We start from the raw sequence: 142,244 nt of genomic DNA on the forward strand, positions 1-142,244 counted from the left end.
GGATTTCCAAAACTCTGGGCAACTCTCATGAGCCTTGACTGAAGGGTGGTATTTATGAGGAAAATGTCCTGTAGGCAGTTGGAACTTCAGAAGCCATGAACTTATTAAAGGCACCTAAACTAGGCTACATGGGAACCAAGCCACAAGGGCCAAATCATGGGAGAAGAGATGCTGCCTAATTCTGTCAATAACCTTGGATGCCCATAAAGCACCTGAACATCAAGTGAACTGGTTAAGGATTGTGGCTGTTGTTCCTGAGGAACCCCTTGCTAATGTGAGGATGACATCTAGTCATTAGTGATGACCAGTAGATGTCATTCTCTCAGTAGTGATGAGAGGGCCTCTCTTGACAAAGAGAAGCCAAGGGGGCCCTGAGGTAAGAACTCAGGTTTGGCCAGTCTCTGAAGGGATCTTGTTTCTGGCCAAAGCCACTTTAAGACAGTCTATACCCCTCCTAGAGTTCAAGATGAGTGGGCCATACATGCACTTGACCGGCTATCCTCCCAATCTAGCAACAGAGCCCCAAAATAGCCTCACATCCCTCTTCCCACCAGCATGTGGGTTAGAGTTGCCAATAAAAGGCATATGCAGCAGGTTCTGTGCCTGCAGTATAGCCACAAACTGGTGGCAGTGCTTGGATTTGTTGAGTTTGGATGAAACAGACCCTCCCAACCCCATATTCTGCAAGGAGGGTACTTGGAAAGGGAGAAGGGATAAATGACAACAAGGAACTGTAGTTGGGCTCATGGCTTCTCTTGAAAATGCTCAGATGTGGAGCTCTGAGTGGGTTAGGAGACATTTTGGGAGAATAGACAGAATAACGCAAGTCTTCACTCCCTTGAAAATGCCATCAATGGAATCGCTTCTGGCCTCTTCTTGGAGCCAGTCATTGGCTTCCCATCCCCAAGCCTGGTTCATTCTCCAGGTCAGCACTGGAAGAGGAGGCAGTGGAGATGGAGCTACAGGTTAGCTACGAGGGGGAAGGAGAAGAGATGACAATGAAGGCCTGGGAAAATTGTTCAGATGGCCACATCAGGGTTCAAAAATGGTGCTCAAGCATCCATCATCACTTTCTAGCACATCACATTCCAGCAACGGCTTTGGTTTTTTGAAGAGCGATGGAAGATTCTTAATGTGAACTTCCTTACGGAACTGTTCTCCCAGAGGTTTCTGTAAGAAACAAGCAAGGCTATTATGAAAACCTGAGCAGTGGGACCTCCCTTCTCTGCAAATAGAAAGCTCCATTATTTTATTTTTAGTGACAATTCCTCCATATCTTGGTAAGACTAGTTGGAGGCTGCCCTTTGATGTCTGTATCTTAATACCTAATGGTTTCAAGAACCACCTAGAGTGAAAGAAAAAGCAATAGCTTCTGTGTCATTCACAGGTAGGGCAATAATAAATAAGATGGTTCCAAGTTGAGGCCTACCCCAATACAGCCAGCAATGAGGCGTTTGAAGTGATCCTTTCTGCGCTTGTCAGTAATTTTCTGCAGTGTAGGATTCAGTAGCTTGCAGTCAAACTGGTCCAGAGACTCCTTCTGTATTTCTGGGATCTGTTCCATCACAGCTCTCACCTCCTGGTATCTGGGGCGCTGAAAGGGGGGCAGAGCTACTGAGAAGATAGCTTTGGGCATCCTTGGGCTTCTAAGTATTGACAACATGCCAGGAGCCTCAAGAATGACAACTAGAAAGGCACCAGGAAGGAACAGGCAGATTATAGTGTACCTACCAATGCCTCGTATATCTGGAAAGCCAAGTGAACAAGTGCAGCCATACATCCATCATGCTGCCCATGCATCTGCAAACCCTTCAGCACGCTGGTGAAAAACCATGTTACTGCATCAGAGAGGAGTGTTCCCGACAGTACCTGAGAAAACAAACTATCAGTACCAAATTTTGCCCCTCAAACTTACTACCTATGCTAAGAAAATTGCTTAGAAGGGACCATCTTGTAAAATGTCCTCATTCGACAAAGGAAACAGGCCCAGAAAGGCTGACTTCTTCAAAGTCAAACAGGTAATAAATGGCTGTCAAATGACCTTGAACACAGGACCTCTAACTCTAAACTCAGTCCTCTTTCCACTAAACTTTGCTAAGGTCTCCACCCTCCTTTTGACCAAGAATCCTTCGGTGATTCTGTTCTAAATCTTCCTCTCTTTAGAAAAACTGGGTGAACAGACAGGGACTCTACTTGTTTAAGCAGAGGCCAGCAGAGCTGGGTGGTGGTCCTCTGGCAAGACAAGGTGTCCTTCCAGGCTAGGGAAGTGAAGGCTGTGATAAGAAGTGCTGTGCACACGTCCTAGAGAAGGAAGGAAGAGAAAATTAGCTTTAGTGAGGGTTCTGTTTTGTTTCCCATTCTATTAGGATTTGGAAGCTTTGACAGAAGGGAGTGAATCTGTGAGGCAATCTCATGAATAATTTCATTTTGTAAAGAGAACTAGGAATGATGATGATGAGAGAGAGAACGTACTACCACCACTTCTGCTACTTACTCACCTCATGCTTCATCAGACATTTGCCTAGATCTGTGAGCTCGGCCATGGCTGAGGGGGCTACGTCTGAGCAAACCATCTCTTCATCTAGGAGCAAAAGGCAAACCAGTTCTTAGTTCTACCTTTCAGAGAAGCGCCTTCACATCTTGCTCCAGGGTAAACCAGTTAGGTGAAAGCATATGCAGTCAACTAGAGAAACCAGTCTAAAGTGTTCCACCACTGATCTGATGTGGGCACAGCACCCACTCGTCCTAAGAGACAAGGGATGTCCTAGAGACACACTCTATTTAGAGTCAGAAGAAAGAGCTTGATGGAGGTTCCCTGGATACATGTCACTTTGTTCCCTAGTGAAAGAGAACTGTATTGAGTAATAAGCTTCAAATGTTGGGAAAGCTTTATGTATGGCCAGATCTATAACATAAAAGCCTACCACCAAAGCTCCTAGAAAGACATTACAAACCTTATAGGCATAAGGGCAAAGAAAAAGAAAGCTAAGAAACCAGGAAATGAAGTGCTTACTCACCCTCTCCATCAGCGGGGGTGTTGGTGTTGGCATTGGTGGTGTGTTCAGCACCTTTCTTTGAAACACAGCAAACAGCTGTAGAGAAAATCTGGGTTACTACAGGAAAAAGGGGCTGTACCATGAAAGCACAGCCTGTGTGGGGATAAAAACCCCTGTTCTAATGCTGCTCTGGGCCTATGGGATAGGGCCAGAAGATGGCATGTTGTATACTGCCTAAGTATAAAATCAATTTTGGTGGGTCTGACTGGTGAATAATTTTCTGGTCTGATAAATTTAAGGCTTTGGAGGAAAACTCAATCTTCTGAAAACAAACCACCTAGAGAGATCATTATTTTCCTTGCCCTTTAAATAAGATTTCACTCAAAAATTTTCGAGATTAAAGTTTCCCTTGCTCATGTCCTTGAGGTTTTCCTAACCCTGAGAAATCCCTTTCTATTGTCTAACACAAACTCTTCCAGTTCTAATTTTTTCTTTTATGCTGTGTTTACCACATTATTGATCCATTGATCATTAACTCCCCTCTTTAATCTTTTAATTTCAAATCAACAAACATTTCCTGAGTATGGGCTCAGGACTGACCTTATCTAGTAGGAAAGGCTGGGTCAAGAGGTCCTGAGATAAAGGGTGAAATAATTTACATCTGAAATAATGGAAAAGTACTTTGAAATGCCAACACAACCATAAGAATTAGATTTTCCCTAAAATTTTCTTGTTGCTTTGTTCTTTCACATATTATTTACTTTTAAAAATGTATTTTACTTTTTAATTAATTAATTAATTAATTAATTAATTAATTAATTTTTGGGGGCAATGAGGGTTAAGTGATTTGCCCAGGGTCACACAGCTACTAAGTGTCAAGTGAGGCCGCACTTGAACCTAGGTCCTCCTGAATCCAGGGCCAGTGCTTTATCCACTGTGCCACCTAGCTACCCCCTCACATGTTACTTACTGATCAGGTCCATGACTTCACGAGTAAGCAGCCTCACTAGTTGCTCTTCCAACATCTCTTGAGATTCTGGATTTTCATCAGCAGTCTCTTCTTCACCACTGGAGAAAGCCAAACGGTTAGATAACACTGGAGGAGTTAGAGTAAAGGGGGAAAGGTTTGGCAATCAGGTGGAAAGTGGATCCTCCCACTGCAGACTGCTTGCTCCTTATTATTTTATTCTGTTATGGTTATTATAGCAAAGCTGGATATGGCTCTAAATGACCCAGTTACTAGACATGCGACCCTGCAAGTCCAACTGGAAGGATTCACCTGAAAAGTGAGATTATATAAGAATAATAGATAATAGAGGCTATTTTTAAGGCATAAGAATCTCATCCACTTAGGAGAGATAAACTCAAACATCAGTCTACTGATCTTTCCCTTCCCACCTGGGATATCTGAGCAAACACTATTATTCCCCAGGAATGTTTCCAGTTCCAATGTTAGCTGATGTACTGGCTATCCCAGCTGGGGCAGCAGAGCTTCCTGCCCACTAACGTTGGGCAGAAAGGTTTCTTACCATAGTAAACTCCTCTGGTTGATGACTTGCCATTTCTGGGAAAGCCTCTGGAAAACAGTGAGGGGATAGAAAGAGTTGGAAATAATCTCCCACTTAAATAAAGATTAGGTGAGGTAAACAGACTAAACAGAACTCTACCATTCTATGGTTGGAGATGTTTCAGCAGAAAGTCATTTAAGAAATGTAGTAGTTTGAAATAATAACCCTTCTCTAGCTGCTGACAAGAAAAAAACAAAACAAACTACTTGTAGCAAATGAATGATACGGTTGTGATATCTGAGATATAATACTATATATCTATATATGTATATGTATATATACATATATACCTCTTCCTCCTCCCCCTCTCCCTCTAAATAATTCAAATATGTAAAACCAACAGCCATCCTTCCAAAGATAAATTTGGTCAAATAATATGAACAAACAGTACTCAAAAGAAATGCAAACTACTAATCACCAATGTGAAATTTTGCTCCAAATTACTAATAAGAGAAATGCAAATCACAACCAATTCTAGGGTTGTTTGTCCCAGAAAATTGGCAAAAGTGACAAGATATGGAAATTATCAATTTGGAATTATGTAAGAAAGTGAATAAAATATCCATACTGTATTGATGCCACCTACTGGAGACTTACTGTAAGCTCCACCATGAAGTGAAGGTCTTTGAGGGCAAGACCAGGAGTCTTTTCTTTGGCGTCAGGAAGTGACATTCGCTTGTGGGAGGAAGAAGGGGGGAGCCTGGCACTCTGACTCGAGCTCTTTCCTGAGGACTCTGGTGGAGAGCGGAGCTAGAAATGCGCTCTCCCTTTAATAGATAGATGAATTTAGGCCTTTCTCTCTCTCTCTCTTTATTCTCCTTAATAAATGCTTAAAAGTCTAACTCTTGCTAAAGCTTATAATTTATTGGCAACCACTCATTAGAGATTTTAGACACACTAGCTAGAATTTTAGCCCTTAACAATACCCTTTGGACCTGAGATCCCGTTGCTAAGCGTATAACCCAAGGAGAGGCCAAATGCTTTAAAATATTTATAGTAGCACTTTTGTGGGAGCAAAAAAATACACAACAAAAAACTAGAAAAAAGTAAATGACTATCATTTGGGGAGTGGCTAAACAAATTGTGAAAAATGAATGTAATACTTTTGTATCATAAAAAGCCATAAATATGGAGACTACAGAGAAGTATGGAAAGATGCATATAGCTGATACAAAGTGAAGTGAAGCAGAACTACAAAAATAACATATGATTACAAATGGAAAGAAAAGTGAAATAAAATAAATGGAAATAAAGTGAATTGTTTCCCCCTTTTAAAGACCAGCATAGCACAGCCTTTTAGGGTTCTTGGACTCTCTCTGTAGTAATGTTTATTGTCCTATTCCACAGCATCTTTTCTCAATTATAATCAACCCAATTATTAGAAGAAACGTAGGGCACAGGAAAAGGCTGCTAGCTACACAGGGATCACACAGTCAACAGCAAGATTAAACTTGTATTCTAGGCTTCTTCTATGAAGAATTCCTTCTATGAAGTATCCTGAATTAGACTTTATTACAGGGGCTACTGTTTAATTTAGTGAAAAGACAGTATGGGAAACTTTTGGCATAAATCCAAGGTCTAGAAGAACTTGAGGCTTTAAGGAATTCTTAACCTGAACTCCTTAGCTGGATGGTTTAGAGCAGGGATTTTCAATATCCTTTTTTTTTCAGGGCAATGAGGGTTAAGTGATTTGCCCAGGGTCACAGTTAGTAAGTGTCGGATTTGAACTCAGGTCCTCCTGAATCCAGGGCCAGTGCTTATCCATTGCGCCACCTAGCTGCCCCTTCAATATCCTTTTGATAATGCCCTCTTACCATATGCAGATAGGTGAAAAGCGGTCCAAGGATGGGAGATACAAGGGCTTCATAATGCTCTGGAGGGCAGAATAGCACCAGAGGTTTCACAAAAACCCGTTAAGAAGATAGGTTAAGGAGACTATAATAGTCAAGGCACAGGTCTACCCCTCATTCTAAATTCATACCTTTCCTAAATGATCTGAGGTAGCTAAACAGATAATAAAGATGTTCAGAAAGTTTGCCAATGGCTTTAAAGATGCCAAGGCCACTGTCTGGTGTTAGGTAAAACCTATGGACTTGTCTCCTTCCTTAGCATGCTAAGTTCATTACATTTCCAGATTGTATTATCTGTCAGAATGTTCGCTCAAGAGCTAAAAAATTGCATAAACTGTGAGAAAAAGGGGAAAGCATTTTTCCAATCAAGTTTTGCTTCTGGGGGCAGCTAGGTGAAGCAGTGGATAGAGCACAGGCCCTGAAGTCAGGAGGACCCAAGTTCAAATCTGGCCTCAGAAATTTGACACCTACTAGCTGTATGACCCTGGGCAAGTCACTTAACCCCAATTGCCTCACCAAAAATAAATAAATACACTTTGCTTCCTATCTCTATTGGTTTACAGTTTGGGGGGAAAGTATTTAAGTTGATTTGGTGGGGGGGGGGGGGGCAGGCAATGAGGGTTAAGTGACTTGCCCAGGATCACACAGATAGTGTCAAGTGTCTGAGGCCAGATTTGAACTCAGGTCCTCCTGAATCCAGGGCTAGTGCTTTATCCACTGCACCACCTGCCACCTAGCTGCCTGCCCCCCCACCCCTGGCCCCAGGACAATTTCTAGATGGAAAGGATCCTGGAGACCCAACCTCTCCTTTTATAGATGAGGAAACAGGCCCAGGCAGGTCAACTCAAGGAGAGCTATTAACAGAGGGGACTTGTTCTCAGGTCTTAATTCCCAAATCCAGGGTTCTTCCCACTATTTCATTCTGCCCCTCAATGAAGGGTAATTATGCCAATATGAAATTACCTTTCCACAGAAGCAGCACATGGGCAACTATAGAACAATTAACCAATCTAAGTCTGAGTCAAACCAGTACATTTTAGGGAAAAAGCCTAATCCTAAGAGACTGAGAAAGATCTTTCAAGTCGTGCTCGTCAGGTCCCAATTATACAAGAAAGAGCTTTCAAGAATTCCTGAGTCTCTTTTGCAATTTTCTTCTCTTGCTTTTAGATTTCAATTCATTTTTCTCTAAGTGAAATTTCATGAACCCAGATAATCACATCCCCCAATCTATGTGGATTATTTCTTATTTTCCAACTCTTTTGGCAAATTCCAAAAGGATATGAAGCATGGGTCGGAGTCGGTAGTCAGGAATGCTGTTCAAGTTGACAAAGGCAGAGTTGAGAAGCTGGGTGGCAAGGTCTTCAACAGTGTAGAAGTCTTGCTGCATAGAAGAGCCTGCTTTTCCTAGGATATGGAAACTACAAAGGAAACACACAAGCAAATTCAGTATCCACCAACAGTTCTTTTTTTTTTTTTTTGGTGTGAGGCAATTGGGGTTAAGTGACTTGCCCAGGGTCACACAGTAAATGTTAAGTGTCTGAGGCCGGATTTGAACTCAGGTCCTCCTGAATCCAGGGTCAGTGCTCTATCCACCGCGCCATCTAGCTGCCCGTCACCAACAGTTCTTTTTTTTTTTTTTTAGTGAGGCAATTGGGGTTAAGTGACTTGCCCAGGGTCACACAGTTAGTAAGTGTTAAGTGTCAGAGGCCAGATTTGAATTCAGGTACTCCTAACTCCAGGGCCAGTGCTTTATCAACTGCACCACCTAGCCGCCCCCAACAGTTCTTAACAGACAAGAAACTTTAAAAAAATGTTATTTGTTCCTGCTCACTGGATCAATAACTATTTCAATCAATTTATGAGTCAAGGGCTGCCTTCCAATCCCCCATTAATGAAAATGCAATGACTTTATAATGAAAATTGCTTCTGGAGATCTGTCAGTTGGTTATAGCATGGTGCTAATTCAGGCTAAGGTTGTAGGTTAAATTTGACACCTGGGCCAGTTAGCTGTTTGCTCCTTAGAGAGAAAACCCTTCAACACTAGCTAGCTTATATCCAGGTATGTCACTTGTCCTAAAAGGAAATACAGAAGCATGTGGATGATTCAGAGCAAATATGCCTCCAATACTGGAAAAGGAATAAGCATGAGATTCATAAGGGAATCACAAAACCAGAACCAGAAGCTCAACCTGTTGATGATGCCTTTGGTTCTTAGTAAGAGTTTATTCTGCTTCATACGACTGGTACACAAAGGAACATGGATTAAATACTAACCACCAGGCATTCTAACATGAATGTCCCCATGAAAGGGAACATCATAAAAAAGCATATAGAGGTAATATCAATGTCTTACCAGTTCTCATAAAGAGTACAGAAGAAACCCTGCATTCGTTCCAAGACTGTTTTGTAGACAGGAGAGTCATAGAGTTCCAGGAGAGGCTGGGGAAGTCCTGGAGAGGGAAGAAGATTTTGTTTTTGTTAAAATCAGACAAAATGTACCTTCTCTCACCTTTCTCTCCCCAAACCAAGAACATGGAAAACAAAACAACACAAAAATGACCATCACGCAGCCAACCAAAACAAAATTCCAAGTTGGTCCTGTCCTAAAAAAGACTTGTGTCTCATTCTGCATTAGGAATCCTTCAGCCTCTTATTAGAAGGGGTTTGGTGGGGTGGACGCATTTCCTCATCAGTTCTCCGGAATAGTGTTTAGTCTGATTACATTATTAAGAGTTCAGAGCAACAGCACAACATTACATTTCTGCACCATAACTCATTCCTCCATTCCACAATTGATAGTTACTTCCTTGGAATCTCATCCTTTGCAACCTCAAAAAGCTGTATTTTTGTATATACTTAAGAGTTTGTCTTTCCTAGACTAATCTGCCTTCTCCCTAAATCCCTCCCCTTTTTTTTGTTTTCTTTTTGGTGGGGCAATTGGGGTTAAGTGACTTGCCCAGAGTCACACAGCCATTAAGTGTTAAGTGTCTGAGGCTGTATTTGAACTCAGGTCCTCCTGACTCCAGGGCTGGTGCTCTATCCACTGTGCCACCCAGCTGCCCCTTAATCCCCTTCTCACATCTCCCCTTTCCCTCTGACTAGTGCAGATGAGGGTGAGGTTCCCTCTCACCCACCCTCCTTCCTTCTTATTTTATACACATCTACACTAACATCTTGATTACATGAGATAATTTCCCTAACTTTCCTTTTCTTTCCCTCTACCCCAATATATTCCACTATCCCCCCTTTTCCTGGTCTTAAGATCTTAAGACATAACAGAACCATTTCTGGGCCTTGCCTAATTGGACTCCCTCTATGAACCTTGATGATGACAGGGTTCAGACACATGCATCATCTCCCCATATTTGAATGTAAGCAGTTTATTCTTGTTTAATCTTTTAACACTGATCATTCATGTTTACTTTTTAAGGTTTTTTCTGAACTCCAATGTTTGAACTTCAAAGGTTCTATGCAGCATCATTCTTTTCATGAGAAAAGTTTCGACATCCTCTATTTCATTAAAGTCCATTCCCCCCTTGAATCATTACATTTGGTTTTGCTGGGTAAATTATTCTTTGCTGTAAACCCAAGTGTCCACTTTCTCGAACATTATATTCCAAGTTCTGCGCTGCTTTATAGTAGTGGTTGTTGAAGTGTGCGTGATCCTAAACATGGCTCCTCCTACTTGAATTCTATCTTTCTGGCTGCTTATGATTTTTTCCCCCTTTGTCCTGGAAACTGGATTTTGGCTAAAATGTTCCTGGGAGTCTTTATTTTGGATTCTCTTTTAGGAGGTGACTGTAGATTAATTGTATTTCCACTTTGCCCTCTGATTAAAAAGATCTGGGCAGTTTTTTTCTTAATAATGTTTATTGAAACAGGATATGTAGGTTCTTTCTTGGTCATGGTATTCAGCTACTCCAATGATATACATTTTTTTTCTCTTTGATCTGTCTTCCAAGTCAGTTCTTTTTCCTAAGAGATACTTATATGTTTTTATTTTTTTCTACCTTTTGACTTCTTTTTTTACTTTGTTTTAATATTTCTCCTTGCTTCATGACACCACTGGCTTCTATTTGGTCTGTTCAGATTTTCAAGGGGTGTGCGGCTTGGGGAGTTTTGTACCTTTTGTGTCAAGCTGTTCACGCCTTTTCCAACTGTTTCTTCCACAGCTCTCATTTCTTTTCCAGTATTTTCCTCAAACACTCACTGCTTTTATAAAAAACATTTTAACTCCTTTTTTAAAATTCCTGCTTCATCTCTTCCAGAAATTAGTTTATGCTTCAACTGTGTTTTTTTCAGAGGCATTGCTTGTTTTGGAGTCATTGTCGTCTTCTGTGTTTTTGTCTTCAGTGAACCTGCCACCGTAATAATGATAGCTCCTTATGGTGGGGTTCCTTGTGTGTATGTGCCTATTCTTCTAACCGACTTCCTGACTCCATTGGACTTGATATTAGAGTTGGGTTTTGCAGATCTTCTGGAGAGAAAGCTTGGGCTGGCCCTGTTACTACTTCTTAGGGATACTGAGTGTTGTATTCTTCCAGGATTTCAGGGCCAGGTTGGGGATCTTGAAGTTTTTAGTGATCTGATGCAGGGCAAAGTCTGATTTACTGCTTCTCTGATTTGAACTCTACAAGATCTTGACCTGGGTGTAGGTCTGAACAAGAGCAGATGCTGCTGGGCTCAGTCCATCAGCTGGTTGAAAAGCTTTGCTGCCCCAGTAAAAGAATCATAGCTTGCCTTTTGGTTTAGAATTCCTGCCCTGGTTATTCCTCTGCAGGCTGAGCCAGATGCTAGAAACAAGACCCTGCTCTGCCCCTGGGGTCTAAGCCACACTGCTGCTGCTGGCTTCTGAAGTTTCTCCTTTCTTTGTATAACAACCAGAGCCTGCTCTGTGCTCTCTGTAGGTCCCCTTCTCACTCCACCCTGAATCTGTGACCCAGAAGTGTTTACTGAGTGAAAAAAAGCTTCCAGTTAGCACATATCCCTGTTGTGATGCCCTGGTGTGGGCCTGGGGGTGCCCAAGAATGGGTCTGGGAACCTCTTTTTGTGCTGGTATGCAGTCTTCCCTGGATACTGGAGTACTCTGCTGTTGGGGCTCCTGCCCCAGCCTTGTTCCCAGTGTCTTAAGACCTCTGTCTTCCTATGTTGACTTGGGTCAGAAAAAGATTCACTGTGACTTTTTCAGGATTTCTCCATCAGGATTAGGTCTTGTACATTTTATGGATCTGTTTGGAGTTGTTGACGGGAACTTAGCTACACTGCTTCCTTCCACTCTGCCATCTTGGCTTGCCACAGGAAGATTGTCAAGGTACTATTTTACCACTGAAATTAACAGTTTAGATTCTCATGTGGCTGGCCAAGGCTACAAACTGCTTTGAAACTTACTTTCTTTGAAGATTTGAGAGAGAAGTAAAGAAATGTACCAGACACTTACACTGGTTAGTAATATACCTCTTCTATAGCATTCAGGACCACTAAAACCATAGTTGTTTGGTGCTCTATTTTACTTGGAATAAAATGTCCCCAAGTTCACATTTTATAACTGCCCTAATGAAGCTCTTACTGAAATGGACAATAGCTAATTTCTCGCCATGGTGGGTTATTTAAACTTATTAAAACTTTTTCTCTTTTTGTGGTGGCTAAGAATTGGAAATCAAAGGAATGCCCAATAATTGGGGAATGTCTAAACAAACTGGTATATGATGGTGATGAAATATTATTGTGCTATAAGAAATGACAAGCAGGATGACTTCAGAAAGGCCTGGAAAGACATGTATGAAAAGATGAATTGTGAAGTGAGCAGAACCAAGAGAACACTGTACACAGAGACAGAAATATTGTTTGATGAAGGAATGTGAATGACTTGATTATTCTCAACAATACAATAACCCCAGACAAACCCTAAGGATTATTGATGAAACATACTATCCACCTCCAAAGAAAAGAAGTGATATTGATGGAACACAGACTGAAGCATGCTATTTTTCGCTTTCTTTCATTTCCCCCCCCCCCTTTAATCAAGTTTTCTTGTACAAAATGACAAATTTGGTAATGTTTTACATAATCATGCATGTATAATCCATATCTGAATGTTTGCCGCCTCAGGGAGGGGGAGAGAGGGATAAAAATTGGAACCCAAAACTATAAATAAAAATGTTTATTATTAAAAATAAATTTTAAAAATGTTTGGATTATAAGGACAAAATAAGGGGAAATTGGGGTTAAGTGACTTGCCCAGGGTCACAGCTAGTAAGTATCAAGTGTTTGAGGCCGGATTTGAACTCAGGTCCTCCTGAATCCAGGGCTGGTCCTCTATCCATTGTGCCACCTAGCTGCCCCAAAACCACCTTTTAAAAAGCACATTTGTGTTTAGCCATAAAGGGTGTGGTTCCTTTAATAGTGTCAATTTGTACTGGAAGAGTTGCTAGTAGAAAGAAGGGACATTAACTCTTGGGGAAAACTAAAAAGACCAAGCAAAATGGAAACATTTTTCCATTTCAATGGATAAAGAAAGGGTTTTTACTGATATATCCTGATATCCAACACTTTCTTCCGTGTTCTGCATAATGGGGAAGATTCTAGGATAGGGAATTGAAAAGACAATTCTGGCTAATGGATAACATTGGACAAGAAAAGACTAATACTTTTCTCCTTGAATTGCTTGAACAGTTTAGCCTTACACACTGAGTTTTTTCCAATGTATCTTACGTTGCCTGGTAGGGCTGAGCTTGCCTTCTAATCAAGCCTAGGAAAGGTTTTGGGTATACTAAGATTCTGTATTATATATAAAATTCAATCAAGCCCAGGATTAGTGAGAAAGGTACATTTGAATTTCTTTGAATTAAAAAAAAAAGTTATTCTAAATGCCTGTATTTCAATCCACTTGAGGATCAAACTATAAAGACTAATTAATTTCTGTCACAAAGAATATTTAGCAGTTACCAAAAAGGCATTGATACTTAGCACCTCAAGGCTGAGGAGACTGACACACTACTTTTGGTCATCTCTGAGTAATTCTTTTTTTTTTTTTTTAAAGAAAGTTAGTCCAATTTCATTATCAGCAATGTCCTTCAAGAGAGTGAACAGTTTTTTTCTTTTTTTGCAGGGCAATGAGGGTTAAGTGACTTTCCCAGGGTCACACAGCTAGTAAGCGTCAAGTGTGGAGCCTGGATTTGAATTCAGGTCCTCCTGAATCCAGGGCCAGTGCTTTATCCACTGTGCCACCTAGCTGCGCCCCCACCCCCACCCCGAGTAATTAATTTTTAACTAGATTAAAGTCATAAACTGAGAAGCAATACTGTCTGAGTAACTGCTTAGACTTCATATCTATCCCTCCCTGTCTTGCAATGTTCCTTGAACCTCCAGGTTTCTAGTGAAAGTTATCTGTAGCCAGACACCAAGGTAAGGGCCTATGGATATCTTTTTTTTTTGGTGAGGCAATTGGGGTTAAGTGACTTGCCCAGGGTCACACAGCTAGTAACTGTTAAGTGTCTGAGGCCGGATTTGAACTCAGGTTCTCCTGAATCCAGGGCCAGTGCTCTATCTACTGTGCCACCTAGCTGCCCCTGGACCTGTAGGTATCAAAGAAAAAGTTGCTATGAAAGTATTAGGGGCAACACTGGTCAAGTAATTTCAAATACTGAAGAGATGGAGCTTCTTGTTTTACATTAATATTTTATGTTTATAATTCTTATTAATAGATTATGCCCCTTAATATTTTATATACTAATGTATTTTTAAAACATTTCCTATTTATACAAAAGCAAGCTAATCTTTTAGTCTAAACAGTATAGAGATTAAGTATCCTTACTTATGTATGGTATACTCTTGTTATCCGGGGGTAGTATACCAAAATCACAGGAGTAGCAAGAGGAAAAATGATCTTAAGGTTGAATTTGTAACACATAAGTGATGAAGTGATAGTATGTGTCTTTTGTTCAATCCACTACTCAGACAGCCTGTGCTAAATGTAGGATGACAGCTACTACAGCGATAACAATTCTTATACTCATGATGCACAATCTTCATGTTAAAGATGGGAAAATTGACTCTCAAAAAGGTTAAATAGTAACACCATCAAGAAAAGATAATTACATAGAACTTCTGAGTTTGCAATGCAAATGTTATTTTATTTTACCCTCACAATAACCTTGCAAGCCAGGCACTACAGGTTTTATTATCTCCTTTTAAAAAAATTAATAATAAAGTATTTTTTTTCCCCTGTTACATATAAAAATAGTTCTCAACTTCTGTTTATACAAGCCTTCCAATTTCAGATTTTTCTCTCTCCCTCCCTCCCCTCTCTCCTAGACAGCAGGTAATCTGTATTATCTCCTTTTTAAATGTAAGAAAACTGAAGAACATTTTCTACCAGCTTCAGTGCTTTTAGACTTTTCTGCCGGCACCTCTTCATTCTGCCTTCTTTCCCCAGGAAACCTCATCACTAAGAAATCTCATGTTGCCAGATTGAATCTGCCTGGTACTTCTCATCTCACTAGTAAGAGCCCTCTGCTTCTCTGACCCTATGACTGGAGGGTAGGGCCAAGGCTCCAGAGCCTCTATTTAAGGAGGGGGCTCAGAACAGTCTTCCCATTTCCCACCAGTTCTTCTGCTTCTGGACTTTGCCAGAACTCTCCATCATCTTCCCATGGCAGGTAACTTAACTTTCCCCTTACTCCCACTCCTTTGTTGGTTTGTTTTTGCAGGGCAATGAGGGTTAAGTGACTTGCTCAGAGTCACACAGTTGGTATCAAGTGTCTGGGCCCGGATTTGAACTCAGGTCTTCCTGAATCCAGGGCCAGTGCTTTATCCACTGCGCCACCTAGCTGTCCCCCCCACCCCCTTTGACAGCAAGTGACTGAGTTACAAGTTGCACTGGTTTTCCAGGCCACGGTCCCACAGCATTGCTTTAGTTTATGAGTTAATCTAGTTGAGAATTACTCATATATGGACCCCCCCAAAACTCCAAACACAGCCAGAAAACAACTTCTGGAGCAGCAGAACCCACAAAAACACAGTTGAGATTATTTTCCAGCTAAAGACACCTTGGAAGTTTGGCAGAAGGGGGAGTCAGACTGAGAGTGGAATCCAGCCTCCCAATCACACCAACACAGCAGGCTACACTGGAGAAACTTATCCCAAGCCTCCGAATGAGCTGGAGTGCTGGCATCATCTGGTACTAAGCTCACGGTCTGAATGGCTGGCTTGGGGGTAGTCTATGGGGGTGTATGCAGGAGCTAAGGGGGGATTTGGATGTCCTACCCCAGTAGGGAACCAGGAAGAAACCTTGACTGGTGGTGGCTCGTGTGGGGGAGGGGTGCAGGCTCGTCAGAGCTAGCAACCACAGCACATAAAGTTTTGCTGCCTGGTTGATTGGCAAGTTGGCCTGGGGTTATCTATGGACCAGAGAAAGGGCCAGGAGAGTGAAACAACTGCCCCTCATTAAATCACCTGGGACCCCCTAAAGCTTGGGAGGGTATATCCTGGAAGCAAGACCCCACACTAAGGAGTTAAAAGTCAAGTGAAAGACAGGCAGGATGAGCAATGAGAGAAAACTGCGAACCATAGAAAGCTTCTTTAGTGACAAGGAAGATTGAGGTGCACCCTCAGAAGAGGATAGCAACATCAGGGCCCCTACATCTAAAGCTTCCAAGAGAATTACTCAGAGTTGACCAAAAGTAGTATGTTGGTCTCCTCAGCCTTGAGGTGCTGAGTAGTGAAATTGAGTATCAATGTCTTTTTGGTAACTGCTAAATACAAAAATGAATCAGTCTTTATTGTTGGGTCTTCAGGTGTATTGAAATACAGGCATTCGGAGCAATTTTTTTTTTAAATTTAAAGAAATTCAAATGGACCTTTCTCACTAATCCTGGGCTTGATTGAATTTTTTTTTAATTTTTAAAAATAATACAGAATCTTGGTATACCCAAAACCTTTTGCATTGTCTTCCTTTATTTGACGCTTAGCTCCTTGAGGGGAGAGATTGTCTTTCTTTTTATTTGTATTTGTAGCTCCAGTGCTTAGCACATGGGTGCTTAATCAATGTTTTTTCACTAGTAACAGAGATATTAAGTAACTTGTCTGGGTCATAGAACTAATAAATATCAGAGGCATAATTTGAACCCAGGTGGTTATATCAAGGGCACAGTAAGATGTTAGTGCTTCAGGAAACCAAGTTATTGAAACTGCTCTATATACACACACACACACCCAGAAATTAGAGTAGGGGAGAAGAGATTGGGAAAGTTGAACTTTTAAGAGGAAATGAAAAGTTTCTTACCCAAGATAGCATTCTTTTCTACTTCGAGCATATCCAAAGCCTTTGAGAAATTATCCCCCAGTTTAGCCAGTACCTCTGGTGTGTACAAAGTATTGTGGGTTCTGAAAGAGAGAAGTAGCTTTATATGCATATGTTTTCCCCAATATGACAGGGATGAAGAAAGATAACAGAGTAGAGAGATTGCCTTGTGCTGGCCATCAGCCTCCTTTTCCCCACTGGCATGCAGATGGAGATGTTCTTAAGACTTCTTTTAACAAGGGAAAGGAAAGAGGACACAAAGTAACCGAAGTGCTCTTCAGGAAAAGGGTCCAAAATGGAAGACTAGAACTCTGCCACGGAGTATAAGCATATGAAATGTGGAACCAAGAAAAAGGAAGATAGCTGTTAACAAAACAAATATTCCAGCAGGATAACCTCAGCACCAGAGCTGGGGAGGTGACGTTTTCTTGAACCTAAAGTAGACTTGTTTGGGCTGCACCCAGAGATCTAGTTAGGCTAGCAGACAGCCCAGAATGAGGAGGAAAAGAAAAGAGATGAATTGTACAACTTTTTTACATCTCATACTTTTGCTCCAACAAGTGAAGGTTGCAAGTAAGCAGTCAGGATCTCTTGTTGCAATAACTACAAACAAGTCTGCTTTGTCACTAGGAACCTAAAGCTATGGTTTAGGTACAGTCAGTTTTTCCCTAGTCTGATGAAAGATACATTTTTTTTCCATACTCCAAAACAAATTTCATTATATCACGTTTTGTTCAGCACCTGACATTATAGCTATACAATACTTTGCAAAACCTTAACATCAAGCCAAATCAGAACTGAACACCGATGGGGAGCACTACAAAGCCACATTCTCATATTGGCCCAAGAAGGCCACAAAGTCTCAACCGAATTTTTTTAGTGATGCGAATTCTTACTTATACAGAGTTTGATCCTGGACAAATGGCACCTTGGGACTGAGGAGAATCCACCTGTTTCAGCAAGGGAATTTCTGTTGCTAATGCCTACAATTAGGAGACTAGATATAAATACAGACATGCCACCATTCTCATCTGAAACTTTCTGGGTAGAAAGAATCTGGGACTAAAATTATCAATGTCAAAAACCAGCTGCCCAAGTCCTAAATAAATAAGGAAAGAAGCAAGTTGCTGCCAATTTCTATCAAGACAAAGTAGTCAGTAAACAATGAAAAAAGACCCCACATTATTGTTTCCAGTTCCAGTCTTCTTTACCAAAAATATCATAGCCATTCTTTCCTCATTTATACTTTGTCTTTCCTGAAACCCTGTTGTGGAGTACAAAGAGGGTAGATGTAAAAAATAGATATGAAAAACTGTAGTTCTTGTTAAATCTATCAATTCCCCTCACTCACTAAACAATTTCCCATTGTATCACATTGTCAGACTCAAAGGGTTGAGGCAGAGATGGATAGTCAAGACAATCTTATAGAGTTTCTTTTTGGGGGGGAGGTGTGAGGCAATTGGGGTTAAGTGACTTGCCCAGGGTCACACAGCCAGTAAGTGTTAAGTGCCTGAGGCTGCATTTGAACTCAGGTCTTCCTGACTCCAGGGCCGGTGCTCTATCCACTGCACCACCTATCTTATAGTTTCATCAGGCACTACACATAGCTTTAGGTTGGTCTGGCAGGGTAACGGGTTATAGAAATGCAATTTTTGCTCATAATCTAAGCAATGCCAGACAGAGGTATTTACCTAATAGAACCCCAGTGGTGGGTTAGAAACCAAACACCAAGACAACTCCACTGACAATAAGAGGAAGTCCTATTTTAAAATGGTTTAGTGGCTCTTCTCAGGGATAGTCTTAGTTTTAGCTAAATTCTGGCTTAATGGACTATGACAGGTGTACAGAGTAGAGTACCGATTCCAAGCAGATTCTCTGTGGGGAACAAAGGATATTCAGTCATGTTCCTGAAAGTGAACTTGGTCCCTACAGTCTAAACAAAGTAAGGCTGGTAGTTTTAGTGACACCATTCTGCTATGTTCACTTAGGAGTAAATGGCTTGGGGGCAGCTAGGTGGCACAGTGAATAAAGCACTGGCCCTGGATTCAGGAGGACCTGAGTTCAAATCTGACCTCAGACACTTGACACCTACTAGCTGTGTGACCCTGCGCAAGTCACTTAACCCTCACTGCCCCACAAAAACCAAAAACAAACCAAGAGTAAATGGCTTTTTCAATAGAGAACCAAATTCTTGATGGTTGCCAGTAGACCCAGGTTATCAGGAGCCAAACCCAACAGTCTAGGATAGTGAGCTAAACACTGAGAGCAGTGGAGTAGAGGAGTGGGAGAGGAAGATACAATGTTTCCCCTGGGACTGGGCCTGCAATAAGGTCTTCCAAAGGCCTTGTCCCCACACAAAAACGACTTACCTGAGGAGATACTGACTTTTTATGACCAAGGAACAGTGACTAGAAAGCTGTTCTGACCTGCCCTCCCTCCAAAGCCTCCCTTCCTGCCCATGGCATATCAAAAGCATAACACAGTTGGAGATGAGGGAGCATAGCTATTTACTCTTGAAAAGTTGCTGCAATTTGCCATCTTTTTTCTTCTTTTCCTAAATTTCTTACAGTTTCTCATAGCTATTTCCACCTACAAGTGGCTACTTTAGGAAAGTGTACCTGCTGCATGTTTTCTGCCAATATCAGTTCTTGAGGCAAGACCCCAAGATGCTAGGGATAGAGCTCTTTGGTTTTTATCCTCAAATCACATGTGATTACTATCTCCAGATGGACCTCACAAGTATAAAGACTACTGCATGAAGTAGCAAATGTTATTGAAGTGACAAGGATCCTAGAGTTCTTCTATCTCACTCTCTTTCCCCTGCCCATCCAGTAATCTTCATGTTAATGATGACGGTAATATTATTTCTACTTTTTTCACCCAAGTGTAATTTATCAACACAATGCTCAAGGTCTCATAAATGGCCTTCTAGGTTAGGGCAATAAGCTCACTATTCACATATATGAATTCTGACCCCACTGAGTGCCTGGCACAGTGTTCCCAAACAAGGAGGCACACTAAAGGATAGTTCTATAAGGAAGTTTCTGGGTCATCAAAACAATTTAATCACCACAGTGCCAACACTATTTGTTATCAAATTCTCTTCCCATCAGCAGCTATCTATAAAAAAGCACCTGCAAGCAGAAATGTAAACTGAGTACAAAAGGGTGTATTATGATAAAAGATAAAAGTATGATTGATGAAATGAGCCACTGGAGGACAAGAGAGTTCTATGTGAAAAGGCAAGTGTCTCCCCCCAATTTTACTATCCCAATGAACTCACAAACCAGCCAACAATCTTGTTTCATCCTACATTCCAAATAACCAATAAAATACATCTTATTCTATAGAATCTAATGTCAACTTTCACCGTCTTCCTTGAACAAACTTAGAGGCAGGAGATATTGTCAATCTTGACAATTTACCTTCATCCAAACCCAAACCTGGTCTGTTTTTTAAAAAAATTGTCATTCTTGGTCCCATAGCACCACCTGGACCCTACTGAGGAAGAGAAAATTGCTGAATCAACGTTTAATAAAGCACCTGTTCATGTTAGAACTTTGGAGTTTCTAATAACACAGGAATCTGAGAACATCAAGGTGACATTCTGCAGCAACTTTGTATGTTTCCTTATTGATCTTATTTCAACTCACTGTTTGGGTTCTACCAACTGAACATTACTGCTTTTCCTGCCTACTTGTTTACTCTTACCCAAATACTTAGGTTCCCTAGAAGTCTAGTAAGAGGAAGGCTGAAGAAGGGAATGACAGCCTGCTCAGTGTCCTTGTTGCTCTGTGAATTTATTACTATATCGTCACCATGACAAATGAAAGATGGTAATAATTTTACCTCTGCCTAAATTTGTAATACACCCCTCCCACCCCAGTCCTGTGGTCCAATTCACAACCAACATTTCTTGTAGAATAGTTTCTCTGTAAATCAAGACAGCATGTCAACACACATGAAGACAACAACCCCCTACCTCTACCAGGTACCCAGAGAGCTGACAATCTTTAACGTTGTTCTTCTACTCCAGATGAATGAGAGACACAAAGCACACTACATGAGACACAAGCATTTTGGATTGCCTCACTATGCTCTGATGCTTTGGTCAGCAAAGTAACAAATGGGGTTGGTACCTAGCACCAAGTTTCAACATGGACAATACTGAAAGAGATAAGTAAATGCTCAAATTCATCTTTGGACAGGCAAGAACTGGATTTCATTTCTCCCTTTGAGAAATTTCATTGTGACAGCTACCCCAAACCTAGGAATTACATGATCATCTGCAGTTTCCAAGCATACGTATTTATGACATCTCTTTCTACTTGTTTCATAGATTAAATCATGGAGAATGGTGTAGGGTGTATAACATCACAAAGACCTTTGAAGCTTGATGCTTACTGGATGTGTGACATGTCATTTAATCTCTTAGTGCCCCAGACAACTTTCTAATATTTGGAGTTTCAAGGCAAGTGCTGAATTGCATTCGTAAAAGGAGTTTTCACACTGGGAGCACCCTAAACAGATGACATCACAGGCCCAACTCAGCCTCCTCTTCCCTACCCCCAGGTCTCAGTAAATGAGGTGGAAGATATAAACAATTTTCATCGAGTATCAACTTTCTTCTCCTTTTCAGCTCACAGCCAGCATATAGATTCGTTACACTTGCAGTCAGAGTAATTGTTATGCTTGTTCATATGAATTTCATCTAGAGAACCATAATGGCAAAGCACAGATGCCCAGGTGAGCAGTTATTTGAAAGTGCATGGTTTATGTCAAAATGCAACTCAAGGGGAAGGGGGAATGAGGGCTGGGGAGGAGTGAAGAGAATAGACATTTTGGAAAAAGCAGTTATGGGTTTATACTCAAAATCAAAACCAGGACAAGTAAGAAATGAGGTGTTTCTTTTCGCCAGGGTTTCACAACTTCTGGGGTTACTTTAGGAAAAGGAAGAGTTCGACAAATGACAACATCGTCAACAATGGAACAAAATGCCATTGATTCCAATGGGAAAACATATTAAAGTCATGCAAACAAATAAATTTTAAGTCAGAAAATGACCCAACACCTTGACTCACCTTATAAGAGCGAGCAAATTGTCGAGAAGTTTCAGGACCTGCTCTGTGCAAGGGTTACGAAAGATTGGATTGCCACTTGGTGTATAGCCAACCACAAATCCTCCAGCCTTAGCCTCTTCCAGGTCTGTGGGCCAACGAGCCCGTTTCACAACTCCCAGAATGGTGTACACACAAAAACTTATCTATAGCAAAAAGAAAACAAGAGATAAATAGAAGGCGAAATATGAACAAAAATAACTCTTCTTAGCAAAGGCTTATTTAGTGCTTTGGCAAAAGCAGTATGAGGCCAGCGAGAAGGTGAAGATGTCCCCTCCACTTGCTCACTGGACCTTGTTCTCTTTAAGCCAGCAAAGCCCAAGGGGAGTCCTCCAGCCGCCCCTCTCCGGGCCGGTGGTAGCCTCTGGAAACCTGTTTACAAGCTTCCCCACCATGAGGATACCTTCCAGGGTATGCAACGACCCTTCCACAGGAGCTTATGACTGGAAGATGTCTTGGTGCTAGTCGTGCTGAGTCGAGTGTCTGCAGGATATGCTCTAAAAGGAAGTGTTTGGGTCACCACTATCTTGTCTCCCTGCAGCACAATGCTCCGAGGACTGACCGCAAACCTTGCTCCTGTAACAGGTCTGAAAGTGGATTAACATCTCCAGGGCGACCATCGTCTTACAATGGTGCTCAGTGGTTTAGAGTTTGTTTGGCTGTCATAAGGCCAAATTATCAATCTTTTAAATGTTGACTCCTTCAATTCTACTCCAAGAACAAGAGTCAGTAGCTCATGCAACATCAGGGGAGGGAAGAAAATTCCCATCATGGTACATTCCACGTCTCCAACCCACATAGACTCACTCTAAGTTCTTCTAAGTCTTTGACTCAGGTTTTCTAATTCCTTTCCTTGTATTCTCCTAGACTACAAATTCACCTTTCCCAGGAAACTGTTAAGAAGGACCTTTATATTATACTTTATATGGGGCTGAAATAATGCTGGCTGGGAGACCATCAATTTTCCATGCTCATTGCTGATTTATTTTCATGAAACTTTATATTTCAAGTGTTGTTTAGAACTTTTTGAAGTTAAGTAATAATTGGCTATTCTACTGTGTGAACACAGCTTAAAAAAATCTCATTTAAAAAGAAAGAAGCAGCTTAGAGCAGCAGCAGCAACATTGCTAGGTCACTTCCCAAAATGTCAATGGGAAGAAGCCCAGGACTAGCAGGACTGAGAGAATGGAAAACACATCACACAGCCATACACAATAATCAGGACAGAAGTTGCTTTCCCAGAAAAGGCTTTTTACTTACTCTTGAACGATTTAGACCATTGGAATCTTCCAATCCTGGCTCACAGATTTTGTTATCAGCACCCACATAGGCAATAAAAGCATCAGCATCTGAAAGCACTCTGAGGTTTGGACACAGAGGAGAGAGAATTAGTCAGTATTTTCATAGTTTCAACCAAAGTGGATGCAAAAGAATCTGGTTGCCAGTTTATATTCCACACAATGTTGGGGTTATACAAATGTCAGAGGTTGTGGTTATTTTGCACTCAAGACTTTGTTTCAACAGAAAGGAGTACATATAGCTTAAACCATTTTATTCTTATTTAAATATGTACTCACTCAGAAGGATCAAAAAAGAGGAACCTTCCTTTTTTTTTGTTTTGTTTGTGGGGCAATGAGGGTTAAGTGACTTGCCCAGGGTCACACAGCTAGTAATTGTCAAGTGCCTGAGGCCAGATTTGAACTCAGGTCCTCCTGAATCCAAGCCTGGTGCTTTATCCACTGTTCCACCTAGCTGCCCCCAGAACCTTCCTTTTAAATGGGCATTTGTGCCTATCTGTGTGGCTTCTACTTGTGCTGACTTTCTTAGCTATTCCTCCCCTCAGCTAAAGTGGAAAATAAAAGCCCAAGAGAAACATCACAAGCCTTAGCCTACAGTCAGTCCAGAGTAGACATGTACCACCATGGCACTGGCCATTACACCCATGTGTATGTATTGTGCTGCCTGGAGAATGAACTCTCCCAACTACCAGTTATTTTATAATTACTTAGAGTTCAGAAACTCCTGAATGCTACTACCCCAACCTTATATTCTTATAGGCTCCAAAATATAGGATTCCAAAGACAGTTGTTACATACAGAAGCCAAAAAAGTTGCCTTCCTTCTCTTCTGGCCTTTCCCCTACTATCCTTATAAGCTTCGAGGAGAATGCAAGATAGGATCCACTATACCTTTGCATCTCTTCAGAAAGCCAGAGGTTGGCAACTGGTGACATCAGCTCCTCCAGGAAAACTTTCTGCCGCTTGTAGTCCTTGAATTGATTGCTGATCAGGACTAGGGCTTCCATAAGGGCACACTTTTCCATCTGTGTCAGGAGCAGCTCATTGGAGAGCAGTTGCTTTACATGGTTATAAAGCATGTCAAAATTGGGCTGTAGATTACAAAAGAAAGAAGAATGAAGGGCAGCAGGTCTGTTTTTCTTTTTAATGGATTTTAAATTCATGTATATCTCTCCACGGTTTCCCCTTGTATTCTGCATACACAAATACCCCCTGCCCTGTCATCTGTTAGAAGGGGAAAAAACCCAGCAATGCTGATTAATACAATATAAAAATGTGACATGTACAATGTTCCATGGCCATGGTACCACTTCCTTCTGACAAATGAAAAACAAAGATATCTATTCTAGAGACTGTCTGAGAACTTATACAATATTCTCTCCTAGTGTCAGCCCCTTCCCTTAATAGTGAGGAGGCATGTTTCATTCATTCTCTGATGCAGGATATTAGCTAATTTTTTCCTTGCCTGGCTGAGATTGGCTTTTTATGGAGAAAGCTTCAGATATCCAAAGACGGCTACAAAAAGGGATCTTAACTAGGCTCAGACCACACTTTGAGAACTATTTATTTATCCTATCAGATTGTGTTCTTGCTTTGTTGCTCTCAAGGTGAGACCATTTCATGTTTGGACACTTGATAGCAATACCTAAAACAGCCTTACATAGAAATGCAAAGAATATGCAAATTTACACAGAATTAAAGGTAAGGAGAGAAATTTTTCTATAGGAAGGAAAATATATTTATATTTTTAACTACAATAAGACAAATCTTAGAGTTTTTCTTTAAAGTTAGATTTACTTAAGACCATAGTTAAACAATAATGAAATTAAGCTGAAAGCAGATTAGAACAACTTCTTGGCCTTGCTCTAAGTCTTACCAGCACAAGTTGAGGATAGTCACGACACATTTTGATGATAGAAGAACATGCATGTCTTCTCACGTTCCTCACAGCACGAGTCCTGGGAGCCTGAAAAGAAAAATTCAATGAATTAAGGGCCAAGTTTAACTGGTTAATCCCTACAGCTACCTAATGTAATTATTTTAGGGTAAAAACTCACAAGTATTTTACTTAAGCCAATAGTTTACCAGGATGAGGAGCAGATAAGGTGCTGAATATCGAATTACAAGACCTGGGTTTAAATCCAAGTTCTTCTAGTTTCTACCCTGTTTAACTCTAAGCAAATTACTTAACCATTCTAAGCCTCAGTTGTCTAATTTATAAAACAAGGGGGCTGAACTATATAACTCCTAAGGCCCCTCTTCCTTCTAAAGCTAGAGTTCTACTCGTATTTTGTGACTTAAGTTACGTTTGCAGTCAACATTAACCAAGAGAGACCCAAGACTACTGTGTATGATGAAATATTATAACAGAGAAACCTGGTCTTAAAAGATTCTAGATTCCTTGTGAAAATGTTTCAAAAATGGAAGGAAATAACTATCACTTGTACAGGCCTCCTGTGTTGACTTGGAGATGAAAAAGATGGCATGTGCAGCCTGAGTCCTGAGAAAGATTCTATTATTCTTATTTATCTATTAGCTCTAAAAAAGACCTCCGTAATAAGAGAGAAGGAAATTGCAGATGTCGATATGAGATGGGCTAAATTAAAGGCAAAGCATCAATATTACTTCTTAGGATTTGGAAAATGAATAAAATTTATGCTCTCTTACCTTACTCTCCTCGATAATTTCAAAAGTGACAGAGGAAAACAGCTAAAGGGATGAAAGAAAATGATCATTTCTCAGTATCAGTTATATATCTCTGAAATAGAAGAGTCAATAGATTCCTATACCGAATTCAGTATTTTCCTTCTGAAACTTGCTACCCCTTTAAATGGCACCCTTATCTTTCTGGTCAGCCATTCTCACTGTCTCTTCTTTTTTTCTCTCCTTCTTAACAATGCCACCAAAGTCCTGTCAATTCTATCTCTTTGATATCTTTTATATCCAAACTTTCCTTATCATTCCATGGTCATGATTTCATTTATGACCGCCTTAGAGTGCATACCAACTATTAGATCATTTCCCCACTTCACCCTCTAAATGAGAGGTGTCAAATTCAGGGCCAGCAAAACTCCAGGCCTCAATCAAATTAAAATGTTACTGAGAAGTGTTCAACAAAATAAATAAAAAATACAGTACAACAGAGAATATTAATTTGTGGTTTTTCTAAGGCAATACGCAAAGATCCCTTTCTATTAATTTTTTTTGGAGGGGTAAGGTAATTGGGGTTAAGTGACTTGCCCAGGGTCACACAGCTAGTAAGTATTAAGTGTCTGAGGCCGGATCTGAACTCAGGTCCTACTGACTCCAGGACCAGTGCTCTATCCACTACACCACCTAGCTGCCCCCCTATTTAAATTTGCTATCACTGCTCTAAACCATTTACCCTAATTTTCCTAAAGCACAACTTTGATCACATCACTATTGCTCAAAAATTCTGCCTACCAAAAAAAGTTCTAATTCTTCAGCCTGGCATCCATTGTCCATAATTTCTACACTAGCCAAAGTGCTGTCTCCAAAACCCATTTGCCTTTATTCATACTTTTCCTAGTGTCTGCAATTATCTCTCCATCTAGCCACCCCACCTCTACTTCGAGGTTCAGTTCAAATTGAAGCTACCTCTTCCAATAAAGTCTTATCTGATCTCCCAAGTCAGAAGTAATCTCTCCCTTCCCACAAACCTCTACTGTATCTTGTTTGTACCTTTTTTAGTGCACTTTTATTTGGTAAGGTTATTGGTGTACATATTTCCTTTCTGTATCTAGATGCTTAAACTCCTTGAAAATGGGAATACTGCCTTGTTCATTGTTGTCTTTTGCTAAGCACTTAAATGTTGCATAAAAATTTCAACCATTTCAAGAGAGGAACAAACTCAACATTATGGTAAGCTTTACGCGTGATGACTAATCATCATATAGTCATCTTGCAAAAAACCCATTTTTTTTTTGCAGAATAGTTTTAGATTCACAAAGTACCATTGAGATGATTTATATGACAGAAAAAAAAGTTTATGAGAGAACTTAAAAACAAAGATCCAACTGATTGTTTATTATATAATAATAGCATTATATGCTTGTTTCCTCCCCCAAAATCATTTTCTTGCAATTTGTAATGCTAGTTACATTTTCTAAATGCTTACTGACCATGCCTCAAAAGCAACAAATAGTGATTTATTTTGCAAGTAAAACACAAAAGGGGATGGAGTTGCTTACCTTAGAAAGGACCTGGGGCAGGTATTCTGGTCTGTAACTGACAAATGGAAAGAGTGCTGAAACATTGGTGAGGACACAGGACAAGATGAGGGGATCCTTGGTATTAAAGTTCAGTACAATCTGCAACAGCTCTATGCCATCATTCACTGGAATTTCCTGCAACATTAAAATGTCTTTGAGCAATGACCATGGTCTTTTTTTTTGCGGGGCAATGGGGGTTAAGTGATTTGCCCAGGGTCACACAGCTAGTAAGTGTCAAGTGTCTGAGGCCAAATTTGAACTCAAGTCCTTCTGAATCCAGAGCCAGTGCTTTATCCACTGCACCACCTAGCTGCCCCCAATGGCTATGGTCTTTTAAAGTAACTGCTGTATGGGGGTAGGACAGAGTGGGAACATGACCTTGAGACTCACAGAGAATGTAAGCAACCTTAAGTAAATGCAAACAGCAAAAGGAATTCCAACTATCCCATGGGAAAACTTGCGTGTAATGCTGGGCCACTGTGGCACTATGCCTTATTTGTTCTGTTTCTATATAATACGTGACATGGCCTGCAGTGATGGGATCCATGTTTTTTTGTCTTGCTACCATCCAGGACAATTAGCCTCTTATGAGTAAACCCTCTGAACCCAATTAATCTTAATAAAACCTATTAGTAACCAAGCTCTGGTTTGGTTACCCTTTCTTGGGTATCTCAGTATTCTCTTGGAGGGTATGCCCCCTTACATTTGGCATATTGGGTGGTTAGTTGGCCCCCTTACAACTGCCTGAGTTCATTCACTTCAGCCATTAAGTTTTATCAAGACTCCTAGGCATAAGTTTCTAGATACACAAGCTCAATAAATCTTTAATAAAACAATAAAATTATACTATAGGTAGTCAAGAATTGACAACACAAACTAGAGATTTCTCAATGGGGAGGGAAAGGAAAGGAGAAAAAACATTTGGTGATAGCTGTAGCCTAGAATGCTATAAGACACCTGGACTTTTAGTTAACTGAGTCTACCAAGTGTTTATTTTTACTTAATATACATTGACACAACTTGACTGAAAGGGTCTTCAGGTTGTTAGTTTTATCTAATACACATTTAATTCTTTGGACTTCTACCTATAAAGCAGGATTCTATAATTCTAAGTATGAAGGTTTCTACTAATAATAATTTATTGTGAGCCACCAAAAATTAATGAAATTATAAAATTCAGGTGTCTTGCTGACATTTCTTTGCTTTCTCTTTGAAATTTCATATGACCTATATAAGAACAGAAGACATTCCCCAATGGTCAAAGGCAGATTTCAGATGAAGAAATTAAAGCTATCTACAGTCATATGAAAAAATGTCTCAATCACTACCAATTAGAGAAATGCAAATTAAAAATACTCTGAGGTACCAACTCACACCTATCCAATTGACTACTATGACAAAAAGGGAAAATTATAAATGCTGGAGAAGATGTGGGAAAATTGGAACACTAATGCATTGTTGGTGGAGCTGTGAACGGATTCAACCATTCTGGAGAGCAATTTGGAACCATGCCCAAAAGGTTATTAAACTATGCATACCCAGCAATACCACTACTAGGTCTATATCCCAAAAAGATCATAAAAAGTGGAGAGGACCCACACAAACAAAAATATTTATACTTGCTCTTTTTGTGGTGGCAAAGAATTGGAAATTGAAGACATGTCCATTAGTTGGGGAATAGCTAAACAAGTTGTGGTATATAATGTAATGGAATACTAATGTGCTGTAAGAAACAACGAGCAGGGGGGCAGCTAGGTGGTGAAGTGGATAAAGCACCGGCTGGATTCAGGAGGACCTAAGTTCAAATCCAACCTCAAACACTTGACACTTACTAGCTGTGTGACCCTGGGCAAGTCACTTAACCCACACTGCCCAGCCAAAAACAACAACAAAAAAAACAATGAGTAGGCAGATTTCAGAAAAAATTTGGAAAGCCTTAAAATGAATTGATGCTGAGTGAAATGAGCAGAACCAGTATCAACAACATTGTGGGATGATCAACTGTGACGGACTTGGCTCTTCTCAGCAATACAATGATCTAAGATAATGCCAAAAGACTCATGATGGAAAATGCTCTCCACACCCAGAAAATGAACTATGGATCTAAATGCAGATTGAAGCAGACTATTTTCATTTTTTTAGTTGCTGTTGTTTCCTCTTTATTGTTTTTTTCCCTTTTGTTCTGATTCTTCTCTCACAACACAACTAATGTGGAAATACGCTTAACGTGAAAAATTTCAACTCAAAATCCTACAAAAGTGAATGCTGAAAACTATCTTTACATGCAATTGGAATAAAATAAAATACTATCAAACAAAAAAATTCAAATGATCATCTTTTCCTTTTCCATCCTTCTTACATGCACTCTAAATTTGTTTATTTTTTTATTAAAGTGATTCCCCAAAGATTAAGTAAACTAATAAAATCAAGTTTCTAAAATAGCAGGTAAGACACTCTGGACCTAGAAGTTGTACAAAGATGCAGACACTTTATAAGACTTGACCTGAGAAGTCAGTCAGGACACTCATTCTCTCATTACCACTTACTAACAACAACAATTAAAACATATGACATACAAGTATAATGTTGTGAATTACTCAGAAGCCAATATAACCACTGCTGTATAATTTCCAGTGTTTGTGGGAAAAAAAATCTGTAATTATGTTATCAATGGGTATTGCTTCCTGTAATGCAGTTTACAGTTCCTCTACAACTGACTTAAGGGTCCTTTAAGAGCTGCAAGGGAACAAATTATCCAGTAAGCAACTGGAAACAAAACCCTCTAGAGTTATATAGACTAGCCCTCAAAAGACAAACAGTTTATCACTGGGCCTGTCCTGGAAGCTTTTCCTATTTGGTAGGACCTGCTAGAGTTTGTGTTCTACTGCAAACATCTTTGAGAGGACTAAGTCACCTCCCCAACATAAAGCGCATTAGAGGTCTTCAGTCTCCAAAGAGTTGGCAAAATGCAGATAAATTATGAGGCACCAGGTAAATATATACTGATGAGGTTTATCTGGAAATGATTAATGTTAGGAAAAAAAGAAAAATTTCAAACAAAATCAATGTAGCCACAATTAGGAGGAAAGCAGAAAACTGGGGGGGAAATTTTAAGGTAAGTTTCTATGATAAAGACCTCATTTTTCAAGTATATAAAGAACTGAGTCAAATTTATAAAAATGAGTCATTCCCCAATAGATAAATGGTTAAAGGATATGAACAGGTAGTATTAAAGTTATTTATAGTCTGACTATCTATAGTCTATTTATATATCTATATGAAAAAAATGCTCTAAATAATTATTGATTAGAGAAATGCAAATGGAAACAACTCTGAGGTACTACCTCACACCTATCAGATTGGCTAATATGAAAGGAAAATGACAAATGTCGAAGAGGATGTGGAAAAATGGGGACGCTGTTGGTAGAGTGGTGAACTGATCTAGTCATTCAGAAGAGTAATTTGAAATTATGCCCAAAGGGCTACAAAACTGTGCATACCCTTTGATCCAGCAATACCAGCAAAGAGATTAAAAAAGAAAAAGAACCTATACTTACAACAAAAATGTTTATAGCAGCTCTTTTTGTGGTGGTAAAGAATTGGAAATTGAGGGGGATTTCCATTAACTGGGGAATGGCTGAACAAGTTGTGGTATATGATTGTGAAGGAATAAGAAATGATGAGAAGGCTGATTTGAGAAAAACCTGGAAAGACAAATGAACTGATGCAAACTGAAGTGAGGAGAACCAGGAGAACACTGCACACAGAAAGAACAATAGCGTATGATGATCAAATGTGAATGACTCGAGGTGGCTAGGTGGTGCAGTGGATGAAGCACTGGCCCTGGATTCAGGAGTACCTGAGTTCAAATCCGGGCCTCAGACACTTGACACTTACTAGCTGTGTGACCTTGGGCAAGTCACTTAACCCCCATTGCCCCACACCAAAAAAAAAAAAAAAGTGAATGACTTAGCTATTCTCAGGAATACAATGATCCGAGATAATTCCAAAGGACTTTAGGATGAAAAATGCCATATGCTTCCACAGAAAGAACTGATGGAATCTGAGTACAAATCAAAGCATGGTATTTTTTACTTTTTAATTTTTCTTCAGTTTTTTTGGTCTGTTTTCTTTTGCAACATGGCTAATATGGAAATGTTTTGCATGACCACACATGTATAATCTGTATAAAACTGTCAGGGGTGGCTAGGTGGCGCAGTGGATAAAGCACCGGCCCTGGATTCAGGAGTACCTGAGTCCAAATCTGGCCTCAGACACTTGACACTTACTAGCTGTGTGACCCTGGGCAAGTCACTTAACCCCCCCATTGCCCTGCAAAAAACCCCCAAAAAACCCAAACAAAACTGTATGTCTTCTCAAGGAGGGTGGAGGGGAGAGAGAGATCTGTAACTCAACACTTTTAAAACAAATGTTAAAAATTGTTTTTCCACATAATTGAAACAAATTAAATATAAAATTCCTTGTGTGTGTGTGTGTCTGTGGAGACAATGAGGGTTAACTGACTTGCCCAGGGTCACACAGCTAGTAAGTGTCAAGTGTCTGAGGCTGGATCTGAACTCAGGTCCCCCTGAATCCAGGGCTGGTGCTTTATCCACTGCCACCTAGATGCCCCTATAATTCTTTAAAAAAATTGAAATCTTCTAGCTCAACCTCCCCATTTTACTGATAACAAAACAAGGAGCAAAGACAAATCACTTGCTCAAGGCTGCAAAGCAAGTAAATGGAAAAGGTCTCAGTAGAACATAGGTCAGTTGCCCCTAATATGATGCTGTTTCTACTATACTGTGTTTGTTGATTTGAAGTAAGACCAGGTGGGTTCTAGGGCCCACCTTAAGGGCATGGAACACCAAGTTACCCAAAACCTACCCAACTTCCAAGTTGAACTTTCCTAAGTCTCAGAGCTTATAGTTATACAAAAATGCCTATCACCCTCCAATGATTTGTACACAATTGCTAGGACCCCTACTTAGGAATTTACAGTGATTTCCCACTGCCTAATATATCACATTTATACTCATCAGACTTAATACGCAAAGATCTCCACATCTGTCCAACTTTGTAACTTGCGACTTGACAAGATGTTCTTTCTGTTCCTAACAGACCAATTTTGTTTTTGCCCTATCTCTTGCTTAATTCTGTTAATGTGCTTTCTTTGCCTGAAATCCCTTCTTGCTTCTCTGAAAATCCATCACCTAAGACTCCTTTTCCTGAACATTTTTCCTTACTCACTCAATGCTTTCCCTAACTTTGTATGTAGTTTGGATTACATGATTATGTTCTTGTTCTCTTGTACCTCCAATTAGATTTTAAGTTTCTCAAAGACAGGGATCAAGTCTCCTTTTGTATCCCTCAAAATGTCCAGTCCAGTTCTCTAAACACAGTATGTGCTACAAATACACACTTGCAGTATAAATTAATACTTGTTACTGAGCATGGTCAGATCTTCAGAGCCTGTTTATCCCACTGTTGGTATATCTGGATATGGCTAAACTTAGAAACAGAGGCTACATTTAATAGATGGACGGATTAAGAAACCAACCCTCTTACCACCTCCTCACGCCTATCCAATTGGCTAATATGACAAAAAAGGAGAATGATAAATGTTGGAGAAGACGTGGGAAAATTGGAACCCTAATGCACTGTTTGTGGAACTGTGAACTGATCCAACCATTCTGGAGAGCAATTTGGAACCATGTCCAAAAAGCTTTAAAACTGTGCATATCCTTTGACCCAGCAGTACCACCTACTAGGTCTGTATCCCAAAGAAATCATGGAAAGGGGAAAAGGATTCACATGTACAAAAATATTTATAGATGCTTTTTGTGGTAGCAAAGAATTGGAAATTGAGGGGATGCCCATCAATTGGGGAATGGCTGAACAAGTTGTGGTATATGAATGTAATGGAACACTATTGTGCTGTAAGAAATGATAAACAGATGGATTTCAGAAAAACCTGGAAAGACTCACATGAATTGATGCTGAGTGAAATGAGCAGAACCAGGAGAACATTGTACACAGTATCAACAACATTTTGTGATGATCAATTGTGATGGACTTGGATCTTCTCAGCAGTGCAATGATCCAAGGCAATGCCAAAAGACTTATGATGGAAAATGCTCTCCCCATTCAGAAAAAGAACTATGGAGTCTGAATGCAGATTGAAGCATACCATTTTCACTTTTGCTGTTGCTTTTTTATTATTGTTCTTGTTTATTTTTTCTTGTGTCCCCCCCCTTTGTTCTGATTGATGTGGAAATATGTTTAACATGATTATAAAAGGCAACATATCAAATTGCTTACTGGCTTCAAGAGGGGGGAGAAAAATTTGGAACTCAAAAAAAATCTTTATATGTAATTGAGAAAAATTAACATTAAAAAAAAAAACCCCAAACCAAAACACAACCCTCTTTTCCCAGAGAGAGCTTATGACAATTCTAAAATTGTGCAACCAATGGGGATAAGCTACTTACTTCTTTATCTAATGTCCGAAACATCTGGTTAATCACACTTTCTGAAAAGAAGGTCATCGCATCCCATTGTACAAAAGAGGGAGAGAAGACCGAACACAGGCCTTCTCCAGTCCTAGCTGTATAAAGAGAATAGGCAATGAAATATATAAGAAATAAAATTAGGGAGCTATGATATCTTCTAATCCAAATCCATTTTACTGATAAAAAACCTCAGTATAACAAATTTCCTTTCTTCCAGCAGTGTCTGCTATATAGTTGACGTTTAATACTTGTTTAGTGAATACTTATTTGTTATACAAACAGCTGATGAATCCAACATTTGGGACTTAATAAATTCCAAGGTTTTTCCAATAGTGATGGATTTTTATGAATTCATCCACATACTTTTGCCCCATTCTCATGTATTTTTTTTTTGGGTGAGGCAATTGGGGTCAAGTGACTTGCCCAGAGTCACATAGCTAGTAAGTAAGTGTCAAGTGTCCAAGGTCACATTTGAACTCAGGTCCTCCTGAATCCAGGGCAGGTGCTCTATCCACTGTACCACCTCACTGCCCCTATTCTCGTGTATTTTTAACCAAAATTTATTAACAGTCTCTGGATTTCACCTCTTTAATATTCAAATGTTATTTTAAGGTTACAAAAGCTAATAAGTCTTAGCAAGAGTTCTGGTTATAACAGTGATCAATCAATGTAAAATAACAAATTACTAGTTGATTCTACAACCAAAGAAAAATTGGGATGAGGATTTTAATCCTAACTTTCCAGTTGAAATATATTTAATATTTTTAGTGGTGATCCATTTGATTTATAAAAGGGAAGGTTTAGGTATACTGGTAGAACTCTTCTTTCAAGTGAGAATATACATAAAGCAATTTGCAACTTTAGTCAACCAACCAAAAAACATATTAAAGCAACATAAAATTGTCAGCTATCATTACTACCTAAATATTTTAGGACATTAAGTTGTGGGTATTAGGATTTTTCTTACTTTCAATCCTATTAATCTTTTTTCTCATTCAACTGGATTCAAATTTCAGTGTAGAAACATCAGCCAACTTTGATGGGCAGATAGAAAGGAATAATCTTCAGAGTGGTACCAAGGTACAAGAAAAACTATTTCTGACATAATATTTAAACATTCCCTAAAAACTGTACTTAAGGTCTTGGTAGGAAACATTAAAGGTAACCTAGAAGAAACAGTTCTAGCTTAACATTTTCCCTGTTACACTCTCACTAATATCTAGCAATTTTGAAAAACCCTTATTAAAATCAAACTTACAGTTCATTGGCCCAGTATCCACAGGTGTTGACAGCTGGTACTTTAGCCACTCCCCAGCCATCTGAAAACCAGTCTTGGGATCCAGCCGACAGGCCATCCTTATCACCTCTCCCTGCTGAGCTCGGAATGCTGCCAATGAATGGGAAAGAAATAAGATCTAGATCCCAGGAAGAGCTAAGCTTTGTGTTCTACACATGTTGTGCTTTGTACATAAGACTGTCTGTTTGCTAAATGGATTAATGAATCCAAAACCACTAGCAATTGGGTTCTCTAAGTGGCAGCCTAATATCATTGTCCTATTTTATTGGTATGAAAAAGGCAGCAGGCTACAGTAGACCTCAGATTGTACTATGGTAAAAATAATGGGCTTTCCTCTGCTTTGGAAGAAGGAACTAGACATTGAAAAGCATCACAAATATCACCTTTAAGCAAAATAGAGTTTAAATACAGGAGAGAAAAGAAAATTAGATAAGATATACTGGAAGAGAGCTCTCTGATCACACTTTAGTAGTGTGAAATCTAGGGCTCCAAAAAGCTGTGTTGAGAATTTAGAGATCTTCCTAATAAAGAGCCCCAAGGTCTTAAAGTGTGACCTAACACGACAATAAATATTATCCCAAGGCTCATAAAAGGAAGATATTCCAAAATCACTTACAGTTGAAGAAGGCATTGAAGTCCTCGTCACTGTCAAAGTCAAATTGAGAATATTCACAGCTAGCGCTATCTGTTTTAGAGGGAAAGCCAATCTGAAAGAGATACCAACCCAGGGATAGGGGATGAAAATAGACATTGTGAATTTTGGTTCAGCCTTCTGGGTCATAGAAAAATGTTAAGGGAGAAGCCTGAAAAATGCTATCTCTTAAATTAGGGAAATGTAATTTAATGTTAAAATCGTGAATGTGGGGAGGCATATTGTCTTCAATGACTACTAACCTTGCTATATCTCAAGTCTATAGTTCTCTTCCAGATCTAAGATCTGAAATATCAACATTCTTTCCCTAGCTCCTTAGGGAGAATCCTAACCAATGATCTGTTTAGTGCCTCTGACTATAATGGTTTCAAATTAAGGGCCAATTTGAATCAAAGAATGATCTAGGAACATATTCCATATCAAGTACAAAACTACTTAAGGAACAGAGGAAATATGTATGTTTCCCTTCAGACTTGTTGAAGGCTCCTAGAGAAACCTTAAATCTAACAAGTACAACTTGATGTACCTGATTAGGAGATTCTGTAAGACAGATTTCTGTGGCTTGGACCTTTGAAAGGAAAAGGACTTTCAATAGTTCTTTACCAGGTCAAGGCCAAGAACAATCAATTAATTTCCAAGTATTCCTGACTGATAATCTCAAGGGGACATGGTGAATACTTGTCCACTGAGACAGAGTAAGCAATATTTGCCAGACAATCTATAGTGACAGTAAACAGACTGGCAGGAGGGACTCTCCACAGGAAGATGTTATTGTCTAGAGAAGTTATTTTGGTTCTCAATCGGTTCCAGGGAAAAATCTTATCTCTTTATAGCTATTCTTCTTCTCCCCCCCCACCTTTTCTTTTGCAGGGCAGTGGGGGGTTAAGTGACTTGCCCAGGGTCACAGAGCTAGTAAGTGTCAAGTGTCTGAGGCTGGATTTGAACTCAGTTGTTCCTGAATCCAGGGCCAATGCTTTATCCACTGCGCCACCTAGCTGCCCCTATAGCTATTCTTCTACAATGAACACATTCAACGACTATTACATACCTTCACCAAGTTAGTCATAGAGGCACGGAGATATTTCGGAATCATTCCTAAAAGCAAAGGGTCCCGGGATAAGATGTCATGCCGGAAAAGGGCTCCCCAAGTGATCTGAGTTGATGACCGCAGAAACTGAAGAAAATAATTAAAAGACCCATATGTTTAAGAGGACCAGGAATCTATACGGAGTTTAAATTTTTAATCCCACACCTATTAAAAAAGGTTATCATTAAAGAGACTCATTTTTTGGCTCCTAACAAAGGTTCTCGACTTCATAACAAGGGCCATTTATATGATCCTTGAGAGCAGAATAATAATTGTGGTGATAATAACTGACATTCACATGGACCATTAAAGTTTGCTCAATGTTTTGTTTTATTTGTGCCTCAAACAACCCTGAAGAATCCTTATAATTATCATTATTGCTGTTCTACAGTTGAGAAAACTAAAGGAGTGATCTGCAGTCTCCCACAAGAAGTGTTTGTTAGTGGAGTTTGAACTGAGGTCTTCTTGACTCTATGTCCAACACACAGCAAGGCCTCACTCATTACAAAATATAGTTTATATTAAGAACGAAAGCTCTGTGTCCTAAAGTATTTTCTGCCTTCGTCATATTACTTACCTGGCTTGGATGGGTTGTAAAAGCCAGAAAAGACTCCAAGTATTTTCCAAGGTTGGCTGGTGTTTCAACATCAAAATCATTGCCCTATTGGGAAAATATTATTTTAAAGGCGTTTGACAGAAGAAAAATCACAACATATGCTGTTTCAAACTCTGAAAAGATAGTTAAAGAGCCAAGGAAAGGCATTATCACCTGGGCAAACTGCTTCATTAAAAAACCAATTCCACAGTAAAATGCTATAACTGAGAACGATCATTTCTAGTATGACATGAATGTTTCATTATAAATTTTTTTTTTAACTCTACTAAAAGCTGGAAGAAAAATGAAAGCTCTTAATACGGATGAAGCCTTTATTTTCTAAGTTTGCTTCATTCTCACCTCTATATCTTAGTGTTTAACTATATTACTCAATGATTCATTCATTACGCTTGGTTCTGACCAAAAGGTAACTCTATTTCAATCTCATTTGGGTCAGAACAAAAATGCATTATTAAGAGCAAATTAATAAAATAATTCCAGAGTCCTGGAATCCAACATGGAAGTCTAAAAATAATCATCAAGTCCTCATTTCTCACAAAATGAGTTTTATCTATTTGCTCAGCCTACAGCTCTCATTTTCAAGTGTTAACAAACAATAATACTTAACCTCAAGAGTATTCTCTTCACATTTTAGGCTTTTGTGTTAAAATGAGGCCACAAAAACAAGGAGTGATATACTATAGTGGCTAATGACTTAGAAAAAACATTTCTTTGTGTTTTACAATCTTGAATAACAGCAACTTAAACTTCATTTAGCAAGGCATAATAATATAATAAAAACATTACTGTGTAATAAAATTAGTATAATCACATAACATTATTATAATTTTATAACACATAATAATGTATTTGTGTACAATATCTGTTCATTTGCAACATACTAGTTAAAAGAAATTCTAAACTCAAATCCTATTCTAGTCAAAAAAATTAATGTGGACAACCTTCCCATATCAAGTACAGATTAATGACTAGTACCACATATAAACCAAGAGAGATCATTTCTAAGTCCCTGATGGCGTTATTGAATGTTCAAAGGCTGGCTTCAATGGTCCTTGCAGAATGCTTACCAGTAAAGCACACAGTTGACTGCCTAAAGCACACAAAACCTGACAAAGTCTCTTCAAGAAAACATAGTGTTTTTCTACCAGGCCTCCACCATCAGCAGTCCTAAGAGAGAACAGATGAAAGAGGGTCTGAGTTTAGAAAACAACTTAAAAAAAAAAAAAAAAGGATTCTTCATTAAACAAATATAAACAGGAGTGACCATTTCTCTTGCCTCCTTATATGAATTATGTTCGAGAAAAAAATATTGAAGGAAAAAGAAGCAATTTTTGCTAAATATAATCACATTTCTCAAAACACAAATCCATCCATTATATATGTTCTCTAGCTTTGACAGTCATAAAATTCTGGTCATTTTTTCATTGAAAACTATTAATTTGGGGGCATGGATTTGTAAAGAATACAGTTACACTAAAAAAATATTGGCTAACAACAAAAGAAGACTCAGGGACATCCCTAGGAGAGAGAAGTGGTGACAACTGAAAATTGCAAAGTGAGTACAAGGGACCGTAGTTGAAATCAGACTTTCTGTTTCTGTACAATATTTTACATTACCAAAGGATGCTAAAAGGATAATAGCAAATTGGAGCTGAAGAACTTAACAGTGGCAACACAAATGATCAATATCCTAGCCCCTACATATATATATATATATTTTTTTTTTTTCTTTTTTGGTGAGGCAATTGGGGTTAAGTGACTTGCCCAGGGTCACGCAGCTAGTAAGTGTTAAGTGTCTGAGGCCGGATTTGAACTCAGGTCCTCCTGAATCCAGGGCCAGTGCTTCACCCACTGTGCCACCTAGCTGCCCTTACCCCTATCTTTTGACAGGGAGGAAACCCAGGCATTCTGACATGTGACCCCAGGTTTCTTTTCTGATTCAAGTTAACAAAGGAGAGTCCAGAACAGGTGAGGTTACATTGCTTCTGCTTTCTGCTCTCAACAGCAGATACCTGGATAATTGTGGTCAGTGTTACATTTTGGAAAGGATATTGGCAAGCCAAAGAAGGTTCGAACAAAGAATAAGATAGGACAGTGAAGACCATGCCATCTGAGGATCAGTGGAAGAAACTAGAGATGTTTCTTCTGGAGAGAAGACCTATAAAAGGGGCATTTATTCTATTTATTTATTCTACTATCAAAAGGCTATCCCATGGAAGAGGAATCAAAATTTGTTCTTCTTGGCCCTAGAGGGTAGAACAAGGAGCAATGGATGGAAAGTGGAAAGAGGCAAATTTCAGACCAATATTCCCTTAGATTCTGAGGCATCAATACTGGTAAACTGTGGAAAAGACAAATTCTTTGTTCTGACCATTTACTTTTTTACTGAGCAGCAAGTACTTAATTTGTTACATAGAGGCCTCTGAGGTCCCTTCTGATTCTTTGATTCTCTGTGTGTCCTTTTCTGAAGCAGTTACGTGGTATAATGGATAGAACAATGGGCCTAGAGTCAGTGAAGAGATCAAATTTGAACTTAGACACTTAACAGCCGGGTGATTTTTGCCATGTCATTTAAGCTTTTTGCCTCAGTTTCCTCAACTGTAATACAGGGACAATAAAAGCATCTACTTCTTCACAAGGTTATTTTAAGAATGAAATAACTTGTTTTTTTTTTAGTGAGGCAATTGGGGTTGAGTGACTTGCCCAGGGTCACACAGCTAGTAAGTGTCATGGGTCTGAGGCCAGATTTGAACTCAGATACTCCTGACTCCAGGGCCAGTGCTCTATCCACTGCACCCCCTAGCTGCCCCATGAAATAATTTTTAAAGGGCTTGGCAGTATCTGGTACATAGTAGGTGCTATATAAATGCTATTATTATTATTATTGTATATAAATAATAATAAGAATAAACATTCTTCAGTTTTAAAAATGTTTTTATTCTTTAATTTTCGCAACAAAATTGAACTTATCAAGGAAAGGATAAGTGTTTTCCATTTCTTTTGTACCCCAAAAAAGATCTAGTATAAGTCTTGAACCTAACAGGCACTTAATGTGCCTGAGAGACTAAAATGAAATCTGTACCGTTACATCACATATGGATTACTGGACAATTGCTGGACACCAATGGCCTAAAACAGATTAGAAGCAACGACATACAAGGGCTTATTAAAGCTGATTTTTATTGTATAAACTACTGACTAGGATGTTCCTGGTCTATCTAGTCTGAAGTTTTTCTACTAAGTAACTTTGAAATATCACTCATGGAAATTATGCTAGCTGAAATCCAGTTAAGTTTTATTCATCATTAAAAAAAAAGTTATCCCACCTCACAGCACTCAGGAATTAAAACTGGAATTCTATATATCATGAAGATCTCAAAGATCTTTTAAATTTTTCCAAGAATTTCATAAAGTTGGAAAAGAAGAGTAGCTGGAAAAATAATTCTGGAGAGCCATAATTTGAGATGAGACAGTGTAAATTCTGTGCAGACCACAGAAGCTTAAAAAAAAAAAAAGCCTAGTTCCACGATCTGTCTCTTCAGTCACTACTATTACACATGAGGAAAAAACTATTAGGAAATATTTTTTTAACCAAAGAGGATCTCTCGTAAGCCCTGCAGGCTTATACATTTTTAAATATACATGTTCTTTTACTTTATGAATATCTATGAAACTGGGCCCTTGAATTCAGGAGAGAACCAGGTTCAAAGAAGGGGGTGCTACAATCAGAGTTTAATCTATTTGTAAGATCCCCTTCAGCTCCAGCTGGTTCTGTCACAAATGTTAACTTAAGAATATACCTTAACATTTACCTATACAAATAGGTGGTAGGGGAAGTTTAAGTCATCATATGAATATTTATATCATTTAAGAGTAACATAATGTAAACATAACATCCACTATTATAAGAGTTAAAAAAAAGTTACTGAAGACAATCTTTTGATTGTTAGAATATGATGGGTCTATAAAACAGAATAATGAACATAAATAGTTCAACTTCTTGGATCAATCACCAAGGTCACCAAGAGGCCAATGGATCATAAGGGAATGGAGGATGCAAAGTACAAGAGTCCTGAAAAGACAGACAGTTTGGGAAGAAATAAAGACACCAAAAGGTACTGTACTACAAAGAAAATTGGAAACCTATTTCTAGCACTGAATTTTGTAAGAATATTGATCACTGTCCTTGAGAATTGCTTACCCAAAATACTGTTCATAGTAAATGAGCTGAAGGCATTTGGGTGGGATGTGGGAAGGATTCAGATACATAGTGTATACATACATACATACATACAAAAAATACATATTATATATATATGTGTGTGTGTATACATATATATATATAGAGAGAGAGAGAGAGAGAGAGAAAGAGAGAGAGAGAGAGAGAGAGAGAGAAAATATAGTATAGGAGAGACCAAAAGCAATGGACTTAGAAAATATTCTGTTCATAAAGAGAAGAAACTTACTGAGCAGCAGAGAGTATATAATGCATGGCAACATCTCCAAACAATACCATTAAGGGCTTCCGGTCTTCCAACCTACCCTAGACAAAATCAAGGAAAACTTAGGTCAAAATATACCATTTATTTCTGTTGTTAAGATCCTCAAAACCTTGTTATCTATTACTTTCAGTGCATATTAACCACATAAAAACATACTGTTACATAGCTTCTCAGATGCAACAAGATTAACTAAGTACTGGGTTGATGGCAAAATTTGGTTTAAAAATTTAAGATCTGAAACTCTAAGTACTACATGTTAAGCAGGAGAGCTAGAGATCATTACAACTAGCATTTAAGATACAGTTAAGGTCCCCATGACAGTATTAACTTCAATATTTAATAAAATTTAGAACTCCTTGACAGTGAAATTTCAAGATTCAAATTATAATAAATGAAAAAATAAGTAGAGTGTGTTCTGGAAAGTTCATTTACATTCTGACAACTGGCCTCCATAAGGACATAGAGATATACAAGAAAGGTAACTGTCATCTAAGGATGCAGGAGACAGGTTTAGTTAGCCTCAAATAGAAAAAAAGTCTAACTCTTACAGCTGTGGTCTCCAGCAGCCTATAAACACCTTCCCTTAGATTTATGTTCCTGAAAGTAGTCTCCCCATATCTGTTACCAAATGTGTAGGGGGAGGAAAAGTCTACATTTAGTGTAGCCATGTCTCCATTTACCCACATTTCATTAACCTCTTTTTCATTACCTCCATTTACCCTCAAAATCTGCCTCCCTCCCAACCTCCCAATTGAGAACACAAGGGAAAAAAAGAAGCGTGACAAACATGTATAATCAATGAAAATTAATTTCCATATTGAAGACAACCAAAAATAATTGTTCATTCTGTATCCTTCATGTTTCATCATCCATTGTGGTTGGTCATTACATTTATGAGTTTAGCTCAATGGTACTCCTTTACATTTATATACCATAATGTGTTTATACATTTCACAACTCATGGGCACCTCCTCGGATTCCCATTCTTTGCCACATCAAAAAGAGCCAGAAATATTTTTTATAATTTTTAGAGTTTGTTTTGCTTAGGACTAATTGCTTCCTTAATCTATTCGCACATCACACCTCACACCTTCTTTTATTTCCCAATTAAATGAAATGTATTTCCATATCCAACTCTGTGTGTATGTGTGCTGTTCCTTCCTTTGACTAGTTCAGAGAGGGAGGTTCAAATGTCAGCTGCTCCCTCCCACCCTCATTCCTTGTTTTATAGATGTCTACATGTATATCTTGATTACATGAGGTAATTTTCCTAACCTTTTTCCTTCCTTTCTATCCTAATGTATTGTTCTTCCTCTATTTTTTTTTTAAATAGACCATCAAGATGTAACAGAACCACTCCTAAGCCTTGTCTACTTGGACACTCTCTATGAAGTCTGTTGACGACAGGGTTCAGTCACAAGCATCATCTCCTCATATTCAAATTAAGCAATTTGTTCTTGTTTAATCCCTTATCACTGATCATTCATATTTACTTTTTTGTTTGTTTGTTTTTTTGCAGGGCAAGGAGGGTTAAGTGACTTGCCCAGGGTCACCCAGCTAGTAAGTGTCAAGTGTCTGAGGCTGGCTTTGAACTCAGGTCCTCCTGAATCCAGGTCTAGTGCTTTATCCACTGCGCCACCTAGCTGCCCCCATATTTACTTTTTAAGAAGTTTTTTCATATTTTTTCATATTTACTTTTTAAAAATAAAAATATTTTATTATTTTCCAGTTACATGTAGAGATAGTTTTCAACATTTGTTTTTATAAGATTTCCAATTTCAAATTTTTATCCATCCCTCTCCCCTCCCTCCCCACTTCCTCAAGACAGCAGGTAATCTGATATAGGTTATATGTGTACAATAACATTAAACATTTCTGCATTAGTCATGTTATTAGAAGAATCAGAGCAAAAAAGGAAAAATCTCAAAAAAGAAAAACAGCACCACCAAAACCAAAAGAAAGTATAGTTCAATCAGCAACCATATTCCACAGTTCTTTTTCCTTTTTTTTTTTTTTCTGGATTTGGAGAGCCTTTTCCATCATGAGTCCTTTGGAACTTTCTTGTTCTGTTGCATTGATGAGAAGAATCTAGTTTATCACAGTTGATCGACACATAATGTTGATGATAATATGTACAATGTTCTTCTGGTTCTGCTCATCTCACTCATCATCAGTTCATGCAAGTCCTTTCAGGTTTCTCTAAACTCCTCCTGCTCATCATTTCTTACAGCACAATAGAATTCCATTACATTCATATACCACAACTTGTTCAGCCATTCCCCAACTGATGGGCAGCCCCTCAATTTCCAATTCCTTGCCATCACAAAAAGAGCAGCTATAAATATTTTTTTACATGTGGGTCCTTTTCCCTTTTTATGATCTCTTTGGGAAAAAGACCCAAAAGTGGTATTGCTGGGTCAAAGGGTATGCACAGCTTTATAGCCCTTTGGGCATAATTCCAAATTACTCTCCAGAATGGTTGGATCAGTTCATAGCTACACCAATAATGCATTAGTGTTCCAATTTTTCCACAGTTTCTCCAACATTTATTATTTTCCTTTTTTGTCACATTAGCCAATCTGATAGGTGTCAGATGGTACCTCAAAGTTGTTTTAATTTGCATTTCCCTAATCAATAGCGATTTAGAGGGGGCAGCTAGGTGGCGAAGTGGATGGAGCACTGGCCCTGGAGTCAGGAGGACCTGGGTTCAAATCCGGCCTCAGACACGTGACACTTACTAGCTGTGTGACCCTGGGCAAATCACTTAACCCCAACTGCCTCACTACCACCCCCCCCCAAAAAGTGATTTAGGGTATTTTTTCATATGGCAATAGATAGCTTTGATTTCTTCATCAGAGAACTGCCTGTTCCTATCCTTTGACCATTTCTCAATTGGGGAATGACTTGGATTCTTATTTGATTTAGTTCTCGACATGTTTTAGAAATGAGGCCTTTATCAGAGGTACTGGCCATAAAAATTGTTTTCCAGCTTTCTGCCTCCCTTCTAATTTTGGATGTATTGATTCTGTTTATACAAAACCTTTTCAATTTAATGTAATCAAAACCACTCATTTTACATTTCATAATATTCTCTATCTCTTGTTTGGTCATAAACTGTTCTCCTTTCCAAAGATCTGAAAGGTAGACTATTCCTTCCTCTCCTAATTTACCTATGGTATCACCTTTTATGTCTAAATCATGTACCCATTTTGACCTTATTTTCATATTTACTTTTTAAGGTTTCTCAACACTCCTGTGTTTAGACTTCAAAGTTTCTATGCAGTGTTGTTTTTTTCATCAGACATGCCTGGAAGTCCTCTATTTCATTTAAGATCCATTTCTCCCCTGAAGCATTATACTCAGTTTTCATGGGTAAGTTATTCTTGGTTGTAAGCCCTTCTATCTTTCATCTTCTATAATACTGTATTCCAAGTTCTCCACTTTATAGTGGTAACTGCTAAATCATATGTGATTCTGAATCTGGATCCTCAGTACTTGAATTCTTTCTTTCTAGCTGTGTGCAGTGTTTTTTTCTGACCTGGAAACTCTGGATTTTGGCTAAGATGTTCATGGGAATTTTCATTTTGAGTTTTCTTTTTAGAAGGTGACTGTTAGATTCATTGTATTTCCACTTTGCCCTGAATCAAGAGATCTGGGCAGTTTTCTTTTAATATTTATTAAAATAGAATGTGTAGGTTCTGTAAAAAAAGTTTGTTTATCTAGTCCAACGATTCTCAATTTTCTTCTGGATGTTTACCAGTTCAGGTGGTTCTGCCATGAGATAGTTCTATTTTCTTTCTTTTCAGCCTTTTAACTTTTGCTTGTAGATGTTTTGGAATTACTCTCTTCTGGGTTTGTATCTTGAACTTCCCTGCCACAATAATAGCTTTTTTTAATCGTGGGATTCTTTTTAAGACTGACCATTTTTTTTCCAGCCTGCTTCCTGATTTTGGACTTGATGTCAGGGCTGGGTTTATCTGGGCTGGTCCTGTTGTTGCTTTCTTGAGAGTACTGAGTGTTGTGTTATTCCCAAGATCTCAGGGCCAGGCTGGGAAGCCTGAAACTTTCATTACTCCCAGAGTGATCTGATGCAGGGCAAAGTCTGATTTGCTGCTTCTCTGGTTTGAACTCCAAGGTCTTGACCTGGGTGTAGGTCTGAAAAAGAGCAGATGCTGCTGGGCTCAGCCCATCAGCTGGTTGGAAAGCTCTGCTTCCTCAGAGTGACAGAATCATAGGTTCCTTTTTGGTTTAGGATTCCTGCCCTGGCTATTCCTCTGCATACTGAGCAAGATGCTGGAAATGAGACTCTACTCTGCCCCTGGAGTCTAAGCCACACTGCTGCTGCTGGATCTGGAACTTTTGCAGTCTCTGTACTTGGTAACACCAACCCCAGGGGCAGGTCTCCTTTAAGGTTGCCCTGGGTTGGGTCTAAGACCCAGAACAGTGTAGTGGATGACAAAGCTGCCAGTTCAAACCAGTCATTTCTTTTTTATTTAACAGATTTATTTTTTTCCCAATTACAATTTTAAACATTCATTGCTTTTTAAAATTTTGAGTTCCAAATTTTCTTCCTCTCTCACCTCCCCCCTCCTTGAAATGGTAAGCCACATATAGATCATATATGTGCAGTCATGCAAAACATATTTCTATATTAGCCATGATGCAAAAGAAAACAGACCAAAAAAAAAAAAAATCCCACCAAACCCCCAAACCTAAAAGCCCCAAAGAAAAATTAAAAAGTAAAAATAGTATGCTTCAATCTGCACTCAAACTCCAGCAGTTTTTTCTCTGGAGGTAGATAGCATTTTTTATTCTAAAGTCTTTTGGATAAAGTTTTAGCTATCCTCTAAGTCGGCTGATCATCACACACTATTGCTATTTTTGTATGCAATGTTCTCCTGGTTCTCTTCACTTAACTTTGCATCGGTTCATTAGGTTTTTCTGAAATCAGCCTGCTCATCATTTGTATTTGCACAGTAGTATTCCATTACAATTATAGGGGGCAGCTAGGTGTTGCAGTAAATAGAGTACCGGCCCTGGATTCAGGAGTACCTGAGTTCAAATCCAGCCTCAGACACTTGACACTTACTAGCTGTGTGACCCTGGGCAAGCCACTTAACCCTCATCGCTCCACCCCCCCTCCCCAAAAACAATTATATACCACAACTTGTTCCCAATTGATGGGAATTCCCTCAATTTCCAATTCTTTATCACCACAAAAAGAGCTGCTATAAATATTCAGGTACAAATAGGTCCTTTCCCCTTTGATCTCTTTGTGATGCAGACCTAGCAGTGGTATTACTGGATCAAAGGGTATATGCAGTTTTATAGCCTTTTGGGCATAGTTCCAAATTGTTTTCCAGAATGGGTCAATCAATTCTCCACTCCACTAACAGTGTATTAGTGTCCTAATTTCTTCACATCTCTTTCAACATTTGTTATTTTCCTATTCTGTCATATTAACCAATCTGATAGGTATGAGGTGATACTTCAGCTGTTTTAACTAATATTTCTCTAACCAATAATTTTCATATGATTTTATTTGTGTAGAAAATGTTTCATAATTATACTCATCTAGTCCCTGGGTTTGTCTTGGTAGGCCAACTCTCAAGTATCTTATACCATCTACAGTCACCTTATTTATTTATTTTTGGTGAGGCAATTGAGGTTAAGTGACCTGCCTAGGGTCACATAGCTAGTAATAGTTAGGTGTCTGAGGCTGGATTTGAACTCAGGTCCTCCTGAACCCAGGGCTAGTGCTCTATCCACTCCACCACCTGGCTGCCCCATATCTAATGTTTTAGTAAAATACTGAATAATAGAGGGGATAATGGGCATCTTTGCGTCACCCGATTTTAGTGGGAAGGCTTCTAGTTTATGCCCATTACAAATAATGCTTGTTTTAGAGAGATGCTACTTAAAATTTTAAGGAAAGCTCCATTTGTTTCTACGCTTTTTAAAAGAAATGGTGGTTGTATTTTAGCAAAAGTCTTTTCTCTGTTGAGATAATTATGATTACCACTGGTTTTATTATTGGTATGGTCAATTGTGTTGACAGTTTTCCTAATTTTGAACCAGCTCTGCATTTCTGGTATAAATTCTACCTAGCCTTAATATATGATCTTTGTGATTGATACGTTGCTGAAATCTCCTTGTTAGTATTTTATATTAAATTTTTGCTTCAGTATTCATTAGGGAAATTGGTCTACAAATTTCTGTTTTCATTCTTCCTGGTTTAGGTTATCAGCACCACATTTGTGTTGGAAGAGGAAATTGGTATGGGGCAGCTAGGTGGAGCAGTGGATAGAGCACTGGCCCTGGGGTCAGGAGGACCTGAGTTCAAACCTGACCTCAGACACTTAACACTTACTAGCTGTGTGACCCTGGGCAAGTCACTTATCCCCAATTGCCTTACCAAGGAAAAAAAAAAAAAAAGAGGAAATCAGTAGGACCCTTATCTATTATTCCAAATAGTTTATATAGTATTAGAATTAATTGTTCTCTAAATGTTTCGTAGAATTCACTTGTGAATCCATCTGGCTCTGGGGATTTTTTATTAGGGAATTTATTGATGGCTTGTTCAATTTCTTTTTCTAAGATGAGGTTAAATATTCTATTTTGGCTTCTGTTAATTCGAGCAACTGCTTTAATTTCATCTTCACTGGTGGTGAATTCACCCTTTTCATTTTTGATACTGGCAACTTGGTTTTCTTCTTTTAAAAAAATCAAATTAACCAATGGTTTATTTTATTGTTTTTTCATAAAACTATCTTCTAGTTTTATCAGTTCAATGGTTTTCTAAATTTCCATTTTATTAATCTCTTCTTTGATTTTCCACACCTGTCATTTCAAAGCATTATAGATCTGGCTGAGCCCTGGGATGACTCTGGGGCTCCCACCTGCCCTGGTGTGCAGCCTGTCCCTGAGTGCTGGGATGCTCTACACATGGGGCAACTCCTTACAAAACCCTGTCCCCAATGTCTGCAGACTTTTCTTTCTCCCTATGTTGAGTTGGGCTGGACAAATGACTTGCAACTTTTTCTGGATGTCCCTATCAGGATTTGGTTTAGTGAATTTTTAAAATGTGTGTGAAGGAGTTTTATGCAGGAGAGGTTGTACTGTTTCCTAACACTTGGCCATCTTGGACCCACTTGTTTTCTTAACATTCAACCTCCTAAAACACCAAACCCCTCCCCTTTGTCTAAATATTCTTCTCCCTTTTTAACCCACACTCTCATCTCTGTTCTTAAATTCATTCCCCATTCATTCTGAACAACAGTAATATCAATAGCAGTGCTACCCTATCATGACATAAATAACCTTTGTATTTTATTCTTTTACTAATATCCCTCCCATCACCTCCCCCTCAAACAATGAGCTAATTCCAAATATGAAAAATAAAGTTCAAAGCCTAGCAGCATTCACATCTATTGGGTAAAGGTCATGCTACAGCTGGGGTATAACAGGATCTCACTTCTAGCATGTAGTACAGCATGCAGAGGAGTAGATGAGGCAAGAATCTCATACCAATAAGGAGCCTATGATTCTGTAGCTCTAAGGTAGTAGAGCTTTTCAGCTGCCTGAGTCCAGAAGCACGTGTTCTTGTTCAGACTCAAACTCAGGTCAGGAACATGCATAATCCAAATTGTTTTCAAGAATGACTGAATGAATTAATTAAAATCAAAGGTCCACCAACAATGAACTAATAGTGTAACATAGCCCTGCCAACATTTGTCATTTTCCTCTTTTTTTCACGTTTGCTACTCTGATGAGTATGAGGTGGATCCTTGAAGTTGCCTTAATGTGTATTCCACAAGAGCAATTTTTCACATGGTTGCTGAACATTTGGTTTCTTCCTTTGAAAATTACCCATTCATATCCTTTGACCATTTATGGATTCAGGAAAGATTCTTAAGTCTTATAAATTTGAATCAGTTTCCAAGATAGCTTAGAGAAATCTAATGCAAAATATTTCCCCCAGTTGTTTCCCTTCTAATTCTTGCCACATTTCAATGCCTTACAAAAACATAAGTTTTATAAGATCAAAATTGTTCATTTTATATTGTTTGATCCTATCACTTGCTGAGTCATGAACTCTCTCCCTTACTGAAAGGTATTTCTTGCTACCACTTATGTTACATGACCTTTTATATCTAGGTCATATATCCATTGAAGCTTTGGTTTACAGTGAGATGCTGCTCTAAACCTCATTTTTGCCATATCGCTAGCCACTTTCCCCAATAGTTTTTGAACATTCAAGTCTTTTCCCCAATAACTGGGGTCTTTGAACTGAACAAACACTAAGTTTCTGTGTTTGTTTCTGTATGATTTGTACCTAATCTGTTCCACTGATCAACCTCTATTTTTTTTAACCAACACCAAATTGTTTTAATGATTACTGCTTTGTAGTAGTTTGGAATCTAGTATCAATAACTCTCCTCCCCTCTTCCTTCTCACCTTTTTTCACCATTATTACCCTTGAGATTCTTAACCTTTTATTCCTTTATACATATTTCACTAAAACCTTTTCTAGGTCTATAAAATATTCCTTTGGTAGTTTATGCACTGAAAGAAAAGTAAATTAATATAGGTGGTAGTGTCATCTTAATTATACAGAGAACCTCATGAGAAATTAATGATGCCTCTCAAATTATTTAGGTCTTTATTTCTGCAAAATGTTTCTGGTTTGACTAATATAATTCCTGGGTACATTTTAGATCAATTTCTAAATATTTTATAGCTCCTGTAGTTATTTTAAGTGGAATTTCACTTTTTAACAGTTCCTGGTGGGGCTTCTTGGTAACACAAAGGAATGCTGATAATTTATATGGATTCCTTGTTTCAATTTCTTGGTTAACAGGAACACACATTCTCCTAAGGGGAGAATGTGGCAGTAAAAGCAACATCATGTGATAAATAATGGGGATAGACTTGGCTCTTCTCAGCAGTGCAATGATCCAAAACAATTTCAAAGAACTCATGATAGAAAATGTTCTCCACATCCGGAAAAAAGAACTGTGAATTATAAATGCAGATTGAACCATATTGTTTCTACTTTTGGATTTTTTTTTCTTCTTGTTTGAGGTTTTTCCTTTGTGCTCTGATTCTTCTTTCACAAGATGACTAAAGCAGAAATATGTTCAATGTGATTGTACATATACGACCTATATCAGACTGCTTTCTGTCTTGGGGAGGAGGGAGAAAAAAAAATTGGAACTAAAAAAAAAAAAATCCAGTGAAAACAAATGTTGAAAACTATCCTTATATGTAATATGTAACTGGAAAAAAAAACATTAAAAAAATTGTTGTGTGGGTTCTATGAGGGGTCTTTGGCATTGAGTACCACTGCTAGCATGGTTAATAAAATAATTAATACCCATGGGAGGGAAAATCAATTTCTTGGTTAATTTTAGGGCTTTCTAAATAAATGATCACATTTGCAAAAAGCAATAGTTTTGTTACCTCTCTGCCTATGTTTATTACCTCAATTTCTTTTTTCCTCTTATTGCTAATAACCATCATTTCTAGCACTATGAAACAGTAGTAGAAATATTTTCCTTGCTTTATCCCAGTCTTACTGGAAAAAAAACCAAACCCTAATATTTCTCCATTACAACATTTGTTCTTTGTACTTCATGTTTTTTTGTAAACACTGTTCCATTCTGCTGTTTAATCCATTTTGCTATCCTCTTAAATTTTATAGGTGAATTCATCCCATTCACAAATGATTGTTGTGCATTTTTCTCACCATCCTGTCCTCTTTGTTCTTTACATAGTGGTAAAAAGTTTTTCTTATACTTGTGATCTTATTTATATGTTAAATAGCTGGTTTTTTCTGTTCCAATTCTTCTTCCCCTTGCCCTCCCTGAAGCCAAAATTTTACCTTTTAATTTATTTTTTTATTTTTGCTGGGCAATGGGGGTTAAGTGACTTGCCCAGGGTCACACAGCTAGTAAGTCAAGTGTCTGAGGCCGGATTTGAACTCAGGTAGTCCTGAATCCAAGGCCGGTTCTTTATCCACTGCACCACCTAGCCGCCCCCTTTTAATTTATTTTTAATCCCCAAGCTTCATGTTTCTCTCTCCAATATTCAAAATTTGTTTTAATTATTCCCTTACCTATTCAACCCTTCCTCTTAGACCCCTTCTCCATCCCATCCTTTTCCTTGTACCCTCTTATTTCCCTTTTGAGTTTAATGCATTTCTATATTGAAATGTGTGTGCATGCAAATGTTTGTAATTGTGTTCTCTCTTTGTTGGGTTCGGATAAAACTAAGATTGATGGGATACCTGTTCCTTTCCACCTCTCTCTCCATAACCACAAACTTTTCTCTGAAAGATATTAGGGTTCTGAGAAGACTTTTGTTTCTTATCCACCTATTAACACCTGAATAATTGATCATAAACATGTATACCTTTTTAGTTTCTCTTGGAGGATGCATTTCCATTTGAAAATGTCAACTCAGTTCAGGGGTTTGTTTGTTTTGTATCATGAATGCTTGGAAGTCTTTTATTCCATTAAAGGCTCATTTCCTGCCCTATAGCATTATACTCAGTTTTGCTGAATAGGCCATTCTTGGTTATAAACCTTTATCACTTTGGCCTTTTGAAATATTGTATTCCAAGTCATTCTGTAATTAATGGTAGCAACCACTAAATCTGATATGATTCTTATTGTGGCTTGTTAATTGGCTGTTTGTATTTTTTTCTTTGCCCAGGAAGCTCTCTATTTTGGCTATGAATTCCTGGGAGTCTTCATCTTACTGGTATATTCTATTTTCACTTTGCTCTGTGTTCTAAGAGTTGTGAGCAATTTTCATTTATGATTTCTTAAAATATGATATGGAATTTTTTGTCCTGATTGTGGTTTTCACATAGTCTGGTAATTTTCTTCTATTTAAAATTTTTGCTTTGGTTATTTCTTGTTGTCTTACTGAGTTTCATTGTCTGTGCCATTGTAAATTTCAGGGTATTCAGTTCTTTGGTGAGATTTTCCACCATTTGTTCTACAGGTATCCTTGCCATCCTTTCCACTCTAGCTCTTCCTTTCTGTGCCTTGTTTCATTATCTTCCAGGTACTCCTGTAATCCCTGTGACCAGGACATTTTTTCCTCAAAAGATTTTGCCTGGACTTTTGAGATAGCTTTATTTTTCAGGGCTTATCCCTGGGCATATTCTCCAGTGCATTTTCTCATTGTATTCAGAGTTTTCCATGGTTTATTCATTTCATCCACCTCACTATCTAGTTTGGGGGTTAGGGGAAGGATGGGGGGAGGGCACAGATGTACTTGGATCAAGCTGTGAAACTGAATAGCATGGCAAGGGCTTCCTTACTCCTGAGTCCCTTCCAGGGACTCTGGGGCTACTCCAGTACTAGGTTCTGCCTGGAGGCATCCCAGCTTTCTCCCAAATCCCCCCCCCCACCGCCCCCCTTGCTGCTGGGCTTCAAACACAGGCTTCAGGGATTCCTTGGGTTGAATTTCTCCTTATCCCCCTATTAACATGTGAACAATTCATCAGAAATGTGTACCCATTTAGTTTCTCTTAGCAGTTGCATTTCCATGTGAAAAATATCAGCTCAGTTCAGATCTTTTTTTTTTTTATCAGAAATGCTTAAAAATCCTCTACTCTATGAAAAGCTGATTTTCTCCCCAGTAGCATTACACTCAGTTTTGCTAATAGGCCATTCTTGGTTTTAAACCTTCATCACTTGCAATACTATATCCCAAGTATTCCACTTTTGCAATAGTGTATTCCAAACCAGTCTTTCATTTATGGTGGCAGCCCACTAGTGTTATGCTGGATCCTCTTGGAATGCTCTGAGGATTCTCTTTCTAGCTGGACTCCTGTAGCCATTAGGACAGCTGAGTGTGGCTAGGCAGTATAGAAGACCCACCTAGGGTCAAGGGCTGCTTGCAGTCCACCTACCCCAGCTTGTACCTGAGTCTCCAAAGAACTTGGGGCTTTGGGAAGGAAATTTCAGTGCATTCCTGGGGGTAGAGAATTACAGAATGAAATTTTTTGCTTCTTTCTAGAACGGTACATTTCTAAGCTTCACTGGAATGTTTTCAGGGGTCGGGTGGGTATCTGAGGGGACTATGATAGAAAGCTCCTCTGCATCCTATCATGCTGCCACTATCTTCCATGTTTTCTTCCTCATCCATTTCCTATTAGACCAATTCTGTATCCTTTGCAGATTCTTTTATCTCTGACTCCTTGAATGTTCATTCTCCCAAGGCTTTCCCCTTGACCATCTTTCTCTTTATATAAACTTTCGCTAGGGCATCACATTGACCCTCATGGTTTCAACTATCACCGATATTCAGACAACTTCTCTATAATTGCCAGAGCTGAGTCTCAGTTCCTCAGTTCTATTTGCTTTTATACCTTGAAAGCCTTTATGGGCTTTTACACCTTGAAGTCCAACACACACATCAAGATTGTATGCCTAAAACTGAACTCACCTTCTTTACAAAGCCTACTTTTTATTCCTTCTGTTGATGAAACCATCATCCTTTTTATTCATTCAACCTCTGGGCAGTCATATTTAACTTCTTTCTCACTCACATCAAACAAACTGCCCAAACCTATCAATTCTATCTCTCAAATCAATCTCTTCCTTTCCATTCCCATTGCCAACATCCTAGTTCGGGTCTCCATCTCTCCTTTTCCTAATCTACCCTTTATGCTGCTGACTCATCACCTTTTTAAGGCATAGCTCATATCTCTTCACTCTCCTGTTGAAGAAGACTTTCTACTGACTAACAGATCAAGTCCAAACCACTTAGCTTGACTATTCATAGCACTGCAAAACATGCTTCTCCAGGCATTCACACTACCCGGTTCTCTTTTCTTTTTCTTTAAAGTAACAAATATTTTTATTTTATTTAATTTTTTTTGGTGAGGCAATTGGGGTTAAGTGACTTGCCCAGGGTCACACAGCTAGTAAATGTCAAGGGTCTGAGGCCAGATTTGAACTTAGGTCCTCCTGAATCCACTGCGCCACCTAGCTGCCCCAACAAACACCTTTATTTATAGTTTGGGGTTCCAATTTTTATCCCTCCTTCCCTCCCTGTTCGCTGAGGTGGTAAGCAAACAGATATAGGTTATACATGTATGATTATGTAAAACGTTACCACATTAATCATTTTGCATGAGAAAACTTAAATAACAATTTTGGGGGGGGGGGTGAAGCAATTGGGGTTAAGTAACTTGCTCAGGGTCACACAGCTACTAAGTGTGAAGTGTCTGAGGCTGGCTTTGAACTCAGGTCCTCTTGAATCTAGGGCCGGTGCTCTATCCACTGCGCCACCTAGCTGCCCCAACATTTTTTAAAAATGAAACAAAGTGAAAAATAGTATTCTTCAGTCTGTGTTCATTTAATATCAGTTCTTTCTTTGGAGGTGGATGGTATGTTTCATCATTAGTCCTTTGGGATTGTCATCATTGTATTGTCGAGAATAGTCAAGTCATTCACAGTTCTTCAGCAAACAATATTGCTGTCTCTGTGCACAATGTTCCCTTGGTTATGCTCACTTCACTATACATCAGTTCATACAAGTCTTTCCAGGCCTTTCTGAAATCATCCTGCTTGTCATTTCTTATAGCACAATAATATTCCATCACCATCATATACCACAGTTTGTTTAGCCATTCCCCAAGTGATGGGCATTCCTTTGATTTCCAATTTTTAGCCACCACAAAAAGAACTACTATAAATATTTTTGTACAAATAGGTATTTTTCTCCTTTTGGGGATGTCTTTGGGATATAAACCTAGCAGTGGTATTTCTGGATCAAAAGGTATGCACAGTTCTATAGCCTTTTGGGCACAGTTCTAAACTGCTCTCCCGAATGGTTGGATCTTTTCACAACTCCACCAACAGTGGATTAGCACCCCAGCTTTCTCCCAGATCCCCTCCAACATCCAATATTTTCCATTTTTTCCAGACATATTTGTTTCAAAAATTCTTTCCCAGTTTTCTGCTTCCCTTCTAATCTTGTTTTGTTTGTGCAAAAATTTATAAATTTTATATAACCAAAATGATCTATTTTATATTTTGCTTTACTCTCTATATCTTCATTGGTGCTAAATTCTTCCCATGTCCATAAATCTGATAAATGATTCCATATTCTCTTAATTTGCTTATGATATCACCCTTTATGTGTAAATCATATACCGATTTTGGCCTTATTTTGTTATACGGTGTGAGATGTTGGTCTACACCCAGTTTCTTCCATATTGTTTTCCAGTTTTTGTCAAATAATGAGTATTTGTTCCAAAAGCTTGGATCTTTGGGTTTATCATATACGAGCTTACTATTGTCATTTACTATAGTGTAAATGTTATTATTATTTTTTTTTTTTGGTGAGGCAATGGGGGTTGAGTGACTTGCCCAGGGTCACACAACTAGTAAGTGTGTAAAGTGTCTGAAGCTATATTTGAACTCGGGTCCTCCTGAATCCAGGGCCGGTGTTTTATCCACTGTACCACCTAGCTGCCCTGTGTAATCTGTACCTATTCTATTCCACTGATCCACCTACCTCTCTATTTCTTAGCCAGTACCAGATTGTTTCAATGATTACTACTTTATAATGCAGTCTGAGACCTGGTACTGCTAGACTACCTTCTTTTTTTCATTTATTCCCGTGATATCCTTGAACTTTTGTTTTCCCAGATAAAATTTGCTATTATTATTTTTTCTAGATCTACAAAATATTTTTTTTGATAAGTCTGACTGGTATAGCAGTAAATAAATAGATTAACTTAGGTAGGACAGTCATTTTTATTGGCTCAGCCAACCCATGAGCAATTAATATTTTTCCAGTTCTTTAGATCTGTCTTTATTTGTGTGAAAAGTGTTTTGTAGTTCTGGTCATATAATTCCTGTTTGTCTTGGCAGGTGGCCAGTTATTTTAAATGGAATTTCTCTTTCTTTCTGTTGTTCCTGGACTTTGTTGGTAATATATAGAAATGTTGATGATTTGTGTGGGTTTATTCCGTATCCTGCAACTTTGCTAAAGTCGTTTCAAGTGGCTTTTTAGCTGATTCTCTAGGATTTTCTAAGTATAACATCATATCATCTGCAAAGAGTGATAGTTTTATTTCTTCATTACCAATTCTAATTCCTTTAATTTCTTTTTCTCTTATTGCTATAGCTAAAATTTCTAGAACAATATTAAATAAAAGAAGTGATAATGGGCATCCTTGCTTCACCCTTGATTGTACTGGGAAGGCTTCTAGCTTAACCCCATTACAGATAATATTGGCTGATGGTTTTAGATATAGTACTTATCATTTTAAGGTAAGCTCCTTTTATTCCTATGCTCTCTAGTGGTTTTTTTTGTTTGTTTGTTTTGTTTTTGCAGGACAATGAGGGTTAAGTGACTTGCCCAGGGTCACACAGCTAGTTAAGTGTCAAGTGTCTGAGGCTGGATTTAAACTCAGGGAGTCCTGAATCCAGGGCCGGTGCTTTATCCACTGTGCCACCTAGCTGCCCCCTCTCTAGTGTTTTTAATAGGAATGGGTGCTGTATTTTGTCAAAGGCCTTTTCTGCATATATTGAGATAATCATATATTTCTGTTGGTTTTGTTATTTACATAGCCAATTATGCTGATAGTTTTCCTAATATTGAACCAGTCCTATATTCCTGGTAAAAATCCTACCTAGTCATAGTGGATGATCCTTGTGATGTATTACTGTAATCTTTTTGATAATATTTTATTTAAAAATTTTGCATCAATATTCATTAGCTAAATTGGTCAATAATTTTCTTTCTTTGTTTTGGCTCTTCCTGGTTTGGGTACCAGCACCATATTTGCCTCATAAAAGGAATTTGGTAGGACTCCACCTATTTTTTCAAATAATTTATGTACTATTGGGATTAATTGTTCTTTAAATGCTTGGTAGAATTCACTTGTGAATCCATCTGGTCCTGGGGATTTTTTCTTAGAAAGTTCATTGAAAACTGGAAGATAGTATGGCAGAAATTAGGCATAGACCAACATCTTACACCTTATACTAAAATAAGGTCAAAATGGATACATGATTTAGACATAAGAGGTGATACCATAGGTAAATTAGGAGAGAAAGGAATAGTGTACCTATCAGATCTTTGGAAAGGAAAACAGTTTTTGACCAAACAAGAGATAGAGTATATTATAAAATGCAAAATGGATGATTTTGATTATATTAAATTAAAAAATTTTTGTACAAACAGAAGCAATGCATCCAAAATTAGAAGGGAGGCAGAAAGCTGGGAAATAATTTTTGAGGCCAGTACTTCTGATAAAGGCCTCATCTCTAAAATATATAGGGAATTAAATCAAATTTATAAGAATCCAAGTCATTCCCCAATTGAGAAATGGTCAAAGGATATGAACAGGCAGTTTTCTGATGAAGAAACCAAAGCTATCTATTCCCATATGAAAAAATGCTCTAAATCTCTAATGATTAGAGAGATGCAAATTAAAACAACTCTGAGGTACCACCTGACACCTATCAGATTGGCTAAAATGACAAAAAAGGAAGATAATAAATGTTGGAGAAGCTGTGGGAAAACTGGAACACTAATGCATTGTTGGTGGAGCTGTGAACTGATCCAAACATTCTGGAGAGCAATTTGGAATTATGCCCAAAGGGCGATAAAGCTGTGCATACCCTTTGACCCAGCAATTCCACTTTTAGGTCTTTTTCCCAAAGAAATCATGGAAGGGGGAAAGGGACCCACATGTACAAAAATATTTATAGCTGCTCTTTACGTGGTAGCAAGGAATTGGAAGTTGAGGGGGTGCCCATCAATTGGGGAATGGCTGGACAAGTTGTGGTATATGAATACAATGGAATACTATTGTGCTGTAAGAAATGATGAGCAGGAGGAGTTCAGAGAAACCTGGAGGGTCTTACATGAGCTGATGATGAGTGAGATGAGCAGAACCAGAAGAACATTGTACACAGTATCATCAACACTGAGTGTTGACCTACTGTGATGGACTATATTCTTCTCACCAATGCAATGGTACAGAAGAGTTCCAGGAACTCATGATAGAAGAGGATCTCCAAATCCAAGAAAAAAAAAAAAAAGAACTGTGTGCTGATTGAACCATACTATTTCTTTTGTTTTGGGGGCTGTTTTTTTTTTTTTTTCTATTTTGAGGTTTTGCATCACTGCTCTGATTTTTTCTCTTGTAACAGGATTAATGTAGAAACAGGATTAATGTTATTATGTGTATATATATCTATATGTATATGTATATAGATACATAGATATAACCTATATCAGATTACCTGCTGTCTAGGGGAGGGGGAGGGAGGGAGAAAAATCTGAAATTGTAAAGCTTGTATAAACAAAAGTTGAGAACTATCTTTACATGTAACGGAAAAAATAAAATATCTTATATTAAAAAAAAAAGAAAATTCATTGATGGCTTGTTCAACTTCTTTTTCTAAAATTGGGCTATTTAAATATTTTATTTCTTCTTCTGTTAATTTGGGTAATTTATATTTTTGCAGATATTAATTTCATTTAGATTGTCAAATTCATTGGCATATAATTGGGCAAAATAGTTCTTAATACTTGTCTTAATTTCCTCATCACTGATGCCGAGTTTTTCATTGGGATGACCCTTTCATTTTTGATACTAGTAATTTGGTTTTCTTCTTTCTTTTTTTTTTGATCAAATTAACCAATGGTTTATTTTTTTTTTCATAAAACCAGCTTCTAATTTTATTTATTAATTCAATGGTTTTCTTACTTTCAATTTTTTTAATCTCTCCTTTGATTTTCAGGATTTCCAATTTGGTGTTTAGTTGGGAATTTTTAATTTGTTCACTTTCTAGATTTTTTTAGTTGCATGCCCAGTTCATTGATCTATTTTTCTCTATTTTATTGATGTAAGCAATTAGGAACATAAATTTCCCCCTAAGTACCACTCTGGCTGTGTCCCATAAATTTTGATATGTTGTCCCATCATTGTCATTTTCTTTAATAAAAGATTGTTTCTATGATTTGTTCTTTGGCCCACTTGTTTTTTAGGATAAGATTATTTAATTTCTAAGTCATTTTTAATCTCTTTAATTGTCCATTACTGAATATAATTTTTATTGAATTATGATCTGAAAAGGATGTTTTTTACTATTTCTGATTTTCTGCATCTGGTTGTAAGATTTTTTGTGTGTGTGTGTGTGAGGTAATTGGGGTTAAGTGACTCGCTCTGGGTCACATAGCTAATAAGTGTTAAGTGTCTGAGGCCAGATTTGAACTCAGGTCCTTCTGAATCCAGGGCCAGTGCTCTATCCACTGTGCCACCTAGCTGCCCCTGGTTGTAAGATTTTTATGCCCTAATACATGGTCAATTTTTAGTGTAGATCCCATGTACTGCTGAGAAGATATATTCCTTTCTATTCTCATTCAATTTTCTTCAGAGGGCTATCATATCTAACTTTTGAGGCTGGATTAGAACTCAGGTACTCCTGACTCCAGGGCGTGCCCTATCCACTGCGCCACCTAGCTGTCCCTTTATCTAACTTTTCAAGAATTTGATTCATTTCCTTAACTTCTTCCTTATTTATGTATTTATTCATTCATTTATTTATTTTGTGAGGCAATTGGGATTAAGTGACTTGCCCAGGGTCACACAGCTAGTAAGTGTCAAATGTCTGAGGCCAGATTTGGACTCAGGTACTCCTGACTCCAGGGCCGGTGCTCTATCCACTGTGCCATCTAGCTGCCCCACCTTATTTATTTTTTTGGTTAGATTTATCCAATTCTGAGAGAGAAGGTTAAGGTCCCCCACTAGGATAGTTTTATTACCTATTTCCTCCAATAACTCATTCAACTTCTTCAAAAATTTAGATGCTATACCATTTGGTGCATATATGTTAAGTATAATTCATTGTCTATGGTACCTTTCAGCAAGATATAGTTTCCTTCTTTATCTTTTTTAACTAGATCTAGTTTTGTTTTTGCTTTGTCTGAAACCATGATTGCTACCTCTGCTTTCTTTCCTTCTGCTGAAGCATAATAGATTCTGTTCTAGCCCCTTACATGTACCCTGTGTTTATCTCTGCAAACAACATATTTTGGTTTTTGATCCATTCTGCTATCTGCTTCCATTTAATGGGTGAGTTCATCTCATTCACATTTATAGTTATGATGATTGTTTATTTCTCTCCACGCTATTTTTCACCTGTTTATCCCCCCCCCCCACCTTACCTCCTACCCTTTCCTTCCTCATAAGTGTCTTACTTATGATAGCTATGCCTTTAAAATGGCAGGAGCACATGGGACATGGATGAAAAGGAAGGGCTGCTGCTGGGCAGGGGTGGTGGTGCCCCCCAGCCATCAACACCACCACCGACAACTCTCACTACCCTCTCTTTTCCAGCACTCAGCATTCTGATCAAATGGAATTATTTACTGTTTTAAAATTTCCTTTTGTTTTAACCTTTGCATGACCAAAACAAACAGCGTTTTGTTTTCATTTTCCTTTTCTCCTCATCTCCTTCTGCTAAAACCTCTCCCTTATTTTAAGGCTGAGCTTAGTTGACATTTCTTTCCTAAGTCTCTCTTATATCTTCACTCCCTAGCTGAAAAAAATAACTCATCCTACTTGAGTCTCCCACAGCACTTGGTTGTAACCTCATTTGAAATTATATTACAAGTATTTTTCTTTATATTTTTATACACATACCTTATATGACTTATTAGGTTGCTTTATCCTCCTTAAGGGCAAAACCTATTTTTATTTCATCACTGTAGTCCCAGTAACCAGTATAGCGTCATCCTAGACCTAGTACATGCCTAAAAGTATTTGTTATGTAGGAAACAACATACCTTCCTGCTGACTGCAATTAGGAGACATTCAGCTGCTCCTACTTGAAGCTCAGGTTCATTCAGAAGCAAGCACAGCATCTCCAGGAGTTTGCAGTTTTCAGCTGTAATGTGGTTCATGGCGACCCAGTCAATGTAGCCTGCCAGGGTGTTGAGTGCTGCTATCCCAACCCTGCAGTTAGCCTGGGCCTAAATGGGCAGATAAATAGGTTATTATAATGGTTTTCCTCAGCTAAAAGGGTTCTTCCTCCCCTCCTTATATTCCAAAGCACTTTTTCTCAAGTTCTCCTTTGTTGGTTTTTTTTTTTTACATTATACCTTATTGAGAATACATTATGTACTTAAATACATGCATATAATTCTGCCTGTAAGCTCTCCGGAGCTGTTTTTTTCATCTTTGTAGTACACACTAACTTCCTTGCACAGAGTAGATGTTTAATTAATGTTGGCTACACTGAAGGATTAGAAGTGAAAGATGGATAATCCTTAGTTACAGCTGACCCTTTATTTCTAATTTTACTTGAAAAAGCGGATTCTTTTCATTTCTAGTTGTAGCAGCCACATGGCAGGGAATTTAGAGATTTATTCCTCAAATATAAACACTTCTCAAATAGTGGCAGTTCTAAGACTTCACTCTATAAATTCCTATTGACAGTTTTGGTCAAGAAATTTGTTTTCTCAACAAATCCAATAACAGACTACAGAAGCAGCGACCTGTATGATTTACTTCTTATACACACATTCAAATGACTAGCCAAAGACACTGTAGAAACCATGGCATCCATTACCTAAAACCACTTTTAAGTATTACCTATGAATGTAAATATTAAAGAGTTTTGCTATGATGACTCTAAGCTGTTCCCTTATACTCTACACTGCTTACCTTTGGCTCCTGGGTAGTATCTATTTTCTGGGGAAGAGGAAAAAGAAAAGAATAAGGCTCCAGTTAATCAGAGTAAATGATTGTGTAATAGCCTTTCCCATTTCCCCAATCCAAAAGGTAAAGACACACCTTTGAGAAATCTTGGAAAAAGGGGTTTAAAATCTATTTAATACATTTTATTCTTCATCCCTCAGGATAACACCCCTCCAAGAAGTTATGTATCTCTTGGAGAAAATTGGAAGCAAAAACAAGCTAGATTATAGTAATTTCTAAAATATGTTAAATTAATAAGTCTATAAAAATCTATATTGTCAGCAAAACCTCAAATTTTAAATTTTTTGTTATAGAAGGATAAATTTCACTTCATTATGAATTTTTCCTCAATTAAATGTTCTATAATTTAAAAAAAGATACACTGTGACCAAATACAATCATGTAAGCATTTATTAAATACATATGAAAAGCACTCTGTTTGTCCATGGGGATAAAAAGATAGAAATGAAAAATAGTCCCTGATCTCAAGAATCTTACTGGGCAATATAAAGAAAACAGGTAAACAAATTCAAGATGATTTGATGAGAGCAAACACCAAGAACAAGGGATTTAGAAAAGGCAGTAACAGGAAAAGTAGACAAACAGAAATGCAATCTACTCGGGATGCTGAATAAGACATACATTTTGACATGGCCAAAGAGGGAATTTGTTTTGCTTGACTATGTTAATTTTGTTTCAAAGTTTTTGGTGTTTTTTTTTTCCCCCAATGGGCATAAAAGGAGTGGGAGGCTAAGAATTTTAAGGGTCCTCCCCTGCCTTAGAAAAAGAGAATGATAAGAAGGCCAGAAGGAATTATAAGCAACCAGGACAGCTTTGAAAACTTACATGATAGTTTTTATTATATTCTTAAAAAGAAAGAAAGAAAAAGGGGGTAGCTAGGTGGTGCAGTGGACAAAGCACTGACCCTGTTACCAGGAGGACCTGAGTTCAAATCCAGCCTCAGACACTTGACACTTACCAGCTGTGTGAGCCTGGGCAATCTACTTAACTCTCATCCCCCCCTCCCCCCAAAGCAAGCTCAACATGAGACTCAAAATTTCATGTACAGCTCTTTTGTTTTACAACATAAATGGAGATGGCTCATTTTATATGTTTGTTCAAGTTCAGGATAAAAAATTAAAAATATAAAAAAGGTAGCTTAACAAATGAACTTAAGCGATTTTTTTTTTTTGCAGGGGAATGAGAGTTAAATGACTTGCCCAGGGTCCCCCAGCTAGTAAGAGTCAAGTGTCCAAGACCGGATTTGAACTCAGGTCCTCCTGAATCCAGGGCTGGTGCTTTATCCACTGTGCCACCTAGCTGCTCCCAATTAAGGGATTTTAAAGAGATAAGAAAGGAATGCATTCCATAAATTTGGGGGGTTGGGTGGGGAGGGGAAAGGCACTCTCTAAAAGCATGGAGGTGAAAGGTGGATTCCCAAGTTAGGGGACTGGCAAGTAGGACAGTTTGGCTGATACATAGAGTGCATGAAAGTGCATGATAAAAGTATGGGAAAAGGCAGTCTGGAATGTGAAACTATGCCCACAATGCTATAAAATTGTGCATATCCTTTGGCCCAACAATTAAAATACTAGGTCTATACCCCCAAAGAAATCAAAGAAAGATATAAAGGACCCATACGTACATAAATGTTTATAGCAGCTCTTTTTTTTTTTGTGGTGGCAAAGAATTGGAATAATGGGATGACAATCAATTGAGAAATGGCTGAACAAGTTATGGTATATGAATGTGCTGGAATACTATTGTGCTATAAGAAACAATGAAGGAGATGGCTTCAGAAAAACCTGGGAAGCTTTGTATAAACTGATGCAAAGTGAAGTGAGAACAGGAGAAAAATTTGTACAATAACAGCAAAATTGAGAAGATAATCAATTCTGAAAGACTGAGGAACTCTGATTAACACAAGGACCAACCATAATTTCAAAGGCCTTATGAAACATGACATCTACCTCCTGATAGCTGGTGGACTCAAGGGTACAGATTGAAACTTATTTTCTTCTTTTTTCTGTTCATGGATAAGGTGGGAATTTATTTTTTGTGACCATATGTATATTTTTAATGGGTTTTGGTTTTCTTACCTTCTCAATGGATAGATAAGGGAGAAGGGAGGGGGCAAGATGGATTGGGAAGAAAGACTAGAGACTAAAAGCCCAATTAAGAGGCAATTATCTTTCAGGTTCAGGAACAGTGATTGGTTGAAGTCCTGAGTTAGCTAGGAGTCATTTAAGTGGAGAAAGGGAAGGATGTGGAGATGTTGTGCCAAGAGAATTGATGTGACTTGACAAAAGATTGGATATAGGAGGTGACTTGATGGTGACTAAATGGATCACAGTGCTCTCAGCAGAAACAAGGAAGTTTAAAGGAGGTGCAAGCTGAGTTGGGGAAAGGAAGAGAATGATTCTATTTTAGACATGTTAAATGTGAGTTGGGCACACAGCTATCCCTAACAGAGATGCACAGCATAAAGCTGGTAATAAAGGACTAGAGATCAGAAAAGATTAGACTTAGCTATATAGAGATTTGGGATTTGTCCCCATGAGAGAGAAATGTAATCACTAAAAGTAGGTGGACCCAGGACTGAGTCTTAGAGAATACCTATAATAAGGGAACAGGAAATAAGTGAGGATCCAGCAAAGGAGAATAAAAAGAGATCAGAGAGGGAGAAGAATTAGGAAATAATGTTTAAAAAAAAAACACAAGTAGAGATTAAGATTAGCAAGAGAGGATAGGATGACTTAAGTGGCAAGCAGAATTAGGATCAAAGGCTTGGTTTTGGCAAAGGGTCACTTCAGTGAAAAACTAGAACGATGCAAGAGAGAATGGGAGGTTGAGGAGATCACAGTTATAGAATAGGGGAAAAGAAGCAGCTCATGTCAGATGGCTCCCATCATCTCGGTAAAGAACCCTTTCAAAACCTTTCAGGAACAATTATTTTGTTGTTGTTTGGTCATTTCAGTTGTGTTCCACTCTTAGTGATCCCATCTGGGATTTTCTTGGCAAAGATACTGGAGAGGTTTGCCCTTTTCTTTTCCAACTCATTTTATGGATGAGGAAACTGAGGCAAACATGGTTAAGTGTCTTGCCCAAGGTCTTACAGCTACTAAGTGTCCGAAACCAGATTTGAATTCAAAGAAGAGTCTTCCTGACCCTAGGCCCAACACTCTATCCACTTTACCATATAGTTGCCCCATACAATTATTTTAGTAAAGCAGAAATATAATGAGAATGAGAAGCATGTCCCTTTCAGTATGGGAATAGTGATACTAAGTGAAAACCAGAAGGGTGATAATATGTTGGGTCAGGTCAAAGTACTGCCCCTACCTTCACCCTTGCTGCATTTCTGGGTTTTTTTGGTTTTTTGGTTTTTTTGCAGGGCAATGAGGGTTAAGTGACTTGCCCAGGGTCACACAGCTAGTAAGTGTCAAGTGTCTGAGGTCAAGATTTGAATTTGGGTCTTCCTGAATCCAGGGCCGGTGCTTTATCCACTGTGCCACCTAGCTGCCCCCAACCTCCTCATTTTCAAATGAAGAAAATGAGGCCCAGAGACTTCTTGAGGGTCACATAGCTACTAAGTGTTGGAGACAGAATTCAAACCCAGGTCCTCTCTTTGTCTCAGATACATCTACCAGCCAGTTTATTCTGCCTTAATGCAAAAGTTTTTGCTTTTCTTATCCATCCTTAGGGACTATATCCATGAATGTTTTCCTACCTCCTGAGCAACAAGACTTTTTTATTTGCTGCATCTCTGGAAAAAGGGGATTCCTCTTACCATTCGACGATATTTGTTCACATTCTGTTGAAGGGTATTAAGCAGAAAGCTGAAGATCTTTTCCATGTTCTGGGTTAGTGTTTGCTGGATGTCCCTTCTTCTTTGAGGGGGTAGTGTTTGAAAAGTCACCACATCTTCTGCCAGTCGCAGAAGGATGAACATTACTAGTTCTGTTTGTGTTTCCTATATCAATGAAAATAAACCAGTTAAGTGTGACTGAAATGGGATTTCTTTTAGCTATCTATATCTACTACTACTAGTCTAAAGTTTTGCAAAAAATATAATAGACTAATTTAATAAATTAACCACATATAGCTTCATTGCACAAATTCAAATAAGTTATAGCTGCTTTCAAAGAAGACCTTTCGGGTTCAAAGTTCAAACCCCAAAGAATGACACTATGGAATAAATGTATGTTGTGCTTCCTACCCCTTGTTTGGAGAGGGTGTCCAATTCTTTCAACATGTCGGGCCAATGCTGTGGCCATTCCCGCTTGATCATTTCCACCACAATTCTAGATAAAACATCTTTAATGTGGCTTTCTTCTTCCAAAATATTCTGAGTCCCCTGAAAGAGAACCGATATGTAGTCTGTTTTAGGAACATCGCTAGACAATAAGAATATAGAAAACACAGAAGCATGGCTACTTTTAACTACATAAAAGAACACATCTGTCCCAAGAGTTTGAAGAAGTAATTCTATAGTTTCGCTATTACCTCTTCTAATAAATTCACATGATAGTTCATCAAATAACAGCTGGTGTTCAGAGCCAGGATGATTTGATACTTCTCATGATATAAACATAATAGAATTTATCCTTATACTTCTTCCCTTCTATTTTAGGGAGGCAGCAGAGGAACTGAAAGTATGTAGATGGAAGACGAGGACAGCATAAAAAAAAGCCAGGAAACAAGATATAAGATTCAGGCTTGAAATACAGCACTTCATCAATAGTGCTATTATAGTTATTTCCCCCCTGAAGTTTAATGACCTAAAGCTACTGAACTAAGACTTAGGTTGTTTATATCTTAAACCAGAGAAACTGCAACCCAAGTTAGAATGTTCACTAACAAGGATGGAAATAATTTGAGGACAACAGCAGCCAGCAACCATTTTTTTCCAAGGATTTGGTCAAAATTGTGCACTTTTGGTTCTGCCTACCAACACAAAAACCTTGCAAAATGTAAACTATTAATATAACGTGAAAGAAAGAAGAAAAATTGGCACATTGGATTCTAAGTCAGATCTAAAATGCTTAGACCTTTCAATACAAGACATGACCACTTAAAATAGTCAATATTATATGAGGTAATGATAAAATCCTTAAATCAAGCTTGAAACATTTATGCAGGTAGCCCTTTTAAATTTATGAAGCACTTTTTGAATTCGGCTTAAGCAGAATGTTTCACACATTTATAATAACTAGGAAAAAACAGTTTTTTATAGGGCCCCTCTACCTAAAATCATTATTTCACCACCATAAAAATCATACATAGGACCTTGTTCCTTTTTGGAATAAACACATTGTTTCCCCGGCCCCAAATGGCACTGTAAAATCCCCATAACATTAACAGATTTCTGTGGAACTGATTAAGTTATTACAGAGGGGCAGCTAGGTGGCGCAGTGGCTAGAGCACCAGCCCTGGAGTCAGGAGAACCTGAGTTCAAATCCACCCTCAGACACTTAACATTTACTAGCTGTGTGACCCTGGGCAAGTCACTTAATCCCAATTGCCTCACCAAAAAAACACCACAAAAAAAAAAGTTATTACAGAAAAAGTTCACATCGTACTCAGAAAATCATTTTTAAAAAAGCAGCACCTCAGTCTAATCTACCCTTAGCAGAAGTTCTCTAACTACTCATTACTTACACTTGATATCAGCCCCATGACATTGTTCTTTAGAAAGACCTTCTCCAGGCGAGACATGTTGTTCCACCGAAACCTGGCCAGCAAAAAGGAGAAATGCAAGAGATGTACACTAACAAGGCACTGAGCATTTTTTTTTTAGCAAGAAATAGCACTGTTCCCCAACCTCCATTATGCTGTCACATCCATTATAGAATCTACTGATAAGTATACTTTGGATTTCTATGTGTATACAGATATTCTTACTCTAAAGATTAGACTTGAGAGCCTCCAGATTAGGTGTACCAACTCTAATACCAGCATGACTCTGAGAACAGATTTTAATGTGCAAAATAACTAAGAGTGGGAATCCATATACACAAAAATATCTATTTATTGTCATTGCTTCATTTTGATGGAGCTAAAGTAAATATATACACCTGATAATTGCTCCAACATGTAAGAGGATTTTGATGCTACCTGACTAGGTAGCATCACTTTGTTGGTTATTAAGGTGATATTTACATTTCCAGTATAAATTTAGTTTAGTGTATAAACACCAACTGTTGCAATGGGAGTTAGCCTAGAGAGTGTGGAAGACCAAAAAAGGAAGCTGGCAGGTGGGGGGGGGGGGGGGGTTCATGTAATCAGAACTGAGCAGGTTCTCAGAAGGGTCATAGGTTACAGAAAAGTAGAATCAGAGTGACATTAGATTTTGAACATTTATATAGCCCTTCAAAGTTTGCAAAATGCTTATCTCACATCATGCCCCCAGACCCTCCCAATAACTCAGTGAGGTAGATTTATACTATAGGTCTTAGCTTCATTTTACAGAGGAGGAAATTGAGGCCAAGAGAGACTGAGTAAAATGCCCATGCTCACTCAGCTAGCAAACACCTGGGGCAGGATTCTAACCCAATTCTGCAGACTTCAAGTCCAATATTCTTTCCACCTATACTAGGGAACCTCCTTGGATAGTATTCTCTCCTATCCTTGGATGGGAAGACCATCCAGATAGCAGAAGTCACAAGAAAAAACAATCCTTATATTCAGAAGGTTCAGAATGATCTCAGTAGGTAAGTGTCTTACTTGACAACATGTTCTAGGATCTGAAGGCCGAAGTGTCTAACTATAGGAGTTTGTGTTTTCTCAGCCAACTTCAGGCCACAGGGGACACAGATGGGACACTTTTCTTTAAACTCTTCACAAAACTGGGGAAACAAAATGGTTAAAGCTTTTACTAGCAGCTGAGAAACAAACAAAAAAAATGAAGAGGATTATTTGATATTGTCAACAAGCAAACACATGTCAACATATAAATAAGGAAACAAAAACATCCTTCATTAATGTTACCCCAGCCAAATAGATCAAAAGGAAAAAAAAATACTTAGGCTAGCCCAATTAAGAGATCCAGTTATTTCTGATTTCACTCCTTGTGCAGGATCTACTTATCTTCCTCAGAGTGAAGATTAACATTTATGAAGTTATAAAGGGTTTTTTTTTCTTTTTGGGAAGGGTGGAGTGAGGGGAGCAAATCATTCATTACCTGTACATTTGTTTGGTGGGGAGTAAGAAGTGTTATTCTTACCCACCCCCAACTTTAATACATGTTCATGGCCATGACCGACTTTCTCCCATAAACCCCCAGAAGACCACCTCCACTAAAAGATATTGCCAATGTTTCAAAAAAAATGCAAAACAAGAGGTTAAACTCTATGCAAAAGGGCAAAAATACCACAAGCTAAAATCCTAGAGTTCTAGGTGTCTTTGGGTGGGTGGGCTCTTTTACGGGTGATAGAAGAATGGGCAGGTAAGACGAACTAATGGAGATGCTTATAACATGAAAGGAGTTCCTACAAGGAAAAAGTCCTGGCAGGGGAAGAGACTGGGGCCGCATGTTTACAGGTAGTTGAAGAAGGTGAGAAGAGATCACCCAGAGTAAGGCGTAGTGTTGGGGGGGGGAGGCGAAGATGGGGGCGGGGAGGTTTTTGGATTGGGTTGGGGGGGGCGGGAGAAAGGAAAATGGGCACGCAGACTATCAGGGGAGGGCAAGGAGGGGGTAGAGTCACTATTGTGCCCGATTTCTTGGAGAGAAGGGGGGATGGGCCGGAGGGGAAGACAAGCAAGGATGGGGCGTGGGGGGAGTAGCAGACAGCAGGGCCAGGGGGAAGGCATCACGAAGGGGAAAGGGGCCTGGGCGCAGCTGGACTAGCAGGGTGAGGGGGATATTGAGGAGGAGCTGCAGAAGAGGGGCAGCATGGAGATCGGGGGAGGGGTTCGTAGGCCGCGTGGGCCCCAGGCCGGGGCAGAGCCACGGGCTCGGCCGTCCGCCGCGCGTGGGCAGCGGGGGCCGGGGTTCTTCCTCCGCTGCGCCAGACGCACCCCCCCTCCCCACTCCCCAGGCTACCTTGAGGGCCTCGAGGCGGTAACGCTGGGTGGAGCTCGGGTCCATCATGACCGTCACCGCCCTCACCAGCTGCTCGCACAGGCCGTTCACTTCATCCGTCGACATGGCGAGAATCCCCCTGGCGCAGCGCGCGCCGACCCCCGAAGCACGAGGCAACCACAGCAATACCCGCAACCCGGGCCGCAAGCGCTCACACACGGGGCCGCACCGCGCAACAGCGGCCGGGGGAGACTGGGAGCAGAGCAGAGCAGCAGCGATAGGGGGGAGCGAGGACCAACCGCTCCGAGTGGGGAGGGGGGGAAAAAGGAGGAGGAAGAAGAGGAGGAGGAGGAAGAGGAGGAAGAGGAGGAGAAGGAGGAGGAGCGAAGGAGAAGGGGAGGAGGGAGGGAGTTCTCGCTGCGCACGCGCCGCTGCCCCGCCACGGCGCACGCACCCGGACCACGCCACTGCGCAATCTCCCTCTCTAGGCGAGGGTAGAGGGGCGGGCCTTTGACCACTAAGGGGCGGGGGTGATTGGGTGGAGTTTATCGTGCACGGAGCGCGAAACCTGAAGGCCGAAGTGCGCAGGCGTATCAACGGTTTACCGGGACCAAAGGGCGAGGGCTAGTCGGATTTGGGTTTGAGGTGCGGTGCGGTTCGGTGCTTTGGTCGCGTCCAAAAAAGATCGAGAGCTCGTAGATGAGTGTCTGACTGCAGGCACCGAGAAGGAGCGATCATCATCTTCGCGAACCCTGGCCCGTCTCCGCCCGTTCGGGAAGCGGCGCGTCTCCCGTAAGACCGGCAGGCGAGTCTCCGGAGCTGGAGGTAGACGCTGAGGACGGTCCCTATCCTGGTCCCAGCTCCATCTCACTTCCTGTGGCGGACCCTAGCTGGCGGCGTTGTCCGGCGTGGCCTTCACGTTGGTAGGAGAATTTGTAAGCCCCGTGCTGAGTATCCCATCCTAAGACAGCTCCTGCGGAAGCTGAAGTTGCCTTGATTCTCGGGGTTACGGGACACTTCTTTCTGGTGACACCTGTCGGTCCCGGGCCGGAGACCCGGCTTCCTCCTGACGCGGGAGACTTGTCCATCTCTACCAAAGGTTGGAGAATTTAAGATTGAAAGTCTGGTAGAGCAGAAGGTTAACGATCAATCACTGTTGGATCTGATATGAATGCCTTGGGGGAAAAAAAGAAGGGGGGGGGGGGCAGTTTCTTAGCTGTCCAAGTAGTGGTCATACACTAGGACTCCGAAAACTGCCCATGGTACTTACTTGGATGTCATATCACCTGAAAGGAGCCCAGCTTATTCTTTTCTTTTTCCCGAATAAATTGGAGCCGACCTAGGCATTTAGTGATGGCACAATGAAGCTATGAAAGGTTGGTTTAAAGGAGAGTCCATGCTTAAAAAAAAAGTATTTAAAACAAAATGATGCAATAGTGATCATCGATATCAGCTTCAGTAGCAACTGGAAAGAAACTTCCTCTAGTGTCTGTTTTTGTGTGATGTACAATCTCATTTACATATTGTATTCGCTGGTATTTATGTCTCATATCCCAGCCCCCACTTGATGACTTGTTTATCTGGTCTTTCCTGTTATTTTTAAGGGGCCTTTTCCCTAGCAATCTGATTATTTTTTGTCTTTGAAGTTTCATAAAGTTGCTACCATTATCCACTTTCCAAGAATAAGGTATTTCTTTTTTTTTCTTTCTTTTTTTGGTGAGGCAATTGGGGTTAAGTGACTTGCCCACAGGGTCACACAGCTAGTAAGTGTTAAGTGTCTGAGGCTGGATTTGAACTCAGATCCTCCTGAATCCAGGGCCGGTGCTCTATCCACTGCACCACCTCGATGCCCCATAAGGTATTTCTTAAATTTAACTTCGAATGTAGTATATCTGAGCTATTTATTGCTCAGTGAAATAAAACCGATTTCCTTCTTTCAGTCAGACTTCTCAAATAATAAAGAGATAATTTTCTTAATCATTTTTTGTGCTCTTCCAAATTAATAGCACTGAAACATGCCGTATATTTTTCAAGTTGAATCTTATTTTATGTTCCAGAATATGGTTGGATGCTTAAATTATGGTTGGGTGCTCAACTGTCAACCTCTGTCTCATATTTAGATCTCTACTACTTCCTCTTTGCTCACTTATGTTTCCTGCAGTTTTCAATCTAGTACTTCCTAAGTATTTTGAAATATACTTGTACATTGTTCACTCCAACTTCTAGATTAATAACAATGTTAAATTTCACTAACCTTCACTAATCTTACTGCCGATACTAGATCTTACCTATCTAATGAATTATCCTTTTTTTGGCTTTCCATTTCCTTTGTTCTCAATAAAGAAGACAAATAAAAACATAAGTGATTTAAGGTTTCCTCTTTGGAAATACCATTTCATTTCCCTTATCTATGTTGGTCTTGGCTTCACCCAAGTCCAGGAATTATTATCCAAGAATATTTTATTTTTTTCAATTACATGTAAAAACAATTTTAAAAGTTTAAAATTTTTTTTAGTAAATAGTATTTTATTTTCCCAATTACATGTAAAGATAGTTTTCAGCATTCTTTTGTTTGTTTTTTATTTTTTTAATCATAAAATATTTTATTTTCTAGTTACATGTAGAGATAGTTTTCAACATTTGTTTTTATAAGATTTCTAGCTCCAAATTTTACCCCTCCCCTCCCCGCTCCCCAAGACAGCAAGCAATCTGATATAGGTTATATATGTACAATCACATTAAACATATTTCTGCATTAGTCACAACATTCTTTTTAATTTTGGGGGTGGGTGGGGCAATGGGGGTTAAGTGACTTGCCCAGGGTCACACAGCCAGTAGGTGTCAAGTGTCTGAGGCCGGATTCAAACTCAGGAACTCCTGAATCCATGACTGGTGCTTTTTCCACTGCGCCACCTAGCCGCCCCCCCACAACATTCTTTTTAAAATGAGATTTTGACTTCCAAATTTTTCTCCTTCCCCTCTCCCCAAGAGACAAGCAATCTGATATGGATTATACACATACAATCATTAACATTTTAAAAAATTTTGAGTTCCAAATTCTCTCCCTCCTCTTACCTGAGATGGCAAGATATTTGATATAGGTTATACATGTGCAATCATGCAAAATATCAAGTCCTATCCCGGGACCCAAGCTTCAGTTCTCTTCTAGAAGACTTCAGCTATTCTTATGGATGAAAAAAAATTCATGTGTTAGTGATAAAGAATTCATTATCTTCCTACCCAAACTGCATCCCCTTCTCAACTTTTCTGTTTCTGTATAGGGTCCCATCATCCTTCTAGATAACCTGGTTTGCAACTTCAGAGTCATCAGCAATTCTTTACTCTCCCATAGCCTTTGTCAGTTGCCAAACTCCTTAGGATAAAATACAAACTGCCCTATTTGGCATTTAAAACCCACTACAATCTAATCCTCACTAACCTCTTTTCCCAGACAATTGCACATTACTCTCCTTGATGCATTCTTCATTCAGCCAAACTGGCCAACTTGTTTTTCTCCAAACTGGACATTTTTTTTTTTTTGGTGGGGCAATGAGGGTTAAGTGACTTGTCCAAGGTTGCACAGCTAGTAAGAATCAAGTGTCTGAGGCTGGATTTGAACTCAGGTACTCTGAATCCAGGGCTTCCTAGTTTCCCCCAAACTGGACATTTTCATAGGCAAATACCTCATGCCCTGAATGTACTCCCTCCGCACCTCTGCCTCCGTAGGATCTGTAGCCTGCTTCAAGGCACAGCACCAAGAAATTTCTTCTGAATAAAGCCTTTATTGAGTTCCACCTCCTATGTATTAGTATTCTTCTCATTTCTCTGTGGTTGTTTTGTATATATTTTATATTGACCTTGCTATGAACATTTCCTTATCTTGCAGTAGAATGTAAACTCCTTGAGGGCAGAAATTGTTTCATTTTTCTTTGTATTCCTAGTGCCTAGCACTTGCATCCTGTATATAGTAGGCACATAATAAATGTTTGTTGAATTGGCTCAGTGGATACAGCACTGGACTTGAAATCAGGAACATTTATTTTCATGAATCAAATCCAGCTTTAGATACTTATAACCTGTGATGACCCTGTTTACCTCAGTTTCTTCATCTGTAAAATGAGCTGGAGAAGGAAATGGCAAACCACTCCATCATCTTTGCCAAGAAAACCCCAAATAGACTCATGAAGAGTCAGATACAACTAAACAACATAACAAATCTTGATCCCTCTGAAATATTTTATTGAACTATATATGGTAGCCATACTGAATTATCGTTACTGATTTCAGGATACTATAAAACTCAAAAAGCACTCTAGTTTCTGTAGCAAAATACACAAACTGAAAAAAGTGGTTCATATTCTGCCCAGTAGAATTCTGAGTTAATCTTATAACTGGCTATTTTGTGTATCATTAAAAAGTGGTAGTTTAAATAACCCAAGAGAGCATCTATACCTTATGCCAGGCTAAGGATTAGTTAACTAGAATTTGATAAAACTAAATGAAAGGGGGCGGCTAGGTGGCACAGTGGATAAAACACCAGCCCTGGATTCAGGAGTACCTGAGTTCAAATCTGGACTCAGACACTTGACACTTACTAGCTGTGTGACCCTGGGCAAGTCACTTAACCCCCATTGCCCTGCAAAAAAAAAAAAATCTAAATGAAAAAGGAAATTTCCAAATGTGTGTTTCTTTTACTTCTTCCAGCCCTTTCTAGCCCAGGCTTTATGATTATCAAGAACCTTCAAATTGCAGCTTTATAGGTAGGCAGAAGAAATTTCTCTTAGGATTAAATGGAAACCTTCCAAATACATTTCTCTTACATAGTATTCCTTTTTTTTTTTTTTAGTGAGGCAATTGGGGTTAAGTGACCTGCCCAGGGTCACACAGCTAATAAGTGTCAAGTGTCTGAGGCCGGATTTGAACTCAGGAAATCCTGACTCCAGGGCTGGTGCTCTATCTACTGCACCATCTAGCTGCCCCCCTTATATAGTATTCTTATTAATTCCCCCAAACTAATAAACATTTTTACCTTGCAGGCAAACATTTAGCTGTTATATCTGTTAAGAGTGGCTGTTAAATCCAGACCTAGTTTCTTCTTTATCTATTTTGCTCTTGCTTAGCCTTGATAGAAAGGAGATAAAATTGAATTTCACAGATAAAAACAAAGCATAAAGTTTAAGCAACCGTTTCATCTTCTTTCTTCTACAACTTAACAAAACTTTTGTCTAACCACAGAGGGCATGACACCATACTAGGTCCATATAGTATACTTTTACCAGTGCTTCTGATAAAGTGAATTGTTGAATAAGCATTTTCAAACTTGATATGTTTCATTGTTAGGCTTCTACATCGAGAATTTTAGATCTGGATTTAAAGATCATCTAATTTAATCTTTTTATTTTTTACAGATGAGAAAACTGTCCCATCTGTTAAAATCCAAATCATAGACTACCTCTTATGTGGAGATTTCTCAGATGCCCATAGCAGGTAAAGATTTTCCCTTTTTTCATAATTAAAAAAAAAAAAGATCTTCCCTTTTATGCCTAATACTTCTACACTTTTGGTAATATACTTGTAACATTTTAGATTATAGTTATCTGGGTTTTAAAAAAATTTTTTTAAGCGAGGCAATTGGGGTTAAGTGACTTGCCCAGGGTCACACAGCTAGTAAGTGTTAGGTGTCCCAGGCCAGAATTGAACTCAGGTCCTCCTGAATCCAGGGTCAGTGCTTTATCCACTGTGCCACCTAGCCGCCCCTAGTTATCTGGTTTTACCTCTTAAATTTTCTGGGCTTTATTAATTCATTAAGTCCCAATATCACACCATCCTGACTTTTCTTGTTCTTTAGGCACAGCCTGAAAAGATCATATTTTAAATATTTGATTCAATTCAGTAATCATTTTTTTAAGCCCATACCATATGCAGAGCACTGTATTAGGCCCTAAGGGAAATACAGAGTTTACATAAGACATTCTCTCTGCCTTGGTGGAGCTAAAAGTCTAGTAGTGGGATAAAGCATTTATTAAGTGCTTACCATGTGCTTTACTATTATTGTCTCATTAGATCCCCTCAACAACCATGGGAAGTAGGTGCTATCATCATCATCCCCATTTTACAGTTGAGTAAACTGAGGCAAACATGAAGATATTTGCCCAGAACCACATAGCTGGGAAGTATCTCTGACTAGATTTGAACTCAGATCTTCTGACTTCAGGTCCAGTACTCTATCTACTGCACCAACTACCTGCTTCAGACAAGGGCATACATAGAATAACATCAGAAGAAACCTCAGAAGTCATCTTGTCAAACATTATACTTGAAGGGAATATGTAATTTAAAATTCTAAATGTGGGTTCTAATCTGTTTCCCCAGTTTTGGGGGAAACTGACTAAAATCACTGATAAAACAAGTTTAGGTTTTCAAGGGTTTATTGAAAGATAGAAAGAGAAAGATTGAGAACAGAATTCCTACAGCTTGGCAATCCTATCTTTCCTCAATTTTCCTGTGAAGTCCTCAGGAGTCTCCGCACTGCCACCAGGGTGAAGTCCAGAACCAAAAAGCCACCTCACTCTCTGCGCAGGCTCCCCTACCTCCTTCCAGTCCCCTCCCAGAAATGGGAGGTTCTTCAAGCTGGTTGGTTGACTGGGCCGGAAGTTCAAACTTTTTTTAGATTCTGAGAACCATGCTTTCTTAGGTACTCTCAGGTACCAGCCAGATGTGCTTAGAATCTAGTCAACTACTAATCCAGTTAAATCAGCCAGTAATCCACGCAGGTGGGCTCCTGAGTATCTGCCAAATCTCATCTATCACATTCCATTATTAAGACAGGAATGAGCATTTATTAAGCCCCTGCTATGTGCCAGGCACCAAGCCAAGTGCTTTACAATACTGTTTCTTTTATTCCTCAACCCTGTGAGATAGGTACTATTATCATCTCCATTTTACATTTGAGGAAAGTGAGACAGATAGAGGTTAAGTGACTTGTCCACTGTAAGTGTTTGAGGCTGGATTTGAACAGAGGTCTTCCTAACTCCAGGCCCAGCACTCTCTCTACTGCACAACAGTGGGGGACAATTTACTCCATTACATGGAGGTGAGAGATGGAGTACTGAATTCACAAAGTAGCTAGTTCCAATTTGGTTGGAATATATAAGTACTTTAAAGGTAATAGAGTGAAATTAGGCTGAAAAGATAGATAAGAGAAAATTTGTTCATAAGAATCTCCTAAACAATCCCTTCCACAAGTGGTCATGCAACCTCTGCTTGAGCTATGTATACACTAAAGATGACCTCCTGAGACAGACAGTGCCATTTTGGAATAGTGCTATTAGAAAGGGTTTTTTTCTCATATCAAGGCCAAATCTGCCTTGGCAATTTGCACATATGGCTCCTAGTTTTCCCCTCTGCAGCCAAGAAGTTTATTCCTTCTCCTAGACGGGCTGTTAGATACTTGAAAATTATGTCATGTCTTCCTCCCAACTCTTTTCTGGGCTAATCAACTCCTTTCTTATGATCCATAAGTCCTCCGTGTTGAGGGGCTTTCAGGCCCCCTCATCCTGGATGTATTTCAAAGAAGCAGTGTGATATGGTGGAAAGAGGGCTAAATTTGGAGTCAGCTGACCAGGGTCTAAATCTTGGCTTTGCCATTTACTATCTTTGTAAGAAGCCACTAACTTCTCTGGGATTCAGTTTTATCTCTAGAATGAGGGGTTTGGACTAGATGGTCCCTCAGGCCCATTCTAGCTCTAAATCTATGTTCTAACCTTGTCAGTGTTCTTCCTTGTTCCACCTACTTTGTACTTGACTCTGTGTGCCCCTTATTCCTTAGTTCCTGTAGCCTTGCCATTTATAAATAAGTGCATTAGAAAAGTGTAAAGCAAAGTATTGTATTAGGTTTCAGGGGTAAAGGTCATTATCAACTGGGAGATCCTGGAGGACACAGCCTTATTAGCTACATACTATGCATTAGGCACTGGGGCCACAAAGATAAAAATGAAACACTGATTGTCTCTAGAAGTTTCCATTGAACTGGAGCGATACGGTATATACACGGATAAATAAATGAAAAGTAATTTGAAAAGGCAGAACACTAACGGTTGGGGAGAACAGGGAAGAGTTCATGGAAGAAGGTGACAGAAGCTGAGCTTTGAAAAAAGTTAAGAATTTTGTTTGTTTATTTTTTTTTTGCGGGGCAGTGAGGGTTAAATGACTTGCCCAGGTTCACACAGCTAGCAAGTGTCAAGTGTCTGAGGTCGGATTTGAACTCAGGTCCTCCTGAATCCACCTAGCTGCCTCCTTTTATTTATTTATTTATTTGGGGAAAAAGTTAAGAATTTTGTAAGGCTGAGTGGAGGCCATGTATGCGGGACAGTTTGTTCCAGTTCTTGGGGGAAGAAGATGGAGTATTGAATTCACAAAGCAGCTAGTTCCAGGTTGGCTGGAACATATAGTGCTTTAAGGGTGATGGAGTGAAATTAGGCTGAAAAGTTAGATGGGAAAGAGATTATGGAAGTTATCCAGTTAATAACTTGTCTTTAAATCTTTTTTTGTTTTGTTTTGGGTTTTTTTGCGGGGCAATGAGGATTAAGTGACTTGCCCAGGGTCACACATCCAGTAAGTGTTAAATGTCTGGGGTCACATTTGAACTCAGGTCCTCCTGAATCCAGCTGGTGTTTTATCCACTACACCACCTCGCTGCCCCCTCTTTTTCAACCCAAGTTTGCTAATATGCCAGGCTGAGTATTTTACCTTAGACATAATAGGAAGCCCCTAAAGTTTTTTGAGCAGGGGAGAGAGAAAAAGCTGGGGGATCAAGTAAGAGTCTATTACAGTAGTCTAGGTGAATGCTCACGAGAGACTGAAGTTGGGTGATAGTCTCCTGCGTCAGAAGGAGACAGTTGTGAAAGATGTCCTAGTTACAATTGACAGGTTTTTCCCAACTGATTTTAATGGGGCAGGTGGGGAGTGAAGGGGGCAAATCAAGTATGACTCTGGGGTTGTGAACCTAAGTGGTGCCTTCAGCGGGAACAGGACAGTTTGGAAGAGGTGGATGTTTAGTGGGAAGATGATCAGGCCCATGTACGTGTTGAGTTTGCAATGGGATATATAATTGCAGATGTCCTGCAAGTTGTTGGAGCTACAGATAACAGGAGTTCAAAAGAGAGATTGAGCTGCTCTGTACGTGGTGGCAAGGAATTGGAAGTTATGGGGATGCCCATCAACTGGGGAATGGCTGGACAAGTTGTGGTATATGAATACAATGGAATACTATTGTGCTGTAAGAAACGATGAGTAGGAGGAGTTCAGAGAAACCTGGAGGGTCTTGCGTGGGCTGATGATGAGTGAGATGAGCAGAACCAGAAGAACATTGTACACAGTATCATCAACACTGAGTGTTGACCTACTGTGATGGACTAGATTCTTCTCACCAATGCAATGGCACAGAAGAGTTCCAGGGAACTCATGATAGAAGAGGATCTCCAAATCCAGGGGGAAAAAAGAACTGTGTAGTATAGATGTTGAAGGAACCATACTATTTCTTTTGTTTTGGGTGCTGATGTTTTTCTATTTTGAGGTTTTTCCTCATTGCTCTGATTTTTCTCTTATAACATGACTAATGCAGAAATATGTTTAATATTATTATATACATATATATGTGTGTGTGTGTGTGTGTGTGTGTGTGTGTGTGTGTGTGTGTGTGTGTGTGTATATAAAACCTATATCAGATTACCTGCTGTCTAGGGGAGGGGGGAGGGAGGGGAGGGAGGGAGAAAAATCTGAAATTGGAAAGCTTGTATAAACAAAAGTTGAGAACTATCTTTACATGTAACTGGAAAAAAAAAAGTAAAATGGTTTATTTAAAAAAAGAGAGAGAGATTGACTGGCTATATAGATTAGAGAATATAATCTGCATGGAGATGCTAATGAAACCATGGGAATGAATGATATAACCAAGACCCATAGAAAGAGAAAAGGACCTATGACAGACCTTTGGGGAACACCCACCTTTAGCGTTTGGTAAGAATACAAGAACCAGTGAAAAAGATAGAAGAGTGATTACACAGGTAAGTAGATGACTAGTGAGCTTCCTCAAGCAAAGGATATGAAGGATATGAGGTGGCAAATGGTGTCAAGAACATCTGTAAAATGCTTCAGAGGTCGGGGTGAGGGTTAAAAAAGACCATTGGACTTGTCTCTAAAGAACTCAGTAGTGAGTAATGGTTTAGTAGAATTTGTGGGGGTGGAAACTAAACTGTAGAAAAGAAAAAGAAAGTTGAGAAGTAACTGAAACAAATTTTGAAGCAAGTTTGTTTGATAGGCCTCAGTTCTCAAACACATAGAAAACGGAGTCAAATTTGTTAAAATAAGAGTCATTCCCCAATTGATAGATGATCAAAAGACATGAAGTTTTCAGATGAAATAATCAAAGCTCCCTATAGCCATTTGAAAAAAAAATGCTCTAATTTACTTTTGATTGGAGAGATTCAGGTCAAAACAATTCTGGGTACTACCTCATACCCATTTGTTTGGATAATAGGACAGCAGAAAAAACGACAAATGTTGTGAGGGATATGGGGAAAATGAGACATTACTACACTCTTGGTAAAGTTGTAAACAGATTCAAACATTCCGTAGAGCAATTTGGAACGAGGGCCAAAGGGCAATAAAACCATGCATACTCTTTGACCTAGTAATACCACTAGTAAGTTGGTATCCAAAAAGAGATAAAAACAAACCAAAAAAAAAGTTGAATTTGAAACTGGGGAGATGCCCATCAGTTGGGGAATGGCTGAACAAATCGTGAGATCAGATTATGATGGAATACTATTGTGCCATAAGAAATGATGAGTAGGATGTTCTCAGAAAGTTGAGGAGAGAATGGGTGATAAAGAGATAATGGAGGGGCGGCTAGGTGGCGCAGTGGATAAAGCACCAGCCCTGGATTCGGGAGTACCTGAGTTCAAATCCGGCTTCAGACACTTACTAGCTATGTGACTCTGGGCAAGTCACTTAACCCCAATTGCCTCACTAAAAAAAAAAAGAAAAGAAAATGAAAAGGAATACTCAAATGGACCTGTGATCTCACCAGAATAGTTATTCACCCCCAGCAATGGGATTGGCAACTCATCCATACCTGCCAGTTTTGTGTGCTACCCTTGGCCATGGCCTCCTATAAATTCATTTAGGGGGTCTACCCAATGTGCCAAAGGCCTTCTTCACTTTCTCCTGACATCTTGAGCATATGTGTAGAGGGATGATGTGATGGTCACTGGTTTAAGCCTTGTTCTCACCATGTTCCTAGTCCATCTTTTTTTTGGAAAGTCCTTTCTCTGTTTTGTTTTGGGCTTTGGTAGCTTATTTTTAATTTTTTTTGTGAGGCAGTTGGGGTTAAGTGACTTGCTGAGGGTCACACAGCTAGTAAGTGTCAAGTGTCTGAGGCCAGATTTGAACTCAGGTCCTCCTGAATCCAGGGCTGGTGCTTTATCCACTGCACCACCTAAATGCCCCCTGGTTTTTGGTAGCTTTTGAAGGATTTGTCATATGTTCCAGTCTCCTCACAAACTGAATCTCTCCATTGCTCTCTGAGTGATACTTATTTCAATTCTGTGGAGACTAGTGTTCCATGACTCAAAGCCATAGAACAGCATACAATACAAATTTTTAAGGAACTCCTATGTGTTAGGTTACAAGCTAATGGGGGAAGACAATACCCAAAAGGAAGCTGAAAGGGAGTGGGGTTGGAGCAGAAGGTACCTGGTGGGAGCCTAATGATGTTGAAGTAGAAATAAGCAGTGTAGCTGGTGGGAAATGAAGACTTGGCTGGGCTTCTGAGCTTTCTACAAAGGAAGGCTTTGGGAAGAGTTTTTTTTGCTCTGACATCCAGCCTTTCAATCAAAAGGGTCTTGATAAAGTGAGAGTACCAAAAGCTTCATCTATCTCCATGATGATAGATTTCCTAGAGATAAGCTTAATCTGGGGGCATGTGATGGTGGTGGACTTGAAACCAAGCAGAACATCTGAAACACTGGTAGGAAATTGGTATAAAAAAAGTAGACTTTTGTATCTAGAAGGAGTTGGAGTCACTAAAGAAGCTCTGCAGTATCCTGAAAGCAGTCCTGTCTACTCTTCCCTTTCTCTTAAGTTCTGAGCCGATTCTGTCCATTTATATTCCTCAGTCTGAGATAAGTTATTGGAGGGCTCTGTAGGTTGTCATAATCTCGATAGTAGGTATTTTTATCCATTTGGTTTTTCTTTGGTGGATGGTTAGTCCAAACTCTCTTGAATGGGAATAGATCTCTTCCAGAAGGCACTGCAACGTTCAGGGCCATTGAAAAGATGCCTTAAGTATTACCCCAGATAGATGATTTCTATATTTTGTACTTTGTTTTAAACCACGGCTAAAGCAATGACTATAATTTCTCCTTTATACCATCTACCTAGTATAAAAAAACTAACTCATACTTTTTTGTTGTTTTTTTTTTTTTTAGTGAGGCAATTGGGGTTAAGTAACTTGCCCAGGGTCACACAGCTAGTAAGTGTTAAGTGTCTGAGGCCGGATTTGAACTCAGGTGCTCCTGACTCTAGGACCGGTGCTCTATCCACTGCACCACCTAGCTGACCCCTAACTCATACTTTTAAAAGAAATTTTAATCATATTTTAGGATTAAGTAGAATATAATATTGCTACTTCCTAGTTTACTCTTCCTTTTTTTGGAGCCAGGGGTAGTTTCATGAATTAAATTATTTATTCTGGGTGAAGCTAGGTAGGGCAGTGAATAAAGCACTGGGCCTGGATTCAGGAGGACCTGAGTTCAAATCCAGCCTCAGACACTTGACACTTACTGGCTGTGTGACCATGGACAAGTCAATTAACCCTCATTGCTCCTCAAAAAAAAGTTATTTATTCTTATGTCTTGCGCTTTTTTACATGCTTAAATATTGCCTGATGGTTATCTTTTCTATGTGGTGAGCATAGATTAATGGTTAAACATGAATGAAAATGCTGTTTTCCCATGTCTCTTTTTAGTTATCTTTATTTGATTCACTGATTATAAAACATTTCTTTTTTGTTAACAGGAAAATGGCAGTTGGGCAGGAGCGTGTGGTTGCGCTGGTGGACATGGATTGCTTCTTTGTACAAGTGGAACAGAAGCAGAATCCACATTTGAGGAATAAACCTTGTGCAGTTGTGCAGTACAAATCATGGAAGGGTGGTGGGTATGTGTTTTTCATTTTCAGCATCATCAGGCCATATTTAGAAATCTGCATTGGACTAAATAGTGTAATTAAGACTTCCCTGAACTGCCATGATTTAAATTTCAACTGTGGCTTCTATGCATAGAAAATTTAACTATTATATGGCCTTCTGATATGTTTAAATTTTTAAGTGTTTTTAGAATTTTAGAGTTGGAAGAAACCTTTTAGTCCAGCTTCTACCTGAACAGGAATTCTTTCCACAGCATCCTTTACAAATGGTCAACCAGTCTTCCCATTCCTCTTTTGTACAGTTCTTATTAAGCTAAAATCTGTCTCTCTGAAACTTTATCTCTATTCCTGACCTTCTTCCTCAGACCTTGGTTGTTGCCATGCTTTGTTTTATCCTGGTTCCTCCCCAGCTCCTTATTTAGCATTTTATTTTCCCCAATTACATGTAAAAACAATTTTTAACATCCATTTTTAAACCTTTGTATTCCAAATTCTCTCCCTCCCTCCTCACCCCCACTTTGAGAAGGCAAGCAATTCAATATGCTATTCATATGTAATCATTCCTCCCCCCAACTTCTAGCCTTCTTGTAAGTCACTCAACTAGTCTTTTTAAAGTGCTTGCCTACTGTGCTTAGCATTTTGCTAATCTTTGGGGATACAAATATAAGCAAAAAGAAAGAATGGTTCCTGCCCTCAAAGAGCTAATGTTTTTTTTTTTGGTGAGGCAATTGGGGTTAAGTGACTTGCCCAGGGTCACACAGCTAGTAAGTGTTAAATGTCTGAGGCCGGATTTGAACTCAGGTCCTCCTGAATCCAGGGCCAGTGCTCTATCCACTGCGCCATCTAGCTGCCCAGAGCTTATGTTTAACGGGGAAGTCAACACTTAAAAAGGAAGCTGAAAGGGGGGGGAGTTGTGTGGGGTGAGGAGGAATGGAAGGTGTCCAGGATGGGAACATGATGTAGGCAACTAGAGAACTGTAGCCAGCTTAATGGGCAATGAAAGACTTGTCTCACTTCTTTAGTCCTCAAACCTACTGGTTATATCGCTCTACTGGATCATGACCCTCAGTGCCTTAAAAATCCAGAAGAGATAGACAATACATTGAAGGCCTTGGTTCTAGTCTAAATAACAACATTTCGGGGCAGCTAGGTGGCACAGTGGATAGAGCACCAGCCCTGGAGTCAGGAGGACCTGAGTTCAAATCCGGCCTCAGACACTTAACACTTACTAGCTGTGTGACCCTGGGCAAGTCACTTAACCCCAATTGCCTCACCAAAAAAAAAAAATGAACACCACTTGCCCATCTCTGATTGCTATAGGCCATGGAAGCCTCCCTTTTTATCCAATAAGTTATTACTGTAATGCTTCCCTTTTTTGTTTCTTGTGATCATACAGTAACTTCCTACTTTTTTCTCTAGAATAATTGCAGTCAGTTATGAAGCTCGTGCATTTGGAGTTACTAGGAGTATGTGGGCAGATGATGCTAAGAAGCTATGTCCAGATCTTCTACTAGCACAAGTTCGTGAGACCCGAGGGAAAGCTGACCTCACCAAGTAAGGAGAAAAATTTTGGGGGATAAAGGGGAAGGGATTGGTATTAATGGTCCATGACACCCAGAAGGGATATTTCAGTACTATTTTGAATTGGCAGTACCTAAGTGGTGTCACCTTCCCAGAGATTTTGGTTTGACTTCCAGAAATTCTTAACAACCGCCCTAATAACCAGGTATCCTTCTCCTTTTCTTAAAATTCTTTGTCATCTTTAAATTTTTTCTTTCTTTTTTTTTGTTTTGTTTTGTTTTTTGCAGGGCAGTGAGGGTTAAGTGACTTGCCCAGGGTCACACAGCTAGGAAGTGTCAAGTGTCTGAGGCTGGATTTGAACTCAGGTCCTCCTGAATCCAGGGCCAGTGATTTATCCACTGGGCCACCTAGCTGCCCCCGTTTTTTCTCTTATCATAAAGAAGGGATAGCATACCCTCTTTGGTAGGGCCTATATCTTTGTTCTTTTATTGTAATGTTTTCTCAAGAACCTTGTTTTAGCCATCATTCCTTCTTTAATGAATGAATAAAACATTTAAGTATTTAAGGTGTTCGAATCACTGTGCTAAGTGCTTGTTTACAAATAGAAAAGTGAGCAAGGGGAAAGCTAGGTGGCACAGTGGATAAAGCGCCAGCCCTGGATTCAGGAGGACCTGAGTTCATATCTGGCCTCAGACACTTGACACTAGCTGTGTGACCCTGGCAAGTCTCTTTAACCCTCATTGCCCCAAAACAAACAAACAAAAGCAAAGTGAGACCATCCTGCTCTTAGGAAACTCACATTCTAATGAGGGGAGACAACACATTTGAAAAGTTTCAGCTGCAAGCCAGGCGAAAAAGTCCCATGGTCCTTGGGGTGCAGCAACAAGGCAAATGGTAATGCCTTTTTTTTCATGTAATTTCCACTGATAAAAATCATATCAGTTTCTGATGTTGATTTGGCAATGCATAGGACTTTGGTGGCAAGAACTTTATTTTCTGCTATGCATTTCAACACGTTGACAATTTCTTCCTCCTGAATACTTTCTTCTCCCCTTCCTTCAGAGACATACCATTCTCTTAGTTGTTTGCCTCATCATTCCTTCTCCGTTTCCTTCACCAGAATGCCTTCATCTTTCCTTCCTTCTATTCCCTGTAACCTATTGAATTCTTATGCATCATTTAAAGCCTACCTTCTTTTTAAAAAAAAATAATAAACATTTCTATTTATAGTTTTGGATTCCAATTTTTATCCCTCTTTCCCTCCCTCCCCTTCTCGCTCCCCTGAGGCAGCAAACAATCATATATGGGTTATACCTGTATGATTATATAAAATAGTACTATATTTTTAATTTTGTACAAGAAAACTTGATTAAAAGAAACACAATGAAAGAAAGTGAAAAATAGCATGCTTCAGTCTGTTCCATCAAATATCAGTTCTTGGGGCAGCTAGGTGGCGCAGTAAATAGAGCACCGGCCCTGGAGTCAGGAGTATCTGAGTTCAAATCCGGCCTCAGACACTTAACACTTACTAGCTGTGTGACTCTGGGCAAGTCACTTAACCCCAATTGCCTCACTAAAAAAAAAATCAGTGCTTTCTTTGGAGGTGGATAGTATGTTTCATCAATAGTCCTTTGGGATTGTCTTGGATCATTGTATCGTTGTGTCATTGTATCATTGTTGAGAATAGTCAAATCATTCACAGTTCTTCATGAAGCAATATTACTGCCTCTGTATACAATGTTCTCTTGGTTCTGCTCACTTCACATCATTTCATACATGTCTTTCCAGGCCTTTCTGAAGTCATCCTGCTTGTCATTTCTTATAGCACAATAATATTCCATCACCATCATATACCACAGTTTGTTTAGCCATTCCCCAATTGATGGGCATTCCTTTGATTTCCAATTCTTAGCCACCACGAAAAAGAGCTGCTATAAATATTTTTGTACAAATAGGTCTTTTGGGGGGGCAGCTAGGTGGCACAGTGGATAAAGCACTGGCCCTGGATTCAGGAGGACCTGAGTTCAAATCTGACCTCAGACACTTGACAATTACTAGCTGTGTGACCTTGTGCAAGTCACTTAACCCTCGTTGCCCTGGAAAAAAAAGTAAAATCCTATCTTCTAAAAAACCCAAATAGGTCTTTTTCTCTTTTGGGGGATGTTTTTGGGATATAAACCTAGCAGTGGTATTTCTGGATCAAAGGGTATGCACATTTCTATAGCCCTATGGGCATACTTCCAAAGCACTCTCCATAATGGTTGGATCTTTTCACAACTCCACCAACAGTGGATTAGCATCCCAGTAAAGCCTACTTTCTTAAACTGTGGGTCATAGGGTTGCATAACTGAATGTGGGGGTTGCAAAAATTTGGCAACAGTAAAAGATGACATATATCTATTTTATACACCTGTATACTTGGGGTCATGTAAAAATTTCTCATGCAAAAAGGGGTCATGAATGGAAAAGGCTTAAGAAATCCTGATTTTTAAAAAATGTAAAACATTACCGTATTAGTCATTTTGTACAAGAAAACTTGAATAAAGGGAAAAAATGAAAGAAAGTGAAAAATAGCATGCTTCAATCTGTGTTCCATCAATATCAGTTCTTTCTTTGGATATGGATAGTATGTTTCATTAATAGTCCTTTGGGATTGTCTTGGATCATTGTATTGTTGAGAATAGTCAAGTCATTCACAGTTCTTCATCAAACAATATAGCTGTCTCCCTGTGTACAATGTCTCTTGGTTCTGCTCATTTCACTATATATCAGTTCCATACAAGTCTTTCCAGGCCCTTTCTGAAATCATCCTGCCTCGTCATTCTGATAGCGCAGTAATATTCCATCAACAACATATACCACAGCCTTGTTTAGCATTCCCCAATTGATAGGCATTCCTTTGATTTCCAATTCTTATGCCACCACAAAAGAGGCTGCTATAAATATTTTTGTAGAATAGGTCTTTTTCTCTTTTTGGGGTATGTCTTTGAGAAGCCCTGATTTAAAGTATAGTTCAAATACTACTTTCTCCATGAAGCATTCATTAATACCCCTTTTCCTTTTCCTTCCACCAGTTAGTAAAAGACTAACATATAACATATACATATAACCCACCTGGCTATATGTATGTCACATCTCCTAGTAAACTCCATGGGGGTTAGGATCATGTACTTTGCATCTTGCCCTAGGGTAGTGCCCTGCATTCTGTACACACCAAGTATTTCATCAATGTTTGTTGAACTGAATTTATATGTCCTCTAGCTCTTGCTATCCTTTCTTAGTCCCCTGAAGACTAGTTTCATATAGTAGCTATTCCTTAATCTGCATAATATTTATTCTCTTATTCACAGAAGCAAAAGGAAGGACTTTGACAATCTCATGCAATTTTCTTAGGTTGAACTATCACTGAGACTGAATTATCACAGTTTTGCTAGGACAGGCTAAGGCACTTTGATACTAACCTTTTATTCAAGATGGAGATCAGCTTTTAAAGAGGAGCTATCTCTGCCTCACAATTTCCAGAAGTACAGATAGATCCAGAGCTAAAGCAGAGCTCTAGCTTATGTGGGCATGACCAAGACTTGAGGTTTGAGGTCTGATCTGTTTCTGGATCCATCTCAGAACCAGCACTTAATAGTCTACAAAGTTTTTTTTCTCACAGAAACCCCATGAGGCAGGTAATGCATATATTCTTCCATTTTAAGAAGTTGAAGAAACTGAGGCTCAGAGAAATTACTGACTTAAGCAAGATCACATAGCTAAAAGTAACGGAGGCAGGAAGGAACCCTGGCCTTCTGATCCAAATCCATTCCTTTGCCATCATGCCTTTAGTAGATGATGGTGATGGTGGTAGTGGTGGTGATGACAATGATCATAACTAGCAATAGAGTGACTACTATGTGCTAGGCACTGTGCTCAGCACTTTATAAATATTATTCCATTTCATCTTCACAACAGCCCTGGGAATTAGGTGCTAATGTTATCCCTGTTTTTACAGTTGAGGAAACTAAAGCAAACAGAGGTTGAATGACTTACCTAAGAGCTATTAAGTATCTGCATTTGAACTTAGGTCTTCTGACTCCAGGCCTAGCAGTGTATCCACTGTATCGCCTAGCTTCTCATTATATAGCAGAACATGAAACTCATGCATGAAGTTATTAAAAGAAAAGTAAGGCATCTCTAAGCCCAGATTGTTTTGAGCTCAGTAAGTGGGATAGATTGGCCTGAGATGTAAATTGTGCACCCTTGCCACATTGTATTGGAGGAAACTTAAATTTGTGTTCAGATTATAACTACTTTGGCATTAAGTCCTGAAAGATTTCACTTTTCAACAAATTTACAATATAGTACTAGATCAACCAATTGCAAACAAAACCTTGCGCATTTATGGCATAAAACATAGGGTCATTATGTGCCACAAACTGGGGAAAAATAAGAATTTTAAACTGTTACTTCAAAAGTAGCTTGAACTAATGCACTGTTGACAGAGCTGTGAATTAGTTCACCTGTTCTGAAAAGCAATTTGTAACCATGCCCCCAAAGTTACTAAACTTTGCATACCTTTGGACCATGCTATACCACTATTAGGTCCAAAAAGATTGGGGGAAAAAAGACTCATATTTATAACACCTCTTTTTGTAATAGTACAGAACTAAAATTAAAGAGGTACCCATTTGTTGGGGAATGGCTCAACAAATTATAGTATGTGAATAGAATTTAGAGAAACCAAGGAAGACTTGTATGAATTGATGCAGAGTTAAGTGAGCAGAACCAGAACAATTTATACAATAGCCACAATATAATAAAGAAAAACAAATTTGAAAGACTTGAGAACTCAATCCATTCAATAACCAACCATGATTCCAGAGGTCTAGTGATGAAGGTATTACTCATGTCTTGACAAAGAAGTGATGGACTCAAGATGCAGCATGAGGCTTACGTTTTTTGAGCACAGTCAACAAAGGAATTTGTTTTGCTTAACATTTGTTTTAAGGGCTCTTTTTTCCCCCAGTGAGGGATAGCATTGAAGCACAAGAGGGGATAGGGTAGGGAAAAAAGAGGGTCATTGAGATATCTTTTTTAGGAAATGGAGAAATAAGAACAAAAGGAAGGCCAGACAAACAGGTCAGCTTTTGAAAGCTGTAGTTTTCAGGTTGATTTTCAGGTTGGTTTTATTTGTTCTTTTATTGTGTCTGACTCTTTGTGACCCCATTTGAGGTTTTCTTGGCAAAGATACCGGAGCGGTTTGCTATTTCTTTCTCCATCCCATTTTACAGATGAAGAACTGAGGCAAACAGGGTAGAGTGACTTGCCCAGGGTCACACAGCTAGTAAGTGTCTGAGGCCAGATTTGAATCAGGTAAGATGAATCAATCTGAGTTCAGGCCCAGCAACTCTATCTACTGTGCCACAAAGAAATCTTTACTTAGTAAAACAACTGCACTTTCATGTTAAAATTCTCTTTCTTTCTACTATGTATATACAAATGACCATTCCATTTAGTATTGTTAAGAATAAAATTTAAAATAACATTTAAAAATTAGCTTGAGAATGGGTTGTATTATGGGGAGAGGTGTAATTTCTTCCCCATAACAGGTTGTATGACAAAATACATATCTGTGCTAAGATAAAATACAACTTTTTTTGTGGAAACTGCAAGGTAATCTTCTCACAGCCTATATTGATCAGATACTTGCTAAAATATGTAACCTAGGGGCAGCTAGGTGGCTCAGTGGATAGAGCACCGGCCTTGGATTCAGGAGAACCTGAGTTCAAATATGGCCTCAGACACTTAACACTTACTAGCTGTGTGACTCTAGGCAAGTCACTTAACCCCAATTGCCCCACAAAAAATAAAATAAAATATGTAACCTACAGCCCACAAGGAACACAGACAGAATGAAGAAAGTCTAGAAAACCCAACAGAATAACTGAATGGTTGTTGAAATGTCCCATGAGGAAGACTTGAAGAATTTTGATTATTTAAATTGAAGAGAGGGTAGGTGAGTAATCTGGATTAAAAAAAAAAAAGATGAAAATCAAATAATTGTTGTAAGGATATTTAAAGGAACATCCCTAAACTTTTGAGTTAAGTTATGAGTTCTTAGTTCATGGAGGATAACTACATTGTTCTCCTATGAACGATTACTAGACACAGAATTTAACAGTCACCGGGTAGGTATCCTTTGTTCCTTCTAGAAATAGACTAGGAAATGGCTTTGCATTCCAGCAAGGAGGATTCAGGTTAAATAGATGGAATTTCTGACCACTGGTTGTTAGACAATGGAATGAGATACCCAAGGAAGTCATTATCCCATTGACTAGGAAATTTAAATATTCATCTATAAGATCTATTTCAACTTGAGTCTACAATTTCTTGTTTTTTGTCATGTATTTCTTGTTATCTGTGTAATAATACATCTTTTGGAGACCCTATAGTGGTGAGTCAGAGATGGATGTGTAGCTATTTAGAACAATAGAGTTAAAGAGTTCTCAGACTTCTTTGGTCACTTAAAAAGCAAAACTTGGAAAAATTACGAAATAAAAAACAATTTGGTTTATTTTTTCTTAGAGGAGAAAAAATAAATTTAGGATTTTTTTCATCATCCATAATACAAAGAAGAATCTATAAGGAAAAGTTTCCTTTGTAGAGCTATGTTTCTTACAGGTAGCAAATAAACAACAGAAAGATTCCATGCTTTCCACACATTAATTTTAATGTGCTTTAGGAAGGTGTGGAAAAGCATGACCTTGTATAGTATATAGTACCCTTTTCTGGTTTTCTTTTGTACTCCTTATCACTTTTTTCCAAAATTGATGCCCGAGTCCCCTCTTCCCATCCAAAATAACAGCAACAAGAATAATAAATTAAAATGCACATTTTACTGATTTGAATGTTTTACTTGTAACGAACTTCTAATTTTCACAAGAAGCCAAGTAAACTGGTGGTGTTTAAATAGTTCTATTTTATACACAAAGAAACGAAATTTGTTTTGATTCCCTAAGAATGCCAGTGGCAGAGCAGAAAAGGGCCAACGTGGCTGTCGGTGCTGAGGCTCCTGGCCAACAGCCTATGATTTTTATAATCTTCAGGTACCGGGAAGCCAGTGTGGAAGTGATGAAGGTGATGTCTCGTTTTGCTGTGATGGAGCGTTCCAGCATCGATGAGGCCTACGTAGATCTAACAAGTGCTGTACAAGAAAGACTGCAGAAACTGCAAGCTCAGCCTATCACAGCAAACTCGTTGGCAAGCACCTACATCCAGGGGTTTCCCCATGGCACTAGGGCCCTGGAGGGGCCTGTTCAAAAAGGTACTTCCATAACAGCATATTAGTTCTGCTTCCTGCCTTTGGAACTGCTTTCCTCAATCCTACCTTTTACAGCTAAATCTGAATTTGTTGAAAAAGAAGTAACTTTAAAGAAAATAATACTTGGAAAAGAGACTGGACTCACTTTTCCCTTCCAGGCAGGAGTTAATGAAATCAGTAAGAAGCCAGTTTCTTTTAGTTAAGCCTGGGGCAGACTACTGTTGTAAATAGGCTTCAGCATCCAAGCTTCTCTTTTTCCTTTTTAAATTCAGTGTAGCTTGATGTCATTGTAATACTTTGTCAAGGTATATATTTAATCTGGTTTTGGAACAAAACATCTGCAATTCATACCTCCATGAGATTTTTGTGAGGATAAAATGGGTAATCTTTGTGAAAGTGCTTTGATAAATTAAAAGCACTCAATAAGGTTAATAACAATTATAAAGGTTTTTTTTAAGAGAATGTATTACAACTGTGATAGACTTGACTCTTCTCAGCAAGATAGTTCCAAAGGACTCATGATGGAAAATGCTCTCCAAATCCAGAGAAAAGGAATTGTGGAATCTGGACGCAGATTGAACCATGCTATTTCTTTTTTTTTTTTTTTTTTTTGGCAAGGCAATGGGGGTTTAGTGACTTGCCCAGGGTCACACAGCTAGTGTCAAATGTCTGAGACCGAACTTGAACTCAGGTACTCCTGAATCCAGGGCCGGTGCTTTATCCACTATGCCACCTAGCCGCTCCGAACCATGCTATTTCTATTTTTGTTTTTGTTTTTTGAGGTTTTCCTTTTTGCTCTGATTCGTTCTTTCACAGCATGACTGATGCAGAATGTGTTTAATGTGATTGTACATATATAACCTATATTGGATTGCTTGCTGTTTGGGTAGGATTGGGGAGGGAAGGAGGAAGAAAAATTTGAAAACTGAAAATCTTATAAAAACAAATGTTAAAAACTATCTCTACATGTAACTGGAAAAATATAAATACTTTTATGGAAAAAAAAGATAATGTATTAGGACTAGGGGAGGCAGGGTGGTATAAGTGGGCAGAACCCCTGGACTTGGAGCAGAAGAGTCTGCTTTGATTTCTACCTCCAACCTTTGCAAACTTAGCTGCTCTCAGCCTTAGTTTCCCCATAATTAATATAATAATATATAACAACAGTATCTTTAGTACTTATCTCACAGGGTTATTGTGAGGGACTAAAGAAGATAATAGATGTGAAATCTCTATAAACTTCAAAGTGTTAATGTCTACAACTATAGGACAAAGTAAATACAAGAAAAGCTTTACTGTATTTGGTCCTCGATTGCAAGGGCTCGTGATATTTCCAATCCGTAATCTCAGAAAGTTCAAAGAAGAGGATCTTACATTTTTCTTAAATTATTTTACTTAGGACTCCATTCATTCCTCAAAGCTTAGATTGTGTGTCCTAAAGCCGTTGATCCTAGTTAACAAGTGTGATATCAGAACAACATTGTGATCAGCCTTCCCTTCATCAGTAACAGGCACCAGTTTTTATGCTCTGATAATACTTTTGTAACTATTTCCATTAAGATCAGCTTTTTCATTAGAAAACAAATGAATATCAGATGCTAGTTGGCTCTTAATTTAGGAAACTGTCTAGACACAATCTGTAGGGAGTTATTCCCTTGAGGAACTGGTTCTGTAATTCTGTAATTGCCGTTCAGAAGCTTGCTGAAAAGCTGACTATACAGCCTGGAACCTCAGCCTGATTTCAGAGCAACCAATTAATTGAACAAACATTGTCTAAGGACTTACTATGTGCTAGGCACTGGAGATGCAAAGATAAACAACTTCTAACTTGTTAGGGGAAGGAAAGGCCTGTATACAAATAACTATGCTACAGAGGAGATTGTGTGATAAGTGCAAAAACGATTTCCAGTCTAAGTACTCTGTGGGAGAGATCAATTTCAACTGCCAGGGTGAGGTGGGGATGTCAGGAAGCTAGGGAAGCTCAGGAAATACTTCCTGAAGGACATAGCATCTGAGATGGGCCTTCAAGGAAGGGAAAGCTTCTTAGATGGTAAGGATCTGGTTGGGAGAAAAGAGGGTCCATTCTAGTCATAAAGATATGCCATAAGCAGACGCATGGTGACAGAAGAGGACTGGAAAATAACAGGAGGCAGAAAGCAAGTCTGGTTTGACAGGAACATGCTACATTATATAACGAGGTTATATGAGCTAAGGCTAGAAGGGTGAGCTGGGCACAGATTGTAAGGGAATGCCAGGATCTAATGCTAGGATCCACTGAAGGTTTTTTGAATAGATGAATCACATCATAGGTAATACGTTAGGAAGATTACTTGGACAGCAGTGTGAAGGATGGATTGAGAGGGGATTGACTGGAATGTGATCAGTTAGGAAGCAAGAATAAGAATAAGAATAAGAACTTGATCTGGGGTGATCTCAGTAATTGAATGAAAAGTCTGTTAACTAGCATTTTTTAAATACCTATTATGTGCCAGGCACTGTTCTAAGAGCTAGGGATAGAAAGAAAGGCAAAAAGGGGAGATGAATGGGAAAGATATGGGGGTAGCATGGTTAGATCATAAGATTAAAGCTCCTGAGCTTGAAGGAGCTCCAGAGTCCAATCCTCTCATTTTACATGTCAGAAAACTGAGATATGGGAAGAATCAAAGGTGACTCTGTGTTTCATGACTGAGGATTTTCAGATGCCACAACAGAAATAAGGTAGTTAGGGGAAAGAGAAGCTTTTGAATTTTTTTTTTTTAATAAAAATTTTGTGTGTGTGTGTGTGGCAATTGGGGTTAAGTGACTTGCCTAGGGTCACACAGTAGTAAGTGTCAAGTGCCTGAGGCCGTATATGAACTCAGGTCCCCCTGATTCCAGGGCCGGTGCTCTATCTACTGTGCTACCTAGCTGCCCCAGAATGAAGCTGTTGGAAAGGAAAATGAAGATTTTTAAGTTGATGTTGAATTTTAGCTACTCAATGCAGCAGACATTTGGAAATAAGTGGGGAGAGGCTGAAGTTGGAGTCAAAGATTTGGGAGTCAGATTCAGTGAAATGTTAACTGGAGCAATGGGAATACATGAAATCACCAAAGGAGAGGGAGCAGAGAGAAAAAGAAGCGTCGGATCAAGGACAAAGCTTAAGGGATACTCACATTTGAAGTAGATAAGCCAAAATAGAACTTTCATGCTTACTGTTTTTTGTGTTGAGGGTTGGTTTTTTTAATAGCTATGAGAGTTAATCCTTATATACCATGAACCTATTGTTTTATGGTATTTGTGGTACAGAACAGAAATTAGGTTTTTTGTTCACTGGTGTCTGACTCTTTGTGACCACCATTTGGGGTTTTCTTGGCAGATCCTGGAGGGATTGCCATTTCCTTCTCCAACTCATTTTACAGATGAGGAAACTGAGGCAAACAGGTATTTGTGAGGGTTAAGTGACTTGCGGGGGGGGGGGGGTGTCACACAGCTTAGTATCACATAGTAAGTATCTGAGGCCATATTTAAACTTTATGAACTCAAAAGAGCCTGGGCCTAGTGCTCTATTCACGTGCACCCCTCACTGCCCAGAAATCACATGGACTCAGTAATGAGGGGCAATAACTGACCTCAGTGGTTGAAGCTTATACTGAAGCTTTTAGGAGAGAAGGCAAATCTGATGTCAAATTTTCATTTTTTTTATGCTAACGCTGGGGAGTTCTATTAGCTATATTATCTATGAAGCCTTATCCCTGGAATTTTCAGTTTTTAAAGTGAGTTGTTTAGTTATAAAATGAAGGGGAATATTGTACTTCCTCAAAAGAGTGAATTCTAAAACAAAATTTTCACGCTAAAAGCCTCTCTGAAGATGCTATATACCTAGTTTCTTTTAACTAAGGATCCCATTCACTTTTTTCTTCCTGTCTTATTTATTCATTTAGTCAATAAACATTTATTGAAGGCCCTTTATAATTTTACTTAAATGTACTTTTAACATGCATAGAATTATAACTATAGAGACCACTTTCAATTCAACACACATTAAGTAGCTATTCTGTTCAGGGCACTGTGTCCTGGCACAGGATATAAAGTAGAATGGAATAGTCCCCAGTCCTGAGGAATTTATATTCTACCAAAGGTATATAACATGTATACAGATGAACAATCGAGTACAAGGAAAAATGAGGAAGAGAACTACCAGGAGAGGTGGGCTGGGAGTAGAGATATAATTCAGGTTGTGTGAGGAGAGATATAAGTAACAGGTTGTGAGATATTGGAGTTGGGGGAGTGGACAAAGGGGAAGAGAATCATAGGTGATAGAAAACTGCAGAGGTGAATTGTTCGACAATAGGGTCAAACGGAAGAGAGGAAAGGGAGGTCAGAGCAAGTATAGTGGATTGAGGGAACAGAGAGGTATGGAGTGAGCCAGGCCTGACAGGAATTCAGGTTTACATTTAGACTGAAATGAGATGTTCCAAATCAACCTAAGAATTAACAAAAATAAATATACTTAGTCACAGTGTAGATACAGCATTGATTTGGTTAGGCACAGCTTTCTTCTACATTCTAACTTGTGGACTGGATTTTGTAATTAGGCCACCAGGAAACTGCATCTGTTGTTTTAACCTTGGCCTCCTGTTCTAATTAAGTCTTTTTTTTTTTAATTTATTTTTAGTGAGGCAACTGGGGTTAAGTGACTTGCCCAGGGTCACACAGCTAGTAAGTGTCAAGTGTCTGAGGCTGGATTTGAACTCAGGTCCTCCTGACTCCAGGGCCAGTGCTCTATCCACTGCACCACCTAGTTGCCCCCCTAATTAAGTCTTAAGGATAGTTTCAATATATTTTAAGGAAAAATTAACCCAGCTTGCATTAGAGTAAGTCTTTAAGAAAAACCAGAGGTGGCACAGTGGATAGAGCACTGGCCCCGGATTCAGGAGAACCTGAGTTCAAATCCGGCCTCAGACACTTGACACTTACTAGCTGTGTGACCCTGGGCAAGTCACTTAACCCCAATTGCCTCACCAAAAAACAAACAAAAAAAGAAAAGAAAGAAAAACCAGACAGGGGCAGCTAGGTGGCTCAGTGGATAGAACACTGGCCCTGGATTCAGGAAGACCTGAGTTCAAATCTGGCCTCAGACACTTGACACTTAAAAACCGTGTGACCCTGGGCAAGTCATTTATTAACCCCAATTGCCTCACCAAAAGAAAGAAAGAAAAAGAAAAACCAGACCACCTTATGTGGCAATCCTAATAGATACTGCCCCTGTAACTCATAAGGTATGACCAACCTTGTAAGTGACTGAAATAGATGTAGCTCATGGGAGCTATGGAGGTTAATGAACTAGGAGGCCCCAGGGTATTTGAAAGGACATCAGCATTAAACTAAAGTATCAAAATATGAGGGGCAGGGATTAGGTTGAAGAGTTAGAAACTTTGCATTAGTACTAAATTCCTTAAAATAGGAGGGAGTATGACCAGGAAGGGGATAAATTATAGTATCAGGACTCTGGATGAACTGACATTGGCCGCTGTAGTGAACCTTGAATGAGGAGAGATTGCTCAATGATGGTAGTGGTGCAGTAGAGCACCCCAGAGTATGCCAACTCCTCAGTTTGGTTCAATGAGTTAGGTTTCATGGGAAAAGGTATGGTCTTCCCTAGAGAAGCTGGCCCAGAGATTAACCTTATGTTCTGAAGATAGCCCAATTTCTGTGACAAATAAAAAGAATGTGAAAAGAGATCAGATTGAAGTTTGTTAACAATTGAGTTGAAGTTTGAGAAGGGACAAATGTAAAGAAGAAAGGGACTGGAAAGTAATAGCATTGAGCTTGATGGGAAAAAGGTTCATGGAATCTTAGCATTGGAATGGATCTCAGGAACTGTCTAGTACCACCCATACCCAGTAAGAAACCCCACTGCAACATACCTGACCAGTAGTCATCCAGCCTTGGCTTGAAGACTTTTGATGAGGGGGAATCTATCACTCCCTGAAGCAAACCATTTCATTTATGGATAAGTCTAATTCATTGTTAGGAAGTTTTTCCTTATCTAACTGTTCAATCTGCTTCCTTGCATCTTCCACACACTGCTTCTGGCCCTGTCCTCTGGAGCCAAACAAAAGAAGCTGCAATTCTTCTTTTGTGTGTGACAGCTCTTTAAATATTTGAAGACCATTCTGTCTCCATTGAGGCTTCACTTCTCCAGGCCAGTGCTCTTGTTCTTTTCACCGCTATTCCTATGACATGGACTCCAGGCATTCTTTGATGGGCTGGGTGCCTTCTTTTGGACATTTTCCAGGTTATGAGTGTCCTTCCCAAACTGTGGCACCTAGTACTTCACATGTAGCCTAGAGAAAGGATAGAGTGGTAGCAGCAAAGGTAAAGAAGTAGTTGCCAGTGTAGGAGTGAGTCCTTTGCATGCTTTCCGTATATCATTTCTGTACTGCCTTTCCCTTTAAACTGCCTGTATTCCAGTGACTTTAGTTAGGTTTTCTTTATCATATTTATTCTAACTAGTATTCCCCTATTTTTTATAACTCAGCCCCTTGAATATTTATTTGTTTGCTTGTTTGTATTTATGGGGCAATGAGGGTTAAGTGACTTTCCCACGGTCACACAGCTAGTAAATGTCAAGCATCTGAGGCCAGTTTTGAACTCAGGTCTTCCTGAATCCAGGGCTGGTGCTTTATCCACTGTTCCACCTAGCTTCCCAGCCCCTTGAATATTTAATCAATTAAATCTTGCCTCTTTAAAACTATTCTTTTAGGAATGAATGGCAGGAAAGTAAATTCACCAATCTCTTCCATGTCTTGTTTGGCTTTTAAATCACTTACCTGGAACCAGGGTTGTGACCTATACCTCTAAAGGTGTACAAATTATGTTAACAGCATAAAGTGCGTGCCGTGGTTTGACTTGATTTTGAATGCTTTCTCATTGGACACACCAATTCAGAGGTGGGACCAGAGGTGAAAACAGGGGTTAGGAGGCCAGGTGAGAAATAACTTGGTTTGGAATTGTGTTTAGAACAGAGATACTTTATTCTTCCCATCATTTATAACAATCTGCAGGTGGACTAAAGAGAAAGTGTATTTAGCAATAGGAATTCATGCTTACATAAAGAATCCTCTTTATGTTCTGTGTGCTTGGAATGCTTTTTTGTTTGTTTAAATGTAGAAAGGAAAATTTTTTTTCTTTTTTTTTTTCTTTCTTTTTGTTGGGGCTGGGGGTGGGGCAATGAGGGTTAAGTGACTTTCCCAGGTTCACACAGCTAGTAAGTGTCAAATGTCTGAGACTGGAAAAAATGTTTTTTTCAAAAGCAAAACTGTATCCTTCTTGGCATGAACAGTAGGGGGAGACTGTTCTGAATGCCTTAAATGGAGCCTTTCTTCACCTGATTCTTCCATCTTATTCAGAAGCTCTTCAAGCTAAGTTAAAACCACACTTGGAGTCTAGTGTACATGCCCAAGAGGTTACTTGTGCATAATATTTTTCAAATGCCAGAGCCATTTAAGGTACTATACTCCTTAGCCTGAGGTTCCTGAAATAGGAGCAAAGTGCAAATCTTCTGGACCCTCATGTTTATCTTTATGGAAATCTGTGTATCTTTTCCTCTAGCAAACTGGCCTGGGACGATAGCATCTCCTTACTGTTGACTTTTCTTTTTAGCACAATTAAGAGGGGCCCTGATTTGGGGTTGAGCATATTTTATTTATTTTGACACCCTCTTCTTTCTCAGATGAAATACGAGAGCAAGGGGTAATCCAGTGGCTTGAGTCTCTTTCCTTTGATGACTCCAGCTCTCCAGACCTGCAGCTCACCGTGGGAGCAGTAATTGTAGAGGAAATGAGAGCAGCTATAGAGAAGCACACCGGCTTTCAGTGCTCAGCTGGGATTTCACACAACAAGGTGATGGTTAAGGATGGGGCAGATTTCAAAGAGAAATACAAGTGAATAGAGCACCAGCCCTGGATTCAGGAAGACCTGAGTTCAAATCCAACCTCAGACACTTGACCCTAGCTGTCTGACCCTGGACAAGTCATTTAACCCTCATTGCCCCCGAAAAAAAAAAAAAGAAATGAAAAAGAACAATACAGCTACAAGGACAAAAATGGAAGGCACATTTATATAATTATGAACATGTAACAACATATTGGCTCAGATATAGGTAGCACTTTCCCCTTACACCTGACTTGTGTAAAACCCAAGTATAGCTGATGTTTTTCAGTCTATACCTGTTTCCTTCCCTTTAATGAAACCTCAGTTTTTGCAGTGTAGCTTATATTCAGAAGTTGCCTATGTTTGGACCATTATCATTGTTTGAAAATAGATTCCCAGGGCAGCTAGGTGGCGCAGTGGATAGAGCACTGGCCCTGGATTCAGGAGGACCTGAGTTCAAATCCGAGTTCAGACACTTGACACTTACTAGCTGTGTGACCCTGGGCAAGTCACTTAACCCCAATTGCCTCACCCCACCCCCCAAAAAAGAAAAGAAAATAGATTCCCTCATTGCTTCCCTATTGAAACCTAAATATTAGCCTCAGGATATCCCCCAGCATGCTAAACAGAACTAAGTAATTTCATTTTCAGGAGAAAGGGGGAAGACTGTTGCTTGACCTGTAACAGTTTTGTATCTTATTTTTTCTGGCTCTAGATATCCTATTGCCTTCTTGTACATGAGGTTCTCAGGTGTCATCTGTGCTTCACTTCCCCTCCCTATTTTCCAATACAACCAATAAGAGATGTATATACAATAAAATCTTAAGCATTCAGACCAAATTGAAGGATGCTAACCTGATTTAAGGAAAGAGTATAAATTATGTTTTTAAATGTTTTTATTTCATTTCTGGACATATTAATTCAAACAAGGCTAACAAAGTCTTGCCTAATGTAAATGCTTAGGATATTTGCTTAAATAAACACAAATAGCAATTTTTACTTAGCAGTCTGTCACTTGAAAAAGTGCTTAAGTATCTTTGAAAATTTTTTAAAGTCCCTTTGAAATCTTATTTATACTATTAATTTGTTGGTTTTTTTTTTTTTTAGTGAGGTAATTGGGGTTAAGTGACTTCCCTGGGGTCACACAGCTAGTACGTGTTAAGTGTCCGAGGCCGGATTTGAACTCAGGTACTCCTGACTCCAGGGCTGGTGCTCTATCCACTGTGCCACCTAGCTGCTCCAATTTGTTTTTTTGTTTTGTTTTGTTTTTTTTTAAGTGGGGCAATGAGGGTTAAGTGACTTGCCCAGGGTCACACAGCTAGTAAGTGTCAAGTGTCTGAGGGTAGATTTGAACTCAGGTACTCCTGAATCCAGGGCCAGTGCTTTATCCACTGTATCACCTAGCTGCACCCCCATTAATTTGTTAAGAAGAAAGGGTTGTTGAGGAGCATGCATATTCCAACCTCTGGCTGAATTAATCACAAATTATAATTTAGTATAGTGTGAAATAAAGGCATCAATGCAGCATTTGACTTACAGAGGCAGGAAACCAAGTGAATGGCTAGTTAAGAGTGTGACTAGAGCTCTGTGGGCCTAGTCTCTTTCAGCAGTGAGCTGTGAAACCTTTACTCATCAAGGCAAGGTTGTACTAACAATATCTTAGTTTCTTTGCACACTTTCTCTTCTTGACAGACCTATAAAAATGGGAATATTTCAAGGCATAGATTGGCAGAATTATGGGGGAGGATTTGGATAAAGCTGCAGGTGGAAGAAATGTGAGAAGAACAGTGAGAGTGATGAGACCTGTGTCATTTTTTCCACTGAGGATGTTGTGAGATACAAGGGTTTTGAGATGTCTTGAGTTTCTGGTTTTGTTTTTGTTTGTGATCTGGAAACCATTAAGCTATGGCTACACACAGCGAGGATGTTTCTGCATTCACTAGGCCTTTGTGTGGGTGAGCTTGACAGTAATAATGAGATTTATCTGCTGTTTCCATGCTTCAGGTCCTGGCAAAACTGGCCTGTGGATTAAACAAACCCAACCGCCAGACACTGGTGTCACATGGGTCTGTCCCACAACTCTTCAGTCATCTGCCTATTGGTAAAATGTAAGTATTTAGGGAGCAGTTTGCTCTTTATTCACAAATCCTTGTGAAAGCTGGCTGGAGTTGTACTCTGCTTTTATTTTTATAGCCTGTGGAAAATATGTTACAGAAAGGTGTGAGAAAGGAAAGGAAAGGAAGATTGAAGGAAAATTTGGAAAGCAAACAAATTTAATTGAATGTTCATTCAATTCTAGATTATCCATGGTAATAGGACAGAGGAATACCATAGATAATTGAAATCATCAGTTAACCTAACTTGCTTCCTTCCCACTATACTTTTTACCAAAATCTGTTAATAGGTTACAAAATAGGAATTTCACTTCCTTTCTTGCCTATTATTTTTTGGAATTAAAATTTTTTTTTGATTAACAAGCATGTTCGTTTCCTCCCATTCTGGTCGCCCAGAAAAGAAAAAATAAAACTCTTGTAACTCATGCAGAGTCACAAGCAAAACAAATTCCCACATTGGCCATTTCAAAAAATGTGTCATTCTGCATACCTCTCTATTAGGAGATGAATAGTATTCTTTATTTTTGGCCCTCTAAAACCATGTTTTATCATTGGGTTAATCAGAGTTCGTAAGTCTTTCAAAACTATGCATTTTTTACCATGTTGTTATAGTATAGATTGTTTTCCTAGTTCTGGTCACTTCACTGAATCAATTCATGCAAATCTTCCCATTTGTTCAGCCATTCTAAAGTTGATGAGCACCTGTCTACTTTTTAGTTTAAGTGCTCATGGTTATTGAAAGATCTAAAAATTTGCTTTCAGAAGGGAAAATTGAAATCAAAATAATAATTTATAATTGTGTGTCTATTCAGTGTTATGATAGCCAGTGATATAGTCCTTAACCTCAAAAAGATTACCCTAGAGCTCTACACACAAAAAGTTGAACAATAAGTAGATTTAAATAATTGAATAATTAAAAGATTTAAATAATTAAAGACAAGGCAATTAATGATTAATTCCAAAAAACAGTACTGTTATAGGAATTCAGAGGAGTGAAAGGTCCTTTCAACCTGAAGTGCTAGCTGAGTTCTTAGTAAGATTTGACTAGGAGAAGACAATTGGAGATTTTCTAGGTAAGTGAAATCAGGAGATTCAAACCATAGAAATGGGATAGATCTGGATTCAAATTCTGCCTCAGCCATTAACTAGCTAATTTACCTTGGGCTTAACTGTGTTACCCTTAGCTGTGTTGCCTTTAACTTCTCTGGGTTTCAGTTTCCTTGTCTGTAAAAATGAAGGAGTTGGTCCCTTTTAACTCTAAATGTATTATCTATAATGCCACTGATCCCAAGTATGTCTACTAACCAGTTTCACCCTTATTCTGTGTAATCTTTGTCTTCTATTTCCCTCTTGGCAGCCGTAGTCTTGGAGGAAAGCTGGGGGCTTCTGTTATTGATACCCTAGGAGTGGAGTATATGGGTGAGCTAACCCAGTTCACTGAACTCCAGCTCCAGAGTCACTTTGGGGAAAAGAATGGGTAAGTAGTTTATTTGATAGTTGAGTAATTTCATTTATGGTTATGCTAATTTCAGTATAGAAACTATCTCTGGACAGAAGCTCCCAGGAAAGTTTCAGACTTGCCTCTGGATCACTGAAGGTTGCTTTGATTTAAATGATGTTTCATATTATTTGTTATACAGTGGACTACAATAGCATTTCCTAAACTTAGAATCATAAGAATACTAGAACTGGAAGGTCCTTTAAGGATCAGCTAAAACAAACCAAAAAAACCAAAAATAAACAAAGATGAGCTAAACCAGTGATCTCCAACTTTCTACAAGAAAACCAATGCCTAGAATTATTAAGTAGGTGATTTTATTTTCCTCAGGCTAGTTAGTAGTCTCTTTACATCTAGTCCTGTGTTTTTTTTATACCATCTCCTCTCATGTCTTTGGGAAAGTTTTAATCACAAACATCACTGAACTCCAACCCATTGCTATTCCTACCCTGCTGTCTCATTTGTGCATAGTATTGAAATAACAATGATTATAACTCTTTGAAGTTGCTTTACAGTGGGATGATATACACATGATCTTGCTGCAAACTTGCCATACAGATTTGTAAGACATGTAGTCTAGCCATCTAATTCCATGCAAGTGGTGCTAATAATAATATTAATAATAATCCTTTAATAATGCAATTGTTTTATTCATTATCTTTTCTTCTAAACTGAAATATAGGCTAGAAAGAAAATGTTCCCCAATTAAAAATTGGTATTGTTGGGGGCAGCTAGGTGGCGCAATGGATAAAGCACCGGCCTTAGATTCAGGAGGACTTGAGTTCAAATTCGGCCTCAGATACTTAACACTTACTACCTGTGTGACCCTGGGCAAGTCACTTAACCCTCATTGCCCTGCCCCCCTGCCCCCCCCAAAAAAAATTGGTATTGTTACAGGAGAATTGTATAATTTGCAATAGAATTTACAAGTATATTTTTTTCAAATTCAGTTTGCTTCTTCCCCCCATCCCAGCCACAAAATGGGCATGAAGTAATATTGTTTTTGAAAATGCCTTAATTCTCAATTTCATGCAGATCTAAATAAAGATGACCAAAACAAAAACTTAAACATTGGAAGGATATTTCACAGAAAATTTCTTATACAAAAAACACATAAGAAAAAGGGCCACTAGGTGATGTTTTAATTTACAAATTGGCATCTAACAATGATTATAACTCACATTTATATGGCACCTTAAAGTTTGCAAAGCACTATCACAACAACCCTACAAGGCAGATAGGGTAAAAAACATGATTGAAGTGCTTTAAAGTTTGCAAAATGCTTTCAATCATTCAGTCACTTCATCTTTACAACAACCTTGTGAGGTCAGTACTATAGATATATTCTCTACTTTGCAGGTAAGGAAACTTGAGAGCCAGAAAAGCTGTGGAATGGAAGATTGCTCTTTATTATAGCTGTAGGTTCTGATAAGGTACATACATACACACATACATGTATGCATGCATGTATGTCTGTGTGTGTGTGTGTGTGTATATCTAGCTAGCTAGCTAGATGGGAAAATGCAAATACTTGTTTGAATTTAAAAGAGTTTGCCTCCGAGGGGCAGCTAGATGGCGCAGTGGTAAAGCACTGGCCCTGGATTCAGGAGTACCTGAGTTCAAATCCGGCCTCAGACACTTGACACTTACTAGCTGTGTGACCCTGGGCAAGTCACTTAGCCCTCATTGCCCTGCAAAAAAAAAAAAAAAGAGTTTGCCTCCGTAGTTAAAGTTCCCTGAGAAGGACAGAACTTATTAGTGATTAGGGTAGGGGTCAATTGTGGACAGGTTTTTTTTTTCTTTTTGGTTTTTTTTTACCTTTCCCTGACTTAGGGAAATGGGCCAAAGACTAGAGTTTACCTTCAGCTTTTGTCCTCTTTGCTCTTCATTAGGTCCTGGCTGTATGCCATGTGCAGAGGGATTGAACATGATCCAGTAAAACCCAGGCAATTACCCAAGACCATTGGCTGCAGTAAGAATTTCCCAGGGAAAACAGCCCTGGCTACTCAAGAGCAGGTAGGCTGGCATCCTCAGACAGAAAATGCCATTTTTACAGAGATTAGAAGTGGGTTTTTGTTGATTATTTCATCAAGAACCTCATTGTGCTATACTACAGGATTGCTGAGTATGATGGAAATAAGATATTCCTTCTAGACCTTGAAAATTGATAAGATCAATTTTGAGTTTATTGCATTTGGGTTTTTTCTGCCCCCAAACAAATGAAACGGGCTTGTTTAGAATTCTAAGTAGAATTTCTCATTTATGAAGTTAAATTGATAGCCCTAAGAAACTTTGTGCTGAGTTTCACAGGGGTCTGATGTGCCTGAAATCCACTGGATAGCATGTCAGGAGCCCCTAAAAAGTATCTTAGCATAAGCTAAAATAGTATTGGTTAGTGATTGTTGAAATGCTGCCTGTATCTGGACAGTTGAAGGCCTGACCTAGTCTAGGCTATGACCCATGATGGAAGCACATTGCTGTGTGTGATTCATGAAATCTTGAATCTCAAATGCTCCTTTTACAGATACAGTGGTGGCTACTACAGTTAGCCCAGGAGTTGGAAGAAAGACTGACCAAGGACCGAGATGATGTAAGGAACATTTTCTTCTTTCTCCCTGTGTTATGGGCTTGGGGACATGCTAAGAAGCTTATTTCTGAAACAGAAATGTTCAATCTAGAACCTGACTGAATGTTTTTCAGGTTCAGAAGCAGCATCATCATGCCCTTCTCCCTCACTGCCTCCCATGCATCATTATCTTTAAGCCATGCCTGTCAAAGACCAAAGCCCCTTCACAGCAACTTCACAGTGTCACAGTTGCCCTGTCTTTTCTCTGCTGCAACCCTGAATACCTAGTAGCCCTGACTGCTTCTTTTACCAATCTTTGGCCCAGGGTCCAGTTCTGATAGTATCAGGTCACTGAGAAGTAATCTTAAAATATGGACACTAGTCAGTAAGACCTGGTAATGGGAAAGGAGTAGTACAGCATTGAAGTTAGATTAGAGATGAAAAAGAGTAGACCATCCCTATTTCTTTTGCCCAATGAAAAGAGACCTGGACTGAGTAGGGAGACCTGGGTTCTAGTTCCAGTTCTTCCTCTGTGTGTCCTTGGACAAGTTGATTCTCAAACCTTGGTTCCTTCATCTGTAAAATGAGAAGATTGAACTAGATGATTTCTTATGGTCCCTTAATTCTATATAAGATTCTATCATTCATTTTTCTCAAAAAATATGGGCTAACTTACAGGGTACCCCAAAATGCCTTCTGATATGACCCCCACCTTAACACCATCTTTTGGCATTTGAGTGCTTATGTTAAAGTGGCAGTCAGCTGCCTTGTTTGATACAGGACAAAAAAGGATTTATTTTGCCTGGATCTATCTGACTTTGGCCACTAGGTGTCACTCTTGTTTCACTTCCTTTTTGGTCTAGTCTCACGTTACAGAGTGCTGTATGATGGCAGAGGACTAAGGTTAGGAATTGGCCTGTGATTTCATTGGTATAGGGAACTTAGGGATTTAGGGAACTTACTCTATCCATGGAGGTTGTCACCTCTGCAATTTGTGATCTTAAGAGAGTTGCCTAGAGCAATGGCATGTTAAAAGATTTCAGGCCACAAATTCATGTATTTTTAAGCCTTGAGTAGTGCTTAAAGGTAAATTCCCTTAATTAAAATCCTTCCTGGAAAAGAATGATCCTTTGTATAAATTTCTTTCCAGAGGGGACTACTTCAGGATCAAACCCTACATAGAAGTTTTCCAAAATTTTCTCAGCTTTTTGAGGGGGGGGGGGCGGGGCAATGGGGGTTAAATGACTTGCCCAGGTCACACAGCTAGTAAGCGTCAAGTGTCTGAGGTCGGATTTGAACTCAGGTACTCCTAAATCCAGGGTCGGTGCTTTATCCACTGCACCACCTAGCCACCCTCATTCTCAGATATTTTTAAGAAGTTTTATTTATTTTTAATTTTTTTTTTATTATTTTTTTTGTGAGGCAGTTGGGGTTAAGTGACTTGCCTAGGGTCACACAGCTAGTCAGTGTAAAATGTCTCAGGTCCTCCTGAATCCAGGGCCGGTGTTCTATCCACTGCACCATCTAGCTCCCCCCAAGTTTTTAAATGTACTTTCTCCCATGCTATCACCTTCCCTGTAACTCTAGCTTTGGATTTTGAATTGTTTCCCTTCACTGAACACGTGGCCACTCCTTTTTCCTCTCTTTTGTTTCTCTTCATTATCAATGTCTTTTAATCTAATTTATAATTATCTTTTTTTTTTTTTTTAGTGAGGCATTTGGGGTTACATGACTTGCCCAGGGTCACACAGCTAGTAAGTGTTAAGTGTCTGAGGCCAGATTTGAACTCAGGTACTCCTGACTCTAGGGCCGGTGCTCTATCCACTGCGCTACCCAGCTGCCCCTGTGGGTCCCTATTTCAACAGTGAGGCAGCTATCTCACCCAGTGGATAGAGTGGTAGGCCTGGAAATCAGGGAAACTCATTTTCCTGGGTCCAGATCTGGTCTTTCCTATCTTTGTGACCCTGGGCAAGTCACTTAACCCTTTTTGCTTCAATTCCTCATCTGTAAAATGAGCTAGAGAAGGAAATAGCCAACTATTCCAGTATCTTTGCCAAGAAAACCCCAAAAAAGGGGTTGTGAAGAGCCAGATATAACTTGAAGAGCTGATTGAGCAACAATTTGAACCGGGGTTGGCCTTTATATATCTTGCCACAATACACTGATACATCAGTCTAGAACTTTTTGCCCTTTTTTCTTCCTCTTGAAAAATATTCTTCAGTATTATGAGCATCAGCAATGTTCAGATGCCTAGAATTTAAGGATTTAGGAAGGATCCCTTTTTAGTTTTTCCTTGTTCACTTCTTGAAGATTCTGTATTAACAGATATTTCTAAATAGTACCTCCCACAGATGTTACACAATTAGGAACAGGTAATGACAGCATCTCTCCTCATTTAGTATAGGGGCAGCCCAGAGAGAGAACATGCTTCATTAATAGTTGCTTTTTGATTGGATACTTCTTTCAGACAAGACCCTTACACAGATGTGTACACTCTGCTTGCCATTTCCTGAGCACACAGTGTATATTTCTGCTCTGTGTCTTCACTCATACCAGTCCCTTTGCCTTAAATGTACTGTCTCCCCTCCATTTCTTTCTGTCTGTCAAAATCCTCATTATCCTTGGACACAGTTCAGATGCTACCTCTTTCTCAATAACACTTGGTTTGCACTACGATGTATATGTCTGGCCGCACGTTGTCTTTTAATATTCCTATTTTTTCTTATGCGCCAGGTTATATATTCCTTGAGGGCAAAGATCGTGTCTTATTTATTTTTGTATCTTGTAGTGCCTGGCCCAGTGTCATGTATATATAGTAAGCACTCAATAAATATCAGCATCACTGCTTGTTTCCAGACTCCTTTCCCATATTCTTGGTTCCCCAAACCAACCTGCCATTTTGGCTTTCTTTACATCTCCTGTACAATACATGATATCCTGATGTGTTGTCACAACTACACTTGTGGCTTCCACTTTTGGCTTCCTCTTCCCTCATACCCACAGAATGACAGAGTGGCCACACAGCTGACAATTAGCATTCGGGTACAAGGAGACAAACGTCTTAGCAGCCTGCGCCGAGGCTGTGCCCTGGCCTGCTATGATGCCCACAGAATGAGCAGTGATGCCTTTGCTCTTATCAGAAACTGCAATACTGCTGCAATCAAAGCTGAATGGTGAGTTCCTTTCTCTTTATGAAGAAGATAAGTCAGTAACTACCCTGACTTTCACATTAGGTAGAGTACAAGAGCTCACCACTGGGGTGTGGGCTCCAGCATTTAATGGTAAATGTTAGGCCTCTGCCTAGCAACATCCACATCCTGGAGAATGGTTATGCACTCTAGGAGGAAGCTACAGCTGCAACTCTTCTGGGTTGCCCGGCTGCAATTTTCCCCTTTAAATGTTCCCATTTTCATGATTTGGTTAAGGGACTAAGAATGAACCAAGGCCAGCCTGTTATAGGCCTACTGCAGATAAATAATTATGCACCTGGACAATGTCACCTAGGAAGGAGTCATTGAGGGGAAAACCCTTGCCTAGGGTTATTTAGCCAATATGAAGCAGAGGTAAGATGGAGACCAATTCTTTATCCCTTATAGTCTTCTCACTTGAAAAGGAGCAAGTCAGCTCTCTTTTACCCCTAGAAGTCAGCTCTGAAGTTAGCATGAGAAAAAACTTCCACTAAGGCTTATTGCATACTACAATGGGAAACCAAGGAAGCCTTAAAATTGCCTTCTCTCATAGCTCATGTTCTACAAAGAATAGGGAATCTCTGAGGTCTGGGTCAAGAGGTGTTCTGCACAAAAGGAGGGATAAGATGCATTCTCCGGCTTTCTTTTCAACCTAGAATTTAGCTAGTCCTTTTAGGTTGTCTCGGCTCGCAGGTCCTGCCCCAAATGTTGACCAGCCCAGCTTCATGCCATGGACTGTAGCACTAAGCAGCAAAACAAACACACCACAAACACTATTGATGGGATTTATTAGCTGTGCTGTCAGTGAGTGAGTGGTATTTATTTCCTGGGGCGTTACCATCATCCCAACTTTATAAGATTTGGCTATAGTCCTCACGTACCTAAGCCCCAAAATCTAGACTTGTTGCTAATCTTTCTGCTCCATTTTTCCTCTCTGCACAGGTCTCCTCCCCTCACCATGCTCTTCCTCTGTGCCACCAAGTTCTCTCCTTCTGCTCCACCATCTTGCACAGACATCACCAGCTTTCTGAGCACTAACACGTCTCTTCAGAAGTCAGATATTGCCGGTTCAAATGCTAATGTTCTGGAAGGTGGGCCAAAGGCAGCAGCTACTAAGAGAGCCGCCAGTTCTCTGGAACTGCTTTTCCAAAAAGCTGCAGAGAAGCAGAAAGCCAGAGAGGCTTCCATCCCATCTTCTCCTGCTACCACTCAGGTCCCTGCATCCAGTTCGCCACTGAAATCCTCCTTACAATTTTGCTGCAGCAGCACAACTGAAATGGAGCCCTTCTTTAAACGAAAAAATAGAGAGGCCCAAACACACCCGCATCTTCATAATGGCTTTTCTGCACCTCTCCCTTCACAAAATTCATTGTCCGTGGCTAGAAAAATTGCCGAGAACCAGTTTTCCCGGGAAGAGCCAGGTCACGATGAGGTCCTAGAACCTAAACCCTCCACGCCTCCTCTAACAGAAATGGTTTTGGCCCAGAGTGGGCCAAGTAGACTTGGTTCTTCTCTGGATAGTACTGGCAACATAGCTACTAGTGTCCCACCTTTTCCAGATGCTGAGGACCACGTGTGCTGTGAGAAGTGTGGCTCTTTGATATTAGTGTGGGAAATGCCTGAACACATGGACTATCACTTTGCAATGGAACTGCAGAGCTCATTCTTGGCACCCTCTTCTTCCAGGTCTTCAGCTGTCCCTGTTACTTCCCCTTCTAAGGCCAAGTCTTCAGTTGTTCCTGTTACCTCCCCTTCTAAGGCCAAAAGAAGTACCAAGAGCCCGTTGCCCTCAAGTTCCAAGCGCCTCAGACCTGAGGGTACTCGAACATTGGAATCATTTTTTAAGCCATTAACACGATAGCTCTGGCTCAGGACTTACTGTCCTGGATTTTAACATTTTTGCCTGAAATCCTAGAAACAGAAATGTGTATGTTGCTTTTTAAGAGAAATTCATAATAAACTTTTTTTAGCACACACACAAAATTATTTTTACAACCCCACATGGTGGGTCATCCTGGAATTCCCTTGAATGATGCTGTTTTTCTAATTGGAGACCATAGTGTGAAGACTTGAAATCTTAAGTTCTTGATATTTATTTCAGTGCTTTGTGCAGTTAGGTATTTGATAAATACAGGCATACCCTAGGTAAGGTGACTCTCAACCTGTGTTTCATAGTAATGTTATAACCAAACACCACAGTAATGAATTAAGTTTGTGAAACCTTACATAGTGTAGTTTGGCTGATTTCCTATTTATAACACTTTTTGTGTGACTAATTGCCCCTTGAAAGGTTGTTTCATAGAACCAATTAATGGCATTAGGCAGGGTAGTTCTATAGTAACTAGACCAGTTAATGACAAGTAAGGGTTTTAACGACAGTGATTCTTCTTGTTGGCTTCCAATCTTAGGGCTAGAGATTTCCTTTTTATTCTGAAGTATAGTGGATTTACTGGTACAAGTCAGGAATTCTAGCCTGCAGAGAACGAATTTTAAAGTATGGTGTCACAGCCTCTGCAGAAGAAGTCTGGGACATGGTTCTACCCTAGATAGAGAAGCTGATTCATGTGATAGAGGATACTAAAGGCCAAGTCTATAAAGGGTATGCTGGGAAGAGTTTTGGATTTAGAGCTTCAAGCTTGGGATGCAGACCCTCTTCTTCCACTTACTACTTGTGTGATGGGCAAATCATTTAACTTCTCTGGGCCTCAGTTTCCTCATCTGTAAAATGAAGAGGTTGGACTACACGGCCTTGAGGTCCCTTGCACTATTCATTTTAAGTGCTTAATCCTGGTCATCCCCCATTACTTCCCAAATTAGGGCTATAAATAAGAAACTGACTGTAATAGACCTATTCACATGTAGGATACTAACACACCCTTCCTTTTGTGTCTTTGCTTAAGCAATTCCTTCTCTTATCAACATTCTGCCCACTTTGCTTTTATTAATGACTTTACTATCTTTATTGATCATTTTGCATAATTATGTATAATAAAATTTCATGGAGTCTGGCATATGTAGTGCTCTTGGTTTTTTTAATCTGTTACTTATAATAGATTAAAACAGTACTCATGACTCAAATTATCATCTGTCTAATGTTAGTGGTTTACCTCTGACTGGAAGGCTAGGAAATAGTAAGCTTTCCTATTCATTTTTTGAAGTGATAAAACTGGGCATATTTCTTAAATAAAGCATATAAAAGTTTCCCCCAAAAATTCTACCTCTCCTTCAAGATCTGGATCATTCAGTCTTCCATGACATTCTTTATAATAAATGCTGTTTGAATTGAATCTCCCTTGTGTCTTTCCTTTTTTCTTAATTGTACTTAAAACTAATAGTTCTTACTATACCCATCCTGCATTGCATTATAGTTATTTCTGTGTATCTCTTATCTCCTATATTAATCCCCTTTATAAGATATCAAGTTTTCAGATGACACAAAGCTGGGACAGATACATAGTTCAGCAGATGACAGAATTAGGATCCAAACAGATCTTGACAGGCTAGTATTGGGTTGAATCTAGTAAGATAAAAGTTGAGAGACACAAATACAACTTCTTGGGTTCAAAAGTTCAAAAGAATTCAATTCTCCAAGCACAGGGTGGGGGAGGTTTGATTAGTAGTTTGTCTGAAAAAGAGCTGGGAGAGAGGTGAGGTTAGGGGACCACAAGTTCAATACAAGTCATCAGGAAGGAAATAAGATTAAGTGCCTACTATGTGCCAGGTACTATGCTAAGTGCTTTACAAATATTTCATCCTAACGACAATCCTGGGAGTAGGTTCTTTTATTATCATCTCACCTTTTTTTACAATAAAGTAAGGTACGACTTGCCCAGGGACATATGACTACCATCTGAGGCTAGATTTTATCTCAAGTTGTCCTGACTCCAACCCAGCACTCTATCCATTGTGCCACCTAGATGTCTCTATTAGTATGATGTGGCAGCCAAAAAGGCTTATGGGATCTTGGGCTGCATTGAGCAATAGAGTTTCTTAATTGTAGTCTGCCCTGGTCAGACTAGTCTGGAGCATTGTGTTGAATCTGAGACACTACAGTTTAAGGACATTGATAAACTGCAGAGCGTCCAGAAGAAGGAAATCAGGATGGCAAGTCCATGTCATATGAGAATAGTGAAGGACTTGGCTATATTTGGGGAAAACCTAGTGAAGTTTTCAATTGTCTGAAGAGATGTCAAATGGATAGAAGACAGAAAGTTGTTTGGACCCAGAAGGCAGAACGAGTGGAAATTTCAGAAAGGCAAATTTAGGCTTGATGTTAGGAAAAACTTCCCAACAATTAGAGCTGTCTAGTAGAAGTGGAGTAGCCTGGATCAGGAAGTGATGGAATCCTCCTCCTTGGAGGTCCTCATGCAAGGACTGAATGACCTCTCGTTTAAGGAAGTAACAGTAAGTTATAATGGAGGAAGGTAGCTAGATGGCCCACTGGAGTGGAAGACCTGAAGTCAAGAAATCATCTTCCTGAGTTCAAATCTGGCCTCAGATACTTATTAGGTGTGTGACCCTGGGCATGTCACTTAACCCTGTTGGCCTCAGTTTCCTCATCTGTCAAATGAGGAAGGAAATGGCAAACCACTATAGTATCTGCCAAGAAAACCCCAAATGGGGTCATGAGCTAGACATGACTGAAAAATGACTAAACGTCAACAAAAGGTATGATGAGGATTCCTATGGGTTGGGCTAGACAGCTGCTTCCAACTGTTAAGTGCTGGGATTCAAAGTCACAACAGCTCTCAATAATCTAAATTACAGAGGGGGCTATGATTTGTGTCATTGGAGGGAACACCACTAGACCCGTGAAATTGCAGATCTTTGAATCATTGGGTACACAGCATCAGGACTGGAAAGAATTGGTTAAATAGCACATCATACAATCAGACAGAGTGAACCCCTAAGGGTTTACGTAAATGTACAAACCATAGTTTGCATATTTACTGAGCTTGTTTTTCTGGAGATGAATGAGTAAAACAGTCTTATAAAGGGAAGTCCAATGTGTAAACATACTTCCTGCCAAAGGATTGACCTGTTGACACTGACCTATTGGCCTAGCGAATAAAGCTGTCTAGAGCTGGAACTCTTGCATGGACAATAACACTCTACAGTTTTCTACTCCTGTTAGTGGAACTAAGAAATAATGTGGAAAAATGGTGGACCAGAAAGCACTTCAGTTTCTAGGTTTGTGTGCCTAGGTGCCCACCACTCATCACAACTGCAAAGAGCTAAGGAGTCTAATGGTGCTGGGTATAAATGAAAGTAGCCTAAAATAAAGGCCACTTCTGGCTTTCGGTTTCTCTGTCCTAGTGCTGGCTGGAAGCCAGGCTAGTCATGGCTGGGGTGGAGGAGAGGCAGGGTGGGGGTGGAGTGGGCATGGTCAGAGGTTGTTTCCTCTTTCCAGCTGCCATCTACTTACTTCTGGGCTCTGGCTGCTCTATACCCTGCTCACAGGAAGTCGCCAACCATAGGTCCTATCTTTATACACATAGGGTTAAACCACTAGTGTTTTTAAAGCCTAATCGCGCCTGAGGTGAGTGAGCACATCTCCTCCCTCCCTGCTTGTCCCCCGCCAGGCTGGAGGCAGAGCAGGGCCCTGCTGCAGGAGGCAGGTTGTATTCATTTTTATTAGACATTTTATAGGACCTTTAGAAGGCTCACAAAGCACTGCGAGTGCTTGGTTGTTTGCCCTTTGATGCCTCATTTTTTCATCTATAAAATCTAGAGGCTCAGACTTGATCTCAGAAAGAGGAACATACAGGTGGCAATCAATGCTCAGGGTAAAACAAGGTTGTTCTCATTCAGCTTCTGCAGGATAGAGTATGATTCTTCCAGGTTGTCCTACAACCCCTGTACTTGTACTGGACCCACACATATTCTGCTTCCACAGGTAAGCAAGAAGGGTCAAGACAAATTCCTGTTTTTCTAAATTCTCTGTACCAAAAACTCAGGAGAGCTGGGAACTCAGAAGTCATTTGTCTTAAACCAACAGCAAATTGTATTGGTCTTCTATGTTTGAACTGTTGTATAGAAAAAAAAGGCAAAAACAAAACCTAAATAGTATTTTGGGTATGCAATAAGGAACACATAACAACTGTGTGTTTTTCCTTCTAGGATTTCACATCTTACATGATGGTTACACATTGGCCTAAATAAACGGTGAAAGATTTAAAAAAAAAAAAAAAAGCTGTGTACCACACTGCTCTTTGCTTAATCTCAAAACTACTCTCTGGCCATGAAGGTTACAGGGTCATGTGGGGCTGATTAATGTCTTTGAGGTCACTAGAGAAGGGACAACTGTTTTGGAATGCAAAGTAGCTGTAGTTTTGGCTTCCACTTTCTATTCATTTACTACTTCTGCTTCTCTATAGTACCAGAGCAACTGAAGTCCTGCTTGAGCTGGGCCAGACCACTCAATTATACCATTGAGAATACCTGTTAGGCCTGACAAACAAAAAGGCCCCACTAAGAACTCTTGAGTTCTAATCTCCTCCCTTCCACCCTCAGAATGCATCAAAGCTGGAGTGATTGATGGCTCTCCTTTCTGTTTTCTGGGAAAGACTTGATTCCCCCTAGAGGCAATCCATGACCTAATCATCAGCACAGCTCATTCAATAAAACATATTTATTCTGTACAATATATATATACATATGTATATGTGTATATATAGAGATGCAGAGAAACTTCAAACAACAAATGATCCCTGAGCCCATAGGAACCCAGGACATCAACAATGGGGAAGGAGGAAGTCCCTTTGCTAGAGGAGGGGACGTGAACACCCCTTCATTTCTTTGGGGGATGGGGAAGGTTACCTGCAACAAGGGCAGGATAGAATCACTGCAAACAAATAGAACAGTGGGTGACAGGGCTGCTTGGAAGCAGGAAGGGTAAAAGTCGATAGGGGAGCTGGAATTCCCAATACCCAGTCACCCATTTTTATAAAGCAAAACGTGTCTGATTCATAACAAAAAAAAGAAAAACAATACATCTTCAGAGGGAAAGAGAGGACAAGACCATGACTGACATGCAGCTGACCCTTAGTATGTCAAGCCCTGGACCAGCCTGATAAATAGCACCTGTGGGGCTTGTGAGGGATGAGGATGGAGTGATGGAGGTCCCTAAAACAGGGAACAAGAGGAAGTTGAGGATGGACCATTAGGCCCTGGCACAAAGTGTGAGCACTAAAGTTGACTGCCCACATGCCACTCCTTCCCCTTTTGGACCTTGGGCTCCGAGCAGACACGGGGACATGTCTTTTGTCTACTGGATGGAACTGGCCTCTGTTGGAAATTTATATAGGCCTGAGGGCTAGAAAACGGAGTCCTTCCTGAGAATCACCCCAAGCTGCAACTGTTTCCAAGAAGCCCAGATCATACTGGGAGATTAGCCCCAGTCCAAAATCACTGAAAGGGTATGGCTGAAAGTGGCCAGAGTAGCTTCTTCCAAGGCCCCAGCAGAAGGGCCATGGTTTGGCCAGAATTGGAGGTGCCAGGCCTGGGGCACGGCCCTGTACCAGTACCCTGAGTTTTCCTGTCTTGTCTCACAGGACTCTCGTTCCCCTAGCCACACCAAGCTGGGCACCACTCCAGAGGTGCTGGGAGAGGTAATTGGCAGGTAACGCCCCCTCCCCCGGGCTATTAACACACAGAGCTGCCACTGGGGGCAGCATGCTCTGAAGTCACCTTGTATATTGTAGGGACAGCAATGAAGATGCCCCTTGCCTGGGGTAGTTCAGATGCCCAAGCTGGCCTGGGCCTCTCCTGCTGCGATAGCCTGCACGTCGGTGACATGGCCGATGCCTTTGGTGACACCCTCCCGGAACAGCAACTTGGCACCCACCTTCAGATACTCTGGGTGTTTCAGGAAGCGGAAGCGTACTACTGCTTTCTCCCCAGTCCGAAGCTTGTCCTGCGGCAGATATGCAGTCACTTGGTGCTGGCCAGCTCATCTTGGCCTAGTTGGAGAGCTATGGGGCTTATCAGTTCCACCCTCAGTAAGGACTGCTGGGGTTCCACCTACCTCATGGGCAATATCTGTCCATTCTGGGAAGTAAAAGATGCTTTTGCAAGCCCCCTCATTTTTTTTTTTTTTAGTGAGGCAATTGGGGTTAAGTGACTTGCCCAGGGTCACACAGCTAGTAAGTGTTAAGTGTCTGAGGCCGGATTTGAACTCAGGTACTCCTGACTCCAGGGCCGGTGCTCTATCCACTGCGCCACCTAGCTGCCCCCCCCCTCATTTTTAAAGGGAGAAATGAGTCATCCCCTAAGGAATCAGGTAATAATTGGGTGCCCCTCACCTTGGCATGGATCTTCTCCACCACAGCTGTCTGACGCACATTGCCCACGTGCACGGTCACCTGGAAGCCACGCCGGAACGTGGTGGCATGGAACAGTAGAACAATCTCTGCTTCAAACACTGAGCAGATGGTGGGATTCATCTCAGGGCTCACCATCACCATTCCCTGTGAAAGCAGAGGTCACCCAGATGGGACAGACCTCAAATTCTGCCCTCCTCTTGTGCCATCAAAAGCCCTTGCATATTTTCCCTCCCCTATGGTTCAATTTGAGATTTTAGAAGATCTTGTTGTTATCGGAAGCCTTCCTCATCACTCTAGCCACTTCTTTACTCTCTGCACTTTTAGGATAGTAACAGGACACTCAATTTGCACTTTAATAATTCACACTTGTTGAGATCGCTTTCCCCTTCAATTCATCCTTCACACCAAATTAGTTTCTTAGATTTGCTCATGTCCGTCCTCTACTCACAAACCTTCAGTGGGTCCCTACTGTTTCTTTCTGGAATTACTGGTTCTCCAGAATTTGGCAGCACCATGCTTTTCTAGCTTTATTTCATATTACTTCTTTCCATACATCCTAGATCTCCTTGCATGCTCCCATCTGCGCTTTTGCTCATGATATTCCCTACACCTGGAGTGTCCTTTCCTCCTATTTTTCTACCTACCCTTTAAAAGTTCAAATCAAATACCATTTCCTCCATGAAGTCTTCCTTAATCCCCTGGTCGATAATGACCTTCCCCCATCAGACTTCACATGGCACTTTGTTTTGTACTTCATTTATAGTGTAATATTTTATTTTATACTTATGCATGTTTGTGTCTTAATTCCCACTAGACAGTAAGCCCCATATAAGGGTCTGTTCAGGAACATGTCTTATTTGTATCACTCCCACTCAGGTTCCTAGCACAATATTCTCTACATGGTAAATGCTTAACAAGTGTTTGCTGGATGTACATATTGATTATTAGTGTTCCTAAACCCTTTTCATTTGTGGAGGGTCCTGTCTGTGAACCTTCAATGTGGGATTCAGAAGGGCAGGAACTGATTCTTTTCTGCCTCTCTGCAGTAATGGATAAGAATAGGGTTCTGCACATAGGCTATCACTGACTTGGAAAGCATTTCCCCAATAGTCCTATCATTGTCTCATAAAGCTTTTCTCTTAGTTCCCTTTCTATATTCCTCCTAGCTCACCACCCAACTCACCATCCTTTCTTTTTTTTCTTTTTTGGCTGGGCAATGAGGGTTAAGTGACTTGCCCGGGGTCACACAGCTAGTGTCAAATGTCTGAGGCCAGATTTGAACTCAGGTCCTCCTGAATCCAGGGCCAGTACCTTATCCACTGTGCCCCCTATCTGCCTCTGTAATTCTTCCCCGCCCCCCACCCAGGGCAATGAGGCTTAAGTGATGTGCCCAGGATCACACTGCTAGTAAGTGTCAAGCGTCTGAGGCTGGATTTGAACTCAGGTCCTCCTAAATCTAGGGCCAGTGCTTTATCCTTGTGCCACCTAGCTGCCCCCCAACTCACCTTTCTAAGAAGAGCGCGGTCAAAGTCACCAAGGGCTAGTGTGGCTGCCTGGCCAGCTCGAAGTACTCGGCAGGCTGAGCGGTTGCGTTGGATGCTGCACACCCTCAGTTCTAGGAAGCGTCCGTCATCTGTGGGACCTACCACCAGCTGGTCTCCCTCACGGCAGATCCCACTGTAGTCCAGAGCAGGAATTGTACAGGGTCAGCCTGGCCCCTTGACTACCTCCCACGACATCCTGGGCTACCCCCTCCCCATCTAAACTCCTTCTACAGCAGAGCCTCTTTTCCTGGGGGAAGGGACTGGGATTAATTGGGAAAGAGTTCTTGATTCAAAGCTGGAAGACTATCTTCTCCTTGCCCAGAGCTCAAAATCTGAAGGGAAAAATCTATCCCAAAGCTTAGAGAATGCCACACTGATTAGCGCATTACTACCCGATGATCAAGGGTTTGCTGAAATGCTAATAGTGTGGACCCTGCATGGCCCTATCATCCTCTAGACTTGTGACCTTTGACTCAAAGAGAGGTCCCAGAAAAGAACGCCTGTCTTCCTTTTTTGAGTTAAGACCTGTTAGGTAGAACTTGGATATTTTCCCAGGACCCAAGCACCCCACACCTCACCCCAGGGGTCCAGGGGAATAATTATCCTAGGGTGTGATTCCCGGCAGATAGGAATGCTGTTCCTTCCCACAAATAGCATCAGGCTAGTTGTCTCCAGCATTTCTGACAATGAAGGCACAGACTCTTCAAGCCAGTAAGTTCCTTTGGATGGGGTCTGCTCAGCTTCACAGTAGGGGGGTAGGGATTTATCTCCTTTGGAGCCTGATGCCATCGTGTGGAGAGAACCCCCTAACAAAATCTCCCCCAACAAGGGAGTCACCTGGAAAGTGTCCCTCCAACAACAGTCCCCACCTCTGGCACCGTGTAGATTTCATCCACCTGAGACCAAAGAGGACACCATCAGTGGGTGGCCAAGGAGGCCCAGGAGGTTCCTAGGCCTCTGGGTAGACCTTGAGGGTTAACTTCAAGGCAAGTGGCTCAAACCAAACTTATCCCAGCTCCCTGCCCTGGCCCAGCCCATCTCCGACCTGGAACTCAGTCAGTTGTTGCATGAGCTCTTCCTGTTCTTTGCTATTGGTGAGTGGTGGCAAGATGTTGAGAAAGACTTTGAGCAGGTCCAGGCTTTCCCCAGACACGCTAGACAATGTGAAGATGGGGGTGACGCTGTAGGGAGAGATATGGAATGGTCAGGCAGGGAAGGTTCCGAGGGCAGAGGGCATGTGTGACATTTCATAGGCTAGCCTCAGGACCCTCCCTCCTAACAAAGCAGCTGAGGTTTTAGAGTTTTCCCTACTGTCCTCTTCATTCCATCTTTAGGACAGTTCTGGGATGGTCCTTTGAAGATCAGGGAAGAAGTGGCACCTAAAGCCTAATCTGGAGTAAAAAGCGTGTAAAGAGATGTCTAAAGACAGAGAGCATTTCCCCACCATGCTACTGGCCCAGGTCAGTGCAGCTTGGTACAGGCTGTGGGGCTACCGGCATATCGGAGTGGGGACACCCTGAGGCAGTACACTAGTCTGAAGACTGTGTCGACTGAATCATGGGAGGATGATGGTTTGGGTTATCTTCTGTTCTGAGCTGGAGGTGGGCTTACTTGGGTGACTGGGCAAACTGTTGGGCAGCAGTGACAGCATCATCGTCAGAAGTGACCAACAAGGGGAGCTTGTGGCAGCCAGGTTGCTTAAGAACCCTTTCCAGCTGGCGCACAGTCCTTTCTACCGTGGCCTTTGAGCACAGGTCCACCTTGCTGACGACAATGAAGAAGGGCACTTTCAGGGCTAGGGCCAACCCCAGATGCTCCCTCGTGGTACCCGCTGCAACAAAGAAGCGAGGGGTAGGAAGAATTAGAAAATGGAGAAAAGGAAATGAATCAGAGGGGAAGGGAAGGGAAGAAAGCATTTGTTATAGTACCTACTATGTGCTAAGCACTAGACTAAGTGCTCTACAAATATTATCAACCCTATGAGGTAGGTGCTGTTATTATCCCCATTTTATAGTTAAGGAAACTGAGGCAAACAAAGGCTAAGCGACTTGCCCAAGATCACACAGCTAGGAAGTATCTAAGACTTGAACTCTGAACTTGGGCCTTCCTGACTTTAAGAAGCATAGGATTATAGACTTAGAGCCAGAAGGGACCATAGAGGCTACTGAGTCCAATTCCCTCATTTTACACATGAGGGAACTGAGAGGGCACAGAGAGGTTAAGTGACTTGCCCAGGGTCATGTAGCAAGTAAATGTCTGATGCTGGACTTGAACTCAGGTCTTCCTGATTCCAAGTCCAGCCCTCTATCCCCTGTGTCACCTAGCTGCCTCCATCTGAACGCAGCCTTTGGAGAGGCCCAGGCTAATAGGAGGTTTGTAGGCCATGTTATCTCTGAAAGTACTCACCAATGCCAGTATTTGCACTGACTAGAAGCAGGGCACAGTCAGGACAGTAGGAGGTCAGACCAAAGATGGTAGTGCGTAGGTACTTGTGGTGTCCTGCCAGGTCAATGAAGGTGATCATCTTGGAGCTGCTCTCACAGATCTGCTCGGCTGTCCGAGAATCGCTGTAGTTCACCACCTGCACCAGGCCTCTTATTAGAGCCTGCTGCTAGGTCAGCCTGACACTTCCTCCTATTCAGAGTTGAGCTACATGCACCTGACCCAAACACTGTTTAGTTTGAAAGAGCATCTCTTTCTCGTCACTTAAAGGGTGAAAGATTGCTTCTGCTGCCTCCCAGCCCGCCCCCAGATTCTGCTCCCATCACGCCTACTTGCTTTCTGCCTACCTCTCCCCGGCTGTTGAAGCCAAGGATCTCAAAGCTGATGCTGGAAGTACGACCAGATTGGATCTCATGCAGGTGACGGAAGAGATTGAGCCGGGCCCTGCCCCGCCCATTGTCCAGTTCCCCTTGGGTCAGCACCCCCAAAAGAGTCGACTTCCCAGAGTCCACATTGCCCAGAACAGCCACACGAAGGTCCAAGAACTGAGAAGAAATTAACTCAAGGTCAGGGGTCCTCTCTTCCACCTTTGTTTTGGGGATAAGCGATAAAGCATCCTGGGGCAATAAGGAAGGAGTGAGCCACCCCAAAAAACTTGGGCCAGGGAAGATGATCCCAGGAGAGGGGTGGGGACGCATGTGTGTGTGTGTGTGTGTGTGTGTGTGTGTGTATGTGTGTGTGTGTGTAGAGGGAAGACATATGCTAGGGAACAGGCTTTACCTGCTGGTTGTCAGGGACCTTGCGCACCAACACCTCAGTGATCTTTCGAGGAACATCGCTATCGTAATCCCACCTCTCGCTCCCGGAGAACTGTGATGTCTGCCCCCACCCTGTGCACAGCAAGGTCAGTCCACCTATCTACCAGTCCAGTGCAATAGTCCCCATCCCAGCCTGACTTAGTCCCACTTGTCTTCTCTTGCCTCTCTTGCCTGGATCTACCCAGTGCCCGCTTCTTCGATACCTCTACTCCACTCACAGGTCTCTCCCTCTTCTCATTTCCCATCCATAATCATGGCCTCCCCTACCTTTTCAAAGGCTCAAAGCAGGGACCACAAATCTGGATCCCCTGAAGCAGGCCCCAGAACCTCAACCTCTCCCCACTTCTGGCATTGAGCCTTAGCCAAAAGACAGGAGCAGGGAAGCCCAACCATAATACCCTAGGGAAAGGACAAGGCAGGGAAGTGCTATCACAAAAAAAGTACAGAGGGAAGGAAGGAGAGTGGGGAAGGGGACATACTTCTCAGCCATCCGGTGCAGAGTCTTGAGGGATGCCCGCATCTCCTCATCAGCCAGCCCCACTAATAGCCCATTGTCCTCCACCCCAATCTGATAGACAGCTTCGCCCCGGCCTTCCTGGAGCCTCCATTTCATCTGTGTTACCAGGTGCTCAAAGCGGTATTGGGATGGGTTTACCAGCTTTAACTGGGAAACAAAGAGGCACAAAGGGAAAGTTACACTTGGACCCTCATCTGCCCTAAGAAGGATCAGGGCCATCTATCTCCTTATAGATTACTGAGAGTAATTTAATCTGTCCACCACCCTGTGAATGAATCCAGTCCCTTCTTAGGCAACCTTTTCTAGCCCCATTCCCCTAAAGAGCTAAGGATTCAGGAAAAACTCGGGGATGGAAACCCACACAGGTCAGGGGCAATCCTGATTTCCCCACTCACCCAAGACTCACCTTGTACTCAATGTTTCCATCCTCAGCCTGTAAAGAAACATAAGACCCGGTGGTCACTGCACACTGCCCTTAACTCCTCCCTCCTTTCTTCTGGACTCCAGCCTGGTCTCCAAGTTATTCTCTTCAAACAGCAGGAGGCCCAGAATGTAGCATTTTGCCAAGGCAAGAGGCATCTGAGGGACCAGGGCAACTCCCTCATTCAGCCCCAACTTGGCCCCTCCAGTGAGGGAGGCTGCCCTCCTGGCTCTTGGGTAGTTATCCAGTGATCCAGGAACAGAGCACAGGAGTTCCTCCCTCCTTTCTGTCATTATTCCCCACCTGAAAAGATGTTAAACTGATGTCCCCAGAGGTCAGAGCCTCCTCTATCCTCAGGCTGATCTAACCATCTCTCAGCTAATCAGCACTTCCTGCTCCACCTCCTTGACTGATGTCATGAGGAGTAAGAGGCTGTAAGAGCTTCTATGTCAGGGCCAGGTGAGCTCAGTACTGTCCACACTGAACATGAAAGTCCAAACTAAGGAGGGTCAGGTTAGGAGAGGTCTAAGGGCCATGGATTGAGGCTGAAAGGGACAAAAGTATGCTGAAAACCTAGAGACCCCTGAGCAGTGCCGGAGGCATTTAGGAAATGTACCAAATTAGTTTATGTCCTAAAAGACCTTAATGCTGTCCAAAGATCTTTTCTCTTTCCTCTAAGGAAAGAAGATAGAAAAGAGGGTTCCATCTTTTGGGGAATTCTTTTCTCTAGGGTCTTCACATCTATCCTAGATTCCATCCTGCACTCACTGAAGGCTTTGATGAACCAAACTCGGTGTTTCTTCGAGTGCCTTACTCCTTTAGTCTATTCGTTTGTTTTAAAAAATAATAATAATAATAAGTGCTTACTGTGTGTGCCCAGCCACTCTTCTTAGAGCAGGCCCAGGAAGTCAGGAGCTTAGTCCCCCTTACTCATTCAGTAATCATTAACCTTCATTCCTTATTTCCCAATTAGTTTTTCCTCACCATTAGCAAGTAGCACTTATTGAGTTAGTACCAAGAAGTAGTATGTACTGATACAATGCCTAGAAGGGAAAAAGTTGCAAAAGGGGCACATTTGGGGCTTGATACCAGGAAAAGCTTTTTTAACAATTAGAATTGCCCAGAAGTGGAAGGAATTCCTCAAGAGGGGATGGTCCCTCCATCTCCTTGGAGGTCTTCTAGCAGAGGTTGAATGATCATGGGGATTGGGGGGGGCCGGGAAATGAGGATTTGAGTGACTTTACCCAGGGTCACACACCTAGCGAGCCCGATTTGAACTCAGGTGCTCCTGAATCCAGGGCTGGTGCTTTATTCACTTCACCACCTAGCTGCCCAGGACCATGGGGATTCTTTAAGGTTTGGCATGAACAAGATGGCCAATAAGGTCCCTTCCAACTCCCGAATTCTGTGAGTCTGGAAAATACCTTTCTTCCTCTGACCTCACTTAGCACTTTGGTTTACATCTCTTTAATTTACTTATTAAGTCCTATTGAGTATTACAGTTATCTATGCCTGTGTCATATCTCTTGCTAGACTAAGTTCTATTAGAAGTACTTGACCTGGAGTCAATAAACTCTAGGTTCAAATCCCATCTCTGACATTTATTAGCTGTGTGACTACAGGCAAACAACTTAAGCCCTCTGAGCCTCAGTGTCTTCATCTGTAGAGGGGTTTAAGATACCTCTCACAGAGCTCTGAGGCCTAAAATCAGAATGTACATAGAGTTCTTTGAAAACTTTCAAGTGCTGGACGCTCACCAGCTAAAACTATAATCTCTCCCAGGACCTAGCACATGAGAAGGACATTGTAAATGTTGACTGAATTGAATCCAGATTCCCCCACCCCCACCCCATGTTATAAGCTTGTAGTTCCTGATGAGGAAGAGATATAGGGGGTTTCAATCTCCAGACCCAGGGTTTATTCACTTCCAAGTACCAGTTATCATCTCTGCCCCAATTAAAGGGCTAACTTAAGCTGAGGGTTGTCAACACTCACCCCCTTCCTTTGTACTCAATTCGTTCATGCAGTAGGGACTGGAAAAACTCAGGGTTCCCGCTCTCTTCCCAGATCACTCAACTCACTTTGGGGAAATGGGTATGTACTGAGATGGGGAAAAGTACTTCTCTGATCTTCCTATTGGTCTCCTCCCCAAAAGGTAGGTATGAAACTTTCCAGGTATTTACTCTCTCAGCCTCTCCCTAACCCCCTCCCCCCCCCCCTCCAACCCTCAGAGGGCAGATCTATACAGACCGGGGTGGGGGCATATTCTCACTCCTCTTTTTTCCAGGTTTCTTCTCTTCTTAAGTTTGGGATAGGTGTGAGATTTGGGAAATTTTTTTTTTTGTCCTTTTACAGCCCTACCCCATTGGAGAAATTCAGGATTTGGACAGAGGTTCTCTGACCAAAGTCCCTACACTCAGGGTGAAGGACTGTTTTGTTTTTTCCAAAAGCCCCTTCCTAATGGACCACTGCCGTCTCTCCTGACATCCCCACATAGATAGCACAGTAGTATAGGATGGAAGGGGGAAAAAGTTTTTTCTTGGCTCTTCCTCAACCATCCCTCATGGGATAGGGATTATTTTCTGTCTCTCAAATCCTGCCCCCAACAGTACTGGATAGGATGAGGTGGAGGGGTTGGGTGTACTCTCTGCCCCTCCCTGAGACTCCAACCTAATCATAGGACAAGGGGGAGGTTCAGGATGGTGGAATTCTCTTTGCCTCTCCTGAAGCCCCTTCATGAGTTGAAGGGGTGCCCTCTCTACCCTTCTCTCAATCCACAGACTACAGGACCATGGCAGGACAGATGAGGGATGCCCTATGTGCCCTCATCTTACTCACTCCCCCGAGGGACAAGCGAAGTCAGGATAAGGGGCTTTCTTCTGCCCTTCCCCATAGATTAGGTACAGGATGGAGACTGGGCTCTAATCCTCCAGGATGCCCCTCATAGAGGAAGTACTACATAGGACTCTATGTGCTCTCTACTCCTTCCTGGGCACTTCCCACAATGGGGCAGGTACGGGAAGGAGGGAACTGTGCTCACTGACCCTTTGGAACCCCACCATGGGGCAGATACAGGGTGCTACGCTCGTTGACCTTTCGGGATACCCTTCCCCATGGGCAGGTGTGGGGGTATGTCTGTGCTCTGACCCTCCAGGACCTTCTTCCCGATGGGGGTAGGTGGAGGGACTGTGTTTCTCTGACTCTCCAGGACCCCTCCCTCCCATTGGGGCAGATATAGGAGGCGGGGCTGAGCTCTCTCACACTCCGGGACCCCCCTCCCATCGGGCAGGTACGGGAGTCGGGCTGAGTTCTTTCACCCTCTGGGACTTCTCCATGGGGCAGGTACAGAGAGGGAGAGTGCGCTCCCCGCCCCAGGCCCCCTCCTCACCTCAGGGGGCAGATACGGGGGGTTGTTGGCTTTGCCCCCTCGGTTCCTTCCGCTCTTCTTCTTCCCCTTCGGGGCCCCACCGCCGCTGCTGCCGCCTCTAGTCTTGAGGCCGCAGCCACCGCTGCTGCTGCCGCTGCCGCCGCCGCCGCCGCCGCCGACCGGCGCCACCGCCACTGCCGGCAGGACCTCCAGCTGGTCGGCAGCAGGCCGCCGAACAGCTCGACACCCCGCGAGTCATCCGCCTCTGCCCCCCGCCCCTGCCCCTCCCCCCCGCCGCCGCCGCGGCCGCCTAGTCTGAACCTCTGCCGCCGCCACCTCGTAGGGCCGAGCCTGAGGGGAACGGGGCGGAGCCCTGCGTAGGCCCCGCCCCTTGGCACCTTTCCCCCCCCCTCCAACCCCCCCTTCGAGCGCGTCAGAAAACAGCCGCGGAGCACTACGGGATACGAAGTCCCCAACGCCACTGTCACCCATTGTAAAGAGCACACTGCCATCCTACGACTCCCGATGGGCACCGCGGCGCAAGACCCGTTCACGACCGGGTTTGTCTCTGGCCGCAAGGCATCAAGGGAATTGTAGTCTCACCTCGGTTATTCCCGGGCTCCAAGAGACTTTTTTCCCTTAACCTTCCATAGGGAGGGCGCCCCCCAACATTACTAAGCTCCTTCTGTCCATGAACACACTCACGCACGCAAGGCACACTTTCTGAGTGGGTTGGTGCGGGGGTGCAGGCAACTATCCGGTCCTGCTTTAAGTGAGGGAGTAAGGGTGGAGGGAAGAGGGAGTTACATAAAAAATGAGGGTCGTGCTACTGGGTTTCTCAGGGGTAGTTGGGATCTAGGGACTTCAGGGTCAATGAGCCAGCCCTGGATGGTATCACGGCTAGGAGCCGGACCCCGTGGTTTGGGGGTCTCAGAGATAGGAGAATTTGAAGCATCCAATCTTATCTGCTCGTCCGCAACCCTATTCTGCCTCGGTTTCTCCTTTGTGCCTCTGTCACAGTCATGCCATTGGGATGAGTCAGGGAGCCTTAGGCCTGTGGGCGTGTGGGCGAACGTGGTTAGGTTAATTATGACTGTTATTGTTGTGATGACTTTGCCGCCTTTACACAGTAGCCACTCAGCGCAATTGCCGCAGCCCTCCACCAGTCCTCCAAGATGACTCCAGGCAGTTTTCAGCAGCCCGAGGCACCTCAGTACTTCAAGCACAGGGCACAATGGACAATAAACCTATGGGGGTCAGCCCTAGGGCTAAAAATTCACTATACCAGGGCAACACATCCTAACCTGCTCTGCCCCACCCCCCAAGAGACCAGCTCCCCCCCTCCCCTTTGTTTTGAAGCCGAACCAATCAGGGAGGGAGATAACCAAGGTTTATTTCCAAACTCCCAGGCTTATGGGAGGGTCTAGGTACCGGTCCAGAGGGAGGAGCTGAGGCCCTTAGTTGCATCAGATCCTGGAAGGCGGGGGGGGAGGGCGGGGCGGGGAGGAGGAAACTTGACACTAATAGAAACTTGGCAAAGTGCCGCAAGAATTTTTGACTTTTGACTTAATAGTCAGGGTCAGCACTCAACACTATCCCCACCCTCCGGGGCCCTAGCTGCCAGCTGGTGCACAAACATAACCAGCACACGTACCAACGAGCGAGTTACCAGGAATTCAGGTCATCAAGTTGTTAGTTCAATGGGCATCGCAGAGTCAGGACGCAAGATTTCTATTCCTGGGCCTCACTGCTGACTCACAAAGTGTCCACTTCCCCCCATGCAAAAACAGTGGGTACATGACAAACAAAAAACAGTCCTGCCAATGTGACATCGATTGAGCCCTTCTGTGAGCCTCAGTTTCCTCTTAAAATGTCTAAGTTCCCTTCCGGCTCTTAACATTCTGTAAATTATAAAAATACTCTCCTCCAAGCCTCAGTACTTACCTCTGGTGTTGCCCTCTGGGGCTCTGAGGGGGAAGTGGAGGATCCCACAGCAGAAAGCAAGGAGTGTGGTGGATTGTAGGTCATCTTTCCCCTCTCTCCCCTCCCCACCCCAGTCTCCGTGGGCTACGGGGGTGGGGGGGGGGTGGGGGGGTGGCAGAGTGAAATCTGTAAAGCAAAACGAACCACTCCACACCAGCTGACTTCAGCCAAGTAGGGACCGTCCTCTGTCCTCAGCTGTCGACACCCCAGAAGAGATCTTTCCTCTTTTGCTGCTTGGGTGCAAAGGAGTTAGAAGGGAGCCAAGGACCCTTTCCGATGGCGTTCTTGTGGGGACCAGGAGCCAGGCAAACTTGTCTGAGGAGGGCAGAAGGATGGCTTGGAAAGGGGGAAGGTTCCTTTGTCCCTCTAGTTCCCCTATTCACCACATGGATAAGCTGATAGCCACCCGGCTGCACTTGCCTGATAACCCGACCCACTCTGCCCGTGGGTACTTGGACAGCCTTCACTCCCCTCATCCTCTTGCCCTTCTAAACAGTGATCTTCTAATAGTAGGAGAGGGGATTTTGGGGTGGTTGGGTGGGGGTGGTCAACTCCTGCCTCCTCTCAACCTGCATGACCAGAGAGATAAGGCCGGATAGACAAGTGGGACAATCAATATAAGTCAACCACGGGTCTCCGTGGAGGGAATGGGGAGACCTAGAGAATGCAGGCGATGCAGTGTGCAAAGTTCCCTAGGGAGGGAAGGGTGGTTTTTGGGTGGTGGCTATCTGTGAGGTAGTAAGCTATGGGGTACATATGCAGCCGCAGTGGAAAGAGCACTAGGTCTGAAGTCAGGAAGATTCATCTTCGTGAGTTCGAATGTGACCTCGGACACTTCCAGCTGTGCGATCCTGGGCAAGTCACTTACCCTGTATGCCTCAGTTTCCTCATCTATAAAATGAGCTAGAGAAGGAAACGGCAAACTACTCCAGTATCTTTGCCACGAAAACTCCAAAGGGAATCACGAGAGTCGGACACGACTGAAACGACTCAACAACAAAAGGCTGGAGTGGTCTTCTAGGGAGGAACAGGATGATTTGAGGGTTCTTTAAGAGTACAGGAGCGGGTATGTGTCTCGGGCGTTATTAGACTAATACAAGATGAAGGCGGAGCTACATAAAGGGTTCCTAGCTCCCACTCCTAGAGAGCACAGCCGCCTCTCTCCACGGCCGCTTTCCGCGCCGGAAGCGGAAGTATAGCTTCCCATGGTGCCCCGCGAGGGAGGGATTCATTCAAACTGGTCAGCGGAGGGAGGAGGTTGTGATGGCGGAGCCGGGGCCGGAAGTGGCGGTGGTCGATGGTAAAGTGTGGGGTACGCAGCTCCTGGGGGTCGGGGCCGTTGCCGCTTGTCCCTTCCCAGCCCCGCTAATTCGCTCTTGGGTCTTTGGAATCTTCCCCCTCCCCGGGAAGTGGCCAGTCCTGCCGTCCCCCCGCCTAGAGTCCTGCCTCTTTCCCCGTTTCCTTCCATCCTCTCTCCCCTATCTCCCTTCTTAGTCAATCAACCCAGCAGTTATTGAGCTGTCCCTTTTGTGTCAAGCGCTTGTCCCTCCCAGGTGCACCTAGCCTCTCCCAATCAATCTGTGATCAAATTTAAGTATTTAGCCCCTCCTTTGGGCCAGTCTCGGTTCTAGGTCAGCACTAGGGATGTGAGGACAAAAGCAAGCCAGGCCCTGCCTTCCAAGAGCTTACATTCTCCAGGGCAATGGCTCTCCCTCTTCCTAAATACCCCCAAGTCAGGGTCAAAATCCAGCTTTCTGCCATATCCCCCTTTTCCCAGAACACCCTTCCCCCACCCCCTTTGTAACCTCCGTCCTGTAGCCCCTCAAACCCTTCCCTTTATATCTGTTCTTTCCCCAATCCCCCCCCCCATTTCTAATTTAATTCATTTCTTTGAGACCTAGCTTGTCTTATAGTTAAATTTATGAGGTGGATCCTCTTCCCCCCATCTCTTCACTGTTACTTTCACAATAATAATAATAGCAGACTGACTATTCAAGTGTATGTCTATAGTATATATGTGGCACATATACTACAAACAAATATACATGCCTACACATATGTTTAGGTGTATATAAAGTGTACATATGCATATGTTTATATACATATATAGTATATATGTCTGTGTTGTTTAGTCCTTTGCAGACGATTTCTACTTGACTCTTTGTGACCCCTTTTGGGGTTTTCTTGGCATTTCCCTCTCCAGCTCATTTCACAGTTGAGAAAACTTAGATCGGGTCAAGTGATTTGCCCAGAGTTACACAGCTAGAAAGTATCTGAGGTGAAATTTGAACCCAGGTCTTCCTGAGTGCCAGCCCGCATTCTATCCACTGCACCACTTAGCTTCCCTTATATATGTCTGTACATCTCCATATTCTGAGGTCAGATTGACTGGGGTCTTCATTCTTTCCTTCCAGATCCAAGGGGGTGGGGGAAGGTCATATCAGGGTGGAGGCTGGTAGATTAAATTCTACAGATTGTACACTGTAGGACCTAAGCTGTTAGTTGCCTCATTCACGAAATGGGTACATGGAAATTTCAGTCCATGAAAAAAAGAATAGTCATAGCTATTAAATTTGACCTTTTTTTAAAACATCCTGTTATTTAGCCCAACTTTCAGAGTTGGAAAGGATCGAGGAGTCAGAAGAGTCCTGTGCCTCCCAGACAAAACTACTTGAGTCTGCCTCAGCCCATGGCCCTTCCAGCAACCCAGAGCATCTCTGTCCTGGAGACTGCATGGTGCCTGTGGTGTTTCCAGGACCTGTGAGCTCGGAAGGCTGTTGCCGATTTGCCTGTGAACTCCTAAAGCACATCATGTACCAGAGGCAGCAGCTGCCACTTCCCTATGACCAGCTTACAGTCTTCTACTCTAAGCCCTCTCCCCAGGTGAGTATGGTCTTTGTTTTAGGGTAAGGCGGGGGGAGGGAATTAGAAGAGCTGAATAGCCCAACTAGCTCCTGCTTCAGTTTCAAATAGTTATATCCTTCTTTCTAATTCTCAACTTGGCATAGAAAAAGTTGTGGGTGCCTCTTCACTGAAGGCCTTCCAGCTGAGGCTAACTGACCATTTGTCAGGGGTGTTGCAGTGGCCATTCCCTTCAGAGATGAGCTGGTCCATCTAGGTGGCTGATCAGGTGCCCTTTACCTCCTCCACATTTGCTGCCTCCAGTTCTTTGCTTGATAGCACCTTCAAATCAGACTTGTGATCCCATGGCTTTCCTGAAACTGCACCCACTGAGGTTGCCCATCATCACCTAACTGTTAAAAGCCAGTGTCTGGAAGCACCCCTTCTCAAACTGTACCATGCTATAGAGATACAAGTAGGAGAGGAGGAGTGGTTAGGGAGCTGGCTTTGGAGTTCATTAGACCTGGCTTCAAATCCTATCTCTGGCCTGTGTTACCCTGGTCAAGCCTCATAACCTCTCAGTGGCCTAAGCCAATTTCTAAAACTCTGAAGTGCAGAAAAGGTGCAGCCTGTCTGGAGACAGAGTTACCTCATTGGGAGTTCCCTATTTCAGTGCAGTCACAGGTCACATTACATATATTTATGTAGCACTTGACAGATTGAGCAGTGCTTCCAAAAACATAACATCCTTCAGTTTCCATAATGACCCCATGAAGTAGAGTAGACAGAGCTGGAGAGTTTTTAAACACGCCTGTGATTTCATTAATGGTGGATACTCCTATTTTGTAGATTAGGAAACAGGCTCACTTGAATGATTTGTCAGTCATAAACTAGGCAAAAGGAGAAGCATTGGGATGTAGAAGGAGCACCGGAGGAGGAAAGACTGATCCCAGTGACTTGACTTATGACTTAACCTCTCTGCCTCGAATTTCTTCTCTTATTTAAGCCCTTGGCTGGAAAGCAACCATCCTGAGTCTTCCCTTGCTGGTTGGAGCTTATGGAAGGAATGGCCACAGTGTAGAGTCGCCACAAGCTATGAGGTGTTTTGTACTTTCTGATGATAATTTGAGAGTACCTTGCAAACTGTGGATGATGGCTGTCCACGGGCAAAGTTTTGGTGTGGTTCAGGGCTAGGCACTGCCCTAGCAAAGGCCCGGAATTGAGATAGCTGTAGCAATGTGCTAGACAGTAAGCTCCCACAAGAATTGAAGAAAGACAGCAGAGATCATTGGAGTTTAGAGTATCACTTGTTTGAATTGGTACTTTTGGCTACCAATTGGGGCTTTGGGGTACTGGAAGACACTACTCTGATGCCACCGTCACTGTGTACAGATGATAGTGAAGGTGAAATTGGGGCAGCCCTCTGGTCCATTCAAACAGGTGAGGCCCTGAGGAACTGTTTGTGAATGGACAGTTTTTCTATAATGTGCTCACATATTAGAGAGGTTTGAGATGTGTCAGTTATCCCTTAACAGGGAAAGGTAGGTTGCTGTGGAAAGAATGCTTAATTTAGAGTAAGAAGACATGGGTTTGAATCCTGGCTCGGCCATTTACTAGCTGTGGGACCTTGGGCCACTCCTTTAATCTCTCTGGCCTTAAGTTAACGTCAATGAACAATGAAAGATTTGAAGGAAATATTTAGCCCTTGAAGAAAGTCTCTTCCACCTCTTAAGTCCATGATCTTATAATCCCTAGGTATTGGAGTAACCTAGTGAGGTTGGAGTAGGTGGCATTAGGTTATGGAAGAGAGGGAGGAGGGAGAGATCAGAGAGACTGAGCGCGTGCCATTAATGCTCATTCCCCCTCCTTGACCACCCCACAGGCCGAAGACATGGTGAGGAAGAAAGCCGAGAGAAGCTATAAGAAATTCCAGCAGGCCTTGGTAGAGTTGGAGGGCATCCTGAGCCACCTTGAGAGCCTCTTTGCCAGGACGCTGGTGCCACGCGTGCTGATCCTTCTTGGGGGCAATGCTTTGTGCCCCAAGGAGTTCTATGAGCTGGACCTAGCTCGGCTGACCCTGGGCAGGATGGGGCAAAGCCTCAGCATGTCTGCTTGCCTACGCCGTCTCTTCCGTGCCCTCTTCATGGCGGATGCCTTCAGTGAACTGAAGGCTGCCCCAGCCATGGGCACCATCGTCATGGCCCAGGGACATCGTGAGTGTGGTGAGGACTGGTTCCGCCCCAAACTCAATTATCAGGTTCCTAAACGGGGCCACAAGTTGACTGTGACCTTGTCTTGTGGGGGTCCTCCTATCCCAGATTCTACCTGGGATGATTATATCTGGTTCCAGGCACCAGTGACACTCAAAGGCTTCCGTGAATGAAGAGGCTTTTTGTTCTCATGGACAGCACAGCTGGTTCATCTGTTTCCCTATGGACCAAGTACCTGGCTTGCCTGACAACTAAGCTGTTTATTAACAAAAGGATTTGTCCTGTTCCAGGGTTTGGTGCTTTTTCCCAGTTGGGCTTATAAGGGTTGTATTATGGAGATACATTATGATAACTGAGCAGCCAAGTCTCCCACCTAATCCCAAGGCTGATTTCTCCTTCGAGGTGATGGATCAGTCAGTCTTTACTGGGGCTGGGATGGGCCCAGGGCTGCTTTTGTGGAGTTCTCCTAACCTTGCTAAACTGTGGATAACCTGAGCTATATGTTGTTGCCCTCCAATGAAATGACTTGGGTGTGATTGACCCAGCTTGTATATAAAAAGGAATGTATTCATATTAAAATTTCCTGAATATCCATTGGCTTAAAGGGACTTTACAGGTTTGAGACCTTAGTGTATTGTTTTCTTTTACCTTCTCTGCCCCAGGGGCTTCCAGGCCACCCTTGTCTACTGAGGGCTCTTTCCTTGGGTTGAGTCAAGACAGATCCTGGGCTTCAACAAGCAGCACCAAATTCAGGGGGTATCAGTATATTTGAGTGCTGGGCCCAGTTGATACAGATTTGAGGAAGACCAGAGCCCTTCCCTCTGCCCAACATCAGGAATAAACTCCAGATTCTAGGACTTATGAGCTTTGGATGCAAAGAAGCGATTTCTTTTTGTGAAAGGGAAAGTGATCAGCCACCTCTGAGAGAGAGATGGTAGCATCAGATAGTGGAGTGAGCCCTGCCCTGGGAGTCAGGAAGTCCTGGGTTTGAGTCCTAGTACCAATACTCTTGGCTTTGGGATCCCGATCGAGTTATTTCATGTCTATAGTTTTGTCATCTAAAACAGGAATAATGCTTGTAATTGTGGGAAAAGTGCTTTCTGAACCTCAGAACTGTAAGGTTGTCATTGACATAATATTATAATACCCCAGGTCATCTCCATTAAAATCCTTTATACAGGAAGATTATTGGGATACAGTAGGAAAAATACTGATTTGTGTCAGAGAATCTGAGTTCAGATTTCACCTAGAATGCTAACTGCCTGTGTAACTTTAGTCATCACTTCATCTCCCTAGGCCTCAGTTTCTTCATCTGAAAAAAAATGAGGTTGGACTAGACTGGGTATTCTTACCCTAGAGTCTCCAAAAAGATTTTGATAACTATTAATGTAACTAATTTCCTTTTTAATCCTCTGTATTTTATTTTATGCTGTATCAGTGACAAAGTTCTATGAGGTCATATGGTGCTGGAAAAGCATCTAGGTCCACCAATGGACCATGTTGGAGTTACTCAAGATCAATGTAGCTGGCAAAGGCTACAGGACAATATTCCCTTTTTTTTTTTTAAACTGGTGACTCTTGAAGACCATCTATCAAGTTGCAGTGGGTTGGCATCATGTGATAGCAAGAGAGAGTACCCATGCCAGTGAAACCAAGGATTCTTCCTGCTGAGGATGTATATCAATTATAATCACAATTATGATAGCAGAAGTAAATTTGGTTAACCTTATTTTTTACTCTCTGAAGCTACAGGAAGCTACCTAACTTTCCCCCTCTTTCCCTTGGTGCTATTCGATTTCAGATAGAATTGCAGAATATTATCTTTGGATTGGCATGTTAGTGGTCAGGAAGCTTATCTATGCTCCTGTGACTAGTTTCTTGACCAGAAAGGAAACCAACAATTAGGCAGCACCCAAGGGCACAGCATACAGGGATACCACGAGGGGATATTTTTGTAAATGCATTTTTTTTTAATTCTAAAAAGTCTGGGACACATGCCTCTTTATTCTCTGCCAAAGCATATCATCAGAGGAAAGGGTCAAAGCCACTGGTGGATCTAAACACTGGTACAATTTCCAAACACAGGAGAGTTATAATTTTTAGTCTTTGCCTGAGATAAAGGCATATCTTGTCCTGCTCAGCTCATTTTTGTTTGTTTGTTTGTTTTTGCAGGGCAATGAGGGTTAAGTGACTTGCCCAGGGTCACACAGCTAGTAAGTGTCAAGTGTCTGAGGCCCTGATTTGAACTCAGGTCCTCCTGAATCCAGGGCTGGTGCTTTACCACTGAGCTACCTAGCTGCCCCCCAGCTCATTTCTTGACCTCCCTCTACTGCAGCTACACTATGTTGCTTTCTGTTATGTTTGTGATACAATATCATTTTTTTAAGAGTCTGCATTAGAGCTTGCTTCTCTTTCTCCCTTGATCCTTCCATATGGGCCATTTTATGGGATTCCAAATTCGATCCCTTCTTGTAACTTCTGTTTAATTTCCATCTCTAGGGAAAACAATATCTAATGTTGGTTATGGGATTCCAAATTCGATCCCTTCTTGTAACTTCTGTTTAATTTCCAGCTCTAGGGAAAACAACATCTAATGTTGGTTTTGAGGATGGCCTTCTATAGGAGCTGCTCTAGGCTAAGACATCGGGCCAGGAGGAGTCTGGGTACCTCCTGTTTCACATAAATATGCCAAAGAAGGAAAGTGATAAATCCAGTTCCCACTTCTTACTACTTGTATTCATTTTTGGAAGCTCATGAAAATAAATAGGGAAGGCAAAGGTGGGGTAGTGGATAGAGAGCTGCCTCACGAAGATGGAATTCTGCTGACATACACTGGCCACAAGTCCTTCTTAGTACCTCTGGGCAACTCTTAACTATCAGTTGCAGAAGGGGTGCCAATCAGCATTGGAAGAGAACATTCCTCATTGGGAATTCCCAACACTGATGAAATCAAATCTGGTTAAAAAAAAAAAAGCTGATGTGATGATGTGTTTATTGGGTTTCTATGTTCTCATGGGACAGCACTTCAAAACGTAAACTCCTGACTAGCTATGGGACTGTGTGCAAGCCACTTCCTTAGTCTTCCTGGCCTCATTTTCCTCATATGTACAATGAAAGGTTGTATAGACAATCTCCATAGTTCCTTCCATCCCTAACATTCTGGGATTCTTGCCACTAGTGCTCCTAGCCTTTTTTCAGAGGTGGGAGATAAGCTGGTATTTGTTGTGATCCTTTGACATTCAGGTTTAAGAGCTCCCCATCTCCTCCCCCAGTGACTTCCTTGTTCCATTCAGATCTGTATTTGCTTTCTCCATTTCAGGTTTGCTTTCTCCTAGCTTGAATTTTCCTGAAATGTAAGACTCGTTTACTTTTCTCTTGACCTAAAGTCAAAATATCTGGGTTTGAATCCTGGCTCTGGCACTTTTACTAGTTATATGACCTTAGGCAAGTCACTTAAGCTCTCAGGACCTCTTTTTTTTTTTTTTTTTAAGCCTTATAAGCAAGGCGGGTTGGACTAGATCAGCGGTTCACAAAGTGTGGTATGGAAATTTATTTTGATTTGGGGACCCTACCTTTAGGCTGAGATTAGAAAACCTTAGGCCCTCAGGGTCTCTTCTGTGTGGGAGGTTCTGGTGCCCCTCCCCCCTCTGCTTCAGCTGAGCCAAAAAGCCCCGTGGGCTGTACAAGATGCCAGGTCAAAAGGCCGGGGGAAAAGCTCCCAGCTCCCTCCACCGAGAGCGGAGGTATCTGAGAGATGCTGGGCTCTGGCGAAGCCTGTGCTGAGGAACGTGATGCTTGAGCGTGCCTGCAGCCCAGCTGCAGCCCTGGCTAGCGGATTAGCTTGGTGTGTGGGTGCAAGAAGCCCTGAGATTTGAGTGGAGAGAAGAAAAGGTGTATATATAGACCTGGGGGTTAGACTCAGAGGGTTGGACAAGGAGACGGGGCGGACAAGAGGACTAGAGGCTGCTGATGTGATTAGAAAGGTTGGGGGCACAGCAGACTAGAGACGGGGCTACAAGGCCACAGGAGAACTAAGAGCAAGGAAGAAAGGTCAGTGGACAAGATTAGAGGGGTGGCAAAAGAGAGGCCGAAGGGCAGACTGACAGAGCAGACAGACAGAAGGTCTCTGAGAGAGAAACACAGGGGTTCAGTGGTGGCAGTAAGGAGAGGAAAGTTGGAAGCAGGGGGATTTACAAAGTGAAAGGGGCTCAGAGTTAGAATAAAGGACCTGAGTGCCCTAAGGCAAGAGGCGGCTAAGGCCCTTATTGTATTAAAAAAGTTCCAAGGGCAGCAGGTGGGAAAGAGATGCAGTGGAAACAGACTCACCACAACGCAGTCAGGTTGTGCATTTATTTCCCTGTATTCTTAATTTTAAATAGTATCTCATAAATAAACTCTCCTTTGATTATTTAGTTAAGAGTCTTCTTAATCCTTTGCTTATCAATTTTGGGAGTGGAGCAGTGTGGTGGAACTTTATAAATGGCCCATATTAAATTAATAGCAGTCAGATAGCCAAATAGTCAAAAGTCCCCAGATTAGTCCTCCAGTCAGATTAGCCCCAAAATTAGGCTAGTCATTCAAAATATTTTAACAGTGGTCTGGGTGTCCCTGAGACCACACTCTCACAGGTCCTAAAGAGTCAAAACTTTTCACAGCAATACTAAAGTGTTTTAATTTCTAACATGGTAAATATTGGTGGATAGGACACACATAAACAAAAGCTTGTGGGGTTCCTCAAGTTTGTTTTTTTTTTGGTGAGGCAATTGGGGTTAAGTGACTTGCCTAGGGTCACACAGCTAGTAAGTGTTAAGTGTCTGAGGCTGGATTTGAACTCAGGTCCTCCTGACTTCAGGGCTGGTGCTCTATCCACTGTGCCACCTAGCTGCCCCCTCAATAAGTTTTTAGAATGCAAATGATCCCGAAACCGAAAAGTTTGAGAACCGCTGTACTAGATGATATCTGTCATTCTGTGCTCTTCATTCTGTTTCCAGGACACACTGTTCGTGCTACAGCGTGGCCCAAGGGGTGATTGGGCTTCCTGTGCTCTTCATTCTGTGATTCTGTGACTCTTACCCTTGTCTTTTCAGGTAAATATCAGGAAAGATCCAGGGCTGGGAAGAGAATTCAGTCTTTCAGTTAATATCCTTAACATTCAGCATTCTTAAGCACCTTACTATATGCAAAGCACTGTGTTGGTTGCTGTGGAAGAGACAAAATTGAAAAATAATATATCTCCTGCCCTCAAGGAATTTATCATATAATACCTATGTTTTTAGTGATCAAATGAGATAATGTTTGTAAAGTACTTGGCATGGTGGCTGGCACAAACAGTAGGTGCTACATAAATGCTAGTTATTATCATTATTATTATTATGTATTGTTTTGAAAGGTGGGTGTGTTGATGACTGTGTAATTGTGGCTGCATAACTAATACAAGACTACATGTCCATGTCCTATTGCCATTAAGATGATAAGTTGTAGTTCCATATTTAAGGGCATCCCAGTGGTGCAGTGGATAGAGTGCTGGGCTTGGAGTCAGGAAGACTCAAATTCCTGAGTTTGAATCTGGCCTCAGACACTAACTAGCTGTGTGACCCTGCTTTAAACACTATTTGCCTCAGTTACGTGAGCTGGAGAAGGAAATGGCCAATCACTATCTTTGCCAAGACCCCCAAATTGGGTCACAAATAAATTGGACACAAATGAAATGATGGAACAACAGAAGTTCCATATTCAAGGGACCTCTCGTTGTTTGTAGCTACCCATTTTTGTTAAAGGGCACCTTAACAAAATCTTTCCTATCACCTTGGTTTGTCACCTCAAAGTTGAACCTTGAAATATTCACAGCCTCTTCACCCCTCAAGCTCTGTCAGTTCTACTTCTGTAGCATCTCTTCAATCCAGGACAACCTACAGGGGCACCACATTCCTTCCAGTTTTGGATGATTTCAATGGTCTAATCATCTCCCTGTCTTAATGTTTCTCTCCTCTCCAATCCACCCTCCATATTACTTCCAGAATAACCTTAAAGCACAGGTCTGGCCATGTCATTTGCCTGCTCAAGAATCTTCAGTGGCTTTTTACCTCTATTAAAAAATACAAACACCTCAGCCTGACATTTAAAGCCCTTCAGAGTCTGGCTTCAGCCCACCTTTTTGGGCTTACTACCCATTACTCTCTATTACCTACTGTAAATAACAGCTAAACTGGCCTCCTTGCTATTCCCCAGCTCAGCATGCCAGGTCCCTTCTTTTCTTTTACACAGGTTGTTCTCCACACCTGAAATGCCCTCTTCCGAGTCTGCACTCTGCTCAGTGTCACACCCTGTCCAAAAGCCTCTCTTAATCACCCCCCTTCCCAGTTAGTGCTCTCTCCCTTTTGAAATTATTTTGTATGTTCTTGTCTCTTTACTTATAGGACCCTCCAGTAGAATATAAGTTCTTTGTCACTAGCCTAAGTCACTTAACTTTTCTGTACTTGATTTTTGGCTTTTTCTAAAAATTGAGCCAATCTTTGGAGAAGGAAATTAGGAAGTTCAGAAGGATACACATATTCAGAATTGGTGGCAATTCCAAAAGAGATATTTTAAGCAGGGATGGCTTCACTGAAATAGGTCTATGGCCATCCCAGTGAGATATTGGAAAGGGGACAACAACTCATTTGAATGGATAAGTTCTGGTTTTCTTCCATTTCCCTGTGTTAACCCTCAGTGCATGGTAACCTAAAAACATTTCAGATGTAAGCTGCTATTAATACTAGTATTAATATAGAATTCCTACCCTCATAAAACTGGTTCTGGACATGTTTTTGAGGGAGGGTCTTACAGATCACAACCACCACCTTAATTAGGAATAATTTTTCCTTTTTTCTCTTGTCATCAATGGTGAGTCACAAGAGCTGACTGGTTACTTTGGACGTGATTTCTTGACTAATAACTGTTGGCCACGGTCCAGGTGTGAGTTGTTTTACTAAATTCTGGCCCCTGGGAGTTTTTAAACATAAAGATTCATGACACTTTAAAGTTTTGTATTTAATTAGCATCTTGAGAAATTCAGCCCATCATGTAATTAATTCAGATGTGTTGATGGTAGATTAATAATTTCATAACCAACATATACAGTTCTTTAAGATTTATAAAGTACTTACAAAAATAAGATTCCTTGGGGGCGGCTAGGTGGCGCAGTAGATAAAGCATTGGCCTTGGATTCAGGAGGACCTGAGTTCAAATCTGACCTCAGACACTTGACACTAGCTGTTTGACTCTGGGCAAGTCACTTAACCCACATTGCCCCACAAGGAAATTAAAAAAAAATTTTTAATTATCTAATCCCAAAATAAGGTTCCCAAAGTTCCTAAGTGGCCTGAGCCTCTCTCATACGTCAGCACCTTAAAAGCAACCCCCAGTTTAAGGCATGCTCTGGTTATCATATATTCAAAGGGACAGTGCACAGACACCAACCAATATCTCTCTTACCAGACCAGCATGAGGACATAGTTCAAAACAAAAGACAATTAAACAGTTTAACAAGATAAATAAGGAGGAAAATGCCCCAATGCACATAAGGAGGTAGTCTCCAAAAATTACCTAGAGAGTGGACATACAAAAGAAATGCATAGAGCTGGGCCAGTTAATGCTCTTACAGCTGCCCTAGTGGGAACCTTTCCCTTCA

General features: G+C 40.8%; 4 protein-coding genes across 6 annotated transcripts; 2 read left to right on the top strand and 2 right to left on the bottom strand.

Annotated features, from left to right (window-relative positions):
• Positions 1-737: 737 nt before the first annotated feature.
• Positions 738-71,119, bottom strand: XPO5 (exportin 5). Its single transcript, XM_044001072.1, has 32 exons — positions 70,817-71,119; positions 69,499-69,620; positions 68,434-68,506; positions 66,992-67,129; positions 66,563-66,745; positions 62,740-62,766; positions 61,860-62,045; positions 41,991-42,067; positions 38,592-38,691; positions 37,486-37,569; positions 36,870-36,995; positions 35,786-35,876; positions 35,131-35,259; positions 33,852-33,967; positions 27,340-27,495; positions 25,796-25,837; positions 25,005-25,094; positions 24,020-24,219; positions 23,092-23,191; positions 21,796-21,977; positions 16,697-16,797; positions 8,768-8,864; positions 7,696-7,832; positions 6,379-6,476; positions 4,526-4,572; positions 3,967-4,064; positions 3,018-3,092; positions 2,499-2,581; positions 2,194-2,301; positions 1,732-1,869; positions 1,430-1,594; positions 738-1,170 (listed from the first exon to the last, which is right to left on the bottom strand). The coding sequence occupies exons 1-32, from the start codon at positions 70,919-70,921 to the stop codon at positions 1,033-1,035; spliced, it is 3,612 nt and encodes a 1,203-aa protein (XP_043857007.1). The 5' UTR covers positions 70,922-71,119; the 3' UTR covers positions 738-1,032.
• A 225-nt stretch (positions 71,120-71,344) lies between these two features.
• Positions 71,345-113,390, top strand: POLH (DNA polymerase eta). Of its 3 annotated transcripts, none has more exons than XM_044001073.1 (12): positions 71,345-72,171; positions 76,204-76,282; positions 83,873-84,013; positions 85,421-85,555; positions 92,614-92,831; positions 100,543-100,712; positions 102,747-102,850; positions 104,214-104,333; positions 106,247-106,370; positions 106,879-106,944; positions 109,924-110,093; positions 111,051-113,390. In XM_044001073.1, exons 1-12 carry the CDS (start codon positions 72,165-72,167, stop codon positions 111,967-111,969), a joined length of 2,253 nt encoding a protein of 750 aa, XP_043857008.1. In that variant the 5' UTR covers positions 71,345-72,164; the 3' UTR covers positions 111,970-113,390. The 3 variants fall into 3 exon arrangements, with proteins under 3 accessions (XP_043857008.1, XP_043857009.1, XP_043857010.1); XM_044001074.1 differs by having other exon boundaries at positions 71,345-71,894; XM_044001075.1 differs by lacking the exons at positions 71,345-72,171; positions 76,204-76,282 and having other exon boundaries at positions 83,889-84,009.
• A 3,331-nt stretch (positions 113,391-116,721) lies between these two features.
• On the bottom strand, positions 116,722-127,778 carry GTPBP2 (GTP binding protein 2). The gene is given in 13 exon segments (XM_043963431.1): positions 116,722-118,023; positions 118,412-118,576; positions 119,938-120,109; positions 120,814-120,872; positions 121,022-121,157; positions 121,588-121,807; positions 122,383-122,557; positions 122,766-122,963; positions 123,199-123,267; positions 123,269-123,308; positions 123,716-123,900; positions 124,160-124,186; positions 127,563-127,778. Coding segments are annotated over 11 exon segments (1,545 nt in total). The 5' UTR covers positions 123,850-123,900; positions 124,160-124,186; positions 127,563-127,778; the 3' UTR covers positions 116,722-117,846.
• A 2,973-nt stretch (positions 127,779-130,751) lies between these two features.
• Positions 130,752-135,174, top strand: LOC122756032 (MAD2L1 binding protein). The gene is made up of 3 exons (XM_044005081.1): positions 130,752-130,824; positions 132,130-132,407; positions 134,248-135,174. Exons 1-3 carry the CDS (start codon positions 130,788-130,790, stop codon positions 134,746-134,748), a joined length of 816 nt encoding a protein of 271 aa, XP_043861016.1. The 5' UTR covers positions 130,752-130,787; the 3' UTR covers positions 134,749-135,174.
• Positions 135,175-142,244: the final 7,070 nt, after the last annotated feature.

Source organism: Dromiciops gliroides, chromosome 4 (assembly GCF_019393635.1).
Source record: "Dromiciops gliroides isolate mDroGli1 chromosome 4, mDroGli1.pri, whole genome shotgun sequence".
Classification (NCBI taxonomy): Eukaryota; Metazoa; Chordata; class Mammalia; order Microbiotheria; family Microbiotheriidae; genus Dromiciops; species Dromiciops gliroides.

Excerpts from the sequence above, each read along its gene's own strand:
- XPO5 (XM_044001072.1), bottom strand. The coding sequence starts at position 70,921 with ATGTCGACGGATGAAGTGAACGGCCTGTGCGAGCAGCTGGTGAGGGCG. Across the intron at positions 62,046-62,739 it reads ATACTACCCAGGAGCCAAAG|GCCCAGGCTAACTGCAGGGT; the intron begins GTAAGCAGTGTA and ends CTGCCCATTTAG. Across the intron at positions 23,192-24,019 it reads CTTTCTGAAGAGATGCAAAG|AGTGCTTTCAGATGCTGATG; the intron begins GTATAGTGGATC and ends TCCAAACCTCAG.
- POLH (XM_044001073.1), top strand. Across the intron at positions 104,334-106,246 it reads CACTTTGGGGAAAAGAATGG|GTCCTGGCTGTATGCCATGT; the intron begins GTAAGTAGTTTA and ends GCTCTTCATTAG. Across the intron at positions 106,371-106,878 it reads CCCTGGCTACTCAAGAGCAG|ATACAGTGGTGGCTACTACA; the intron begins GTAGGCTGGCAT and ends CTCCTTTTACAG.
- LOC122756032 (XM_044005081.1), top strand. The coding sequence starts at position 130,788 with ATGGCGGAGCCGGGGCCGGAAGTGGCGGTGGTCGATG. Across the intron at positions 130,825-132,129 it reads GGAAGTGGCGGTGGTCGATG|CCCAACTTTCAGAGTTGGAA; the intron begins GTAAAGTGTGGG and ends CCTGTTATTTAG. Across the intron at positions 132,408-134,247 it reads ACTCTAAGCCCTCTCCCCAG|GCCGAAGACATGGTGAGGAA; the intron begins GTGAGTATGGTC and ends ACCACCCCACAG.